The sequence below is a fragment of the Giraffa tippelskirchi genome, chromosome 4 (genome assembly GCF_054371585.1).
Source record: "Giraffa tippelskirchi isolate mGirTip1 chromosome 4, T2T-mGirTip1v1.2.pri, whole genome shotgun sequence".
NCBI lineage: Eukaryota > Metazoa > Chordata > Mammalia > Artiodactyla > Giraffidae > Giraffa > Giraffa tippelskirchi.
In genome coordinates, this window is record NC_137278.1 from 58,234,746 (window position 1) to 58,356,641 (window position 121,896).

Below are 121,896 nucleotides of genomic sequence, written 5' to 3' on the forward strand. Positions count from 1 at the left end.
TTTGGATGCTTAATTACTAATGGTGTCGTGGCTAAAATAAAACATGAAATCAGGATGAAAGCCTAGAGTGAAGTTGAGTTTACAGGAAGTATTATAAAATTAAGAGAAGAGAAATACAGCATCAATAATTCAACAACCTGGTAGATTAAATGTGCAACCCAATCAGCCAGAAAAATCATACTGGGTTTCTGGCTTTCGGGGATTTAGGCAAATGATTCTTCTTATTGGGAAGGGCAGCAAGAATATGTTCTCTTAATCTTTTTCCTTCTGCTCTGGAATTAGAGACAATGGGAAGGGAAAGCAGAGAATTTAAGAGACAGAGAGAAGGTCATTTTATGTGTCAAAAGGGCAGTAGCTTTGTTGAAAGTCAAAAGATAAAACGTGGAGAAAATTCTGACTTTCTACTCCCAAACAGAATCATCATTTTGTTAGGAATAACACAATTATTTTTGATCTCTAAAGAAGAGTGAGCTCTGAAGGGAAAATGCAAGAGGTGGTCAGCAAGGATCCCTTTAGTGTAAACACTAGATATAAATACTGAGACATTTTTAAATTCTTCCTGGACAATCAAAGCCAAGAAATCTATGTGCCCTCTGCCCACTCTGCTTAGATGGAGGGCGGGGGCCCATGCTGTGTGGCAGCAAAGCCAACAGGGCAGCTGCCTCCTTGTGGGGGTTTCCCAGGGCCCTCCCTCTCCAGGATGGTCACTTTCAGTTTCCTTCCATAGGCAGGATCTTGGGCAGCAATGGGTTACAGCCTCAGCGAAAATAGTTTTCCCCTCCTTGGTAGTGTGGGCGGACCGTGGGAATTCCTGTGCATCTATTTGGCTTGAGTTTTACAGGTTCCTGGGCACCAGGTCTGAACCCACAGGCCCAGGAAGTCCACTGCCTTCATTCTGCTCTGCATACTTAGTCGCTCAGTCAAGTCTGACTCTTTGTGACCCTTAGGACTGTAGCCCACCAGACTCCTCTGTCCATGAGAATTTTCAGGCAAGAATACTGGAGTGGGTTGGTTGCCATATTCCTCCTCCAGGGGATCTTTTTGACCCAGGGATTAAGCCCACATCTGTGTCTCCTACGTTGGCAGGCAGATTCTTTACCATTGTACCATCTGCTCATGACACAGCCAATAGCCCCCCACCCACCCCCCAGATTCAGGAACTCTCCACACTCCCCTTGCTTTGTATTTGGTCAGACATGACCTCCTCTCTGTCATAGATTAAATGACCTTAAGTGTGTGGGTTTATTTCTAGGCTCTCTATTCTGTTCCATTGTCCTCTGTGTCTATTTTTGTGCCTGTACCATGCTGTTTCATGACTGTAGCTTTGTAGTATAGCCTGAAGTCAGGGAGTACAACACCTCAGCTTTGTTCTTTTCTCTCAAGATTGCTTTAGCAATTTAGGGTCTTACATGGTTCCTTGTGAATTTTAGGATTATTTATTCTAGTTCTGTGTAAACTATCATGGGTATTTTGACAGGAATTCATTGAGTCTGTAGATTGCTTTGAGTGGTATGGACATTTCAACAATATTAATTCTTCCCTTGTGAAAGATACGGGATCTGTTTGATAACAAAACTTTGGAATTTATGACAACAAAAATTCTCTTCATTCAAAGCTTCCCTTATTCTACTTTGTCAAGGTAATTCAATGCCTATTTATTCAAAACATGGCCATCTACCTAGAGCAAACACTAATAGCTCAAAAGTAACCTCACTCTTTGGGTCCTGGTGGAATTTCTCTCCAGCTCGTGTTTCCATGTAAAACAGTAGTGAGCCTGGAGTGAGGCCACTGTAAAAACTGCCGCATGTTAACCTGTGATGCTGTGTGTGCACACCTGGCTCCGTCCCCTCTCTATGTAGACAGCGTGGACACACAGGAGTGCACTGGTCCACAGCTCGCCCATATGGGCTGGCTGAGTGCCTGACTGAGGGCAAGAGGGAGCCTGTTCCACCAGAGCATCTCCTGTAGGGAAGCACTATTTATGATGGAACATTTCTGGTCCTCACAGAGCCTCCTTTGGGGCATCACAGTACTGAGTTGCTCTTGGGCCTAGACATTTTCAGTGCATTCAAGTGATGTCAAGTGATGTTTTGGAAGGCTCTAAAACATAAAGCTGCACATATTGCACACATCTGTGTGTACATGCACAACAGCACACACACACACACACACACACACACACACACACACACTTGTTTTCCCTCCAGATGAAGCACACTTTCCATGGAATGGGATTCAAGATGACTTTGATAATTTCTCTATTTATGGTTTTACATGTTTTCCAAATTTTCTATAGGACAAGAAAAAGAAAGGAGGAAATAAAGAGGGAGGGAAGAATGAGAGAGAGAAGGAGACAAAAGGAGAAGGAAGGGGAGGGATGAGGTAACAGGGGCAGGGGGAGAGAGAGAGATGCACTGTCTTAAGGCTGCTCCTTTCAGAAAAAGAAGTCAGTTGTGATAAAAGCCCTCCTCTCAGATGCCTTGGAGGAAGCTTCTAGGAAAACTGGATAATGTACTTCTGTGGGCCAGCATCCCCTCTCTCATGCCTGTTACTAAATCAGACATTTCCCAGAAGGAATGGTAAAGGTTATATTTCCTTTTCACTCACTCAGGACAAAAGCCATTTAAGATCCTTCTAATATAGGTTAGCAAAGGTCCAGCTAGAGGCTCTTTTTTGGCACTGATTTCAATGCTGATTCTCCAGGTCAACCTTCAGATGCTCAATGGTAATCATTGTGAAAACAACAACAAAAATTAATAGCCAGCTCTGCTTCATCTCTCCCTTCCTTCAGACACACGAGGATTGTTCTACAGCCACTGAAAAATCAATGCTTTCAAGAAGAATACTGACCCACACTAGTGAGCAATGCTGTTAGCAGGACAAAGAATGCTCTGCAAATTTGGTTTACTTACATGAGGAGCTTCCTAGGTGGCGCTAGTGGTAAAGGACCTGCCTGCCAATGCAAGAGACATGAGAGATGAGGGTTTGATCCCTGGATCAGGAAGATCCCCTGGAGGAGGGCATGGCAACCCTTTCCAGTATTCTTGCCTGGGAAATTCCATGTTCAGAGGAGCCTAGCAGGCTACAGTCCACAGGGTCACAAAGAGTTGGACACGACTGAAGCGACTTAGCACGAATGCATGTATTTTGGGCTTTAAAAATGCTCTTAGTGTCAGAATCCCCATCGTGCACCACGTCCTGCTGTTTTGGCAGGACCAGCCACCTCGTAAGGAAAATGGATTCACAGTCCGCGGGTCTCACCAGTCCAGACAGGACCCAGGGACTGAGCACTGGTTTACGCCGATGGATACTCTTTGTCACCCAGCCCTACAGGCTGTGACCATATGAAACTTAACAATGGGTGAAGCCAAACATGACAGGCACTCTTGTTCAATGAAGCAGAAACAGAGCGGGAAGCTGACTGGTCTGTCAGAAAAAGAGAATGTTCTCCCCAGACTAATCCATCAGCTTTCACACCTCCTAAGGCTCACGTGCAGGCGAAACCATGGATGGCATTTCTCCTACATCAAAAACATACTGCCTTTTAAAAAGTCCATATAAAATCACTTATATTAAACACAGTTGCTTCCATATACACACACTGATACCACAGGGAGAAAGGACAGACAGCTCCTTATAACAGGATTTAAGTATCCCAGAGCCCACTGGCTTCGCCAAGAAACATAAATTTCCTGCCACTTCTACATTAGTTTTTCATGTTGTCATATTTTCAATGAAATAGTTATGCCAAACAATAATATTTCACTCTCACACACATCTTCTTCCTTCTCTAGTGTATATATTAATATGTTCACATGCTTACAAGAGCTAATAGTCCAGTACTGCATCCAACCTGGACTCAGGGCTCTACTGGGATCTGTAATAAATCACATCAAGAGAGCAGCAATCTCAATAGTGCGACCTAAATGGGCTTCCCGGGTGACACTAGTGGTAAAGTACCTGTCTGCCAATGCAGGAGACGTGAGAGACACAGGTTTGATCGCTGGGGTGGGAAGGTCCCCTGGAGGAGGGCATGGAAACCCACTCCAGTATTCTTGCCTGGAGAATCCCATGAATAGAGGAGCCTGGAGGGCTATAGTTCATGAGGTCACAAAAGAGTCGGACACGACTTAGCACACAAACATGACAATATGAATACATATATGTCTTCTGAAAAAATTACACAATAATAGAGACGATACAGAAATAATTGTGGGTAGGTATCCGTCTGACTTAGTTACTATCTAAAGATTCCTGTTTTTCTCTTCTATCTGCACGTTTTCTCATATGTATTTTTTTAATGTACCTCCCTTGCTTTGCAGAAGTATACATAATCAGGTTAGAAAAATGATAAACCAACATAATGAGTGTTCGTGCCCAGTCTTGTCTGACTCTCTGTGACCCCACGCACAGTAGTTTCTCCAGGTAAAAGAGTTAAACTAAATATGTTCTATTGTTCTGTTGTTTAGTCACTAAGTCATGTCTGACTCTTTTGCAACCCCATGGACTGTAGCCCACCAGGCTCCTCTGTCCATGGGATTCTCTAGGCAATAATACTGGTGTGGGTTGCCATTCCATCCTCCAGGGAATCTTACTGACCCAGAGATTGAACCTGTGTCTCCTGCATTGGCAGGCTGACCATCCAAGATGTTTAGGCCCAAATCCTTGACTCCTTTGTCCACTTGCCGCTGTCCATGATAACAAAAGCAGTGTTGACTTTGGAGGAAGGCACAGGTGCTCCCCCCGAGTGCAGAACAGGTGCAAAGTCATCTCTTTGTCCCAAGTCCACACTCCTGCGGAAGGACCCCAATTGGCTCAGATTTAGGAGGTTCCTCTGGCTGGAGATCAGGCTCCTGATTTGTAATCACTGTTCCTCCTTCTGGGAATAGGAGGAATAGAAGCAAAACAATTCCCAGCAAGAAGCAGGACGGGAGAGGACAGCTGGAGAACTGAATCATTTGGGTTACATGGACATTAACTTAATAGCTTCATTAACCTCAGTGACTATATTAAGAAAATCAATATGCGTGAAACACACTTTCCCAGCTATGTGGAGAAATTGGAATATTCTGTGAGAACTTCCCTGGTGGTTCAGTGGCTGAGACTCCAAGCTGCCAATGCAGGGAGCTTGGGTTTGATCCCTGGTCAGGGAACTAGGTCCCACATGCCACAGCTAAAGATCCCGCGTGCAGCAACTAAGACCCGGCGCAGCCAAATAAATATTAAGAAAGAGTATATTTTGTGTTCTAATGCCCAAACCCAAGCAACCAGTCTGATTCCAGAAAATGAAATGGATTCTTTATTTTTCTGTTTTCATTCATGACCCTCTTAGCCTGTTTTTCTCAAAAACCTGAGACTTAAGGGGATAGTTTATGAGTTACTGTTTTATTAAAAGGATAATCCTGTCAGCTGACGTGAAGGATGAGGTGACGGGGCATGGAGGGCAGCAGAGCTAACACCAGGAGCCCGCCCTGCACAGCCCACCCAGCTCTCCTCCCTGTATGTGACTGATAGCTCAATCCGGGGAGACACACTGGAAAAAGCCTCAGTTATAACATGTGGGAGGGGCCCTCCGACGGGGCAGAAGGAGGACAGTTCATCCACAGTTTTCACACTCCCTCTGGCTGGAGGTCCACCTCTTACAAAATCAACTTCCCATGCTTCTGGGCTACACACCTGGGCCGGGATGCAGAGGTGTACAGCTGGGCTGCAGCTGAGGGATGGCCAGATGGGACCAGCAGGAAGGCAGAGCTGGAACCAGAGACTGGGAGAGTCCAAGGGTATCCAGAGGAATCTGATCCAAGCCAGGTCTAGAAAAATACACATGGTTCCTGCAACTCTTGAAGGCAAAGTCAAGGACACGTTTAAATATCAGCACCATCTGCTAAGTCTTGTCCTAGAAAATGTAACATCCAGTCCATTCAGATTTATCTCAAGTATGGGTGGGTTTCATCTGAGCATTCTTTGTGTGTGAAAAAAAATCAAAAAACAGAAACAAATTTAAAGTCTCCCTCTAGTGTCCAAACTGCTATCTCATAATTCTGTTGGATATTAAGTGGAGAAGTAAAATCAGATGGCAGAGTATTGTTTAATCTTCTAGAGAAAAAATTTCAAGTTTCTGGGTTGTTTAATAATAATGAGTTGTTTAATGTAAGGCAGGGACAATGAATATTTTCTGTAAGGGCAGAGGGTGAATATTTAGGTGTTCAGATAATATGCAATCTGTTATATGTTTTCCTTTGTTTTTGTTTTGCTTTAACAACCCTTTAAAAACAAAAACTACTGTCACTTCATCGACCACACAAAAGCAGGTCACATCTAGTTTACTGCTTGCTGATCCCCAGTAGAGATGTCACCTATTATTAAAAGATAAAATTATTTCTTTTTATTTTTGTATCTGTTTATAATAAATATTATTTAGTTAATTTATTATATGTTTTATATATATGTGCTTATAACACTGATACAGTTTGTCTTTAAAGGGAAACATTTATAATGCCAAATGCTTTACAAGTATTAGTTTATAATGTTTATGCTTGGGTTAGCGTTCTGAAGAAGAATCATGATATTTTGGTAGATTTCCAAGATTTAGAAGAGCCTATGTCTCAGAGCAGAAATTCTTAGCAAAATTTCCCTAAAAAGAAGATCTTTTAGCTCTAGCCAGAATGTTTCCATTAGACTTCTTTTTAAGACTTCCTACCTTATAGCCAGATGGTGCTAATTGTTTTTGAATTACACAGTCTGTTGAAATTTATTTAAAATTTTAATCTACATGTGGCAATTCTGCTCTTTGGAGATACAAATACTTACACACAGCACTATTCACAATAGCTAAAAAGTGGAAACCACCCAAATTCACTGACAAATGGGTTAAAGTGTGTGCAGGGACTATTACTCAGCCGTGAAAAGGAGGGAAGTACAGATGAGCTTGGTCAGCATTGTGATCAGTGAGAGAACACATGCTCCCTTGTGTGCAATGTTCAAAACAAGCAAGTCCACAGAGATATTGATAGAAGGTAGGTTCATGGTTTCTGGGATGAGGGGCTGAGTATAGTGACTGCTGGTATCTACAGGGTTTCTTTCTGGGATGATGAACCATCCTGTATCAGATGGTAACAGTGGTTGTACAATTCTGTGAATGCCTTAAAAACACTGAATTGTACCTTTAAAATGGTGGATTTTATGGAACGTGAATTACAGTTGATCTTTAAACAGTGTGATGGTTGAGGGCATCAACCACCTCCTCCCCAACATCTAGTCAAAAATTGAGTATAACTTTACAGTCAGCCCTCCTTTTGCTACTGAGTCCAGGCTCATTCTGCTCAGCCCACGACAGGGCAATAAATTGAGACGAGTTGTTGGGACAAGGAATAGTGACGTTATCCAGAAGACCAGTAGGCCCAGGAGATGGTGGGCTTGTGCTTCAAAGAGCCATCATGTCTGAGTTAGGATTCAGAGCCCGTTTATACTAAAGGCGGGGGGAGGAAAGTCAGACACTTCTGGGTTCCCATCAGCCTCCAGGAGAACAGGTTAATTTCTTCTGCCTGCAGGCACTCACAGGTCGGCCTCAGGAGGATTCTTGGGACCTAAACAAAGGTGTTTTAGCTTAATGCTCAGTACCTGGGAGGCAAGGGTCCCCAAGATGGCCATTGTCTAGAATTTAGGCTGACAGGCAGTGTCCCTTTAGTGACTAATCTGTAACGGATACAAAGGTTCTTCCCTGCTCAATTCCCGCCATTGCTTCCTGACAAAGTTTCACACCTACTGGTCACGTGGTGCGGCATGAAGTTGGGTGGCATCACTGACTCAATGGACATGAGTTTGAGCAAACTCTGAGAGACAGTGAAGGACAGGGAAGCCTGGTGTGCTGCAGTCCATGGGGTCGCAAAGAGTCAGACACAACTGAGCGACTGAACAACGATTTAACAAGAAGAAAAGAAACAAAAACACACAAATCATAAGTGTAAGATAATGAATCTTAAGGGAATACATCCTTATCACCAGCACCCAGATCAAGAGATAGAATATTTCCACCACATCAGAAACAATCATCCTCTTCAATATTCCCCACTCTCCTGACACCGTGCATTAGGTTTTTTCCCCCTATTTGGCATTCAATTATTATCTTTTGTATAGAATTACAAAAGATATACCCCTTTGTATCTGGCTTCAGCATAATATCACCCAACATAACATACATGAGATTCATCCATATGGTTGCACGGCCCATTCATCCTCAGTGATGGATATTATTCCATTGGGTAAATATAGCAAACTTCACACATTCTACTGTTGATAGATATTTAGGTGGTTTCCTGCTTTTGGCTACTGCATAATTACTGCACTGCTGTGATCATTCATATAAATATATGTATACTTTTGATGAATGTGTGTGCCTTTCTGTTCGTTATATTCTTAGGAATGGAAATGCTGGAATCTGAATTATGCAAATGCTGAGATTTAGTGAACTCTGCATTTTCTGACAAGAAGTATATAAAGACTCCAGTCACTCCACATCCTTGCAAATGCTTTTACACACCCACACACACGCGCACATGCGCGTGAGCCTCTGCCAGGATTTTGATCAGGACAGCACTGAATCTATAGATAAGTTCTGAGGAATTGACATCCCAATATTTCATCTTCCAAATTATGAACATGGCGTATTTCCCCACTTGTTTAGGTCTCTTTAATTCTCTCAAAATGTCTTATAGAAATTAACATTAGTCCTGCATGTCTTTTATTAAATCGTGGGTAGGTGTTTCATGCTGAGGGTAATAACAGTCCTGTGTATTAGGCAAGACCCCCAAAAAGAATGAGAATGTGCCCTTGAATTAGGGACAAGTGGGTTGTTTTCCACATGCCTTCCCACAACAGTGGGGGTGAGTGGAGGGAACCTCAAGAGGACATTCGCAAAGAGCAGTTATGCAGCGAAAGAGTAATGAGGGGAGGAGCTCCAAGACCCTCAAACAGACTTTTCCAGGAGAAGAGCGGAGAGTATGGTCCAGTGACCCAGCGGGCGACCTCAGTCCACGGGGACCTGCTCCTACATCCCTCCTCCAGAACCTCGTCTCCATTCTCTTTGTTTTACCTGGTGGAGAGTTTTAGTTTCAAACCAATGTCTCAGTTCAGCTCAGGATTTCTTCAAAACTTGCCCTTTGAACTCCATCTTCACTGTGCACAGTCTTTGTCCTCTTCGGGTTTTAGTCTCACTGGGGACGTTTCTGCCCAGAAAGCTCATCACTGCCCTCTGCTGGCCCCCATCCCAGACTTGAACGCTGAATTTCTGAACTGTCAATCTAACTGCCTACTCAGGTCTCTGCTTCTACATCTGACAGTTGACCCCACAGGCAAAGGAGTGAAATGGGACCACTTTCTCGCACCAGACAAAAATCAACTCCAAACGGATTTTAAAGACTGGAATGGAAGACCTGGAACCATAGGACCCCTAGAAGAGAATACAGACAGTACACACTTTGATATCAGTTTCAGCAATGATTTTTTTGGATTTTACATCAAAAACAAAAATAAACAAGTGGGACTACATCAAACTAAACAGCTTCTGCACAGCAAAGCTGTGGTGCAAAAACCACCAACATAATAAAAAGGCAATCTAATGAAAGGAAATATTTGCAAATTCTTTATCTGATAAGGGGTTAGTATCCGAAGTATATAGAAAACTCATATAACTCAATAGGAAAAAAAAAGAGCAATTTGTGGCTCTGTCCATCAAAATTGTGAACATACCTTCCTGTAGCCTGCAATTTACAGGGCAGACCTGTTTACAAAATTTTCCAAAACACTTTCCCCCTAAAAATAGCCTTTATAGCAGAAGAGGCTCCTTAATTATGGCGCATCTATGCAATGAAATAAAAGAGTCATCGTCAAAAGAATGGGTGAGAAGGAATAGATTGTGGATAGATGGATGGATAGATTGTGAAGAACAGTGAGGTGAAAAACCAAAAAATAAAAAGGCAAGTTACAGAGTAGTATGTTTAGAGTGAACTCTTTGAATAAATAAAATAGTAAGAGGATAGATGATAGATAGGAGAAGGCAATGGCACCCCACTCCAGTACTCTTGCCTGGAAAATCCCATGGACGGAGGAGCCTGGTAGGCTGCAGTCTATGGGGTCGCTAAGAGTCGGACACGACTGAGCGACTTCACTTTCACTTTTCCCTTTCATGCACTGGAGAAGGAAATGGCAACCCACTCCAGTGTTCTTGCCTGGAGAATCCCAGGAACAGCAGAGCCTGGTGGGCTGCCGTCTACGGGGTCGCACAGAGTCGGACACGACTGAAGCGACTTAGCAGATGATAGATGGATGATAGGTTGATAGACAGACAGTAGACCTACACATAAACATGCATAACTTTTTAAAGGAAAGATACACTAGAAATCTAACAACGTTTTTCCCTTCAGAGAGAAGAGCTGATAGTGGGAAAGGAAGGGAGAAAGACTTTATTTTCCATCCTCTAAGCCTCTGTGCTTTTATATTTTTTCTTACTTTCAATTTTCAATTAATGCCAGCAAATTCATCAGACCATTTAACTATGTCCACTTTTTTTTCTGTGTCCTAGAAACTTTGGTAATTCTGAAAGAATCTACCAAGGAATTTGACCCTGGGGGAGTAAATTTCCGGGGTGGGGGGGCGGACTCTGTGTCTCAGAACAAGTTTATTTTTCTCCCCTGGAATGTTTTTTGTTCTGTTTTGTTTTCAGATACAGACTTACCCAAAATTATAGTCCTGGCCTTTGTGAGAGATGAATTTCACGGCAATTTTCCTCCTCACCGGGCAAGGAAGGAGGAAGCTGAGGGGTGGTCCGGACAAGTCCTCTCCCCACGGCCCACACACCTGCTCTCGGGCCCCACGTGCACTTGGCCCGCTCGGAACAGTAAACACACTCCTAATCCTTTTGTGACTGCACACGATTGAGCTTATGTCCACCAATGATGAGATCCTGTTATGTCCCCAGGGAAAATGAGCAGTGACTCAGGCCTTCCCTGAAAACATTTCTATTGTGGAGAGAAATGAATGCCCGCTGCAGGGGTCCAAACAGTAAACCAATACACCCAACAGGTGTTCGGGGGGTAGGGAGCTGGCCCTGGGACTGGTCCTTTCTCCAAGGACAACACAGGTCTGTAATAATATCAGCCAGGGCCCGCGTTCCCACAGCCATTGCCAAAACCTGCCACCCAGGACATGCGTATAAAGTACACACCTTTTTAGCACTGCTCCGAGGCTGAATAAATCCCAGTGGGCAGTGGTTTGAGTGCAGAAGAGTTTCTGAGCTGCTCCTGCTGTTGGCATCCTGCCCCCCACAAACCACCCTCCAGCACTAGCCAGTGTGCTCTCTGCCCGTGTCAATCAGAGCCTGATGTAAACAGGAGATGTAAGCCCCCCAGAGAGGCCCTCTCAAGTTAGAACAAATCCTAAACTCACTTCCAGACCCAGAGCATCTTGACCTGACCCTCGCCTACATTTCTGACCTTGCTCTTGATCATCAAGCTCAGAGGCTCAGGCTCTTATGGTTCCAGGAGCTGTTCTAGCCCTGAGTCTTAGAACCTGCAGCCCCTTCTTCCCAGAATTCCACTGCCAAGTCTCCAAGCCAACCTGGCTCCTTCAGGTCTAAACCCACTCCCTTGGAGAGCATGTTTGTGAATTGTTTCTTGGCCAGCATCCCGCTGTATCCCATCACTAACTCTTCTGGTCTTCCTCATGACAGAGCACCTTCTGTAATCTTGTTTCCTATTTTGTTATTATCTGTGTTGTCATACCAGAAAACTTCATCCTGCAGTACCAACTCTTCAGCAGAGCCTTGCACATGGGAGGTGCTCAGTGACTCTTCTTTGGACAATGGATAGATGAATGGATAGAAGGATGGAAGCATGCATGCATAGATGGATACATGCAAGGATGGATGGATGGAGGAATGAATGGATGGATGATGGATGGATAAATGGATAGAAGGATGGATGGAGGCATGGGTGGATGCACAGATGCATGGATGGGATTCACACATGAACAAATAAGTACCATCTATCTACCTAGCGCATTCAGACAGAAAGCTCCATAGTGACCTAGTCCTCAACTATCTAAGTGCTTATACCCTGTATTTCACTCCAGTGGGTCCACAAACCCATCACCATTTTCAATTATAGTCCAGACATGAACAGCAGTCCAGCCTTCTCCGGCCACTTCCTCCAGGGGAATTCACCATCCTTCCCATTGACTAGTCCAGCTAGAAATCCTAAGGCATTTGAACACTGGTAACAGAAGCAATATAACTATTTAACATTTTAGCTGTGATTAACAATTAAACACACATCACTCAGATAATCATGATTTAAGTCCTGGGTGTGCTCCTCAAGAGGTCATGAACACTAAGTGTCACTGAAAGTCCTAATCAAAATTTCAGAAATTATCATTACTTGTAAAGAGAAATATTCTGTTTCTCACATCTCACTCTTTTCCTCCAGAACAAACAGAAGCAAACAGACCTCATAAACGTTAAGTTTAATGCTACAGATAAGAGCAAGCATCTTTGGAAGACACTTGAAAGTGAAAGTGTTGATCGCTCAGTGGTGTTCAACTCTGTGTGACTCCATGGACTGTAGCCAGCAAGGCTCCTCTGTCCATGGAATTCTCCAGGCAAGAATACTGGTGTGGGTAACCGTTCCCTTCTCCAGGGGATCTTCTTGACACAGGAATTGAACCCAGATCTCTGCATTGCAGGCAGATTCTTTACCATCTGAGCCACCAGGGAAACCCAAGAAGACACTTGGTTTAACATTTTTTTTAAATGTAGTAATATACACATATGTAAGTTGGTACACTCTTTAGACAACCAGTTTAATATATAATAATGTTATAGCTTATTTGGACAGTTATAAATTTGCTAATCTACTTTCATAATCCAATTCATCAGTCACTCAGTTGTGTCCAACTCTTTGCGACCCCATGGACTGCAGCACCCCAGGCCTCCCTGTCCATCACCAACTCCCGGAGTTTACTCAAACTCATGTCCGTTGAGTCAGTGATTCCATCCAACCATCTCACTCTCTGTCGTCCCCTTCTCCTCCTGCCTTTCTCAGCATCAGGGTCTTTTCAAATGACTCAGCTCTTCGCATCAGGTGGCCAAAGTATTGGAGTTTCAGCTTCAACACCAGCCCTTCCAATGAACATTCAGGACTGATTTCCTTTAAGATGGACTGGTTGGATCTCTTTGCAGTCCAAGGGACTCTCAAGAGTCTTCTCCAACACCACAGTTCAAAAGCATCAATTCTTCAGTGCCCAGCTTTCTTTATACTCCAACTCTCACATCCATACATGACTACTGGAAAAACCATAGCCTTGACTAGACAGACCTTTGTTGGCAAAGTAATGTCTCTGCTTTTTAATATGCTGTCTAGGTTGGTCATAACTTTTCTTCCAAGGAGTAAGCGTCTTTTTATTTCATGGCTGCAATCACCATCTGCAGTGATTTTGGAGCTGAAAAAAATAAAGTCTGACACTGTTTCCACTATTTCTCCATCTATTTGCCGTGAAGTGATGAGACCAGATGTCATGATCTTTGTTTTCTGAATGTTGAGTTTCAAGCCAACTTTTTCACTCTCCTCTTTCATTTTCATCAAGAGGCTCTTTAGTTCTTCTTCACTTTCTGCCATAAGGGTGGTGTCATCTGCATATCTGAGGTTATTGATATTTCTCCCAGCAATCTTGATTCCAGCTTGTGCTTCAGCCAGCCCAGTGTTTCTCATGATGTACTCTCCATATAAGTTAAATAAGCACGGTGACAATATACAGCCTTGACATACTCCTTTTCCTATTTGGAACCAGTCTGTTGTCCCATGTCCAGTTCTAACTGTTGCTTCCTGACCTGCATACAGATTTCTCAAGAGGCAGGTCAGGTGGTCTGATATTCCCATCTCTTACAGAATTTTCCACAGTTTATTGTGATCTATACAAAGGCTTTGGCATAGTCAATAAAGCAGAAATAGATGTTATTCTGGAACTCTCTTGCTTTTTCAGTGATCCAATGGCAATTTGATCTCTGGTTTCTTCAATTCATAATCTAATCTAATTTCATAATCTAAAATCATTGCTATGAAATATGGAGGATCCAATAAATCTAACAGATCTGATTCTGTATATTCAAAGCGAGCATCTTGGGACCTACCTGCCCTCACCTCATAGTGGGAAGAACAGAGTAGTGACTATGAGGTTTTGAACCTTAACCAGCTGGATTCAAACCCCTGAGTTATTCTGGGCTCTGGTGGGTTACTCTCCAGGATTCTTCTTTCTTCCCTGTAAAACAGGTAATGATGGCAGCTATCTGGCAGGACTGAGAGGAGGATTTTTAAATCATAATGATACAAGTAAAGCACTTAAAAATAAATAAAACAAACAGATTTTAGCAAATGTGCAAGGGCACAGGCAGTCTGACAGCAAGGACATTTTTTAGATATTTATTTATTTACTTGGCTATGCCAGGTCTTAATTGTGGAATGCGGGATCTCGCCCCCTGACCAGGGATTGAACCGGGAGCCCCCAGCATTGAATGTGCAGAGTCTTAGCCACTGGACCACCGGGGAAGTTTCTGCAAGAACATTTTATACAACAGTTTTGTGTAAGCACCCAGGTAGTTCAATTAAACTAGCAAAAGGAAACAAAAAGGCTTGGTTAACAATAGTAAGTAGATGGAATCCTAAGCAAACAAAATAAATCCCATTGCTTTCTTAACCTTTTGACTTTTATCCCATCAGAATTCTATGTACACTCTAGACCAGGGATGGCCACCAGGCTCTATCTTTTAGCAAACACTTTTAGTAGGGGGTGATGCTCTGGATAAAGGTTGAAAGAATTTCCGGGACTCATCTGGGGGTGTTGGGAAGGTGTCTGGGCAGTTACTGAGGTCACTCCAGGAACAGGAGAACCCACTGCAGCTGCCACAGAGCCACTGCTCCTTGTCCTTGTAATTCCAAAATGGCTTGCCGGGACCAGGAAACAGGCAGCCATGGGCTGGAACAGTGGAACCAAGGGCCAGGGTGCCCACTGGCCACTTCCCTCGCCTCCCTCCTTCTTCCTGAACCCTGAGTGCAGTCCCATCCCCGCCCACATTAAGCAGGTCCTATTTCAAGGGAACCAAGAGGCAGGACCAGAGAGGAACTGCTCCCCAGCCTCCTCCACAGGCACAGGTCCGGGCTTCAGGACGCAGGTGGAAGAAGAGCGTGCAGGAGGGAGTCCTCGGGGCCAGTGCACAGAAGTAGAGATCAAGGTTGGTGAGCCACCTGCCTGGGGTCCTTCCCCCTCAGCCCAGCCCCCATGGAGCAGGACAGAGCAAGTGGCCAGGAGGGGGATGCGCTGGCCGCTTGCTCCTGCTCATACAGAAATAACATTTTTCTCAAAGATAGGAGGGAGAAAATTACTTTCCACCCCTCATCCCAGACTTTCCTGAAGCCTCTGTCCCTGGATCCCAGGTGGCCTTCGTTGGGGTTCACCTGGGATCCCCTGAGCAAACTCCAGGTCTATCCCTCCCTGCAGGGGGCCAGGCCGCCACCTCCACCCATTGAAGCAAGTCCTCTGGAAACACGGAGGTGTTTCCAGTGTGGGTCCAGATCCCCCAGGAAGTTGGGCCAGGCTCTTTGCCCAGGGTCTTACCCCAAACTCAGGTCCCTGCTGTTCACTGGAAGTGTTTTGAAAAGAATAGACAGACTGATGGCAGATCCAGGGCCCAGGCTGACAGTCTACAGAGCCGTGACCAGAGGCCTTCTCAGCTTTGCTTGTGGCTGCAGGAAGGGGCCCCCCACCTCAGGCCAAGAAAGGACTGGGCAGTTGCAGACACAGAAGGTCAGGAGAGCCCTTTGTGGGGGGATGGAGAGGATGGCCTGCAGGAGGGTGTCCCAGGACCCCCAAGCCTCAGCCCAAGGGGACGGGTTGACCAAGGCCCCAGGAGAGAAGGAGGCTGAGGCACTGGTTTAATAGCCGTAACCAAGTCCGACTCCCATTATGTGAGTCCTCAGACCAGCACAGGAGGTCCCAGGTGAACGGGACAGGGCTCCTGCCATAGAAGCTCAAACTAGTTCGTTTCTGGATTTCTAGATTTCCAGAGCAAGGTTTGCTCAAGTTCCACTATTTCTGTATGCCACTGAAATTGCTTTTTACTAAACTGAATATGTGTGGATCATCTTTTACTTTAAGGAAGAATGTGTTTTTTAGATTAATGTTTTTCTCTTTTGACTCAGTAGAAGAAGTTTACAAAGTTTAAAACATATCCAGGGAGGTCCTTTCTGCCAGTTTACAGGATAAAGAAGTTATACTTTAAGCCAAAAATGATAGCTTAAGGAACTTCCAGTTCTGCTGACAAAATCGGATTACTTGAAAACCCTCCCAAAAGAAACAGCAGAAAGTTCTAGATGCAGGTGACAAGCAGCCCTTTCAATGTGCAGCCACGTGTGGTGTGGGGACAGGATGACCCCCCATGTGCTCGGTGACAGCTCTTGGTCCAGGTGTCGCCCGCACGTCACTCCATCACGAAGGCACACTGTCCATCTGTAACCTCTGGGCTGAGACTCTGAGTCTGTGAATAGCTTGTTTCTGCCCCTAGTTTCGGAGAAGGCAATGGCACCCCACTCCAGTACTCTTGCCTGGAAAATCCCATGGATGGAGGAGTCTGGTAGGCTACAGTCCATGAGGTTGCTAAGAGTCGACCCGACTGAGCAACTTCACTTTCACTTTTCCCTTTCATGCACTGGAGAAGGAAATGGCAACCCACTCCAGTGTTCTTGCCTGGAGAATCCCAGGGACGGCAGAGCCTGGTGGGCTGCCGTCTATGGGGTCGCACAGAGTCGGACACGACTGAAGCGACTTAGCAGCAGCAGCAGCAGCCCCTAGTTTATCCAGTGGTGGTCAGCATCCACTGGTGGTTTTTTTTCTATCACTCCTCCCCCTTTTGTTAACAGGCATTCTTCACAGAGATCAGCTGAGACTCTTCAAAAGCGGTCACAGAGCCAGGCAGGAGCCCACTATCTGAATGAGCAAAGAGCTCCCACATGTAAAGAGCTGTCGGTCATGAGTGCAGGACGAGAAACTACAGGCACCTGGGGAAAGGGGACATGGAGCAGAGCCGGCTGAGTCTCACCTGCAAAGTTCTGAAGTCAGAAACGCCAGTAACATGTAATAGGTCCACTAAGATGTGTAAGGATAAAGTCATAACCCGTGGGAAATAAGAAACAGACGAAATGTCTATGAGTAAAAAATAATGACAATAATTGAAACTAAGAACGAGTTAAGTAACAGATTCAATACAATTCATCCAATAGAGGCAGGCTACATTGACTGTACCCAGAGACAGAGGGAGGAAAGGCTAGGAGATTTGAGGACAGAAACTGAAGGTCAGACACAGAGCTGGCTGGAGTTCCAAGGAAAGAACAGAGAGAAAAGGAGGTAGGGCTGAGAGTGTTCCAGATCTATGACACTCGTGATCCTGAGACCAAAAGTGCAAGTTCCAAGAAAGGTAAATAAAAATTTACACCAGCCTAGATATCATCCTATAAATCCATAAACAACAAAGAGAAAATACTGTTTTTAAAACTAGGGAAGAAAGACATTCTACTTAAAAAAAGAACAGAGAGCAAAATTCTCAATCACAGAAAGAGGCCAGAAAACAATGGGATAATTAGGTTGACAATAAAAGGAGAGGAAAATTTATACCTGGCAACACTATCTAAGAGCCATGTGGGTCCATCAATAAGGGAACAATATGCCCATATATACTGGCTCCCCTCGTGGCTCAGTGGTAAAGAACCTGCCTGCCACTCCAAGAGATGTGGGTTCAATCCCAGGGTCAGGAAGATCCCCTGAAGAAGGCAATGGCAACTTATTCCAGTATTCTTGCCTGGAAAATCCCACAGACAGAGAAAACTGGCAGGCTACAGACTATGGGGTCACAAAGAGTCAGACACGACTGAGTGACTAACATTTCTCAGACTGGCTTGTTTTGGTTGGCATATTCACTGAAGCTTCCTCCATGTCCTTTCATGGCTTTACAGCTCATTTCTTTTTGGTGCTAACAGTCCATTGTGTGGATGCATCACGGCTTATTTATCCATTCCCTATAAGGGCTCTTGGTGGATTACAGGTTTGAGCCCTTGTGAATAAAGTGCCATGGACGTCTGTGTGGGTTCTGTGTGGACACAAGCTTTCAACACGTGCTCATGTGTCATCTGTATCTTTGGTGGGGTGTGGTTCAGATCTTTTCCCCACTTTTTGACCATGTTGTTTGTTTTCTTTCTGTTGTGTTTTAGGAGTTCCCTGCATAGTTTGGATAGCAGAACTTTATCAGATATGCCTCCTGCAAATATTCTCCCTAAGTCTGTGTCTTGTCTTCTCATTCTCTAACAATCATTATATTTTAAGACAGAATATTCGACACTGGCTATGCCTTTAGTCCACCAAATCCAGCTGGGTGTAAATTGAAAAAAAGAGGAAGATAAAATTAAAAATATTGGCAGAAACACAAAACAACAAAATATGCTAAAGCATACTGTCATTCAAACAATAGCTTCTATTTGTAAATAGACTGAAAAAAAATTAGGGATCCATTTGATGTTATTCTTTAGCAAGTCAGATTTTTCCATGTGTAGACATCCCAAGGTCATGGGGCACAGAGTAACAGAAAGACAGCAGGTGTGGAAACAGAATCGCACAATACTGTTTGATAGTCTGTTACCTGGGAGAAGGCAATGGCACCCCACTCCAGTACTCTTGCCTGGAAAATCCCATGGATGGAGGAGCCTGGTGGGCTACAGTCCATGGGATCGCTAAGAGTCAGAAACGACTGAGTGACTTCACTTTCACTTTTCACTTTCATGCATTGGAGAAGGAAATGGCAACCCACTCCAGTATTCTTGCCTGGAGAATCCCAGGGATGGGGGAGCCTGGTGGGCTGTCGTCTATGGGGTCGCACAGAGTTGGACACAACTGAAGCGATTTAGCAGCAGCAGCGCGGCAGCAGTCTGTTATCTGCAACCATCACTGTTTCAGCTTTTGAAAATTATTTTTTAAAATTTCCTAATTTCTTCCTAATGGAGAAGATTGTTTGTTTTATATTTGGTGGAAAATGTGAAGAATCAGATTTAAATAAAACATTCTGTTCTTTCCAATTTATACATTTTAAATAATGAAGCTATTTAAAATGCTCAAGGTCCCACAGTTTTTACTTCTCTCACTTCTTAGGTTAACATTAAACATAATAATGAATTTCCAACACATCTCTTCTAAGTTTCTCAGAGAATCTTAAATTTAAAAAAGGAATGACTATTCAAAGCTTTAGAAATGACACAACCACCCCTTTCTTTTATGTACCAGTGAAATAGGCTCACCGACAAAGATGTCTTTGGAGGAGATGAAAGACCTCCACCTGGAGGAGAAATACCTGCAACCGGAAACCAAGGAAGTGAATGGAATCCTCATGACCAAGATGATAAGCGATAACTGGGACAAAATCTGGAATTTCCAAGCCAAGCCTGATGACCTTCTCATTGCAACCTATGCAAAGGCAGGTAGGTTGGAGAAAGTTGGGGTGGAGGGCTTCAGCAGAGCCGGGATATCTGGGGTTTCCTCAGATTTTAAAGTTGCAGGCTTTCACCAGGGCCAGACCCTGGCTTCCCAGGTGGCACTAGTGGTAAAGAACCCACCTGCCAATGCAGGAGACAAAGGAGATATGGGTTCAATCCTTGGGTCAAGAAGATCCACTGGAGGCGGGCAGGGCAACCCACTCCAATATTCTTGCCTGGAGAATCCCATGGACAGAAGAGCCTGGGGGGCTACAATCCAGGGGTTGCAGAGTTGGACACAACTAAAATGACTTAGCACACAGTTCCTGGAAAAATGAAAACCACTCTTATTGATGCACTCCAAACCCCCAGAGTCCACGAGCTTCCTTTTTATTTCAGTCCCTGATAGAGGAAGAGAAGGCCAGCCTTCCACAGAATCACGTGAAAGCACAGAGTCTGAGGAACAGCAGGAAACTCCTAGGGGAAGCCTTGCCAGGCTGTCCTCCTCTCCAGGCTCTCCTGCACGTGGAGATGGAGCTCGAACTGAGAGCTTTGCCCCAACGGGAAAAGTGCAAGTGGTGTTGTTCCAAACCTGCATGAGTACAGAGGGAAGGAATTGGGGGCGGGGGGGGGCGGGTGACACTTAACAAAATCCTACAAAAGGGAGAGAAGCTTGTGGGGAGAACCAGAAGGGAAGAAGCAGAGAGGCCAGGCTCTGCAGCTGGAGGAGCAGAGACCTCAGAATCTGGAGGGCTGGATGGAGGGTGAGATGGAAGCCCCTCAGTTACATATGTATTGTTCAAGCAGTAGGGCCGAGGGAGGCAGAGAACTTTTCAGCTGTAGCCAGTCTGGGAAAGTCTCTTGGTGGCCAGTGGACGCTGCAAGGAGTCCGAGACGCTCAGAACCAGGAAGATAGCAAGGGGTGCCCCTGTCCCAAGGATCCTAATGGTCCATGTCGCCATGCGTGTCTCTTCTCCATGGCTCAAGATGCCTTCCCTAGCCTCACACTGCTCCTACCACACCACACTGCCAGCCAGACCTGCTCAGAAAACTAGCTGGGGGGTTGAAGGGCTCCTTCTTTCTCCTGTTGGAAGCTCTCAGTTTCTCAAAAATCGTCTTTGTCTGGCTTGCATGTCTCTTGCTCGGATCTCTATTCAAATCGGCACTGCAGCTCAGAGCAGAAATTTCCTCTCCATTCAATTTGGAAATTACGCAGTCAACCCCCAGACTCTCCCAGAACTCTCTCTGCAGCTGTGTTCCTCCACCTCCCCCACGACCTCTCAATCCCCCCTGCTCCTAACCCCCACCCCCAACCCCCCATCCCCATGAGTCCTGCTTAGGCTTTCCAGCGTGTGAATATGCTCACCTTAACCCTGGCTCCAAGGTCCCCTCCCTCGGATGCTCTGGCTTATTAACACAGGTGGATGCTCTCATCCCCCTCTGACTGTTTCTCTCCAAAAAATCAGCTCAGCTGAGCCCACCTACTCATCCACAGTGGGCTCCCATCCTCCTCTGAACTCCTGGGGCCCTTTGTGCAGCTTTCATGGCTCTTACTGGAGACCTCTCAGTTATCTGTGTATTGTCTTACATATCAGTGAGCTTCAGGCTTAGCTGAGTCAGGGGCAATAAGTGCCTTTGGTGTGAAGAGGAAAATGGACATGTGGTGGGTAGGGAACATGGGCTAGCTCTTTGCCCACCCACACATCTGTATCAGTTAGAATTCAGTTTGGCTTTATGCATCAGGAAACTCAAAAGTAAAAGCAATCTAGAGGTTAAAAGTCCAGGGCTGAAATAGTGGCTGCACTGATCCTCAGAAACCCTGGGTCTTTGAATTTTCTGCTCCACCATCTATAGGCTTAGCTTTTCGCTTCATAGTCCAATATGACTGCTAGAGTTCCAGCCATCACATGTGTGTTCCAAACAGCAACAAGGAGGCAGGAATAGGGAAATGAGGTCATGTTCTTGCCCTTTAAAGACAGCTTTCCAAAATGTAATGGCATGGCCACCTTTAGTAGCAAGAAAGGTTGAGGAATATAATCTTTTTATATAACCTTTAGCTATGTGCTTGCATGCATGCAAAGTGGTTTCAGTCACGTCCAACTCTTTGCGACCCCATGGACTATAGCCTGCCAGCTCCTCTGTCCATGGGATTCTCCAGGCAAGAATACTGGAGTGGGATGCCATGACCTCCTCCAGGGGACCTTCCTGACCCAGGGATCGAACCCACGTCTCTGAGTCTCCTGCATTGGAAGGTGTGTTCTTTACCACTAGCACCACCTGGGCAGCCCAGCCTTTAGCTATATGCCCTGCTAAAAATTGAGGATCTATTAACTTGAGAAAGATGGGGAGAAGGAATATTAACTAGGCAAGAAGCAGTCTTCAGTGTATCGTATCTCCTCCAACAAGACTGGAAGCTTATTGGGGCATGGACAGTATCTGCCTCAACTTTATATCTCCTCACATACCTCTGAGTCAATATTCTTTCTCTCAAGCTGCAACTTATTAGGTTCAAAACCCTATGCCAGGTATGAGGTCTGAGGGACAGAGGGACAAAAGGCCAGTCCTTACTCAGTGGAGCTCTCAGTCTCATGAGAAGGCAGGTGTGGGGGAGACCTTGGCAGTGGGGACAGGGGCTCAGAACAGAGGCCCATCCACCCTGGAGGTCACGCAGGTGCTCAACGTAAGCAGAGGTAGGTTTTCCTGAATATGGGAATAATTGACGTAGAAAGGAGTTGCCCACAGAGCAGGCAGAACTGAGGTTAAGTAACCCTTCCAGGCACCACCTGGACCCAGGAGATCGTGGACATGATCCAGAATGACGGGGATCTGCAGAAGTGCCAGCGAGCCAACACCTTTGACCGGCACCCTTTCATCGAGTGGGCGCTCCCCCCGCCCCTCAGCTCAGGTATGTGCCACCGGGCCCTGTGGAGCTGTGGCCTCTGCTGGGAAGGAGTCTGAGGATGGTTCAGGTCAACATACCTCCATCAGCTGTGAGAAAAGACCCCTCAGTCCCTCTGCTGAAATATGGGACTGGCAGCTTCAGACAGCACATCTCCTATGATTTCTCGAGGATTCGAGAGCAGGCAGGAACATTGCATACAGGGAAGGCAGGGTTGAGGATGGCTGGCCTCCAGTGACCAGGGACCTCACCCTTGGGTCAGGTCTGCCCGCTCTGGGAGGACTAGCTTCTGCTGTGTTTCATCTCTGACCTGTCCGCCAGGGATCCAAGCTAAATTATACATAGTCCCTCTGTTATTAATATCAACAAATGATGCACTTCACACCAAAGGTACTAAGAAATGTAGGAGAGAGCACCCTTAAAGAGCTGGCAACTAATTACGAATGAAGGGTGTGTTTTTTCAGATTTTGTTCTATTTGGAGCATAATTGCTTTAAAATATTGTGTTGGTTTCTGCCATACATCAGCCTGAATCAGCTTTATGTATACATATGTCCCCTCCTTCTTGAACCTCCCTCCCACCCCTACATCCCATCCCTCTAGGTCATCATGGAGCCTGGAGCTGAGTTCCCTGTGCTATACAGCAGCTTCCCACTAGCTAGCTATTTCACACGTGGTCGTGTATACGTGTAAATACTACTCTCTCACTTCATCCCTCCCTCTCCTTCCCTTTCTGGGCCATAAGCCTATAAGGGAGAGTTTTTATAGAGTAAATAGCAGCAAAGAGTAGCTTTGCAGTAGGACCCAACCTGACGATGAAAAGATAGAGACTGGACTCAAAGAGTTCTGGTTTGGATTCTTATCTGGACAACCTTGAGCATGTTATTAAACCTCTCAAACTCTAATCGTCCCTCATTTCTAAAAATACTGCATGTTGAAAACTCATGATTGATTGAGCCAATTATTCCAGCACCATCAGGTAAAAAATTTAATGTTTCTCACATCGAATTGCCATGGTCCCTTCACAAAAATTGAATTTTACCTTCTACGTATGGGCTTCCCTGGTGGCTTACATGGTAAAGAACCCACCTGCAATGCAGGAGACCCTGTGTCGATCTCTGGGTTGGGAAGATCTGCTGGAGAAGGGAATGACAACCCACTCCAGTATTCTTGCCTGGAGAATTCCATGGACAACGGAGCCTGGCAGGGGTCGCAAAAGAGTGAGACAACTGAACGACTAACACACACACGTATGGGTGCATTCTGGATTTTGTGTTCTGCTCTGTTCCATTACATGTCCTTCTTTCTGCCAATACCACACTGTTTGATGACTGTAGCTTTATATGAAAACATACAACTTGGTGACACTAGGCAGGTTGCCAGCCTGGGGTGTAATTTGCAATGTGGAGTCAGGTGGGGGTGCCAAGCACGTGGTGAGTGTGACTCCAGATGCTGGCAAAACAACAGAGATGCAGATGAGAAGCGTGAGCTGAACGGTAGCCTTGTTGCAGGTCTGGATCTCGCCAACAAGATGCCTTCTCCAAGGACTCTGAAGACGCACCTGCCTGTTCAGATGCTCCCCCCTTCCTTCTGGAAAGAGAATGCAAAGGTAAGGATAGCCAGGCTTGATCCAAATACTCACAGATCATCTCCATCTAAGAGGAAACAACCATGGATCTCAAAAGATAGGTGCCCTGTGCAGGTTCCGGTTGGGGAATGAGCTGAGACCTCTCCCCGTACCCACCACTCCAGCCTGGATCCATCTTTTTCCAGAATATTCCTTCTGGGTACCAGTAGACTAGACTCCAGGGGTGGGGGGCCCAGGACCATGTGTGGTGTCTGAAAATCATCCCCGTCATGGATAAGCTCCCAGCAACAGCCATGCCTTTGTCCTCTATTTCTAAATTTTTGTTTTAGCAAATTCAGACCCTATAAAGGCAGTATACACTGAATGTACTAGTGTTTTGTTTTGTTTTTGATGTCAGCTTCATCAGTGAGTCTGGAAGTCAATGAAATACAGAATATACCCCAAATATCAGCTTAGAGATTTGTAAAGAAAAGTGCAACAAACATTTGCAGAGTCAAATGCTTGTCTCAGCGGGACTGTCCATCTCCCTGTGGGCAGGCTACTCTGAAGACTCAACCACAGACCCTTCCATGCTCTGGGCTGAGCCCTTTCCAGGGGAGCTACACATCAAGGCTGTTTAGCCAAGACACTCTCTACTTAGTGCAGAGTTCGGAGATGCAGCATGAGTGGCTGCTTTTGAGTTTCTCTGCTCTGGCTTCCGTGGCACTCCATAAACCTCAGCTCATCCATCTCCCATCAGAGGTGTCATAGCTTTCCGTATATCAAGTACCATCACCCTATTCATTGCCCTGAGATTACACCCAGGTCACCATGACTTTGAAAACATTTTGATTTATCCCCACAGACAGTTAACGTAATTTTGCTACTCTAGAACTAATACTATTTCCAAATGATGTTTTTAAACTCTAAGTCAGAAGACATGCTAACATGTGTTTTGTCATCAGATTAACGGTTTCGTTTTGAAACCAGGCCTTCTAAAATGTCAAAATCTCCATGACAGTACATTCTTTTATCTGCTGAGGGCTGTGGATTGTTTGAGCAGGAAAAGGTGTGGGCGAACTTAGTCCAAGCTTTTCCTGTTAGGATGGGGCGGTGAGCTAAATGGAGTTCCCCAAAGAAACCTGCATCCCAGCCCCTCCCAAACCCCGTAAATGCACCTCCCCTGTAGAGTGCACTTGACAGGTGTGATTAAGTCGAGCATCTTGAGACCAAAGATCATCTGGTTACCTGGACAACCCTGAACATCGTCACAAGGATCCTGATGAGAAGGAAGCGAGAAGGTGGAAGGACAACGTGAAGGATGTGACATCCGACGCAGAAGTGGGGGCGATTCCAGGGCAGAGTCCAGGCCAAGGCACACATATGGCCTCAGGTTCCAGGAACTGCAGGGAAGTTTGTCCCCTGCCCTGGAGCCAGCCCCATGGCCAGCTGGAATCCAATCCAGTGACCCTGAGCTCCAGACTGTAAGAGAGCCAACCTCTTGTTGTTTTAAGGCTCTCCACCTGTGGCAATTTGTCACAGCAGCAGCCAGAGACTCACACAGATGGGTTGCAGACTCAGAACATGTGAGGGTGTGGCCTTCGTTCCCACCTAGACATCTGACTCCAAACAGGAGGCATTTCAGCAAGTCCCCATCCAGCCTGGGCTTCCCCCATTCTAATTACTCAGCTTCAATTTGCTAAAAAAAAAAAAACAAAAAAAAACCAACGTAAGCATTGAGAAATGTGTTTACTTGGTCCTAAGACCTTGCTGCCGGACATCCCTTTGGGTTTCCTGAGAACGTTCATGAGCAACGGAGGGCTGTCCAGTGGGAGGAAAGAGGCAGAGGGCAGGGTTCCTGCAGTGCTGGGCTCACAGGAGGAGCCGTGGCCGCAGGACCTGTGCTAATTTGATCAGATGGAAACACCTCCCCCCACCCCTCCACCTGGGGGGACTGGTCTGCTGAGTACACACAACACAGGGAACACGTTTGAGAACCATCCATGGGCTCCTCCCCCAGAGCCCCTCGCCTACTTCATGTCTCTACTTCTACATCTGACAGTTGACCCCATATGCAAAGGAATGAAACAGGACCACTCTCTCACACCAGACAAAAATTAACTCAAGATGGATCAAAGATCTGAATGGAAGACCTGGAACCACAAGACCCCTAGAAGAGAGCACAGGTAGTACACTCAACAATGATTCTCTTGGATTTGACATCAAAAGCAAAAATAAACAAGTGGGACTACATCAAACTGAAAAGCTTCTGCACAGTGAAAGAAACCACCAACATAAGAAAAAGGCAACCTAATGGGAGGAAATACTTGTAAATTCTGTATCTGATAAGGGGTTAGTATCCAACGTATATGGAGAACTCACTCAACTCAGAAGGAAAAAAAAAAAAAACAAGCAACTGTGGCTCTATCCAAATTGTAAACATACCTTCCTGTGTCCTGCAATTCACAGTACAGACTTGGTCATAAACTTTTCCAAACACCTTTCCCAAAAAAAGGCCTTTACAGCACAGGGCAGCCTGGGTGGCGAGTGGGAGGAAGGGGAGTGGAACAAGCCCAGAAGCTGGATGCAGCTCTGCTCTGTCCCCAGGAGGGGACCAGGTCACCAGCAGCTCCAGCGATAGGTGTAGCACTGCACTGGGGTCCCGCGTTCTTATCAGGGATGATGGTCATTGTGAGGAGGCAATTCCTCGGGTGCTCAGAAGGCAGAGGCAGCCCCGCCCTACAACTAGGGTAGACACCCTGCTCAGTGACAGCCAATGGGACCTTCTTCTCCCCGCCTGAGTAACACCTCATGGCCTCCCCCATCCCGAAAACAGCGGAGGTAGGGTGACTGCAGCACTTGTCATGCTGAGCAGGACACCTGAGATAAAGGGCGTGTTGTCACTGACTCTGCTAAGAACACAGCTATAATCAAAACTGTGCCAGGCAAACTGGAGACAGTCACAGAAAACACAGGTCTAGTCACTCAAACAGGATGGTCTAAGACAACAGTCCCCAACCTTTCTGGAACCAGAGACCGATTTCGTGGAAGACAATTTTTCCACACACTAGGGTGGGGAGGAGGGAAGATGGTTTGGGGATGATTCAAGCACATTACATTTTTGTGCACTTTATTTCTAATCTAATGCTACTGATCTGACAGGAGGTACCAGTCTGAGGACCTGAGGTTGGGGAAAGTGAAAGTGTTAGTCGCTCAGTCGTGTCCAGCTCTTTGCAACTCTATGGACTGTAGCCCCCATGCTCCTCTGTCCATGGGGTTCTCCAGACAAGAATACTGGAGTGGATATTCATTCCCTTCTCCAGAGGATGTTTCTGACCCAAGAACTGAACCTGAGTCTCCCTCATTTCAGGCAGATTCTTTCCAATCTGAGCCACCAAGGAAGCCCCAAGAATACTGGAATGTGTAGACATTCCCTTATCCAAGGGATCTTCCCAACCCAGGGTCCTTCTAACAACAAGGGCTAAGGTCTAAGGACCTTCAAACAACACGGGCTCTTCCTGAACAGTAACCTTTCCTGTCTTGTTTTCTCTGTGTCCATCCCTTTCCTGGCTGATTTCAGATCATCTATGTGGCCAGGAATGCCAAGGACTGCCTGGTATCCTACTATCATTTCTCAAGAATGAATAAGATGGTGCCAGACCCTGGCTCCTGGGAGGAGTATGTCGAGACCTTCAAAGCTGGGAAAGGTGAGTGAAAGGAAATTGAGGTCCACGCCTCCATTTTCACTCGCCCGCAGATCAGAGAGGCAGAGCTTCTGCTGAGCAACTGGGCTGCTCGAGGTTCTGGGAGGATACAGGCATCACCCAGACAGGGTTACTGTTCAGGGGTCACTGTCCAGAGGTCACTGTCCAGAGGTCACTGCAAATGTTTAGCTAAGATGCTACTTAGAACACTGTGGGTGGAGGGTAACAAACTCACAGGTGACGGTGCAGGATCCAGGGGTGTGGCCAGGTGCTGAGGCAGTTCCTAGGGAGACAGTCAGCCACAGGGAGTTGCAGGGAAAGAATCATCCTGCACACCCCCCTGGCCTCAGGTGAGACCCAAGACAGATGATCCAGTGACACTGACCACAGGGTCAACCTCGCAGTGGGAGGAGGGTGGGAGGTGTCTTGGGGGCCAGGGGAGGACACTGTGCATCCCCTTCCCCCCATTCTCCATCACAGAGAGTAAAGTGGCCCAAACATCTGGTCACTGGGATTCTTCAGAATGGATTCACAGCTTCTCTTCACAGTCAGCCTGTGTTGCTGTTCAGTTGCTCAGTCGTGTCTGACTCATTGTGATCCCATGGACTGCAGCACACCAGACTTCCCTGTCCTTCACCATCCCACAGAGTTTGTTCAAACTCAGATCATTCAGTTGGTGATGCCATCCAACCATCTTATCCTCTGTCACCGTCTTCTCCTCCTGCCCTAAATCTATCCCAGAGTCAGGGTCTTTTCCAGTGAGTCAGCTCTTCGCATAATGTGGCCAAAGTATTGGAGCTTCAGGTTCAGCATCAGTCCTTCCGATGAATATTCCGAATTGATTCCCTTTAGAATTGACAGGTTTGATCCCTTTGCAGTCCAAAGGACTCTCAAGAGTCTTCTCCAACATGACAGTTGGAAAGCATCAATTCTTTGGCCCTCAGCCTTCTTTATGGTCCAACTCTCACATCTGTACATGACTACTGGAAAAACCATAGCTTTGATTATAAGGGCCTTTGTTCCCTTAATCAGCCTGTTGGGGAATAGTATTTATCTCAAAACGCTGGTCTGGCCCCATGTGACAAGGTAAGGGGAACACAGACCTGCCCCCTGCCCTCTGGACAGTTTCTCATAGGGGAGTAAGTTGAAGGGTGGGAACAGAAGCCATGGAATCCAGGGTACTTTTTATCAACTTCCTAAATATAAAAAAACTCCCTGTCTCTGCAAGTAAGAATTCTAGTTGTGTTTTTCAAATGTTCTCTTTTATTTGAGACGCCAGTGCTCATTTCAGAAGCTTTAGGTTAATACTGACACCCCTTCCTTTCTCCCTCCCGTCAGTGCTGTGGGGCTCCTGGTACGACCACGTGAAGGGCTGGTGGCATGCCAAGGACCAGCATCGCATCCTCTACCTCTTCTATGAGGACATGAAGGAGGTGAGGGGCACGTGACTACCACTGCTTCCTGCCGTGTCCTTGAGTGGATCGAACTATAGTCACACCTGCACTCGAACTGACCTGAGCAGGCCTCTCTCCCTGATGCCCTGTCCAACTCAGCTTTATCCTCAAATGATGCAACTACTCTAGCTTTTCTTTTTTTCTCTCTTGTTTTCTTTTCTTTCTCAAATCTTTATTTTTTCCTTAATATATTTATTTTATTGAAGTATAGTTGACTGACAATGTTTCAACTGCACAACAAGGTGATTCAGTTATACATATACACATATATTATTTTCAGATTATTTTCCATTATAGGTTATGACAAGATATTGACTATAGTTCCCTGTGCTATATAATAAAGCTTTGTTGCTCATTGCATCTCTATTTTTTAATTAGAAATCTAGCATTATATTCATACTAAGTTAAACAAGTGGAATTAAAATGTCATACATTTTTTTCTTAAAAAATCTTCCAACTTTGCTTCTGTTCACAATTTTCAGATGATCCTCCACTCAGGAAATCTCACCCACTTTTACAATCTGATTAATCCTGCCACTTAAAACCATGTTTCTTTGCCTACAAAATGCAAATCAGCTCTTTTTGTGTCTCAGGATATTCCTGGGAAGATTTAGAAAATGACTTGTAAAGCTCCTGGCATCCACACCCCAAACCCACTCCACACACTGAAGTTTAGTCCACACAGACACTGGCAGGACTGGTCTCATGTGGTACAGAGGGCTGCTCTCTGCACTCATCAAGTGTCCAGGGCATCACACGGCCACTCTCGAACCCAGGAATCAGTGCCCTAGAATTACAAAGCCACCCCTGGGCCCATGCTGAAAGGTTCTCTGGAATCTGCATGTCTGTGATCAGAAAGATCCTTCCTCTGCATGTCTGTGATCAGAAAGAACAGGCCACAACGGCTTTAGTTTCTGGATCAGTGGAAGGTGCCCTAATTCAGCTTCTGACAGACTTTATGTTTAACTCACAGGTTCTGTGCAATCTCTGGTCCTAGAGTCACTCCCCTCTTTCTGTGCCTCTGCGTCTCCTCCTCCAGGGTATACGCTCCCTTCCCTAAAGCCCATGCTCACCCTGCATGTGTGCATGCAAGCAGCACGTTTCTGGACGGGCGTCGCAGGGCTGTACTCATGTTTCTCCCCCCTCCTTCTTGGTCAGCCTCCCTGGGACTAGGAGAGCCCTCATGTCTATGTCCTTCCTCCCCAGGACTGTCCAGCGCCATCCACAGTCATTCCCCCAAGGAAGACACATTGACTGTAATTGAGCTGCTCCCTTAAGCACAAACACAGTTTGTCTAACAGAACATCACCCCCTCATGGAAAACTCCCAACTACTTGACTTTTTGTGACTGTTCCACATACAGGATCCAAAGCGGGAAATTCGGAAAATCCTGAAGTTCCTGGAGAAAGAGGTCTCAGAGGAAGTTCTGGACAAAATCATCCATCACACATCCTTTGAGGTCATGAAGGAAAACCCGATGGCCAACTACACCACGCTGCCCACCAGCATCATGGACCACTCCATCTCCCCCTTCATGAGGCGAGGTGCACAAGGGAGGGACGGAGAGAGGGAGCGAGGGTAGCCCTCGCGCTCAGAGGTTGGACAGGACTCCAGCCCCTTTCTGTTTCCCAGCCATGCTTCTGGCTCCCCCACCTGTGCTGTTGGCGATACTCCCAACAGTGTCTGAGGAGCAGACCCCATAATCCGCCCTGTGCCAGCCCCTGGGTGTATCATCACCCACTCCCCTCCCCAGACTCACTGAGGTTTCATCTCCTTGCAGGAATGCCTGGGGACTGGAAGAACTACTTCACAGTAGCTCAGAATGAGGACTTCGACAAGGACTACAAGAGTAAGATGGCTGGGAGCACCCTGACCTTCCGCACAGCCCTCTGAGTCTCAGGGCCTGGTGAGGCCTCCTCACTGATTTTAGACATGTGAGCCTCACCAACAGGATGCCAAAAACAATGACTCCCTCCCTTTCATCCTGAGCTTTGCACGCTGTCTGTAGATCCCATGTCCCAAGATACTCAATTACAGTCAAACCCTGAGTAGAAAGAAGTTTAAAGTTAAATCGCTTGGTGATTCACAGAGGCCCAGCCATGTGAGGAGCTGGAGCAAAGTAAATGCACAACTTAATCCCAACATTAGAGCACAGCACCTGTGCTGTGCCCGGGGTCAAGGCTGGAGGAAAGAGAGAAAAGGGTCAGCCCAGACCTTCAACACAAGAGAGATGCAAAGAGATGAGGAGTGGGCCCTGGAGAACACAAGAGGGAACAGGTCTTATCCCCTGAGGTCCAGAGCGAGAGACTGAGAAGCCCTCACTCACAGAGACTCCAGGCCTTGAGGCTCAGGGCCTGGAGGGGTGGGGGGAGCAGGGTCTGAGGCTCAGACTGAGACATGGATGGTCTCAAGTCCAGGGACCAAACCATAAGGATCTCGGGGCAAATATAGGCCAGAAAGCCAAGGAAGTTTTATTAATATATTCCAGGTAGACTTCTTGGAGAGAGAGGAAAGAAGCCCCAAATTAGCCCAAGAGAAATGAAATAGAAGAGAACAGCCAGCACCACGGGCACCTACCTCTAGGACAAGGTGACCGTCCTGTTTCTAGAGGAATCAGCACCGTGTTATTTTTTGTAGACAGATGCTCTTAGAATTGTCAGGACGGCTGAGTTGTTTAGTTTCACGTTTCCTGATTCTCCTTGTTAAAGCCTGCTCAAGGAAGCATCTGCCCTCATTCACACAGGTTGTACTAAGGCCAGTGCTTTGTTTTAAAAGAGAATCAGGAAATATATGACTAATGAGAACATACTCTACAGCTCAGGGAGCTCTACTCAATACTCTATAATGGCCTATATGGGAATATAATCTAAAAAGAGTGGATATATTCACTTTGCTGTGCACCTGAAACTGACGCAACATTGCAAATCAACTAGACCTCGATAAATTTTGTTTTAAAAAATAGATGTGTCTCGCATATGCTAATATACATGTTTCAATGCTATTCTCCCAGAACGTCCCACCCTCACCTTCTCCCTCAGAGTCCATAAGACTGTTCTATGCATCTGTGTCTCTTATTCTTTCTCACATATAGGGTTATCGTTACCATCTTTCAAATTCCAAATATATGCATTAGTATACTGTATTGTTTTTCTTTCTGGCTACTTCACTCTGTATAATGGGCTCCAGTTTCATCCATCTCAATAGAACTGATTCAAATGTATTTTTTTAATGGCTGAGTAATATTCCATTGTGTATATATACCACAGCTTCTTTATCCGTTCATCTGCTGATGGACATCTAGGTTGCTTCCATGTCCTGGCTATTGTAAACAGTGCTGCGATGAACATTGGGGTACACGCGTCTCTTTCAAGTCTGGTTTCCTCAATGTGTATGCCCACTGGGATGACCCAGAGGGATGGGATGGGGAGGGAGGTGGGAGGGGGGTCCAGGAAGGGGAACACAAGTAAACCCATGGCTGATTCATGTCAATGTATGGCAAAAACTACTACAATATTGTAAAGTAATTAGCCCCCAACTAAAATAAATAAATTTATTTAATAAAAAAAAAAGAAAGAAAGAAAAAAAAATAGATGTGTCAAAAAACAATTAAAAAAAATAAAGTTGGGAAATTTCCCTCTGTAGGCGTGCCACTTTCATGTCAGGTACAGAGAGCCACCTCCTCCTCCAAGGACCTGAGTCAGCCCTGTCTGCAGCCTGTGGTCTTTCACCTTCTAAGCAAGTGTGCAAATCATTAACCACAGGACAGATAATCCTGTGTGTGTGTGTGCCTGCTCCCCAACACATGGCCTCTCAGGTGGAACCACGGGGAACCCACTCCCCCTGGGGCAGAGGGAGGAGGCCCAGCCGATGGGGGTCCCAGGATAGCACGTCCCCTACTCAGGGCACAAGCCCTGCTGTGATGGGGGGAGGGGCACAGACTCAGGTTAGGTCTGAGCCAAGGGACTGAGATACAGCACCTGGAGAAGACGGAGGTGAATGTCCCCATGCCATGAGAATTCACACTGAGGTTTGAGAGCCCCTCAACCCCCAGAAGCATGTTTAGTTTTCTGAAGATGTTTCTTCATAAACAGCCTTGGGGCATTCAGGTTGGTGTGCAGTTATGTCTGTGAAAGTGTTAGTTTCTCAGTCATGTTCGACTCTTTGCAACCCCATGGACTACACCCCACCAGACTCCTCTCTCCATGGGATTCTCCAGGTAAGAATATTGGCCTGGGTTGCCATGCCCTCCTCCAGGGGATCTTCCCAACGCAGGGTTTGAACCCACATGTTCTGCATCTCCTGCATTGGAGGGCAGATTCTTTACCAATGAGCCACCTGGGAAAACAGTTTTCTCTACATGGATCTAAAATTGAAAAAACCACTTTGAAATCGTGAAGCAATCTGAACAATCTTCACACAGGAAGAGTGTCCACTTCCAGTGAGAGGCCCTGGACGTCAGCATTGTTTCTGGAAATCGTGACCAGTGTGTCAGCCATCAGCAGGGCTGGGTTCCTCCATATCTCGAGTGCTCAGGAACTGACTTTGCTTCTCCCGCAAGCTTACGAGAGCAGGTACCACCGTCAACTAGTCCCCGGGCATTTGCTTTTCTATTCTCCACAGGTGAATTCCACCAAACACTTATTTTGCTTACCTTTTTATTTTATATTGGAGTTGATTAATGGGGCTTCTCAAGTGGTGCTAGTGGTAAAGAACCCACCTGCCAATGCAGGAGACATAAGAGACACAGGTTCAATCCCTGGGTCAGGAAGATTCCCTGGAGGAGGCACAGCAACCCACTCCAGTATTCTTGCCTGGAGAATCTCCTGGGCAGAGGTGCTACAGTCCATAGGGTCGCAGAGTCAGACATGACTGAGCAAGTGACCATGCACGCACGTGTGATTAATACATTAACGTGTTGATTAATACATTTCTTTTTGAGACACTGGGCTCCTTTGTAAGGAGAAGACTAAAGACTACAGGCAGCCAACCCTTCTAAGCATCCTGCACCTGGAGCCTATAGATTTGGAATTCAAAGTGAATACACACTCCACTCACTTCCAAAACTCTAAATGCCACCTCTCTGTGGATCACTCCCATACCCCCAACCTTCTCCAGGGCTGTTGTATTTCCAGCTTCTAGGGAGACAGTCTCACTGTCCGACCTCTGGCCCCTCAGACTTGGAGATGTTTTTAGCCTAAGTCCCTCTCGCTTCATCCCCACCCCATCCTCACACACCATCTACTGCCCCTCAGGTCCACCTCTGTTCATGGAAGCATGGCTTTCCTGGGCATTTTTCTCCTTGATCTCCCATAACTTATATACTTTGATGTTCAGTTCAGTTCAGTCTCTCGGTCATGTCTGACTCTTTGTGACCCCACTGACTGCAGCACACCAGGCTTTCCTGTCCATCACCAACTCCGGAGCTTGCTCAAACTGATGTTATAATATAAAATGAATACATAAATAGTATGATGAAAAGTCAATGCATCATATGTTACATGATAAAGGACACAAGAGGGAAGGAAATAAGGATATTTGTATGTAAACACACACATAACACAATAAGGAGGAACTCATCTGCTGACCACAGCCCTTGTCTCTGTTAACTGCCCCTCCCACCACCCACTCCAGTGCCCCTTTGCCTCCAGCGAGCAGCTCACTGCCATGATTCTGACCTGGGGCCTCAGGGTTCCATGCTGAAGGGTCTGGGCCATGAGCTGTCCTCCTGGGAAGGGTTGTTGTTGTTTTCCATTGACCTTGAGCATGGGGCATAGTGACGCTGAGACACCCCACAGGGCCTCCTGGATCCAGACTCCCTCTTCCTCACCTTCCATGTAGATGGATGGAGGGATGGATGGATGGACAGATGGCTGATAGATGGGTACGTGAATGGATGGATGGATGGACAGATGGGTGGATGGTTGGATGATAGATGGGTGCAAGAATGAATGGATGGATGATGAATGGATGGATGGACAGATGATGGACAGATGGGTGGGTGGATGAATGATAGATGGATGGATGATGGATGGATGGATGGACAAATGAATGATAGGTGCATGAATGGATGGATGGGTGGGTGGATGGATGATAGATGAACAGATGATTGATGGATGGATGGAAGGAAGGATGGGAAGATGGATGATAGATGGGTGCATGAATGGCTGAAGGATGGATGGATGATGGACTGATGGTGATGGCAGCCCCTAGTCTACTACAGAATCTCAGTACCTCTTTTTGTTCTCTCTCTTTGGTTTCTGAGGGCCCCTCATCTTTGTACAGAATCTCCAGCTTCCCCTGCCACCCCATCCCCCAACACTTGGCATCTTTATAAAAGCTTATAGAAGTTCCAGGAGCAAGTATTCAAACTAACAGTCATCTCCAGTGGCCCCTTAAGTCTCACAGGAACTGGAGAGAAGGCTCGTCCTCTTGCTGTGGCCTGATGTCCACAAAACTGTGCTCTCAGTCCCATCCCCTGACACTGGAGACAAGGTGGTGGCCACTGGTCCCCAGAGGACAGAAGCCTGGCTCTGTACCAGATGTGTCAGTGCTATCAAGAGTAAATGTTGAGTCAGAGCCCTGATGGGAGGAGGCCAGTCCCTGGACAAGGAAGCTGTGTCAGGCCCAGGCAGCGGCCATGTGCCTCGAGGAGAGGTCCAAGGTGACTGGACTCCTGCTGTCCGTCCTCAGCTGAGCTCAGACGGCCGGCGGGGTGCTCAAGTCTCCCTCTGCCAAACCAGGACCCAGTCCCCAGTCTGCCTGCCTGGAGACGCCAACTGTGAGTAATAAAAACGCAAAGAGGATGGACTCTTCCTTCAGTTAGTCCTTCAGATGAAATGGATTAAAACATTGAAAACAAAATGGTATTAATTTGGAAGGGGGTGGGATTTTTAGCCCTTACAAAGCAAGAACACATTTAGATGAGCTTGACTAATGAAAGATTATTTTTTAACTTACTTTCTAAATGTGTTCATATATAATTAGTATGTTACATGGTGTAAGTTTAAGGTATAGAACGTGTCCATTTGACACAAGTACACATCACAAAATACCAGAGTGTCACATAATTACAATTACTTCTTTGCTGTGAGAACGTTTATTATATACTTTCAAGTATATGACAAGTATTGTTAACTCTAGTCACCATGCTCTGCATTAAATCCCACAATTTATGGGCTTCCCAGGTAGTACTAGTGATAAAGAACCCACCTGTCAATACAGGAGACATAAGAGATGCAGGTTCGATCCCTGGGTTGGGAAGATCCACTGGAGGAGGGCATGGCAAACCACTCCAGTATTCTTGCCTAGGAAATCCCATAGACAGGGGAGCCTGGCAGGCTACAGTCCATGGGGTTGCAAAGAGTCGAACACAAGTGCCGCAACTAGCACACACATTCCTCTTTTAACTGGGAGTTTGTATCTTTTGACCAGCATCTCCCTATTCCTCCTGGCACCACCATTTTACACTTTGACTCTGTTGTGAGTTCGACGTTTTTTAAAAATTCCACATGAAGTGATTCCATACAGCATTCGTCTTTGTGTGTCTTACCTGACTCCACACAATGCCCTCAAGGTCCACCCATGTTGTACAATGCCGTGAACATGTAGTTTATGGCATAGGATGAGGAGCCGTACATCCTGTGGAACAGTCTTGGAAAGGTCCTGCTTCCCTCCACTCCATCACGGAGCCCCTGTTATGCTAGAGCATTGAACCAAAATCAAAACACAATTACGATGAGACTAATGTAACATTGCATGTCAATTATACTTCAGTCTTAAAAGTCCAATCATGGAATTGCAGAGCTCTCAGTTAAGGTAATAAGAATCCTGTCAATTAGCTAAAAGGGAGCAGAAAAATCATGGCAACTGGCCCCCATCTCACCCAGGATTAAGGTAAAATAATCCCAACTGAAAAACAGGAGCCAGTCTCATCATTCTCTTGACATAAGACAGGTTGTGTGCTGTGAGCTTAGTCATTTAGTCATATCCAACTCTTGGTAACCCCATGGACTGTAGCCCGCAAGGCTCCTCTGCCCATGGGGATTCTCCAGGCAAGAATACTGGAGTGGGTTGCCATGCCCTCCTCCAGGGGATCTTCCCAAACCAGGGATGGAATCCAGGTCTCCCACACTGCAGGCAGATTCTTTACCATCTAAGCCACAAGGGAAGCCCATAAGACAGGTTAACAGGAGAAAAAACTAATTTAATTTTTACACACAGGAGCCCATAGAAATATGAGACCTGAAGAAGTGACAAATAGACAGCTTTTACACCTTTAGACAAAGAAACAAATTTGTGAATGACAAACAAATTTGTGAATGACAGAGAAAGAGTTTGGGGCTTGGGGTAAATTGATGATAAAGTTATCACCATCAGAAAGAAGGAAGTAGGTTTATTTACACAGCCTTCTTGGCCCTGAGTCCCAGTCTCTGGGGGTAAGGATGCTTCTTCCTCTTATACAGGAAAGTGGGGAGCCCTTCACCTGGGAGATTTATCTTTAAGGGGGACAGAGTGAGTCAGTATCTTTCTTTTATCTCCTGTTTCTTAAATAACTTTGACTAACAAATAATCAATGTGCCTTCATGGCAATTCTGGGGCAGCTGCTTGTACCCCTGACATCAAAAAGTCCCAGGTTACCACGTGCGGGATGTAAGCCCCCCACAAGGTCCCCACCTCCTGCAGGCTCTAGGACCTGACTCAGGTAATTTGAGCCTTGGCAGTTGCCATTCGGGCAGCTGGCCACATTCTTGAGAAGTGCCCTCTGAGCTCACTGACCCTTGGTCCAGCCTCTGGGCTCTGATTTTCAGCTGAGATTTGAAGGTAAGGATATGGCTCAAAAGAAATGCTTTACTTAACTCCTTGGTTTACTTTTTTAATCTTTACTGTTAGTAATGTAGGTGTGGCTATATAGACAGGACTGATTAGCTCAAGCCAGAAAGAATTCTCACGAACCTAAAAAAGTAGAGATATTGTTGGTGCTGGATTTTGAGGGTTAATCGGGTTCATGTTTGGGGCAGAACCATGTTGTAGGATCCATGTCCATCACCAAGGGGTGCAGTGTCTGCTTGTCTTTCTTTCCGGGATGTCAGAAACCACGAATGTTAAATGCCTAGCTTCTTTCACCATTTTGGGCTGCAAGGCAACATTACAATTCTATAATTTATTATTCATCTATTGGCTAGAATGATCCTATGAAGAGAAACTTCTTTTATCTGCTATTAGGTATTCAGCAGGACAGTTATATAGGAAAGTCAGGATGAACCATTTACTCTTTCCCTCCATTTATGTTTTCAAAATAAATGGTTGTTTTCAAAGCTTCAGCAAAAGCCTTTGTCATAGCCCCTTTGGGCTGTCGTAACCACACACCACAGACTAAGCAGGTTACACAACAGAAAGTTGTTTTGTCACAGCTCTGGAGGTAGAGGGCCCGGGTGTGGCCGGCCTGATCTCTCCCAAGGTCTCTCTCCTGGGTGCGCAGGCTGTTCTTCACCCAGCCATCACTCTGGGCAGCGGCAGCCCTGGCTTTAATCTCCAGCTCTAACAAGAACACACCCAGGTTGGATGAGGGCCACCCTACTGGCCTCACCTTAACTCAGTCACCTCCTTAAAGTCTTGTCTGCAAATGCAGTCACACACTGAGGCCCTGGAGGTTAGGGCTTCAGCACATGAACCTGGTAGGGACGGCATCCATCTACAATCATGACAAGTGAGTGAATGCCATTGTCACAGAGACAGAGCACCACAAACTCGGCCACTTGAGAGGACACACACACATCATCTGATGATTTTGGAAGTGAGAGCTCCAAGCAGGAGTCTCTGGGAGGAACCACAGCGCCAGCAGGACGATGACCCTTCCTGCAGGTCCTGGGAGCACTGGCTCGCTCTTGCTTTCTGTCAGCAGAATTCAGCCACTGTAACCATTGGCCAAGGTCCGCGTCCCTGCACTTTTGGCTGGGGGTCCTTCTCAGCTCCTTGGGACCGTCCTTGGGCTCCTGTCCCCTCCCACTTCAGGTCAGGGGTGGCCTGGGTGTCCTGCTAGGCTTTGAGTCTCTCTGGCCTCCTGGGCTACTGCATCCCTCAACTGGCTTTTCCATGCCTCCAGCCCTCTTCTACCCATCCTTGGGGTCACGTTAGCCCCTCTGCCCCACATAACCCAGGACGAGCCTATGGCCTTCATATCCTTAACCCTAATTCCATCTGCAAAGTCCCTTCACCAGACAGTGAAAGGATCAGGAATTAAGACTCAGACATCTGTAAGACGGTAGGCACTGAGAAAGGGCATCAGAGGGTAGACAGACTAAAATCACAATCACAGACAACTAGCCAATCTGATCACATGGACCACAGCCTTGTCTAACTCAATGAAACTAAGCCATGCTATGTGGGGCCACCCAAGATGGACGGGTCATGGTGGAGAGGTCTGACAGAATGTGGTCCAATGGAGAAAGGAATGGCAAACCACTTCAGTATTCTTGCCTTGAGAACCCCATGAACAGTATGAAAAGGCAAAAAGATAGGACACTGAAAGATGAACTCCCCAGGTCGGTAGGTGCCCAATATGCTACTGGAGATCAGTGGAGAAATAACTCCAGAAAGAATGAAGGAATGGAGTTAAAACAAAAACAACACCCAGTTGCGAAGAGCTGGCTCATTTGAAAAGACTCTGATGCTGGGAAAGATTGAGGGCAGGAGGAGAAAGGGACAACAGAGGATGAGATGGCTGGATGTCATCACCGACTCAATGGACATGGGTTTGGGTAGACTCCGGCAGTTGGTAATGGACAGGGAGGCCTGGTGTGCTGCGGTTCATGGGGTCGCAAAGAGTCAGACATGACTGAGCGACTGAAATGAACTGAACTGAACACTTTTGGGGCTATTATTCTGCCTAACACAATACATATATTTGAAAAAGAAATATATAAAAATAATAGAACTCATGCAATAGATTTTTTTTCTTGTGTATATGGGCTTATTTTAAATTTTATGTAACATATATGTTTATACTCATAATGAAAAAACAAGAGTAGTTCTTTTTTTTATTTTTGGTTGCACTTGTCTTCACTGTTGTGCACAGGCTTTCTTTAGTTGTGGTGAGCAGGGGCTACTCTTTAGCTGCTGTATGCAGGCTTATCATGGCAGTGGCTTCTTTTGTTGCGAAGCACAGGCTCTAGAGCACATGGGCTTCAGTAGCTGTAGCAAGTGGGCTTAGTTGCCTCTTAGCGTGTGGAATCTTCCTGGACCAGGGATTGAACCTATGTCCCATGCATTGGCAGGCATATTCTTAACCACTGGACCACCAAGGAAATCCTAGTAATTCTTTTTGATAACTGAATTGTAATTGGTTTACAATGTGTTAATTTCTGCTGCACAGCAAAGTGATTCTGTTAAGCATATGTATACATACTTTGTTTTTTTTAACATATAAGAGGTAATTCTTAATGAGGTAATGTGGGATTACCAGGCAGGCTTTGGCTGCATTCCTGAGCAAGTATTGTTGTTCACCAGGCTCTGAGCAGCCTCACTTGTGTGAGGTTGTTAACACTCCTTCCTAATAAATCCTTGATTCATTTATAAATTAAAAGAGAAAAGTTTGTAGAAGACCTACTGTGAAAGGCCCATTAGAAGCTTTGTTCTCGTCCCTCCTCCCTCCTGAAACCCATCATAATCTCAGGACTTTTGTCCAAACTGTACCTTCTCTGACACTTTGCAAACACAGCTGCCCCTCAGTCTCCATTCTGAAGGGCTGGACTTGCTCTGAGGTCAGGAACCCCTTAACGACAGGCCTGGATGTGGTGAGCACTAGCCTCCCACCAGCTCCCTGGAGGGGCTGCACCAGCCCCTCTCTCAATTCCCAATAACCATTTATAGGCACATCTTCAGGAAGAAGATGACAGGAAGAGAAGGCAGCTTCTCCTGCCTTTCATTTCTTTTAAACTTTTTATTTTGTACTGGGGTATAGTCGACTAAAAATGTGATAGTTTCAGGTGAATAGCAAAGGGACTCAGTCATACATATACATGTATCCATTCTCCCCAAACTCCCTTCCCATCCAGGCTGCCACATAACATTGAACAGAGTTCCATGTGCTATACAGTATGTCCTTGTTAGTCATCCATTTTAAATATGGCAGTGTGTACATTTCCATTCCAAATTCCCTAACTATCCTGGAAGGACCTTTTCATTTTATTCAAGAGTCAGAATGAGTTAACAAGTATACGGCATTCAGTCGAGCACATGTGAATCTAAGTATCCAGTGACTGTTAGATTCTATTGCCAGTGTCCCTAGTGGCAGCAGACAACACCTCTGGAATCACAGTAGCCAGCTATCCTAGGAAACAGTGGCAGCTCCTCCTGCCTTTCTCATTTCATGCATTTAAGACTCTTTCAAAGCTGGAAATAGAACTACCATATGACCCAGCAATCCCACTTCTGGGTATACACACCGAGGAAACCAGAATTGAAAGAGACACGTGTACCCCAATGTTCATCGCAGCACTGTTTACAGTAGCCAGGATGTGGAAGCAACCTAGATGTCCATCAGCAGACGAATGGATAAGAAAGCTGTTGTACATATACACAATGGAATATTACTCAGCCATTCAAAAGAATGCATTTGAGTCAGTTCTAATGAGGTGGATGAAACTGGAGCCTATTATACAGGCTAAGTAAGTCAGAAAGAAAAGCACCAATACAGTATATTAACGCATATATATGGAATTTAGAAAGATGGTAATGATGACCCTATATATGAGACAGCAAAAGAGATACAGATGTAAAGAACAGACTGTTGGACTCTGGGAGAAGGCGAGGGTGGGATGATTTGAGAGAACAGCATTGAAACATGTATATTATCATATGTGAAATAGATCGCCAGTCCAAGTTCGATGCATGAGGCAGGGTGCTCAGGGCTGGTACACTGGGATGACCCTGAGAGATGGGATAGGGAGGGAGGTGGGAGGGAGGGTCAAGATGGGGAACACATGTAAAACCCTGGCTGATTCATGTGAATATATGGCAAAACCACAACAATATTGTAAACTAATTAACCTCCAATTAAAATAAAGTTAAAATTAAAAATTAAAATAAATAAATAATTTTGTGTAAAAAAAAAAAGTTAGCATTATCATCGAGCATAGGTGTCTGTCATTACATTTTGAGATTGAAACCAGAATAAAGTCCATTATCATATAAATTGCAAAAAAAAAAAAAGACTTTCAATAGAACAACAAAAAACAAGCAACCTGATTCTAAATCGGACAAAGAAATTAAATAGACATTCTGCAGAGGAAACACACAAATGACAAATGAGCACATTTGGGGGAAATGAAACCCAAAAGCACAACGAGACGTCGCCTCACGCTCTGTAGTGGCTACTATTAAATTTAAAAAACTACAGACAAACAGAGAATAACAAGTGTTGCTGGTAAGGATGAAAAGAAATTGGAAACCTCATAGACTGCTGGTGGGGATGTGAAAGTGCAGCTGCTGTGGGCAACAGGATGGCAGGTCCTCAGAAGAGTGAACATAGACTCACAAATGGTCCAGCAATCCCACTTTGGGGTATTCACCCAAAAGGACTAAAAGCAGAGTCTTGAAGAGCTAATTGTACACCCATGTTCGTAGCAGCTTCATTCTCAACAATTAAAAGTTGGAAGGGTCCATGCATGAATGAATGAATAAAATTCGGTCCTCATCATCTTGTTTGGTTACAAACAGTTCTATTGTTATTTTTACTGGGAATGTGTTAAATCTCTGATGTTGAGATTTTCTATACAATTGTCTTTCCACTTATTTACGTATTTTCTTTTTTTTTCCTCTGCACCTCAGGGGAACGAAAAATTTCATTTATTTATATGAACAAAGATTTATAGTGACTTCCCTGATAGTCCAGTGATGAAGATTTCATCTTTGATGTGGGTTCGAGTTCAATCTCTGGTCAGAGAACTAAGATTTCACATGCCTCGAAGCCAAAAAAAAAAAAAAAAGACAAAATGTAAAACAGCAATATTGTAACAAATTCAATAGACATCTTTAAAAATGGTCCACATAAAAAAATTATATCTTATAGATACTTTGTGAAACTCAATACCTGTGTTTATATACATAATGTATTTATATGTATAAATTTATATCTGGATTTTTCTTTTCTGCTGTTGTAAACAAGATCTTTTCTACCACCGTATCTTCTAACTAGCTGTTGAGCTTGTACATGAACAATGTTCATTTTTTACATAATAAATTGGTACTCAGCCAAAAATAAACAAATAAATGAAATGCAGTGCTTTCTGAGGGTGAATTCACTCTCAGAAATGAAGGAAATTCTGACACCTGCTACAACATGGATGGATCTTGAGGACATTATGGCAGGTCCTCAGTGGACAAGCACTGTCTGATTCCCCTTGTGTGAGGTCCCTGGAGGAGTCAGGTCCACAGAGACACAGCATAGACTAGTGAGGGCTGGGGACAGGGGAGGGGATGAGGAATTAGTGTTTAATGGGTGATTTCACTTTGGGAAGATAAGACATTCTGGAGATGATGTTGGTGATGGTTGAACAACAATGAGCTTGTACTTACAAGCGGATAAAAAGGTAAATCTCATGTTAAGAGTATTGAACCACAATTTTTCAGAAACCTCCTTTATTCTCTGCCCATAGGGACTGCCGTCTCATCCCCAGACTCTATGGCCCTGACCATGGTGGGGACAGAGCCCTCACTGGGGGAGGTGGCAGGGATCCCCCTGCCGGCCGCCATCGTGGACAACTGGCACCAAATCCAGGGCTTCCAGGCCCAGCCGGACGACCTCCTCATCTGTACCTACCCTAAGTCAGGTGGCCGTGGGCCGGGTCAGCAGACTCCCTTCGGGTCAGGAGACCCTGGAGGGATGCCTGTGAGGGTCAGAGGGCCCTGCTCTCCTGCCCCAAGGACAGGCTCCTCAGGGAGCTTGAGCCCCTGGATTTATTGGCTTACAGTTTGGGGGGCCACCTGCTGGGCTGTGGGCCCTTGGGTGGGGGAGAGGTTGACCTAAACACCCATCAGTCTACCAGGGTACAGGAGACAGTTGTCTGACTGGTTTCTGCCTCTCATCCCTTCACCTGGCCGCAGGGACCACGTGGATCCAGGAAATTGTGGACTTGATTGAGCAGAGTGGGGATGTGGACAAGTGTCAGCGGGTGGACATCCAACACCGCCACCCATTCCTCGAGTGGGCCCGGCCACCCCAGCCCTCCGGTGAGTGCTCCTCCCTGATGTCCTGCCCCCGGCCAGGGCCCTGGTTAGGATTAGTGACCCTGCATTGACTGACAGGTCATCTCCCAGAGCCCAGGGTCACCTGCCAGCTCCTCCTGGGGGTTTGGACACAGGCGCCAGGACATGTGTCCTCATCACAGTATCGTCCAGTTGGTTTAAGGATGCAGAGGTATTTGCATCAGCATCTGATTCCCACACAGGAGCAGCTGCTTCTAGGGAGAAGGTCGTGCCTTCTTGATCTCAGGGACACACCCTCCCCCACCCATAAAACGATGATCACATAGAGTAGGTGCTGGGTTGGTGTCTCAAGGGAGCGGGTAGGAGTCAGAACCCGTAGGCCATCAGAGTCACGGTTCTCAGAGAGGAAGGAAACAGCCAGCACACCAGGCAGGTCAGTGGGGATGGGGGCCTGTGCTCTGGGACCCCTCTCCCCTGGAACTCAGCTCCTCATCCCCAAACTGAGCTCCTGCAGCTGCAGAGCATGTGCGCCACCTTCAGATAAAGGCCATGGTCTCACCATGAAAGCCCTCAAGAACAGAAAGGTAGGCGGGTGACCGACACTCTGGACAGAGCCCTGGACAGAGGTCCCTCTGTGATGCTTGTGGGACAAGGTCCTCCTTTCGACCTCTTTAAAGGTGTGGAGAAGGCTAGAGCAATGCCCCGGCCCCGGGTGCTGAGGACCCACCTCCCCGCCCAGCTGCTGCCCCCATCCTTCTGGGAAAGCAACTGCAAGGTACCAACATCTCAGGATGGAAGGGGCGAATGCTCCAACCCCAAACATCCTCCGTCATGTGTGCTTCTCCATCTCCTGGGCTGAGGATCCAGGGTCACGGTTGAGATGAAACCCATGGGATGCTTGGTGGAGACAGCAGAGGTCCTGAGCACAGGAACAATAGAGCCGGTGAGGCCAAGAATGTATCCACACTGTTACCATGAAGCTGACCTCCAGGGAGACCAGGATGAAAGCATTCGGGGGCCATCACGGCCACCATCACAGCTTCTGTCTGTTGGGAGGCCCTGGTTTCTGGATAAAGATTGTTCTAGGAGATCAAGGGGGCCACGAGGAATCAGTTGCCTTGTGGGGAGGAGGCAGGAAGGGAGGCAGGGACCCCGGGGAGTGTGGGCAGCACAGGTCAGGTAAGCAGCAGGCATGGGCACCCTGGGATAGCTCAGCATTGGTGACCCTGTGAAAACCACCCTCTATGCCACCTCACCCCCTCTCTATACTCTTTCCCTCAAGTTCTTGTATGTTGCTCGAAATGCCAAGGACTGCCTGGTTTCCTACTACCACTTCCAGAGGATGAACCGGATGCTTCCTGACCCAGGCACCTGGGACCAGTACTTTGAAGCCTTCATCAGTGGGAAAGGTAGGGGGCCCCCTCCCATCTCTCCACCCCCACAGCAGTGCAGCTCAGCCAGATGCCCACACACCACGTGACCCTCCAGGACACTGAGTCCTCCCATGGCCCCAGCAGACATCCCCACCAGATCCGGAAGCTTTTATTCCTGGCCACCCGACCTGCAGGGTCTCCCCTTTCCAAAAGCATCCCTATCCCATCATAAGGGCATTGTGATGACAGGTAATATATGTGAAGCCACGTTGGTAGGCAGGTTGGGATAAATTCCCCTGAGGCTGCCCCATTCCGCCTCACTCTTCACGTCAAACAGGTCACAACTCATGGATGTATCTGGCTGGTAATCTGTTTCCCTCTCTCTTCAATGCACTTGAGGTCATTCACATCCCTGAGCATTGGAAGGCTTTGCAGGGCCCCGCACGGGCTCTCTGCTGTGTTCTCTGTGTCTTACAGTCTCATGGGGGTCCTGGTTTGAGCATGTGAGAGGCTGGTGGGAGCTAAGAGACAGCGTCCGCATGCTCTTTCTCTTCTATGAGGACATCAAGAGGGTGAGTAGTGGCCATGTGGGTAGAGACCATGTCAGACCCAGCTCTGAGAGACCCTGGGCTGCTTCCAGGCTGCAGGTCTTGCAAGGGAACAAGTGTGACCTTCTGACATGATGTGTCCTTCCATTGCTGTGTTACCCTCCCCACAGGACCCAAAGCAGGAAATTCAGAAGGTGATGAAGTTCATGGGGAAGAACTTGGATGGAGCTGTGCTGGACACCATTGTCCAGGAGACGACGTTTGAGAAGATGAAGGCAAACCCCATGACCAACCGTTCCACAGCTCCCAAGACCGTCCTGGACCAGTCCATCTCCCCCTTCATGAGGAAAGGTGGGTGGGCTGCACAGGCTGCACAGAGATAGGTGTAAACCAAGTATTCTATCTGCCCGGTAGCATGGCGCCTGTCCTCCTGATAGGAGGGCGCTGGGCTTTACCAGTCCCAGGACAGTGCATCGTGCATCATGCCTGCTGCTGGAGGCCCACAGAGAGGAGAGCTCACTGGTCCTTCAGGGGCCAGTCCAGACGTCCTGAGGATGCCTGGCCTGAGGCCTGGGACTCCAGCAGTAGCAAGTTCTGGGTCTTTGCTCCAAAGTTCTACATACACAAGATGAGGGCTTTTCTCCACCAGCCAGCTTCCTGCCTCACTGCCTGTTGTTCCTTCTTCCTGCTTCGCAGTCTCTGCTCATCACCCAGTCTCATCATGGCCGAACAGCGTGACTTTCAACGGCAGCTACTGCTCAGATCTACCTCCTTCCATAATACTTCTTCATTCCGATTCCCAAGAGAGGGATCCTAATTGGCCCGGCTGATGTTTTTTATGGGGGCTTCCCAGGTGGCTCAGCAGTAAAGAACCCTCCTACCAATGCAGGAGACCTGGGTTCAATCTCTGGGTCAGGAAGATCCCCTGGAGAAGGGAATGGCAACCCACTCCAGTATTCTTGCCTGGAGAATCCCCATGGACAGAGGAGCCTGGCAGGCTACAGTCCATGGGGTCGCAAGAGTTGAGCATGACTTAGGAATTGAACAAGAACAACACCACAATCTTTTCAAAGGGAAAAAATAAAACCCTTTATCACTGTTTAATTTAAAAAGTAATATATGTGATTATAAAAACATAAATTCGCATTTTAAAAGTTCTCTTTACCAAAACCCTGCTCCCCGAAGCCCCTCTGTAGCAGTTTTATCAACACAGTCTCAGCTGTGGGGACCTTCGCTTTGCAACTTCTTTTCTTCTTCTTTCTTCACACACAACTGGATTTCTTTTGCTGCATTTTCCAGTCTACTACAGCTTCCCTGTTACTGAAACAAGCCAAGCAAATCCACTTCTCTCCCTGGGTAGTCTCGGGTAAGGATCTGGTGAGCTGCCCAGCTCTCCACAGCCCCTCCGCTCAGCTCTGCAGACATACAGGCACCATAGTGAGACCAACCCCACAAAACTCAGGCAGGTCCCACAACACACATTCCTCACTAGAGTCTCAAATGTGCCACAAGGGAAGGGCACGGTGGGGCCACAAAGCTCTCTGTTTGGGGGCTCATGTCCAGATGCATCGTAACTCATCAACTCTTCCCCAAGAGACAGACTCTCAGCTCTGGCTGTTTTCAGTCCTTGTCTTTGTGAATCACACTCCAGCAAACCACTCTGTGTCTATGTTCTCACATTCTGATACTCTTCCTTCTCTTGCATAATTTTCCAGAAGAAGCACTGGTAGGACAAAGAGTATTTCCCTCTTTTGAAGTTATTTTCATAGTTACTGTTGGGTGAAAAATATACCTCATTCATATTTTTCCCCCAAGTCTTTTTCCTTTGGGCTGGAACTTACCTCCAGTGAACTGCAGCGTACACTTAACAAGACTTGATACATGAGTGCACATATGCAACCAACACCCTAATCAAGCCTTAAACATCTTCCTCCCCACAAAGTCCCTTCTCCTGCCCCTCTCCAGGCCATCTCTGTTCCTAGAGACACTCCCTGTGCTTGTCCCTATCCCCACACCCATTGTGCCTGACCCCAGGCTCCCTTGAACAAATCAGGCAGCAGACTGTCTTGTATCTGGAGTCTTTTACTCACTAGACATTTGGAGATTCTCCCAAGTGGCTGAGTGTTAGAAGTGCACGCTTTCTCACTTCTCTGTGGTCGCCCTTCATGTGAACAGATCTCAAGTGGGGCCCAGCTGCAGCTCCTTTGGGTCGTTCGTCCTCTGATTTAGGGGCCCTGACCTCTGATCAGGTGCCCTGGGGTGCATCTCAGCCAAGAGCAGGAGGAGGGGTACCGCCAGGGATGTGGGTGAGGCAGTGTGCAGGCACACATCCCTTCTTCACTTGGGTCACCAGGACTCCCAAGCAGTGACGCTAGTCTGGGCTTTCGCCTTCCAGGAATTGTGGGGGATTGGAAAAACCACTTCACGGTGGCTCAGAATGAGAGATTTGATGAAATCTACAGGCAAAAGATGAAAGGAACCTCAATCAACTTCTGCACAGAGCTCTGAGCCAAATAGCAATAAAGAGGAAGCTACCGGGATACAACCTCATCCTTCATCCCGACCCTAGAGCCTCAGAAAGCAGGCTATCCACCAGCCCTGTGCTCATTTCAACCATTCTTTCCAAAGTAAGAAACTAGATGGCTTTATAAACTAAGTCAAATACAAGACTTGAACACTGCAAGGACTTTTAAAATTTCCATTATTCTGGAAAGTGCATCCTAGTTCTCTAGTCTGTAGCATAATTATATCTTCAGTGTCCATATGCAAATACTTGGCTACATCTCTACTGAGAGCATGAAACCTCTGACGTCAGGAACTCCAGTTGTGCTCGGTCCCAGGTCCCACCTGGTCACTGTAGGAAGGGACACGTGGAGGATGGGCAGTCCCGTGGGCAGTCCCGAGGGTTCACATTCTGACATCCTTCCCTGGGACAAAGGGGAAGGGGAAAAGGGGAGGGACCAGATACTAATGCCTGACCCAAGGAGTCCTGGTGCTGAGTTGCGTAGGAAACAGAGAGCTCAGGCAGTGAATTTTAATGCAAGAGGGACCTAGGAGACAGGGGAGTGGCATCAAGTGTCAGCCCAGACATGGTGGTCAGATTTGGAGGCACCAGAGTCTCGCTCCAAATGCCAGGCCCTCTGGGGACCCTGTAAGCAGCTGGGTCCTTCATGCTCCCACGTTAGCTCTGCTGCTCTGTCCACACTCAGCAATTCACTTGTCTGTACCCACACTAGATCATAAAGTCTTTTGTGTCTGGTCCCACATCTTAGTCAACATTCACTCCAGCACTTAAGGCAGCATCTGGCCTGGAACATGTGTGCAGAAAGTGCTTGAGCACCAGTGGATGGCATGAGGGTGAATGACCACAGGAAAGCAGGTATATGGCAGGTCACCAGTTTCCAGCTTTTAGTCCCAACTTCTGTCATCCAAAGCTGAAGGCGGTGGGGACACTGACCTGCAGACCCAACAGTGAGGATGCATTAAGGCAAATGAAATTCTAACTTTTCATTACCACCCTTCACTGGTAATTCTCAACAATGTCAGAGATAAAGTACTCTTATGGGGCTGTGGACGGGGTGGGGGGAGAGCGGGGCAGGGTCTATTGGCCGAAGTTCTAAACAATTGTTTGGTTACTACTGAGTTTTTAATTGGAAGATAGTTATGATATTGTGATGGTGTCTGCCATACATCAACATGAATCAGTCACAGGTATATGTATGTCCCCACCCTCTTGAACCTTCCTCCCACAGCCCACCTTATCCCACCCCTGTAGGTTGTCACAGAGCATCAGCTTTGGGTTACCTGTGTCATCTAGCAAATTCCCACTGGCTATCTGTTTTACATATGATACTGTATATGATTCAATGCTACTCTCTCAAATCATCCCACCCTTATCTTTTCTGACCACAACTCTATAAGACTAGGTATCAACTACAGGAAAAAAAAAAACAAAACTAAAAAGCACAAACACATGGAGGCTAAACCACACACTTCTAAACAACCAGCAAGTCACTGAAGAATCAGAAAGGAAAGTAAAAAATACCTGGAAACAGATGACAACAAAAATACAACAACCCAAAACCTATGGGATGCAGCAAAAGTAGTTCTAAGAGGGAAGTTTATAGCAATATAAGCTTACCTCAAGAAAAGAGAGAAACACAAAATAAACAATCTAAACTTACACCTAAAGCAAGTAGAAAAAAAACTACGAGAAGATAAAATGGTTAGACGGCATCACCAGTTCAATGGGCATGAGTTTGAGCAAACTCCAGGAGATAAAGAAGGACACGCGAGCCTGGTATGCTGCAGTCCATGGGGTCACAAAGTCAGACACAACCTAACAACTGACAACAGCAACTGAGTTTTAATCATGGGTACATAAGCTTCAAAATAGTGGCTTTTTATTACATTAAAAAGTTGTCTCTGTCCCCCACAGATTGAGATTTTAGATTATAAATTTTTTGCTATTTGTTTCCACATCTTACTTCCCTTTGCGGAGATTATTGATAACTAAGAGGACCCCCAGCCCCCAGCCAGATGAGTTTGTAACAGTTCAGAGCCCTTCACGCTCACTTCAGGTACAATCAGGGAACCTTCAGTACCGAAGTGTTTCTATATCTAAACAGTGGTGGATTCAGAATGAATAATGATACACAGTTGGTTTAAAGACAGAGAAGCAGAACTTATTTTTTCACCTCTGTCAATCGCATGACTCCTTGGAATTTTTGCTTGTATTCTGATTTTAAAATGGTAAAATTTAAATGGATGTGAATTGTTATGTATAAAATTTTTGTTTAGTGAGTTCAAAGTTTTGTTCACACAGAAAATAGTTTAGTGATTTTGAATAAATTTAAAATTGAAATTTACTTTTATAATAGTCATTTGTTTTAAAACTCAAGAATGAATCAAGAAAATTAAACATTACATCAGTGGTATGATTTAGTCACTGTTTGAACTGTACTTTTTCTGGACACTTTCGTTTTAGTAAAATAGACTTGTGATTTCTTTTTAACTGGAATGAGTCTATACACAAAGTGGAATAAAAGTTTCACTGACTATGTTTTCTTACTGATGTTTTATTATTTGTTTCTACACATGATTAATGGAGAAGGCAATGGCATCCCACTCCAGTACTCTTGCCTGGGAAATCCCATGGACAGAGGAACCTGGTAGGCTACAGTCCATGGGGTTGCTAAGAGTCGGACACAACTAAGCGACTGCACTTTCAGTTTTCCCTTTCATGCACTGGAGAAGGAAATGGCAACCCACTCCAGTGTTCTTGCCTGGAGAATCCCAGGGATGGTGGAGCCTGGTGGGCTGCCGTCTATGGGGTCGCACAGAGTCGGACATGACTGAAGCGACTTAGCAGCAGCACACATGATTGATACAGAAAATAATTCCTTGTATATGGGAAGTAAGTGTTTTTAAAAAAAAAATGATTTGTTCCAGAGTCAGATACAGTCCAACCCATAAACTGCACTGTGGTTTGTTTGTTAAGTTAAACTCTTTCCTATTCCTTGACAACTAGGGACCAAGCACATGGACTTAAGTGTTAGTGAACCAAAGGGTTTAAAAATCTGTTCTGGGAGATTAGATGACCTGTGTATGCATGTGTGCTGTCACTTCAGTCATGTCAGACTCTTTGTGACCCATGGACTGTAGTCCACCAAGCTCCTCTGTCCATGGGATTCTCCAGGCAAGAATACTAGAGTGGGTTGCCATGCCCTCCTCCAGGAGATCTTCCCCACCCAGGGATTGAACCCACGTCTCTTATGTCTCCTGCATTGGTAGGCAAGTTCTTTAACACTGAGCCACCTGGGAAGCACTTAGATGGGCTGCAGGTTTTTCAAACACCTGCAAATCACTTCTACATCCACCCTTCCAACAACCCCAGGGAAACCCCATGATGACTGGAGCACAGTCTAACCAAGGTCCTAACAGAATGCAGACTTGCAGGTGAAAACACAAGGTCTGTAATTGGACCAGTTCTCAACAGCTCACTAGGGAGAGCTCACAGAAGCAGAGACGTAGAAATAATGCCAGTCCCAGGGGTTGGGTATTTAAACAACAAACCAAGATGAGGAGCTGTAGCATGCCCTCTGCCTGGATGCCTGGACTTGTCAACAGCCAGAAAGGGTGATTTAAAAAGACATTCCATCTGAGAAAGAGTTCCATCCATGCTTCATTGGTTCACGACTGGACAGCAGCTTCGTGAATGCCGATGACATGGCAGTGAGGAAGACCCCTCCCAGAGGCCGCTGGGTGGGAAGTGAGACCAAGGTCAGGAGAATGAGAACCCTCACACGTGAGAGACGGGTGGCCATGGTTCTTGGAGCACAGAGCTTATCAACTGTGGTTGGGTCTGAGGGTTTAGCCTCCCCAGAAGCTGCAGCGATGGCCTTGACCAGGAGAAGAGGACAAGCCAAGGGAGGGGACATGGGGAGAGGCTCGTGGTGGAGGGGATGCCACGCCTGTTCCAGGACAGTGGGAAAAACCTGAGTTCAGGGGCCACAGAGGAGGTGAGAGGAAGATGGGTCTTGACTGCAGTGCCCAAGATGCTCTTCATAATCCAAGAGCTGTGAGAACCCCTCAAGCCTCTGAGAAAAAAGGTGACAGGTGGACTGGCATTTCAGCATGTGCTCTTTGGGTGGAGGGGTGGGAGCAGGGCAGGGCCAAGGCATTGAGGATGAGCTGCCTGTTCTCCTTGCTTGATGTTCTCCTGCAATAAACCCTGCACTTTCCTTCACCACAACCTGGTGTCAGCAGATTGGCAGGCAGATGAACAGATCCCAGTTCTGTGGGTAATATAACACTTACCTGAAAGGCATCCTGTGCTTGTCTTCAGGACCGACTTGAGGGGGGGGTGAGGGGTGGAGTGGTGACCTGATGCACTGGACCAGCCCTGGAGCCATAGCTCAGGGCTGAGCTGACCCTGCCAGTCACTTGCCTGTGCTCACTTCCTCACTCTTTGCCTCAGCTTCCTCATCTGGAAAATGGGGTCCATGATCATAGCTACTGTGATATTGTGGTTTATAATAAGAAATACACAACCACTTGTAAAAGAATGAAACTAGAACACTTTCTAACACCATACACAAAAATCAACTCAAAATGGATTAAAGATCTAAAATGTAAGACCAGAAATTATAAAACTCCTAGAGGAAAACATAGGCAAAACACTCTCCAACATAAATCACAGCAGGATCCTCCATGACCCACCTCCCAGAATATTGGAAATAAAAGCAAAAATAAACAAATGGGACCTAATTAAAATTAAAAGCTTTTGCACAACAAAGGAAACTATAAGCAAGGTGAAAAGACAGCCTTCAGAATGGGAGAAAATAATAGCAAACGAAGCAACAGACAAACAATTAATCTCAAAAATATACAAGCAACTCCTGCAGCTGAATTCCAGAAAAATAAACGACCCAATCAAAAAATGGGCCAAAGAACTAAACAGACATTTCTCCAAAGAAGACATACAGATGGCTAACAAACACATGAAAAGATGCTCAACATCACTCATTATTAGAGAAATGCAAATCAAAACCACAATGAGGTACCATTTCACGCCAGTCAGAATGGCTGCTATCCAAAAGTCTACAATAAATGCTGGAGAGGGTGTGGAGAAAAGGGAACCCTCTTACACTGTTGGTGGGAATGCAAACTAGTACAGCCACTATGGAGAACAGGGTGGAGATTCCTTAAAAAAGTGGGAATAGAACTGCCAAAAGTGGGAATAGAACCCAGCAATCCCACTGCTGGACATACACACTGAGGAAACCAGAACTGAAAGAGACACGTGTACCCCAATGTTCATCGCAGCACTGTTTATAATAGCCAGGACATGGAAACAACCTAGATGTCCATCAACAGACGAATGGATAAGGAAGCTGTGGTACATATACACAATGGAATATTACTCAGCCATTAAAAAGAATACATTTGAATCAGTTCTATTGAGATGGATGAAACTGGAGCCCATTATACAGAGTGAAGTAAGCCAGAAAGAAAAACACCAATACAGTATACTAATGCATATATATGGAATTTGAAAGATGGTAACGATAACCCTATATGCGAGACAGAATAAGAGACACAGATGCATAGAACAGTCTTATGGACTCTGAGGGAGAAGGTGAGGGTGGGACGTTCTGAGAGAATAGCATTGAAACATGTATTTGATCTTTATCTCGTTCCTAGCATAGAGCTTCTAAAACCCTGGGGGTTTCCTAGCAGCAAAGGAGCCTATAGCCCTCCAGGCTCCTCTGTCCATGGGATTTCCCAGGCAAGAATACTGGAATGGGTTACCGTTTCCTTCTCCAAAGGATCTTCCTGATCCAGGGATCAAACCTGCATCTCCTGCATTGTAGGCTCACCATGTGAGCCACCAGGGAAACCTGTGTGAGCCCAAAGGGAGGGGTTTGGAGACCTTCTGGATTGGGGAACCCAGGAGGTTGAGGAGTTAATTTGGGCAAAGTCGAGTTTAAGGAAGGAATGAAGCAGATAGAGTTCTTGGATCTAATGGCTGGGAGAAAAAGGAGGCCTGAACAAATCCCTACGGTTAGAGGACCCAGGATGTGCCTGGAGGAATCAACACTTCTATTTACCGAACAAAGAAGAAAAGTTCTGAGCTTGTGCAAACCAGGAATAGGGCTTCCTGAGCCCAGGTCTCCTCGGATCTGCCAGAGGGCGCTCCGGGGACCTGCTGTCACCTGCGGACTCTGGAGTGTACAGGAGAGTTTTCTCTCGCGCGTCCCTGGCTCACCCTCCCCTCCCATGCAGACCACTCCACAGGATGACACCGGTCCCACCGGCCCGGAACATGGAGTTGGCCCTTGGAAGCCTCTGTGAACAGGGAGGGTCCCATACTTCAACAGAGTCTCCTCTTCAGGGGAGGAAAGTCGGCCAGACACATCCAGACACAAGGCCCCAGCCCCACCCAGGGAGCCTTTGTGTACCAGCTCTTAGGCTAGTCAGTCCAGGCCCACCCATGTGTATGGGTTCCAACACAAACACATAAAAGGGTGATGAAAGAGACAGGCAAGCCCACTTGAATCCTGTCCCTCTGCTGCAAGGATGTGACCCTGCACACATGTCCACAAAACACGTTCACACGTTCTGCAGGCTGTGGGAGCTGCACTGGGGCTCCTGGACCCTTGGAATTAGACAAGCCAGCTGAACCACACTGGCCGGGGAAGTCCAAGAAAAACAGTGTTCTTCCAGTCCCAGAGGCAAGAATTATGCAACTGGCTCTACAGCCTCTTTGGGTCTCAGACATGATTTACTTCTTGCTTTTTGAGACCAATGTAATATTACTACCTCCAAGTACCCTGCTGCTGCTGCTAAGTCGCTTCAGTCGTGTCTGACTCTGTGCGACCCCATAGACGGCAGCCCACCAGGCTCCACCATCCGTGAGATTCTCCAGGCAAGAACACTGGAGTGGGTTGCTGTTTCCTTCTCCAATGCATGAAAGTGAAAACTGAAAGTGAAATCGCTCAGTGTCGTGTCCGACTCTTTGCGACCCCTTGGACTGCAGCCTACCAGGCTCCTCCGTCCATGGGATTTCCCAGGCAAGAGTACTAGGGTGGGTTGCCATTGCCTTACTTGGCTTAAAACCCCCTGGTTATTCGTTCAACACCCTACAAGGTTCTGTGTGTCTTTGGTGAAGACAAACACTGCCTAATACTTTCATTATCCTCCTTGGATTATAAAAATTCCTGCCCTGAGATGACTTCACTGCTTTGTTTCCTCCAGTTTCAAAAATTCAGAAGCAGAGGTCATCTGCCCCTGTGGTTTATACTGTTCGTAGCACTCACTCTTCTTGGAAGTTAAAATAAAGATGCAAGGACATACCCATAAGGTAGGAGAACACTCAGGTAGGGGGGGTGGATATCTTCCTGATGGAGGGGCACCCAGTGTGGAATGGAGGATGAGGAAGAGTCTGTAGGAAAGAGAAACAGGAGGCGGTGGGGAAGGTGAGCCCATGGAGCAACCAGGGACCTAGGATAATGTGTGATGCAACCAAGGGGAGGTTTCTGCGGAGAGACACTCACCCGTGGGAACAGAAGTCAGAACAGGCGGTGAGCGTTTGGACAGAAAGGAGGGCAGGTGGTGGAGATGCTCTGCATGGTGACCTGGGGGAGGTCACAGGATGTGTGCAGGAGGGAGAACCCATCAATTTGTACACTGAAGCTCTGTGCTTCTTATTGTCTCTTAATTATGCCTTGATTTTTAAAAGTCTATTTGTAAGGACACTGCAAAACTCTTAGAGGACAATATAGGCAGGACACTGCTGCTGCTGCTGCTAAGTTGCTTCAGTCGTGTCTGACTCTGTGTGACGCCATAGATGGCAGCCCACCAGGCTCCCTCGTCCCTGGGATTCTCCAGGCAAGAGCACTGGAGTGGGTTGCCAATTCCTTCTCCAATACATGAAAGTGAAAAGTGACAGTGAAGTCGCTCAGTTGTGTCCGACTCGTAGCAACCCCATAGACTGCAGCCTACCAGGCTCCTCCGTCCATGGGATTTTCCAGGCAAGAGTACTGGCGTAGGGAGGCAGGACACACTTTGATATAAATCACAAGATCTTTTTCCAACCCCCTGCCTAGAATAATGAAAATAAAAACAAAAATAAGCAAATGGGAGGGACCTGATTAAACTTAAATGCTTTTACATAGCAAAAGAAACCATAAACAAAATGAAAAGGCAGTCCTCAGAATGGGAGAAATTATTTGCAAACAAAGTAACTGACAAAATACACCAACAGCTCTTGTAGCTTAATATCAAAAAAATAACTCAAAAAATGGTCAGAAGACCCAAACAGACATTTCTACAAAGACATACAGATGGCCAAGAGGCACATGAAAAGTCGCTTAGTATCTCTAATTATTAGAGAGATGCAAATAAAAACTGCAATGAGGTATCACCTCACACCAATCAGAATGGCCATCATCAGAAAAAATTTACAAATAATAAATGTTGGAGAGGATGTGGAGAAAATGGAATTCTCCTACACTGTTGGTGGGAATGTAAGTTGATACAGCCACTATGGAGAACAGTATGGATATATCTTTAAAACACTAAAAATAGAAATGTCATATGACCCAGCAATCCCACCCCTGGGCATATACCCAGAGAAAACAGTAATTCAAAAGGATGCATGAAAACCATAACTCAAAAGCTATGTTCATTGCAGCACTATTTACAATAGCCAGTACATGGAAGCAACCTAAATGTTCATCAACAGAGGAATAGACAAAGAAGATGTGGAGAGGAATATACAGAGGAATATTACTCAGTCATAAAAAGGGATGAAATAGTGCCATTTGTAGAGATGTGATTGGACCTAGCAATTGTCATTCAGAGAAAAACAAATATCATATATTAATGAATACATGTGGAATCTAGAAAAATGGTTATAGATGAACTTACTTGCAAAATGGAAATAGAGACACAGATGGAGAGAATAAACACATGGACACCAAGGGGGAAAGGTGGGAATGGAGTGAATTGGGAGATTGGGATTGACATATATACACTATTGATACCATGTCTAAAATAGACAACTAATGAGAACCTACTATAGAGCACAAGGAATTCAATGCTCTGTGATGACCTAAATGGGAAAGAAATCCAAAAATGAGAGGATATATGTATACGTGCATAGCTGATTCACTTTGCTGTACAACAGAAACTAGCACATTTTAAAGCAACCATTCTCCGTGGACAGAGGCACCTAGTGTGTGACAGTCCATGAGGTTGCAAAGAGTCAGACACAACTGAGCACACACACATACACACATATACTACAATAAAAATTAATTTTAGAAGTCCATCTGGTGCTAGTCCTCAGATATGACAGTCTGTCATACTCACAGACAAGACCAGAGCCTCGAAAATTCATTTGGCCTCAGAAGCCAGGGCAGAATCCCCCTGTCCAGCTGGTGACCTAATGTCTGTCTCCACTCAGTCTGGGAGGGGGTTTCTCTGCATCCCCAGGACACAGGGTCATGCCTCCAGGTGCCTGGACATCTGTTCCAGACGTTCCTTCAGTGACATCATGAGACTCTCCACCTCCACGGGCATCCACAGGCCCAGGAAACAACTCGGGGGGATGGACACAGGTGGCCCCCTGACACACTGCCTCCAGGGTCCTTCCTCCCTCCTGATAGTGTCCAGGTGGGGTCCAGGGAGCCTCACTGCAAGGAAAGCCTGGTCTGGCACAGGGGTCAGGATTCTGATCCTATTTCACGGGGTGGTACTGAGCCAAGCAAATGTTCTCTCCTATTTGCCTGACACACAAGCCCTCGGGTGAGTAGGGCCTGTGCCCAGGGCACCAAGGATATAATACTCATGTGGGTGCTGCCTTCACTCACTATTCAGTCTGCTGCTGGTGTGCAAACCCCGACGGAGGGAATGGAGATGGACATAGTGGGAAAGATGGGGGACTTGGCATGGTCCCAGCTTCCCCCAGGGGAGGCTATCCAGATTGAGGGGATTATCCTACAGAAGGACACATGCAGGATCTTGGATAAAGCCTGGGCCTCCCAGCCAGGCCTGACGACCTGGTCATTGCATCCTACCCCAAAGCAGGTATGCAGTGGACAAGGGGGAGCAGGCATGGGCAGAGTGGACATGCTCTGAGTGGACAATGCAGAGGCCAGTGGCGGTGGCAGGGTTGGGGGAGGCCCTTGTCTGTAAACCAAACAGGAGGGCAGAGGATCTGACATTTGTCTATGAAATGGTAAAGATTTTTAAGAGCTAGAGCCATTGATTTATTAAAAATATATAACTAGTCAAAGATCTCTCTTGGTAAATATCACACTTCACTTGAAAATATGTGGATTAATTTCAAATATCTTTTAATATTGATCTCTAACATAATTCCACAGTAATAAGAGAACAGACTCTGTATGATTTCAATACTTTTAGACCATGAAATTTCTGCACCTGGTCTTAGGTCTCTGGATGTGTTTCAGTGTCTCCTAGTTTATAGTCTATAGGAACTTGAATTTGTATCCTACTCTTGTGTGAAAACTGTATAAATCTTAATTACGTTGAATTGGTTCATAATGCTTTTCAGGTCTATTATATTCTTCTACTTCTCTGTATATTCATTGTATTAATTTCTGAGACTCTGATATTCTCCAACTAAAAATTTATCCACTTGAATGAAAATTGCTTAGCCCTGTCCGACTCTTTGTGACCCCATGGACTACAGAGTCCATGGAATTCTCCAGGCCAGAATACTGGAGTAGGTCATCTTTCCCTTCTCCAGGGGATCTTCCCAACCCAGGGATCAAACCCAGGTCTCCTGCATTTCAGGTAGATTCTTTACCAGCTGAGCCACCAGGGAAGCCCTATCTACTTAAACAACTGTAATATATAGTGGAACTCTATGTAACTTTGTTCTGTATTTTCTAAGTCTCCTGTAAATGTGTGGTTATCATATTTCATAATTTAAAAAAAATTTTTAAGAAAAAAAAATACACAACTAGTAAAATCACAGTCTTCAGGTCAAAGCATTCATGCTAATCTTTTTTGCTTTATCAAGACTGTTCTAAACACCAGGAACAATCCCCGGGTGTGGAGACACCATGCCCTGTGATCTCTGTTCTGCTGGCACTTGGGGTCCAGTCTGGAAGCAGGATGTGGGCCCCTGGACAGACCCTCACTCAGGTCCTTGATTACAGCACATGATTAGGACCCTGGAAGAAGCTAAGGAGTTGATGGGAAGCCAGTGGTGGGGCCTAACTTAGAAGGAGGGCGATCTCCTGGAGGAGCTCGGAGCTACTGTGACTGTTTCATCTGCTTCAGCCACTGTGACCAAGACCACGACCCAAGGGACTTTGAAAAGTGTACCCCATGGTCTGAGGAGTCAAAGCTCAGAGTTCGAGGGTCACCAGAGCTGGTTCCCCCAGGGACTGTGGGAAGGCTCTGCCCAGGTCCCCTCCTCGGCTTGTGGATGGACAGCCATCTTCACGGTCACCTGTGTTGTTCTCCCTGCATGCGTGCCTGTCTCCAAATGTCCCCTTTTTATGAGGACACCAGGCACACTGGATCAGGGACCACCATAATAACCTCATTTTAAGTTCACTGCTTCTGTAAAGACCCAAACCTCAAGTAGGGCCACTCATCACCCTAAGTCCTCAGCCTCACTCCAAAACCATCTGCTTTCTGTCCACATCACAGACCTGCTCCCCCAGGAGGCAGACTCTGAGTCAGATATGAAGATATGGGATGTTTAACAGTCAGTGCTGGGAGGCAGGAAAGGAGGCAGGGCTCGAGCATCCATTCAGGCCCAGCAAATCCTCAGACAACCTCGGTTCAGATGCTCTGAATTTGGGGGGCCCCTCCGGGCTCAATTTAGTGTAGAGAGTATGGTATATGAGGTTTGTGCTCAGTCATTTCCAGTGCAGCTGCTGCCTCTGTCCTTCTGGGAGCAGAGGTGTAAGGTGAAGTCAGGGCAGAGAGCATGTGAGAACATGGGGCATACCCTACTGCATCACCCCCGTGTGGGTCTGCGGGAACACCAGAGCAGATGGGGCAGAGACCATCTTCCTCGTGTGTCACCCCTCAGAATGAAAGCGGGCTAGTGGGTACACACCCACCCCCAGTCCCTCAGAGATGCTATGGGTGGAGATGTTACATGAGCTGCCTGATGACACCCACAAGGCAGGGGACTGAGATGGGTGTGAACCCAGGTCCTCCTGACCCCACGACCCTGATGGTCCCACCACCCACGTCGCCCATCCCAAGTCTCCCACAGCCACAAAATTCTGCCTGAGTGTCTGCACAGATGGTCTGCCCATGGCCGTAGGTGGTGGGCATTGAGGCAGCAGGAGGCCGTGAGGAAGGAAGGGTAGATACCACCCTTTCACCCCATTTCTCTTGTAGCTAAACCGCCTCTTTAAAGCACCAAAGGGTGCCTGTAAGTTCTAGTCCTTCCGAGACCTGATTAAAAAGCAGGTGGTTGTGTCATAACTTTGCAAACATCAAGACTATTTTCCATGTTGAGGCCTATGGGATGCAGATGATTTTCACAAACATCCTGAGTTGGTCACAAAGGACTTGTTTCAACTCTCAGAGCCCAAGAGACCACTGATGCCCACGTGGTCTCCAGGCATGCCGGCCTGCAGGGAGAGTCCCAGATGGGCCAGCAGCACCAAGCTGAGGCACGGTCTTCCTTTTCCTGGGGGGGATGGCAGGGGGCGCTCTGGGCCCTCTGATGGTCTGGTCAGGATCCCCATCTCACATCCCCTGGCTCTCCAGGCCCTCAGTGCCTCCACCCTTCCACCCAAGACTTTCCCACAAGGATTCGGAGTCCAGGGAAAGGAAGAAAGACTGAAGACACTGTCAATACACTGTTAGTGCAGACGGAGCCAGACCTGGGCCAGGGGTGATGGTAAAAAAATAAAGAATAATTACACCACCAACCTGGAGGAAGTGGGTGAAGTGTTCCTGGAGCAAAAGGGTGGATGCTCAGAGCTCCTTGACAAGGAGGGTGACAAGGGTGACAGAGAGTCTGGTCATGGGGAACAAACAGGAATTCACTGAGTGATGGAGAGAAAGAGTGTCGTTTTCATCAGAGGAGCAGAAACCAGGACTCTGGCACTAAATTCCTGCAAGACCAGAAATGTGGCCTGAGTGGGCTCCTCAGTCCACTGAAGAATTTAAACAAACGAAATGATGCTGTTTCACTTTGGAAAGCTCTCCTGGGGTTACGGCGGGGTAGGGTGACCCAACTGGAGAAGACTGAAAGCTGGGCATCAGTGAGGAGGAGGTGATGGGACCAGTTCAGGACAGAGAGGAGATGACTTCCAGGTGGACAGAAGGGACAGAACCTTGGGAGCTGCTCAAGGCCAGCTCTGAAAGAGGTGCAGGAAGAAGCGTCCAGCACGGCTGTGGTTTTAATGGGGTTGGTGGTCGTGCAGTAAACCAGCAGTCCCCAGCCTTTTCAGCTGCTTCTGCTAAGTCGCTTCAGTCGTGTCCGACTCTGTGCGACTGCATAGACGGCAGCCCACCAGGCTCCGCCATCCCTGGGACTCTCCAGGCAAGAATACTGGAGTAGGTTGTCATTGCCCTCTCCAGTGCATGAACGGGAAAAGTGAAAGTGAAGTCGCTCAGTCGTGTCTGACTCTTAGCAACCCCATGGACTGTAGCCTACCAGGCTCCTCCGTCCATGGGATTTTCTAGGCAAGAGTACTGGAGTCAGCACCAGGGACCAATTTTGTGAAAGACAATTTTTCCATGGAAATGGTGGGGGTTGTGGTTTCAGGACGATTCAAGCACATTCCGTTTATTGTGTATTTTATTTCTATTATTTTTTAATACAAACTTTTGAATTTTTTTTTATTTATTTTTGGCTGCTTTGGGTTGTCACTGTTGTTTGCCGACTTTCTCTAATTGCGAGGAGCAGGGGCTACTCTTCATTGCAGTGTGTGGGTTTCTCGTTTCAGTGACCTCTCATTGCAGAGCATGGGCTCTAGAGAGCATGGGCTTCAGTTGTTACAGCACATGGGCTTAGATGCCCTGTGGCACGTGGGATCTTCCCAGACCAGGGATCAAACCCATGTCCCCTGCATTGGCAGGCAGATTCTTAACCATTGGACCACCAGGGAAGTCCTATTTCTATTATTTTTGTATCAGCTCCACTTCAGCTCATTAGGCATTAGATTGGAGGTTGGGGACCCCTACCATAAACAGAAAGACGGTGTGAAGGAGGAAGACTGAGTCTGGGTGAAGACATTGTATTTTGAGCCTTTAAACCTGAAATGCCTGCAGGACATTTTGGTGGAGGCATACAACTCTCTGACTCAGAAGAGGGGCCTGGATCAGGGACAACTCTGCGAGTCACAGACCAGTAAAGTTTACGGTGGTGGAGGAAGATGGGAAAAAAACAAAAACAAAAAAGTCCACAAAGCGAGAATACATATAGGCCCCAGGCAGCCTGTAAGTAAACCAACAGTTAACCAAGGGTTTTAAACATGTAGTGACTCCCAAGCCCTAGTGACAACATGAGGGAAGTTGTGTCTCTGCTCCTGACAAAAGGCACATCCATACCAAATCCTCGTACTATTTCAAGAGGCCTGTCCTCTTGAGGTTCATCAGTTAAGACCACCTCGTTCAAAGGAGGGAGGGCTGAATGGGGCATGACATGCCGACCAAGGAAGGCCAGAGGGGTGACAGGCACCTGGAAACAGGTGCTCCCACAGGAAAAGGGCAGGTGTGGCCATGGGGAAAAGGGAGGCCCACACACAGGGCCCCGCACACCTGGTGAGACAGTTTAACTTAGTCACTACAACAACACACAGAAGTGGAAACGTTTTGTACAGTCACCAATCCAATCAGATTTGCACATTTATGAGATTATACTTTGGCCAACTGATGGGAGGGCTTCCCAGGTGGCTCAGTGGGTGAAGAATCCACCTGCAATGCAGGAGATGCAGGAGGTAAGGGTTCAATCACTGGAGGAGGGCATGGCCACCCACTCCAGTATTCTTGCCTGGGAAATCCCATGGACAGAGGAGCCTGTCGGGCTACAGTCCATGGGGTCGCAGAGTCAGACATGACCAAGCAACTGACCAATAACAACAAGATTATACAGGCGGCTGGATGATGGGTGGAAGACAGCAGGTGTGTCCGTGGCCTTGAGGATCTGGTAGCTGTGAACACAGATGCACACTGAGCGCCCCCAATTCTTCTGTATTTACACTGTTTCTTCACTTCTTCCCATCACTCCAGATAATCTACGTGTCGAAGAATGCCAAGGCCACCACGGTGTCCTACTATCATTTTCAAAGGATGAACAAAATGACTCCCCAACCAGGGGACCTGGGACAAGTACTTTGAAAGCTTCCTGATTGGCAGAGGTAAGTCAGACTCCACCCGTGTCTGCAGAGAATAAGGGTCCCTGTAAAATTGTCTGTCTGTGGGAAATAAAATTCACCCACAGAAGGAGCTCTGATGGTCTGGGGGGGAGGAATACAGGTGATGCCCCTGAGATGTACAGTGTAATGCTGGCCACCGTCACCCACGGTCAGTGGCTCTGCTTCCAGAGACATCTCCACAGGATGAGGCCAACACAGCATCACAGAAGGCCAGCTCTGTTCAGAGCAGGTTCCACCTCTCGGCCTATGGGAAGTGTTCCACATGCATTAACCTGTTCAATCTTTAAAGAATACCCCGGGGGTGGGAGGGACACCGTGTTCTTAGTCACACTCCCATCAAAGAGACAGGTGCAGGCTTTCCTCCTAAAACTCAACCCCGGGAGAGGCAGATTTTGTCAGAAGGGATGAGATTATGGAAGCAAGGGGAAGATGAATGTCTGCTTTCGTTTTTGGATAAACCTATTGAGTACTTATGGTCTCACTGGTCCCTTGGCAGAACCAGAACAACTTTCAGATGACTTAGCTCATCCATTCATGCCACTGTTTCTCTTCAAAACACAGAACTAGAAAGCACCCTGTGCACCCCCCACACCATGTGCCTATCCCTTCCTTCTTTCTATTGACTGCAGACGCCTCAGCAGGCTGACCCCCGGGTGTCTCCTTACTTCCACTCCCCCCAGCACGGGGCCACATGCCCTCCATGTGTTGCCCAATCCATGGTCCCTGTTGTCCCCGCCCACAGCTACCACACTCTTCCCGGGGCACTCTCCCCACAGCCCCCAGTATATCCCACCCCCACAACTCACCCCTGTTCTGAGGCACAGATGCAGCCACTGGGCTGACATCTCAGAGTCCATGTGTCCAAACCCGAGATCCCCTCTCTCCCTCCAAACCTGCCCCCCTGCAACCTCCACATCTTGCAGCAGGCTCTGGCCTCAACTCCAGAGCCCGTCCTGAGCCTGTCCTTCCTCACACTCCTAATCAGCCAAGTCATGGACCTGCCAACCTCACCTTCAGAAGACCCCCAGAACCCTCACTTTCCCCCTCCATTCCCGCTCCTGTCACATCTTCCCTGATCAGTGAATAGCCCAGCCTTTCAATGGCTGCCCTCACCAACACAAGGTTCTTTTCAACACAGAAATGGGGGGATTCTATTAAAAGGGGAGTCAGACCACCTCACTCCTCTGCTCAAAGCCCCCAGTCCCACCCATCTCACTCAGAGTGAAAACCAGAGCCCCGCTGGAGCCTCACAGCCCAGGCTCGGGCTCCTGACCATGTTGCCTCCCTGTCCTCAGCCCCCTCGCTCTGTCCACACCCCAGCGGCCTTCTTGCTGCACCTGGACTGCCATGCTGCCTGTCCCCGCCTGCACCCTGCTGGTCCCTAAGGCCAGGAGCACTCTCCTCTTTCTTCTGGGTCTCACCCAGCATCGACCTCCTACCTCTCCTCCCTGTTTATTTTCTCATGTGAGTCACCATCTGCTGCATGTACACACCTCCCTCTCCTATGTCCACTCTGAGATGCACACCCAAAGCTGGGACCTCTGCCTGCTGTGTCCTCTGTTCTCTCCTAGTTCCTGGAACAGAGCTAAGGACGAAGCAGGCTTGAGGAATAAATTGTGTGTACCAAGTCACTTTAGTCGTGTCCAACTCTGTGTGACCCCTTGGACTGTAACCTGCCAGGCTCCTCTGTCCATGGGATTTCCCAAGCAAGAATACTGGAGTGGGTTGCCCTGCTCTCCTCCAGGAGATCTTCCCAATCCAGGGGTTGAACCCTTGTCTCCTACATCAACCTGCATTGACAGGTAGGCTCTTTACCACTAGTGCCACCTGGGAAACCCAGAATAAATTAACCTACCCCAACACTGCCTTATGAGGTAGGCACCGTCAAGAACCCTCTTTCAGGGATGAAGGTTTAAAAAAAAAAGCAAGACTCAGAGAGGTTAAGTAATTGGCCCAGGTCACACAGCTGGGTCAGAGCTGGGATCCAAACCCAGCAGGTTCCAGAGCCTGAGGGACTAATCGCACCAGCTCCTGAAAGAAAGTACTGCAGAAAACGCACATCAGAGGAGTTGTTCCGGAGCAGCGCCGTTCCGGAGCAGCGCCACTCGTGGCTCTGTCTTCTGAGGACTCAACTTGCCTTCCCCTCCCACCTTCTCACAGCCCAAACTCATGTTTTCCTTTCAGTGATCTGAGGGTCCTGGTGCGACCACGTGAAGGGCTGATGGAGGAAGAAGGATAGCCACGCCATCCTCTACCTTTACTATGAAAAAATGTTGCAAGTAAGAAATGTCCTTGCATCCTGGCTTCATGGCATTTTTCTCCGGGTTACAGACCCAGGAGAGAGATGAAGAAAAGTGAGGTATAAAGGTTTGTCCATACAAAGCATTTTGCAGGCCAGCCCCATTTCTCCACCACCTCGCCTGCGGCTGCCATATTCCCAATGTAGCCCGGGCTCCACCTTTCCTGGACCTGGTAGGAGGCTCCTGCTTCTTCCCGGGGTCAACCCACCCATGTCCCCCAGAAGCTCCCATTTCAGCCAGAAGATCCCCCTCTGTCTCTCCAGGCTCCTCCTTCCAGGATCACTACCTCCCTGTTATCTGCTCTGATTTCCTAGGGAAAGAATTAGGATCTCAATTGGAAAGAACAAGTGAGGAAGAATAGAGCTATTTTGGTTTGCTTTCTTATGATATTAAAGCCTTATCATTTTAAATACAAGTTTCCCATTAGCAGCATCTCTCACATGTGTGATCCTGGTTCAAAGCCTGCTTCGTATGTTTATAGGTAAAATAAACCTATGGTCAGTGTTGCCCTGGCTGCGGGTGGTCACACCCAGTCTCCCCTCCTCCCCCTGCTCCTTTCCATCCTCCTGCTTGGTTGGGTGTCCAACCCCTCTCTCCACCCACCCTCACTCTCAGCTTTCCCAGGTGTCAGCACAGCCTCCACCACCCCAGCCCCCCGCCCTGTGCCTAACTGAGGGCCGAAGAGACTGGCCAGCAGGGTTGGGACAGACATGTGACCCCAGTCAGGGTGGCCGGGGAGGAGGGGAGCCCTGCAGGGGCCCAGAGACCCCCTTACAGGGTGACTTCCACCCCTACCTGCCCTCTTCCCCAGAAGGTCTGGGGCTCTCACAAGGCCTTCTGCAAACAGGTGTCCTCGTTATGCCCAGAATCCGCTCATGAGGCACGTGGCTCCACACGTGCCCAGAGGAAAAGCAGTGTGTCTATTTTGAGAGACACCCCTCTCCTCCCAAAGAGCATCTTATCTGCCCCTGGGTGAGCATAGTTTTCCAGATGAGACACTTCCCAGGACCATGCCAACTTTTACTTGCAGCACATGGGATCTAGTTCCTTGACCAGGGATCGAACCCAGGCCCCCTGCATTGGGAACGTGGACTGTTAGCCACTGGACCACCAGGGAAGTCCCTATAACTGCACTTTCAATGGCCATGTTTAGTGATTTGACATGCATAAATCTCCATATATTAATAAGCATAACTTACTAGAATTACATTTAAACATAAGCGAACAGGTTTTAAAACACTGGCTTTAACTGTTTTTAAACATTTAAGGACCCGGGCTGAGTTCTCTAAGGTTTGACCGTGCTTGCATTTTTTCCTTGAATAAAACAATATATATCTACCACCTCTCTTCCACTCTCCCCCACAGGACCCAAAACGTGAAATTAGGAAAGTGATGGAATTCCTGCGGAAGAACTTGAAAGAAGAAGTTTTAGACAAAATTGTCCATAATACTTCATTTGTCATCATGAAAAATAACCCCACGACCAACTACATAAATGATGCCAAAATGAATCACCAGCTGTCTCCGTTCATGAGAAAAGGTGATGTTTACCTGCCCCATCTGCCCCCTGACAACAGACAACTTTTCTGATCCACGGTGGTTTTCTACCCTTCAGGCTCAGGAGTCACAGCAACAGTGTCTTCTGAAGTGAGTTCCTCAAAGTCTTTTTCTGAGACAGCCCATGCCTCGCCCTCAGAGAGGAGTGGGAATTCATGCATGGTGCCTACTCAGTCATATCCAACTCTTGCAGCCCCATGAACTGTAGCCTGCCAGGTTCCTCTGTCGTGGGATTCTCGCAAGAGTGCTGGAGTGGGTTGTCATTTCCTCCTCCAGGGGATCTTTCAGATCCAGCAATCAAACCTGTGTCTTCAGCATCTCCTGCATTGGCAGGTGGACTCTTTACCACTGTGCCACTTGGGAAGCCCATCACTTTGAAGCGCCTGAGTGTAAATAAGTTTCTGAGAAGGAACTTGTTTAGTTCTGTTTAACTCAGAGCTTCAAACACATATTTGACCCAAACTCTTTCTCAAGTGTAGCCTCTAATCTCCAGGGAGCTCTCACTCCTCCCAGTACATTTTGGAGGATGGTGTGAAGGTCATTGGCCTTCAGACTTAGAAGTGTGGTCTTCTAGTTAAATCACTTCCCCAGGAATGACTGTGGAGACACAGTAGGTCTCAGAGCCTGGCTGGAGCCAGGGCCTCTGGCCCCCAGCCCAGAGCCCACCCTAGGCAACCACATTGCCGCCTCCTTAACAGACTTCATGAGGTTATAATTATTTTAGGAAAATGGAAAAAAAAATTCCTAGTACTGTTGTGGCTCTTTAAATGGGCTGGAACTTGGGGGTACAGAGTCGACCGTTAAGAAAGTAAAAGAAGGAAGAAAAGAGGCTGAGCAGCCTGAAGGGGACAGAGAGAGAGGGGGCAGAGAGAGAGAGAGAGAGAGAAAGAGAGAAAGACACGGGGACCAGTGCTCTGGTGGAACAAAGGCGTTTATTTAACATATTGTGGGCATATATATACTCTCTTACAAGATAGCCCTTTTTAGCAGAGACAGGGATCAAAAATCTAACAAGTCATCCAGAAAGCCAGAGGCTAGAATTATTCTCAAGAGAAGGGGTTGTAAAAGTTACTTTACATGTCAGAAGGGAAGAGAGTTGTAAATGGCTGCTGTTTACCATATGGAATTTCCATATGAATGAGATACATGAATTTCTATTATCCCCGAAAGCTGGCTTGCCAGCTCTCTGGCACCTGTATTCAGGTGCTGTTAAGGAACATAGAATTCATGCAAGACTGAAAACAGCACACAGGAAGCCTCCTGTTAAATGTATCCTGACATAGTACATGTTGTTTAATAAAATAAGCAAAAACTTAAGGCTCAGAGGAGATATTTTCTATCTAATTTGATCATTAATGAACCTGGTTCTTTTTTCTATTGGGAAAAAGGTATTGTCTACTTGTCCAGAGACACGTGTATTTATAGGCACAGCAAGATACTATACATGTTGGAAGGTCTTTTTTTTTTAGGTGTGGAGATTTTTTCCCCAGCTTCATTTAGGGATGATTGACAAATAAAAAGTGAGTATAAGGTACACAGCATGACGTTTTGATGTGTGTGCACCCTGAGAAACAATCACCACAATCAAGCTGATAATACAACACACCCATCATGGTTACCCTATTTGGTAGGGGAGTGAAAACAACTGAGCTCCACTTTCTTAGCAAATTTCAAGTATACAATAAATTATTGATTACAATCACCATGTTGTCCAGTAAGTCTCCAGAATTTATTCATCTCATAAATGAAAGTTTGCACCTTTGATCACATCTCCCCTGTTCCCACACCCCCAATAACACCACTCTACTGTTACTATGAGTTCAATTTTCTTAGATTCCACATACAAGTGAGATTGTGCAGCATCTGTCTTTCTTTATCTGGCCTGTTTCACTGAGCATAATGTCCTCCAATGTCACTTATGTTGTCACACATGTCAGGATTTCCATCTTTGTTAAGCCTGAATAATATTCCCTTGCACAGGCACGTGATTCTCTCTGTGTGCTTATCCTCATTTGGGCTCCACTGTGCAGCTTTAGGTTCTTGATTAGACTCTGAAGCCTTCCCAGGGCTATTTTTCTTCATGGATGGCTGGTTGTTCTTTGTGCCAGACGAAGGCTTGTATCTCCTACTCCAGGCTTCCCTGTTGCTTCAGATGGTAAAGAATCCACCTGCAAAGCAGGAGAGCCAGGTCTGATCCCTGGGTTGGGAAGATCCCTGGGTTGGGAAGATCCCCTGGAGAAGGAAATGACAACCACTCCAGTATTCTTGCCTGGGAAATCCCGTAAACAGAGGAGCCTAGCAGGCTACAGTCTATGGAGTCACAAAGAGTCAGACACGACTGAGCAACTAACACACACACACATACACACACACACACACCCATCTCCTACTTCATTTTTTGCTGATGTCACTCAGTCATCTAATTTTCTTGTAAGTCAACTGATAAATTATAGAACTGTATAATTTATTACCCCTAGAAAATTAAGCAGATCTACATTTCACATGAAAATAACACTACACAGAGCTCAAAGCCTTCATGACACAAAGCAGATGACGCAAAGAAATCAGAAGAGAACAGCTCTATATGGGATCTCCAGACATTTTTCATTATTAACGCTTTAAATTTTTGAATACTCCATTGCACAAGCATGAAATAGAGCTGACCAACCCTACCATTCCTTCAGATTCTGTTGCTTTGTTTCAACTACATGGTAATACAATGACAGTTCAAGTTGGGAAGGGGAATCCTTGGTCGTATTCAACTAGGAACAGGGCCTGAATGTGGCCTCTGAGATATAGAGAACAGAAGATGCTTGAGGTTGCAGCCCTCCATCGACCTCTGAGGAGAAGATGAGAAACTGAGTGCAGTTACCTTAAGTGGAAAGTAAGATGAACTCAGGGTTAGGTGAACCAGGTGGGTCAAAGGGCTGCAGGGCATGACACGGAGCATTAGAAAACCAGGTCTGGTTTTACTCCCCGCCTGAGTGTCTCAGGACAAGGCTATTCACAGGTGCCTCACCTGTGAGGTGCAGTGGTCACACCTGTAGCCTCGAGTCTCCCTTAGCGTCAGGAGGACCACCGGCCAGTGTCTGCATAGGAAACTTAAGTACTGAGAGGAATGGGCTTACCTACACGCAAAGTGGTTCAAGTGTGTGAGAATGTCTCTGAACGTGCTATCCACCACTCTTGCCAGGAGTCATGGGAGATTGGAAAAATCAGTTCACTGATGCTCAGACCAAGAAGTTTAATGAAGACTATGAGAAACACAAGAAACTTCAAGAAAAATTAGAGATACCAAAGGAACATTTCATGCAAAGATAGGCTCGATAAAGGACAGAAATGGTATGGACCTAACAGAAGCAGAAGATATTAAGAAGAGGTGGCAAGAATACACAGAAGAACTGTACAAAAAAGATCTTCACGACCCAGATAATCACGATGGTGTGATCACTCACCTAGAGCCAGACATCCTGGAATGTGAAGTCAAGTGGGCCTTAGAAAGCATCACTACAAACAAAGCTAGTGGAGGTGATGGAATTCCAGTTGAGCTATTTCAAATCCTGAAAGACGATGCTGTAAAAGTGCTACACTTGATATGCCAGCAAATTTGGAAAACTCAGCAGTGGCCACAGGACTGGAAGAGGTCAGTTTTCGTTCCAATCCCAAAGAAAGGCAATGCCAAAGAATGCTCAAACTACCGCACAATTGCACTCATCTCACATGCTAGTAAAGTAATGCTCAAAATTCTCCAAGCCAGGCTTCAGCAATACGTGAACCGTGAACTTCCAGATGTTCAAGCTGGTTTTAGAAAAGGCAGAGGAACCAGAGATCAAATTGCCAATATCCGCTGGATCATCGAAAAAGCAAGAGAGTTCCAGAAAAACATCTATTTCTGCTTTATTGACTATGCCAAAGCCTTTGACTGTGTGGATCACAATAAACTGTGGAGAATTCTGAAAGAGATGGGAATACCAGACCATCTGACCTGTCTCTTGAGAAACCTGTATGCAGGTCAGGAAGCAACAGTTAGAACTGGACATGGAACAACAGACTGGTTCCAAATAGGAAAAGCAGTACGTCAAGGCTGTATATTGTCACTCTGCTTATTTAACTTGTATGCAGAGTACATCATGAGAAACGCTGGGCTGGAAGAAACACAAGCTGGAATCAAGATTGCCGGGAGAAATATCAATAACCTCAGATATGCGGATGACACCACCCTTATGGCAGAAAGTGAAGAACTAAAGAGTCTCTTGATGAAGGTGAAAGAGGAGAGTGAAAAAGTTGGCTTAAAGCTCAACGTTCAGAAAACTAAGATCATGGCATCTGGTCCCATCACTTCATGGGAAATAGATGGGGAAACAGTGTCAGACTTTATTTTTTTGGGCTCCAAAATCACTGCTGATGGTGATTGCAGCCATGAAATTAAAAGATGCTTACTCCTTGGAAGGAAGGTTATGGCCAACCTGGATAGCATATTTAAAAGCAGAGACATTACTTTGCCAACAAAAGTCCGTCTAGTCAAGGCTATGGTTTTTCCAGTGGTCATGTATGGATGTGACAGTTGGACGGTGAAGAAAGCTGAGTGCCGAAGAATTGATGCTTTTGAACTGTGGTGTTGGAGAAGACTCTTGAGAGTCCCTTGGACTGCAAGGAAATCCAATCAATCCATCCTAAAGGAGATCAATCCTGGGTGTTCATTGGAAGGACTGATGTTGAAGCTGAAACTCCAATACTTTGGCCACCTCATGCGAAGAGTTGACTCATTGGAAAAGACCCTAATGCTGGGTAGGATTAGGGGCAGGAGGAGAAGGGGACGACAGAGGATGAGATGGTTGGATGGCATCACCGACTCGATGGACATGGGTTTGGGTAGACTCCAGGAGTTGGTGATGGACAGAGAGGCCTGGCATGCTGCAATTCATGGGGTCGCAAAGAGTCGGACACGACTGAGCAACTGGACTGAACTGAACTGAAAGTGCTACACCTACAATTACAGTTGTGTCATACATAGACAACACAGATCGGGACAGGTGAATGTTACAGGTGCGGGGGTCAGGCTCTCGGGGGAGAGGGGACAGAGCTGCGTGCCCTGTCCCTCATCCTCGGGGAGCCTCCAGGCAGCCCCTCCCAGAAAGCATCCACATGTCCAGCAGCTGTGATCTCCCTGACAACCCAGGTGGGGTCCACAGGGACTCAACACAAACAGCCAAAGGCTCCAACTGCTCAGGAATTTCCAAGAGTTTTTGAGACACAGCATCAGGAACCAGAAACAAAGACCAGATGTACTTGATAACACCATGAGGAGAAGCAGGAGGGCTGTTTGCTTTCTTTTTCATGAGTTTTTTTTAATTAATTAATTAATTTTAATTGGAGGTTCATTTACAATATTGTGGTGGTTTTTGCCATACATTGACATGAATCAGCCACGGTGTACATGTGTCCCAACATCCCCATCCCATCCCTCTGGGTTGTCCCAGTGCACCAGCTTTGAGTGCCCTGTTTCACACATCGAACTTGGACTGGTCATCTATTTCATATATGGTAATATACATGTTTCGATGCTATTCTCTCAAATCATCCCACCCTCACCTTCTCCGACAGAGTCCAAAAGTCTGTTCTTTACATCTGTGTCTCTTTTACTGTCTTGCATATAGGGTCATCATTACCATCTGTTTAAATTCCATATATATACATTAATATACTGTACTGGTATTTTTCTTTCTGGCTTATTTCACTCTGTATAATAGGCTCCAGTTTCATTCACCTCATTAGAACTGACTCAAATGCATTCTTTTTAATAGCTGAGTAATATTCCATCGTGTGTATATGTACAACTTTCTTATCCATTCATCTGCTGATGGACATCTAGGTTGCTTCCATGTCCTAGCTATTGCAAACAGTGCTTCAACGAACATTGTGGTGCATGTATCGCTTTCAATTCTGGTTTTCTCAGTGTGTATGCCCAGCAGTGGGATTGCTGGATTGTATGGCAGTTCTATTTCCAGCTTTTTAAGGAATCTCCACACTGTTCTCCATAGTGGCTGTACTGGTTTGCATTCCCACCAACAGTGTAAGAGGGTTCCCTTTTCTCCACACCCTCTCCAGCATTTGTTGTTTGTAGACTTTTTGATGGCAGCCATTCTGACCGGCATGAGGTGGTACTTCACTGTGGTTTTGATTGCTCTTGTTTTTGAAGCAGTCAGCCAAGAAGGGTTGTGGTGGAAACAGGAGGGGGAAAAGAAAACTAAACTGTGCAGGAGCCAGGAATGATTCCAAGGAAAGGAACAAGCAGCATAAATAAACACCAGGGCTTTTAGGAAAACAAGGGGTTCGCGGTGGGGGACGAGGGAGGCATCGTTGGGGTGGGGTGGGATCCAGCATGAGCCTGGGAGGTGAACTCCAGGAAGAAGTCAGAGGATGTGCCTTCTGTAACTCTGCGGTTTTCGTATACACTTGGCTTCTAAGGGACAAACATGTTTTATTGCCTGTGAACAGACCAGGGCTGATACTGACACTAAACAGCCTACAACAGGAAGAGAATCATTCCTATTGGAGCCTCCTCTATTTCAGTCTTAAAAATAACACTGCTGATTGCCCACACCCACATCTGTGCTGGGAGGTTGGGTCTCTAAGCTCTCATTGTTGGCAGCGCAGAAACTTCCCTCCAGCCTTTCAAGGAAGTGAGTCACCGCTGCAACTTGTAAGACCAGCTGCAGATTTCCTGCAACTTTGTAATGAGCTTAAAATTCCCAGAAGAAACAATTAAAGAGATCTGTGAATTATTTTGTGAATGCAGAGGAGGACTGCAAATGAGGTGGCCTGACCATGGCTAAGGGCACAGAAGAGCGGCTGAAGGCCCAAAGGACAAGGCCAGAGGGAGGGCAGCCGAGGGCGCAGCCCAGAGCAGAGGGCTAGGCAGCTACGTCACTGCCCCTCTGGGAGGCGGCTACAGCTCGTTAGAAGTGCTGTGTGCCAAGTCCTAAGCCAGAGTTCCTGCTCCCTGGCCAGGCCAGCTGCCCCTTGACAGCCAACTCCAGGCAGGGCCTGAGGTCTCAGCCCTGCCCTGTCTATAAGCCGCCAAGCACGCAGCTCTGAGCTGTCTGAGGGCAATGCTTTCTGGACCTGAAATTTCTGATCCCTGACATTGGCCTTGAACAAGATGGAGGATTTGAAATCTGAGGGCATGAGTCGCGTGGCTGTGGACTACGTGGAAGGCATCCTGCAGCCCAAGCCCACCTGTGACACCTGGGATCAGATCCGGAGCTTCCAAGCCAGGCCCGATGACCTGCTCATTTCTACCTACCCGAAAGCAGGTAGGCAGGAGAGACAAGGGACAGGGGAAGTGGGAGGAGGGGCAGGGACAGAAGCAAGCAAGACGCAGCACTGAGAATGTTTAGAAACCCACTGGGGTTTGAGCAGAAAACCATTGAGTGGGCAGAGGGATACGGCCAACACAAATCACGGGGGCGGGGCGGGGGGAACCACACAAAAAACATTAAAATGACCTACACGTCTTAAGAATTTAATACCTCCCGTGAAGTACATGTTGTTTACTTCCCTGCAAGAGAGTAAATTAAACAGTGTGAAACAAAGGGGCCAGACTTGTTGATTTAATTGTTACCAGGGCAGACCCTTACAGCAGAGCCAGACCGGGCACCCCCAGCTGCTGGGGGGAGCGGGCGAGCGGAGAAGGGGGCTCATGTTCTGCAAGGCTGAACTCATAAGTCCCCCTGCTCAGGGTCCCAGACCTACTCTCTGCATCTCCACCCTCCCGGTGGTATGTTGTGAACCTGCTTTCTTATTTCAATAATCAGTTTAACAAAGTTGCTGTAGAAACAGGACAAACGAGCTCAGCCACTGCATCATGTAAATTTGGGGGTGAGCCGGGACAAGGAGTTCTCTGTAGCTGTTTGGGTACATCTACAGTAAGATTTAGCCAAGGCTGTGGCAAAGGTGTAACTTGTGAACTTTGGAATACCATCTGCAAATAAAATTGGCACCATGTGCCATCTGTACATATTATATGTTACATTTATTTACTTTTAATAAAATTGTAGTTCTTTTACTTATCCCTTAACTCATTTGAATGTGGCTACTTTCCACTTGAGGTTGCTGCTGCTGCTGCTGCTAAGTTGCTTCAGTCGTGTCCGACTCTGTGCGACCCCATAGACGGCAGCCCACCAGGCTCCCCCGTCCCTGGGATTCTCCAGGCAAGAACACTGGAGTGGGTTGCCATTTCCTTTTCCAATGCATGAAAGTGAGAAGTGAAAGTGAGGTCGCTCAGTCATGTCCGACCCTTAGTGACCCCATGGACTGCAGCCTACCAGGCTCCTCCGTCCATGGGAGTTTCCAGGCAAGAGTACTGGAGTGGGTTGCCATTTCCTTCTCCGCACTTGAGGATGAAAGTTGTTTTAAACGTATGGTGGGGATTGCTTAACAAAACAGTTTTCAGTTACCTAGGGACCCAACTAATACATACAATTGGTTCTTCCTGGGTTTTGTTTTATATGCCTGGCTTTACTTAAGATGATTTACTAAGCTCTTGAAGGCATTTATAATCTAGATGTACTTTATATGTCATACTATATGTAAGCCCAAGTCACCTTAAGAGATTCTGCTGCCTAGTTCTACATACGGAGAAGACAATGGCACCCACTCCAGTACTCTTGCCTGGAAAATCCCATGGACGGAGGAGCCTGGTAGGCTGCAGTCCACGGGGTCGCTAAGGGTCAGACATGACTGAGCGACTTCACTTTCACTTTTCACTTTCATGCATTGGAGAAGGAAATGGCAACCCACTCCAGTGTTCTTGCCTGGAGATTCCCAGGGACGGGGGAGCCTGGTGGGCTGCCGTCTATGGGGTCGCACAGAGTCGGACACGACTGAAGCAACTTAGCAGCAGCAGCAGCAGCAGCCTTCAGGGGAAAGAGGACAGCGTGAACACGGAGACTAAGCCCTAATCACTCGCTCATTTAGCCAACACACAACAAAGCCTCCTGGGTACCAACCTCAGGCTGTGCACTTGGGAAACAGTCTGAAGACCACACAGGGACAACCCCACATCACAGCTGGGTGAGAAAGACTTCCACTCCACCTTTCTAAGGAACAATGCCACCAACTCAGTAGCATGACAAGCCTAATGAATGGTTGTGACAGAGAAAAGAAGAACTGTCTATTTATGAATCTCATGTCCACTCCAAACTGGAGTCTTTGCCTAAAAATCTATATTATGATAACATAAGATGTAAACAAAGAAGGATGTTTTCTGAATTCCACTGTAAAGCAGGCTTCAATGTTCACACAGCTGCTCTAACGAGTATTTGCTCACATCCTAAGAAATGCGGGAGATAAAGTCTGTGCCTCCTATTCTTACCCATGGAACAAGGAACCACGTGGACTCAGGAGATTGTGGACTTGATACAAAACGGGGGTGATGTCAAGCAAAGCCAGAGGGCACCCACGCATGAGCGATTTCCCTTCATTGAGTGGATAATCCCTTCCATAGGATCTGGTGAGTACAGCATGGTTGCACCTGATCCCAGGTCTAGACGTAGCCCGGAATTTTTACTAGCCAGCAGCCCTCTCAGGTTTCCCAGGTGGTGCCATGGTAAAGAATCCGCCTGCAAATGCAGGAGACGTGGGTTCCATCCTTGGGTTGAGAAGATCCCCTAGAGAAGGAAATGGCAACCCACGGCAGTATTCTTGTCTGGAGAATTCCATAGACAGAAGAGCCTGGTGGACATGACTGAGTGACTAAGCATAGCAGCCCTTTCAGGATCCCAGGTGTTCAAACCACTATCAATGGACTTCTGGACTCTTTTTCACTGTCTGGCCATGGCTGTACTTCAGACATTTTCTAATTGAGTTTCTGTTCATACAAAAGTAAGTTAAGGGGCTTACCTGGTGGTCCAGTGGCTAAGATTCTGAGCTCTCAATGCAAGCAACCTGGGTTCAACCCCTGGTCAGGGAACTAGAATGCACATGCCACAATTAAGACCTGGTGCAGCCAAATAAATATAAATAAATATTAAAATAAAAATTAAAAAAGTTTTAAAATAAAAGTAAGTTTTGGTTCTCCAATTAGAAGTTAAATTCATTCCACAAAGATGAGCCTAGGTAAGATAATTTTATGGTGGAAGAGTTTGAATTTTTTAGGTTCTTATTTATTTGGTTTATTGTTATGGTTAAAAGCTGTTCTAGAGACTTTGCTGGTGGCCAGTGGTTAAGATGATGCTCTCACTGCAGGGAGCATGAGATCAATTCTGGCTGGGGAACTAGAATCCCACAAACTATGTGGCAAAAACAAAAACTGCTCAGCCAAAAACCCCATTCTCTCATATGAGAGCCACAGAGAGTTACAGGTGGTCTGGAGTGTTCCTAATATAGTAAAAATAGGGCAGCAAGTTTCTGAAGCAAATGGAGAAAAATAATGGAAAGTTGTTGAAAATTAATCTCACAGGCTTGGAACAAGCTAATGCAATGACCTCACCTCGGATGTTGAAGACACACCTCCCCTTCCACTTGGTGCCACCATCTCTCCTGGAGAAAAACTGTAAGGTAGGGAGCCAAAGGAATGCAGAATTGCCCCTTAGAAGGACCTCAGACTGGTCTTCAATTTCCTTTTAAAACACTTCACTTATTAAATTGAAAACAAAAACAAAAATGTCCACTAGTCACATGTCATCAATATGCAGATTGACATGAATCCTTTCCACCTCCCACAAAAGCCACATCACAGAAACACAGCATCAGAAAACTCACCTGTGTGGAATATGCCCACTGTCACATCAGTGTCTGCTGTTCTAATCCTGGTTTTGCTTCTCCTCTTCCTCTCTCCACTCCTAGATGATCTACATAGCCAGGAATCCCAAGGACAACATGGTGTCTTATTACCACTTCCACAGGATGAATAGAAACCTTCCTGCTCCAGGCACCTGGGAAGAATACTTTGAGAGTTTTCTGGCTGGGAAAGGTGAGAGCTTGGTTTCCACCCTGTCTCAAAATCTTCAAGCACTCTACAAAGAAGGTGTCAGTTCCTGAGAACAGCAGGGGCTCTGCTGGCTCTCAGTTCAGTTCAGTTGCTCAGTCGTGTCTGACTCTTTGCGACCCCGCAGACTGCAGCACGCCAGGCCTCCCTGTCCATCACCTACTCCCCGAGTTTACTCAGACTCATGCCCATTGAGTCAGTGATGCCATCCAACCATCTCATCCTCTGTCGTCCCCTTCTCCTCCTGCCTTCCATCTTTCCCAGCATCAGGGTCTTTTCAAATGAGTCAGCTCTTCACATCAGTATTGGCCAAAGTATTGGAATTTCAGCTTCAACATCAGTCCTTCCAATGAATATTCAGGACTGATTTCCCTTAGCTGGCTTTACCATGAAGGAATTGCCAGGGTGACCTCCTCCCTCCCTTCAGGATCCTCCTCCCAGGGCGGGGGTGGGGGTAAGGGGGTGTACTTGTCACTGGGTTTCTGTGACTCACTGCCCTGTTTCTGGTCCCATCCTGCAGTGTGCTGGGGCTCCTGGTATGACCACGTGAAGGGCTGGTGGCACGCCAAGGACCAGTACCGCATCCTCTACCTCTTCTATGAGGACATGAAGGAGGTGAGGACCAGGCCACCTAACAAGTCCCCATTTGACCGTAAATGCTTCAGTTGCAATGTGTGCACCCCATCAAAGACCCTCAGATTGCAGTCGGGCACAAGAGGTGCTGTGTTTCACTGGCTGCCCCATCTACCCATCACAGCGCACCTGGCACATCATGAGTTTCCATAGCACAGTCTCACCTGAGCTTCCTGGAACTCTGGGCTGTGGGACACCTTTTCCTTATAGGCAGAGGATAGCACACATGAGTGATGCCTTTTCTCCCCTCTTGCGGTGTGTATTTTAAAATTCCCTTTAGAAGGGAAACACTTTGTAGTACATTTTGGTTTTTTTCATTAGTGCTAGAAGAATGACAGAGTTTCAAGAAACAGTTTAAGAAATTTGGTGCAGTGGGAAACACTGTGGATTCCGAAGCCAAGTTCTGGCTTACTGCTTGCTGCCAATTCTTCTTTGTGAAGATGCTTGACATCTAGGAATTTGGATGTTAGAAGTCACTAGAGAGGAGATAGTAATATACACTCCAAGAGATGCTATCAGGACTGAAAGAAGTGGTGTCCTGTCAGTTGATGGTAAATGGTCATCTACCCAGCACTTTTGTGACTCCACTGGGTCTGTATAGAACGACAATCTCCGTTCTTGGATTTGTAACTGAGAGCTTGATTTTTGAAAGGTACATCACAGACAGAAGCAGGAAACAGGCCGCTGTGGCCAGGTCCCCGAAGTCACTGTGACTCCTGCTCTCAGCATCGGTTCAGTGCCTCCCCCGGGGGCACTTATCAGACAGGCTAGAGCAGGACATTTGGACCTGACCCTGGACACACTGCTCCTTGGAGCATGTTCCACGCACTCCAGGTCACTGTGTTTCGAGCATCCTACTGACACGACCCAGTTGACGTGTTAGAGCAAGAACAGTGTAAAGACTCCAGTTAATACAGAGAACAGTATGAGTCACCACATCTAAATGAGTCATTTCTGAAAAGCTGAACATTTGTGAGATATGATTTTTAAAAATTTTAACTCGTGGCATGTTACTGATTACTATTATTAATTCATTTCAATATTTTTTAAGACTATTATTCATTGATATACATTATCTTATATCAAGTCTTTTCTTTTGACCCCGCTCATAGAACCCAAAGCGTGAAACTCAGAAGCTGGCAGAATTTATTGGAAAGAGCTTAGATGATAAACTTCTGGATAAAATCGTTCACCACACTTCATTTAGCGTCATGAAGCAGAACCCGATGGCAAACTACACATCGGTTCCAGCTGAATTCATGAACCAATTGATTTCTCCATTCATGAGAAAAGGTTTTCAATGTTTCCTTTTGGCCATAATCCTAAAGCAATTGTCCAATATTTCATAGTCTCTGGGGAGTTTCCTTTCTACAGAAAAGAAAAATAAGAGTGATAATGAAGGATTCTGGGAAAAGAACAATTTAAGAAACCACAGGTGAAATTAACATTCACCCACAAGTGGAAAGTGAGATTTGGTGTCTAGGTCCAACCACTTATCCTCCTGTTCCCTCTGGAGTTCTGGCTGATAAGGTGAAAAGATACAGAATCGAGTCAGATGGAGCAAAGGATCCACTTTATAGAGAGTTCCAGGCTGTCAGAAAGGTCCATTCATTCAAAACTTCTTTCTAAGTGGCTACTGTGTGCCAGGCTCTGTTCTAGGTAATGTTCAGAGCAGTGAAAAAAACACAGGAAAGTTCTAGCCCTCATGGAAATTATATTCTAGCCATAAACAAGGAAGCAAATGAAAAAACATGCAGGATAATAGATGACAGTATGGAGAAAAATCATCCTGGGAAAGGTAACAGGGATTGCAACTGGAGAATTGGAGGGAATTTTCCTCTCTCAAAACGGCATGTGCAGTCCCTCCACTAGCAGGCCCTGCTTGTTCTGCGGGCAGCATCATGTTAGCACAGACCTTGCTTCACTGGGCAGGAAGGACACACAGGAGTGGCCCTCAGCCTTGCTGCTCACACAACCTTGCCATCTCCCGACCCACAAACCAGACAGGTGATCCTTCCTCCCTCCTGGAGGAGACCGTGCCAGGCCAGCTAGAGGAATGTCTCCGGGGCAGGGGGGAGAACTCCTCATACAAGAGCCAGAGAACAGAGAACCACCCTTCCCAGCACCCCCTCCCCTACACCCCCCTAACCCACTCCCACCACAGTACTGACTCCCCACCACGACTGTTTCAGGGGTCGTCGGGGATTGGAAGAACCACTTCACCGTGGCCCAGAGCGAGAGATTTGATGATGATTACAGGAAGAACATGGCTGACACCACTCTAACTCTCCACTTTCGATTCTCGTAAGGAAGAAAAAGCACCAGATTTAATTGGTGTAGAAGGTGATTACCCTAACCCCGGGATATTGAATTCAGCTGGCCGGACTAGTGCTTCTTGTGTCTGCTTTTGTTCACCCTAAAAAAAGATGGAGCTAACAGAGGTTGGCGCATCTCACAGGCTCCTCCCCATGCCAACTAGTTTTACTGTCATCCCACCTTCTCCAGACGTTTCCTTTCCTTTCTACCCACCAGTTTACAACATAAACAGCAAGTTCACTAACCAGCACAGGCCTCCCATCTTCCTGCCAATACTGCAACCTGAAGGACCATCTGCTCTTTGGAAGTCTTTCACACGTAACATAATTCTTATGTGATTAAGATTAAAGTGCATCATTAAATCTCTTATAGGTCTGTATTGTCTCTTTTGTGCTTATTTAAATTTTCCTTTGCTCATTTTTTCTCCAAGAGAAGGATGTTGCTAAATACTTCAATGCACACCAAACAGCAAGAACTGAGAACTAAGTAACTGAAATACTCTATCAGTCAAGGAAATCTAAAAGCCAACTTCTTATATTCCAAGTAGTCCTATACCAGTTATCTTCTAGAGCTTACTGTGTTAGCCACTAGCTGCAGGTAGTTACTTAAATTATTTAAAATTTGAAAAGACACCTGTACCCCAATGTTCATAGAAGCACCATTTACAATAGACAAGACACAGAAACCTAAATGTCCATTGACAGATGGATGGATAAATAAGATTTGGTGTGTGTGTGTGTGTGTGTGTGTGTGTGTGTGTATAATGGAATATTACTCAGGCATAAAAAATGTGATCTTGTCATTTGTGACAACATGGATGGACCTAGAAGATTTTACACTAAGTGAAATAATCAAAGACAAAACCCACATTGTTTCACTTACATGTAGAATCTAAAAAACAAAAACAGAAACAGACTCACAGGTACAGACTGTAATATACAACATAGGGAATATAGTCAATAATATTGCAATAATTTTGTAAGGTAACATATGGTTACTAGACTTATTGTGGTGATCAATCTTCAATGTATATAAATGTCAAATCACTGTGTAGAACAACTAATATTGTAGATCAACTATACTTCAATTAAAAAAATTAAAAAAAATCTGGTCATTTTCAGTTTATAAGCTTGTGTTTACATAAATAAATTGTATTGTTTTCAAAAGAATTACATTTTTAAATGCTTAGACTATTACACTGAAATATTATTTAAAGGAAAATAATAAACTGTCACACATTTTTTAAAAATTTAAAATAAATTTAAAAGTTGAATATGTAGAGGCAGAAAGCAGAACTGTGGTTACTTGGGACTGGAGGCGGGGTGGGGGGGGTATAGAAATATCGGTCAAAGGGCACAAAGCTGCAGTTATGTAGGACAAGTAATCTAGACATCTGGTGTCCAGCATGATAACTATAGTTAATAAGGCTGTACTGGGAACTCCCTGGTGGTCCAGTGGTTAGGACTCTGTGTTTTGCTGCTGTCAGGCTGGGTTCGATCCCTGGTTGGGGAGTTAACATCCAGCAACCCTCAATGCACAGCCAAAAAAAAAGTACTGGGGAACTGGAAATTGCTAAGAGAGTACATTTCAGATGCTCTCATCATACATATAAATACGTGGAGAAGATGTTAATTAGCTGCGGTAGTAATCACTCTGCTGTGTATACATATATCAAATCATCATGTACACCTTATAAGTAAAGTAAGTGAAAGTCGTTCAGTCATCTCCGACTGTTCGCAGCCCCATGGACTATAGCCCGACATGCTCCTCTGTCTATGGAATTCTCCAGGCAAGAATACTGGAGTGGGTTGCCATTTCCTACTCTAGGGGATCTTCCCAACCCAGTTGTCGAACTCAGGTGGCCTGCATTGCAGGCAGATTCTTTACCATCTGGGCCACCACGGAAGCCCTGTACACCATAAAGATACACAATTAAATATATAAAATTATTGTTAGAAAGTAAAAATTTTAAATGAAAATGAAACATCCAGTTATGTAACATTGCATTACTTTCTCCATAACTCATACCTCTGTTAAATTAACGGTTTCCATGCTTATCGTCTGTCTCTACCACTAGTCCAGCAAGAAGACCTTTTTTGTCTTAGTTACAGTTGTACTTCCCCCCATAGAGTGCTAGGTGCACAGAAGATGCTCTGTTACTGTGCGGACTGAATGAGCCAGTACACAGCATCAGCCTGCACCCCCAGCACACACACACACATGCACACACAGACACTTTCACTGTTCCTGTTCTCCTGCTGCTGCTGCTGCTGCTAAGTCGCTTCAGTCGTGTCCGACTCTGTGTGACCCCATAGACGGCAGCCCACCAGGCTCCCCCATCCCTGGGATTCTCCAGGCAAGAACATTGGAGTGGGTTGCCATTTCCTTCTCCAGTGCATGAAAGGGAAAAGTGAAAGTGAAGTCGCTCAGTTGTGTCCGACTCCTAGCGACCCCGTGGACGGCAGCCTACCAGGCTCCTCTGTCCATGGGATTTCCAAGGCAAGAGTACTGGAGTCGGGTGCCATTGCCTTCTCCGGTTCCTGTTCTAGCCCAACCCAAAGTCTGTAACAACTAACTAGGACTACAGGATGACCTCCTTGGTCTCAGAGCCAGTGGGAAACGCCATGCTGACCTCCTTGCCCCCTCTACTGGCCAGTCTAGCACATGGCTGTTTTGATCTGCTATCCTCGCCCAGAGGAACCACCCTGCCTAGAGACCATGGTGTCTGGAATCTTCCCTTGTTCTTGAATTACCTGTGCCCAGTTTCTTTGCCAGTTATCCGGAAATAGGCAGAGAGGGACCAACTGTACCTAACAGACCCTGGCCTGGATCACCTGCCTCCTCTGACTGTCCCAGGCTTCCTGTGTATGTGCTAAGTTGCTTCAGTCATGTCTGACTCCTTGCGACCCCATGGACTGCAGCCTGCCAGGCTCCTCTGTCCATGGGATTCTCTAAGCAAGAATACTGGAGTGGGTTGCCATGCCCTCCTCCAGGGAATCTTCCTGACCCAGGGATTGAACCCACATCTCCTTTGTTTCCTGCATTGGCATGCGGGTTCTTTACCACTAGTGCCACCCTGGAAGTCTCAGGCTTCAGATGATGCTTTAAAAAAAAACACAAAAAACACCATATTTTCAAGTAGCAGGAGAGGGTCCTGAGGCCACTGCTTTTCTGACACATTAGAGATGAATCCACCTAAACACCCCAGTCCCCTTATTCTGAACCCCACCCAGATTCAATCCTATAATAATAGATCATCTGAAATGAGGAGACCTAAAACTCAACCTGCAATGGGTAAAGAAATGAGACTATAGCTGTGGTTTCTTGTAAGTTCTTTCAGCTGGACAAATGTCTCCGTGTCTGGTTTATTTCATGTGAATGGAAACAAGAAGTCTTTAAGGCCTGTGAACAACACACTCTGAGATAGGTGTAGAATTCGATGGGTTAAAGATAATTATCTAAGGGATAGGCGTATACTCCTGAGATTCTAATATGATTTTTCAGTCTTCACAGAGGGCCATGAGTAAAATTCGGAAACCAAGCAAATGTTATTTGCTTCGAAAAAGTAATAGCATCTGAATCAGGGGAGAAGAGAGAAGATGGGAGAAGTGAGGGGACCAGAGAGTGGACAGGAAAGAGGACAGGAGAGGGACAGGAATAGGGACAGGTGAGGGGACAGGAGAGGAACAGCTGAGGGGACAGGAGACGGATAGGAATGGGGACAGGTGAGGGGACAGGTGAGGAGACAGAAGATGAGAGAGGAGACAGGATACGGGACAGCTGAGAGGACAGGAGATGAGAGAGAAGAGGGACAGGAATCAGAACAAAAATGGGGACAGGTGAGGGGACAGGAGATGGGATAGGTGAGGGAACAGGGCATGAAGACAGGTGATGGGACGGACGACGGACAGGAAAGTGGACAGAAGATGGGGCAGGAGAAAGGACAAGACACAGGAGAGAAGGACGGGAAAGGGAACAAGTGAAAGAAATGTGACTAGGGCGGCCGCTGGAGCCCGCCTAGCTGGGCAGGGCCTGACCCTCCCAGGAGAGCCCCACGCCCCTACATCGTCGTTGAGTACAGGGCCCCGCCCCCGGGTGCGCCCCGCCCCGCCCCCTCGAGGGCGGTCCCGGTGGGGCCGGGCCGGACGGGGCGGGGCGCGCGGGAAGCCACCTCCCGAGGCGGAAGCGGAAGCGCGAGCGCCGCGGGGCCGTGGCCTTGGAGACGTGGGGGCGGGGCCGGCGGAGAAGCGCGACCTTTAACCCGCGGCGGAGGTCCGCGGGAGGCGTGGGGTGGAAGTGTCTGCTGCGGGCGGACATGGAGGTAACGCCAGGGGTCGGAGGCCGAGGGACTACCTCCCTGCCTGCCGGGGTCTGCACTGCCGCCCCTGATCGGCCGGCTTTCGTTGTGTTTTGCAGGAGCCTGTTCACGACGGAGTGGCCTCGCCGGCCGCTCCCGGGACCGGGAAGTCCAAGGTGAAGAGACGACTGAGAGGCGGGGCTCGCCGGGAGGGGACCGCCTGGGGGACAGCTTTCCTCGGGGTCCGGGCCTGAGCGGTCCGGGGCTCCCTCTGAGTTTGGTGGGGTGAAGCCTGGCTTTCCTTGCTGCCCCGGGTCAGCGTGCCTCTGAGATTCCGCAGTTTCCAAACGTTCAACGAAACAGTCTGGTTTTTGAGGTCCGAGCGGCGACCGGACCAAGCCGGACGGGCGGGCGGGCGGGCGGCGTCGGGGGCTCGGTGCTGCCGACGCCTCCGCTGAGGTGGACACAGGTCACCCCCGTGGGATGGGCGGGGGTCGGCCCAGAGATGGGGACTTGCTACCGAGGTTTCCTGCTACGGCTGAGTTTCAGACAGTCGTCCAAACTCTGTGTTCCCGGAAGCTTCACGGTGACCCGGAGTTAAATACTTCTGTGATCCCAGCTTTACCCATTAGAAAACTGAGCCCACAGGCGCTAAGTAACTTTCCCTCATTTTTCAGTTAAATCTTAAACACGCCGTGATTCATCTTGTTGCCATAATTAGGGCTTAAGGTGTTTTCCTGTGACCAGAGGCTTCTTTCGCCTTGAATAGGGCGAAAGTTTCACACAACTAAGGAACTTTAAGTAGAGTTAGTCCCAGTTCCTTGATTTTGCAGTTAAAGAAATTAAATCAAATTAAAGACAGTGTCTTAACCTGTAACAAGAATATTCTGTAGCAAGAGGGTATGTGCGGTTTTTTTACATTTCATTGTAGTTGCTTAACTAACAATTACTGAGTTAAACTTGTATTTGCTAATCTTAAAAAACAAAGCTCCATCTAGTCAAAGCTATGGTTTTTCCAGTAGTCATGTATGGATGTGAGAATTGGACTGTAAAGAAAGCTGAGCACCGAAGAATTGATGCTTTTGAACTGTGGTTTTGGGGAAGACTCTTGAGAGTCCCCTGGACAGGAGATCCAACCAGTCCATCCTAAAGGAAATATTCATTGATAGGACTTATGCTGAAGCTGAAACTCCAATACTTTGGCCACTTGATGCGAAGGACTGACTCGGTAGAAAAGACCTTAATGCTGGGAAAGATTGAAGGCAGGAGAAGGGGACGACAGAGGATGAGATGGTTGGATGGCATCACTGACTAAATGGACATGAGTCTGAGTAAACTCTGGGAGTAGGTGATGGACAGGGAGGCCTGGCTGCTGCAGTCCATGGGGTGGCAAAGAGTCAGACATGACTGATTGACTGGACTGAACTGAACTGAATATTAAAAATGGTATTTGGTTGATATAAATATTCAGTAGGATTTTTTTTCATATTTAGGCAGAGTTTATGTTTCTTTTTTGTGGTATAGTAGAAACATGAATTATAACAAGTTGGTAATATCTCTGCATCTTCCAGCTGGAAGCCTTGCCCAAGGAAGATCTTATCAAGTTTGCCAAGAAGCAGATGATGCTAATACAGAAAACAAAATTGAGATGTACAGGTATTGGGTTGAAAATACTCATCTTGACCACAATCTTGTTTAATCATGGTTGCAAATACTAGTTTTTTAACAGTACACTGGCTTGTTTTATCAGTGAATCCAATAATATTAGAGTAGTGGAATCTTACTTAATATTCTAACCACTTGTTCTGATTTTTTTTTATTATCTCGTAAGCCTAGACTGCAGTTACCGTTGATTTAATAAAAAAGGTCAGGGAGGAGGATTTTAAGAAATAGTGTGTTAAAGTTAAGCACATTTTTTTTAACATTTTTTATTCTTCTGAGTAAGGCATTTTTTTCCAAAGTTGGCAGTTGATATGTTAGAGACACGAGGTTCTGAGCCCAAACAAGTTTAAAAAAAAAAAGCCCTAAATAAAGCAATGAAAGACTTCTTTACCTGGAATTCTGAAGCATATTTACTGAAGTTGCTTGATTCCCCATTCAGTTTCTATTTCTTTATATTCCACAAAGATTAAGTATTGGTTTCCTTGTGTAATATATGTGGGTGAGCTCTTTTCAGTGACTTAACTGCCCAGTCTGAAAGCCAACACTTATTTTCTACTAGAAAAGGTCTAGTTGTGTTTTCAAAGGTTGGATCCACTTATGATAAAGAGAGTAATTTATTTGGAAATGTGTAGGCACCAGATCTGGACATGAGTTGATGAAATGTATGAGTTGATGTATGTTTAATGTGAGATTAGTTGTTGCTCTCAGATGATACAGAAAGAAGTTATTTACAGCTGAAATAATGTCTGAGATTTGCTTTAGAAATGTCAGGATGCATAAGAGAAGAGGGAAAAGAGGAAGTGAAGACAGGTTGGGATCAAATAATATTGCTCATTTAGTCAGTATTAAACCAAGATGATGGAGCATAGAGGTTAATCATACTATTCTCTCTAGTTTAATTTGTAGTTTTCCATGATAAAAAGGGAAACGAAAGGAAATGCTGGGTGAACTTAATGCTTTCTCAAAAATAAGTGCTGTTTCTTAAAAAGTATTACAATTTATAGTGTTTTTTTTTTAAAGAATGTACTTCTCACATTAGCCAGTAATTCCTTCTTCATTTCTGAACTAGTGTCTTTTTTTTTTTTTAATGTTTTCATAATTGTTTAGAATTGGAGAAAGAAGTTGAAGAATTGAGGTCAAAGCTGGTTGCTGGAGGAGCTGACATCATTAAGGTAAGAATACAGTGTGAGCGTCGCTTTGATTTTTGTTTATTTTCTTGGATGAGATGCCCGATGGTAATTTGGATTTCCTGAGGGTTGTCAGCTGCCCCTGCCCAAGGTTACATGCTCCATCTCTCTGGTTGAGTGTGTGGAGAGAGGTGGATGAGCTCTGCTGCCCTTTCTGTCCTCTGCATCCCACTCACTCTGTCCTTAATGCTTGCTGCCTCGGTCTCAGTCCTGCTCTTCCATTGCCCATGAGGAACCCAGCCCCGAGCAGGACTTTGAGGAGTCTCTCCGTTTCCAGGGCTCTTTGTGAAGCACGCTTACCTTGATGACCCTGTAACTGGACTTGCTCTCTCTTCTTAGTTCAACATATTCTTGTCAGATCACAGAATACTGTTTTTATCTTGTTATTATCTGTTTAAAAACCTGAGTTCCTTATTCTTACTCACAGGCTCTTATTTTAAAAATAATTTTTAAAATTTATCTGTTCATTTTTAGCTGTGCAGAGTCTTTGTTGCTGCTCAGGCTTTCTCTAGTTGTGAACCGGATCTACTCTTTGTTGTGATATATGCAGTTCTCATTGCAGTGGCTTCTCTTGTTGCAGAGCATGGGTTCTGTAGTGTGTGGACTTCAGTAGTTGCGGCACATGGACTCTAGAGCACGGGATCATTGGTTGTGGCCTAGGGGCTTAGTTGCTCCAAAGCATGTGGGATCTTCTTGGATCAGGGATCAAACCCGAGCCCTCTGCATTGGCAGGAGGTTTCTTTACCGAGTCACCAGGGAAGCCCTTACGTGCCTTTAACGCTAATTAAATGCTTTTCCTTCTGCTACTTGGCCTGAGCTTCTTTAAAGTTTCTTTGCTTCTGAAAGCTCTGCAGTAATATTTTTTCTTGCTTTTCCATGTTTGTAATTTGAGTCTTGCTGTCTGTCTAGTCTTTGATTATATATTGTCTTACTCTCCCAGCTTGGGAGCAATGGACAGTCAAGGGTCTCCCAGGAAGTTATTTCAAGGAGTCTTTAAATCCCTGTGTACACCTCGTACTGCCATTTTGTTCTTTATTTAGCCAAAACAGTATAAGAATTCTGAATGGTGTGCACAAATAACATTTGGATTTGTAATGTACAGATTGGTTTAAGCATTTCTGATCATAATGATTTTATCTGATCATTACGTATTTTCCTGATTATTAATAGCCAAGGTTGGCCACAAAATTCATTCCAGTTTTTCATAACATCTTACAGAAAAGCCCAAACAAACTTTGTGGCCAACCCAGTAATTAATTAGGGCTTTCCTGGTGGCTTAGATGGTAAAGAATCTGCCTGCCAATGCAGGAGACCTGGATTTGATCCCTGGGTTGGGAAGATCCCCTGGAGGAGGGCATGGCAACCCACTCCAGTATTCTTGCCTGGAGAATCCCCATGGACAGAGGTACCTGGCGGGCTACAGTCTGTGGGGTTGCAAAGAGTCGGACAAGACTGAGTGACTAAGCACAGTAATTAATTAAAGAACCTGACTGTAGAGCCAGACTGCCTGATTGAGATCTTGAGACCCTGCTCTGCCACATGCAGGCTGTGTGACCACGGCTACGTTTCCTAACTTCTCTGTGACTCTTCCTCTGGAGACTAGAGAGAATAATGAATAACAAGACCTGCTTTCCTAGAGTCAGTACACACAGTGCTGAGAGCTGGATCTGTCACATAAGTACTCAGTGATTTTATTATTACCGTATATTATTTGTAGGGGATATTGTATGCACATGTGTATGCATATATACATACATGCTCACCCACACACTAGAAAGCAGGTTTCTGTATCTGAAAAGAACTTTGCAGATGCCATTGTGTCAGTGAACTCTTAGCCTTTAAAATAGTTTCCATACACTTACATTTCAAAATATTTAAATATTAAATATGTGTCCCTTGTTTCCTCCTTGTTCATGTATTCTGTTCTGTCAAAACTACTCTTAAAAATGAGGGTAAAAAATTTCTCTTAAGTTAGCTAAGTTTACCTTTCAGGTTATTAATTTAATACTAAAGCATGTTACCCTGACCACTCAAGTCTCAGAAAGTAAAAATTTGGTAAAATTAAATCAAGATTGCCTGGAGAAATATCAGTAACGTCAGATATGCAGATGACACCACCCTTAGGCAGAAAGTGAAGAGGAACTGAAAAGCCTCTTGATGAAAGTGAAAGAGGACAGTGAAAAAGTTGGCTTAACACTCAGCATTCAAAAAACAAAGATCATGGCATCTGGTCCCATCACTTCATGGCAAATAGATGGGGAAACAGTGATAGACTTTATTTTCTTGGGCTCCACGATCACTGCAGATGGTGATTGCAGCCATGAAATTAAAACACTTTTGCTCCTTGGAAGAAAAGCTATGACCAACCTAGACAGCATATTAAAAAGCAGAGCCATCACTTTGCTGACAAAGGTCTGTTTAGTCAAAGCTATGGTTTTTCCAGTAGTCATGTAAGGGTGTAAGAGTTGGGCCATAAAGAAAGCTGAGTGCCGAATAATTGACGCTTTTGAACTGTGGTGTTGGAGAAGACTCTTGAGAGTCCCTTGGACTGCAAGGAGATCCAACCAGTCAATGCTAAAGGAAATTAGTCCTGAATATTCACTGGAAGGACTGATGCTGAAGCTCCAGTACTTTGGCTGTCTGATTTGAAGAACTGCCTCCTTAGACCCTGATGCTGGGAAAGATTGAAGGCAGGAGGAGGAAGGGACAACAGCGGATGAGATAATTGGATGGCATCACCGACTTGATGGACATGAGTTTGAGTAAGCTCTGGGAGCTGGTGATGGACAGGGTAGCCTGGCATGCTGCAGTCCATGAGGTCACAAAGAGTCAGACACAACTGAGCAACTGAACTGAAAATTAAATGAGAATGAAATCTTTTGATTTCCAGTCCTAATGAGAAGATTACACTGCAGAGTGATTGGAGGAGCTTGAGCATCAGTTAATCAGCTGCTTTGAATTTTCTGTTTTAGAAAAATCACACATTGCAGTATAATACATCATCTACACATCTGAGAAAGGGAATAGACTTTCCTGCTATGTTTTATTCCTTCATTGGGAGAAAGTACACTGCAAAAACATGACTTTGAATGCAAAGTTTTCTGTTCTTCATAAAGATGTATGGCTTTTGGGGGGGCTTCCCAGGTGGCGCTAGTGATAAAAAACCCACCTGCCAATGCCGGAGATACAGGATACCTGGGTTCATTTCCTGGGTTGGGAAAATCCCCTGGAGAAGCAAATGGCAACTCACTCCAGTACTCTTACCTGGAGGATTCCATGGACAGAGGAGCCTGACAGGCTACAGTCCATGTGGTCACAAAGAGACACACACAACTGAATAATTAACACTTTCACTAACATTTTTACAAGTTTCAATTATTAAATTTGTGATAGTCATCTTCTAGTGCATAGAAATACACCTTAAGCTGTATTTCAAACCTGTCATATTTGACTTTTTTAAAAAAAGAATAAAAATCCTTATTTTCCATGTCAAACTTAGAGGTGTGTGGTATTACAGTGAGCTTATATGCTGCTTCCAAATGCATAAGGAAGGGAAAGATTGCAAGTTAGGATGTGAAGTTTCTTGTACATATCCCTCTTGTTTTCTAGTTGCTGGAATCAAATTTGTATTTCCTGCGAGATGACTGTCCATTTTGTGCCTCTGATCTCTAAGGATATTTATAGCTGTTTTCAGATAATGCCCTCTGTATATCTCCTAAAATTATTGTTTTCAGGCTTCCCCTGATAATTTATCAAAAAGTTTACATTGCAATACTATTAGTGTGAAAGAGACTAGTTTTAAAACTAAAGTTGTTTTGACAAAGTAATGTATGCACATGATTTAGAAATAGTGCTAACAACTAATAACTATAATACTAAATAGTTTATGGAAATTATGTTTCTAAATGATACGTTTATCCTGCTAGTCTTTGATTTATTCCATGGTGAGACATTTAGCTATTAACTTCCTGTTATAGCTGATGAAAATTTAGCTATCTTTCACAATGACACCTACTTTCCAAATGGTTAAACAGATCAAATAATCGTTTATATACTTTTTCCTGGACACCTGCCTCCTCAAGCCTTCTGTCCTGTGCCCATTTGGTCTGACTGTCTCTAGGTCTACCATGGTTTTCCTGGAGCCAGCTTCGTGCCATGACCCAGTGAATATCTATCCTGCTTTCCACTTCAGCCCCGCACCTCCACCCTACTTGCTGGGTGCAATGTCGTTTACTTTCTTGGTTAACCTTCTCGTTCTGTAGACCATGTTCTTTAAGTTCCTGAGAACAGAGGCATAGGAGGAAGATTGTTATCATCTTGTATTGAAAAGTGGCTGTATTCTACTCTCATGTTTATAAATAGTGTTTATAACTTGATATAGAACTCTTAATTTTTTCTACATCTGCTTTGTTTTTATATTTTTGTTTTTATTGTTTTACATTCAGAAGTTCAGAGGCAGTTCTAGGGTGATAGTTGATTACTGTTGTTTAGGATTTTATCTAGGTTTTAAGGTTTAGGTTTGACTAAATTCACAGTGAAATGGGTCCATGATTTTCTTGTATTGTAAAGTCCTTGGATATTGTTACCAAGTTATGCCAGTTGTGAGAATAGCTTGAGAATTCTTCTTGCTTTGTATTTTCTCTGAAGAAACTCATATGTAATTGGGATAATCTGTTGTTTGAAAACTTGATAGAACTCACCTGCGAAGCTCTCTTTTCCTCCTGTGTCTTTGGTAGACCATTTTAAACCTCTAGTTTAATTTTTAAGTAGGTACAGTATTGATATTTGTGTGTGTGAGAGTTACATTTTTCTAGGAATTTTTATCCATACCGTTTTACTTTTTGGTATCATTGGCAGGTTAATAATTGATCATAATATTCTTCTTAACTATTTAATTTGTAGTTTATATATAGATAGGTTCCCTTTCTGTTCATTATGTTTGTGACTTCCATTTTCTCTTGATCAGTCTCATAAGAGGTCTGCTTTGTTAGCTTTGTTTTCAAGAAACTGACTCTTGGCTTGTTCTGGTTTCCACTTCATTGAGTTCCTCTCCTATTTCATCTCTGCAGGGTATGAACCTTTTCTGGGGGCAGAGGGACACTGGGGGTTTGCTTGCCCATTGTTCTAAGAACTCCTGATCAAGACTGTCAGTCCCAACTAGAACCTACTTCCTGTACCTGCCTCAGCGGTATCTGGTGCCTCCATTCCTGAGCTTTTGGTTTTCTAGTGAGTGTTTGCCAGCTTCTTGTATGTTTCTCCATGTGAGCCCTTAGGTTCTAGCTTGCTGCTTCTTTCTGATACACTTAGTCCTCCATCTCCTCCACTGTCAGTTTTCCAAAGTTGTATTGAAATTTCTCATATCTGCATGTCTTTTCTCCTTTTCTCTTGGTTCTTGTGTAGAGCTTTTTAAATATTCTGCCGTGGTTTTCGTATTCTTACTTTAGCATGGTTTGGAGAGGTGAGGAGATAATTATGGGTAAAGTCAATCCACTGTTTTTAACCTCAAACAAATTGTCCTGTTCCAAAACAGGCCTTAACTGAACGTCTGGATGCTGTTCTTTTGGAAAAAGCAGAGACTGAGCAACACTGTGTTTCTCTGAAGAAGGAAAATATTAAAATGAAGCAAGAGGTTGAGGTAAGACAGGATTTTATTTTTTGATTTTTTTTTTAATTAACTTATATAGTTGTACATTTTAGAACCAAGATCTTAAAAAGCATCTCATTGGACTTCCCTGGTGGCTCAGTGGTAAAGAATCTGCCTGCCAATGCAGGAGACACAGGTTCAATCCCTGACCCAGGAAGATCCCACATGCCACAGAGCAAATAAGCCAGTGCACCACTTGTACTGAGCCCACGTGCCTTAGAGACCAAGCTGTGCAACAGGAGAAGCCACTACAACGAGCAGCCCCTGCTCACCACAATTAGAGGAAAGCCTGAGCAGCAATGAAGACCCAGCACAGCCAAAAATAAATTAATATAAATAAAACTAAAAAAATAGTAAGAAAAAAAAGCGTCTCATCTTATTTTAACTATAATATCTGCAGATAAGGAAACAGACTGATATTTTAAAAGAAGGATAACTGAAATCACTGAGCTACACAGAGAGATACAGCTAACATTTATCTGTTCATTGTTTAATCTTTTTAGCTGTAGTATTATTTTTTAATAAAATGGTAAAAATACCTATTTTATGAAATATCTGTTTTATGAGAAACTACCAATTTAAATGTTGATTGTCTGACATACTGTTGCTGGTTGAGTTCTAGGATACTTGCCTGCCACTGGGTCTGCACTACTTTTCTCCTGAAAACTTAATCACTCTATTCAGGAGATGTTCATTAAAGCCTGTAACTTAATAGAACTTATGTAATTTATTACCATTTAAAACAAAATTAAACTCAGAGATTTCCTTGCTTTGAGTAAGACATTAGTACTACTGCTGGGTATCATTATCATTCTTAAGGTGGTCAGAGCTTCTAAGCCGAATTTATGGAATCTCAGGATCATATTTATAATCTCTGTGTACATTGCTACTTGTTTCCTCTTTATGAGACTGTGTCTCATATTTTCCCTGAGGGCAGGGATTTTGTCTTAAACAATTTTTGTGTGCTTATGTTTATAGGATTCTGTAACTAAGTTGGAAGATGTGCAGAAAGAGTTGGAACAATCACAAAGAAGCTATGGGAAAGAAATAGAAAATTTGAGAAATGAATTAACAACAGTACATTGCAAATACAGTAACGATAAAGCTGATTGGCAAAAGGAAGTGGAAGAAGCAGCAAAAAAACAATTCGACCTTTTAGAACAGCTCAGATTTCAGAGTGATTCTGAAGATAATGTTAAAAAGCTGCAAGAAGAGATTCAGAAAATTAAGCCAGCCTTTGAGGATCAAATTTTATGTCTGCAAAAGCAGTTAGAAACTGCCACAAATGAAAAGGAGCAAGAAATTACTCATCTCCGAGGAGTGATTGAGGCTAATTGTCAGCAGTACCAAAAAGATATTAATAGTTTGCAAGAAGAACTTGTACAGGTGAAATCTGCACACCAAGAAGAGGTAAAAGAATTGATGTGCCAAATTGAAACATCTGCTAAAGAACACGAAGCAGAAGTAAATTATTTGATCCAGCTAAAGGATAATTTAGTCAAAAAGTGTGAGGCAGGTGAGGTGAACATTCAGGAGAAGTATAAATGTGAATTAGAAAACGAAGGGAAAGCTTCAGGTGCAAACCAAGAAAATCAGCTGTGCTCTTTGCTCTTAAAGGAAGATTCTCTTGTAGAACAAGCAGTAGATAAAAAAGTTAGACACTTAGAAAATGCCCTAAAAGAACTGGAGTCTCAACATAGCATCTTAAAAGACGAATTAACTTACATGAATAACTTAAAATTAAAACTTGAAATTGATGCTCAACATATAAAGGATGAGTTTTTTCATGAACGGGAAGATTTAGAGTTTAAAATTAATGAATTATTACTAGCTAAAGAAGAACAGGGGTATATAATCGAGAAATTAAAATCTGAGCTGGAAGATGGAAATAAACAGTTTTGCTGCACCATAGAGCAACATAACAAGGAAGTACAGAGTCTGAAGAAACAGCATCAAAAAGAAATATCAGAACTAAATGAGACATTTTTGTCAGATTCAGAAAAAGAAAAGTTAACATTAATGTTTGAAATACAGGGTCTTAAGGAACAGTGTGAAAACCTACAACAAGAAAAACAAGAAGCAATGTTAAACTACGAGGGTTTACGAGAGATTATGGAAATTTTACAGGCAGAGCTGGGGGAATCTGCTGAAAAAATAAGTCAAGAGTTTGAATCAATGAAGCAGCAACAAGCATTTAATATTAATGAACTTCAGCAGAAGCTCCAAACTTCATTTAATGAAAAAGATGCTCTTCTTGAAACTGTGAATTGTCTCCAGAGAGAAAATGATAACTTATTGTCACAGCAGGGATGTGTACCAGAACTTGAAAATACCATAAAGAACCTTCAAGAGAAGAATGAACTGTATCTAGTTAGTCTCAGTCAGAGAGATACCATGTTACAAGAATTTGAAGCAAAGATAAGTTCTCTTACTGAGGAAAAATATGATTTTATAAGTAAGATGAAAAGTTCTCATGAAGAGATGGATAATCTCCACAAAAAATTTGAAAGGGAAGAAAGGTTGACTGTAGAACTTAGGAAAAAAGTGGATCAGACTGCCCAGTACAACAGTGAACTAGAACAGAAGGTGAATGAATTAACAGCAGGACTAGAAGAAACTTTAAAAGAAAAGGATGAAAAGAACCAAAAACTGGAAAAGCTTGCGGCTCAGTTGAAAACTCTCTCTGAAGACCAGGAAGCCACGTCGTTGGAAGTGAGGTCTCTTCGTGAAGAAAATAGCAGACTGAGTTCAGAAAAGAACCTGCTGAGCAGGGATCTGGAAGCCCTCCTGTCTCAAAAAGAAGGAGATGTTACACTTCAGGAGCAGATCTCTGAATTAGAAGAGAAACTTCTGTTAGCTGTCAGAGAAAGGGATAATTTGAATAAACTGTTGGAAGACGAGCAAGTTCAGAAGTTGGTTGTCAAAGCTCAGTTGTGTGGTTTTCTCAAACAGATGGAGTCAAAGGTTTCACAAGAAAGGGAAGAACAGGATGTTGTAAACGTCCTACAAGCCATAGGTGAATCCTTAGATAAAATGAATGAAGAAAAACACAACTTGGCTTTTCAGTATGATAAAAGGGTAGTAGAGTTAGAAAAAGAGATTAAGCTCCTTCAAGAAGAGAAGATGGTTCAGTGTGAGGAACTTAGGTCTTTACTAAGAGATTACGAGCAAGAGAAGGTTGTCCTAAGGAAAGAGTTAGAAGAAGCCGTCTTGGAAAAGGAGGCCCTGCAGTCTGACCTTCTGGAGATGAAGAATGCTAGTGAACAAACAAGGTTTGAAAATCAGAGTCTCCTAATTCAGGTTGAAGAAGTATCTCAAAAATTGTGTAGAGAAAATGAAAATCATCATGAAAAAGAAAAAAATTTTATAAAAGAACTTGAAACCCTAAGGCTATTATTGGAACAGAAAGAATGTGAATTGCAAGATGTGAAAGCAGAGTTAATATCATTAAAGGTAATATTAATGTGAATTTTATTTAAGTAAATTCTTAGTTCTAGTCACAAGCTCTAGACAATATAAATATTAGTATTTTTGCACTTTGAAGTCAAAGTAAATTTTTAGCACTTAAGCTCAAATGCAAATTTTTTAAAAGTACATTAAACGTATTCACATCACACTTAATCATACTGATTACTGTTGGTTTTAGATCATTTTGGAATCTTGATTTTACATAAGATTAAGTGGCCAGGGGGTTAAATGTTGGTCAAAAGTAGTTACCAGCAAAACTACAACTAAATGTGAAAAAACTTTAATTTTATCCTTGTGTGATACACATATTACCTTAAAGCACACTATTAAGCAAAACAATAGGCTAAAGCAATATTTCATTTTAGCCAAAACTTCAGATTTTCCTCCCAAGATTGTGGCAGGATAAACTATGGTCATCATTTAATCTCTTCCTTATTACATCATGTATTTGATAGCCGTTGGGTGGGTCATCTTGGGCTTGGCTGCTATTGTTTTTAATAGTAAATGCTACGTGCATGATAAGATCAGAATTACTGGGTCTCTGAAGGGAAGAGAAAGTCTGTTCAGGTGATTGCTCTCTATGAATTCTCTTTAATAATATTTTTTTTCATGCTTAGCACAACGGCCAGTTCATCATGGGGAATGCAGTGATTGTCTTTGTTTTTCCTATAAAATCTAGGATTCCTTCAAGAAATCACCTTCTGTAGAAAGTGATCAACCTTCAGTAAAAGAGTTTGAAGAAAAAATAGGTAACTATGGTTTTGCATGTGTTGTTTCAGTTAATTGAACAGATTCTTAGAACAGAGTGGGAGGTTCTCTCGCCAGTTAATGAGGTGTTAAAAGCATAGTATCACTCTTCTTCCGATGGCCTCTGCCTTCTGCTCGCCTTCACTTGCAAAACTCTCACTTTCTGATGTTTCATCCAGAGGACTGTTGTGATTGCTTTTATAAAAAGTGCCATGATTGTTTTGGGGTTTTTCATTCATTTAGCAAACTTGGCTTGAAAGCCCAGCTTACCTGGGCAGTGGTGATAGGAAGGTGGCTAAGATGCAGTCTGTGTCTTCAAGAATGCACGGCAAGAGAGGGCTGTCCCTCCCAGAGTTTGTGGTGTGAACGAGGTCTGCTGGTGGCAGTGCAGGAAGATGTGATTAAGTGCTTGTTGAGTTGGGAGAAACATCACAGGACAGGCTGTCCTTGTCTTAAAGAGTGAGTAATGTGACCCAAGAAGGAGGATGCTGTAGCAGGAGGAGATGGCAGGTGCTGGTATGTTCACACTGCTGACATCTGGGGGCCTCCTGGGAGGTTCTAGAGTGGGAGAGGCCGCTCCCAACAGGGCTGGGGTGATGTCTGGAGAAGTCCGGCTTCATCATTCCTGCTTAGGCCTCAGAGTAACATTTCAAGATGGGGTTGTGTGAGTACCCGTAATTCCTCATTTTAATGCCCAATTGTTGCGGAAGTAGTGGGAACAATCTGGAGTGACCCACAGTCTTCTGTGATGGACAGTTGGAATGGTCGGGGTGACTGGGAGAGGGCTGACCAGGTAAGACACTGTTCTCTGCACCTTTAGCATTAGAACCCGTGAGGTGGAGATCACCAAGGAAGTGAGTGTAGAAGAAAGACGAGGGCCAGAAACAGTTCTCTGTCGAGTAAAAGTCAGAAAGATAGAAACGGCAAAAGAGTGAAAAGAAATAGCTGGAGGGTTAGAAATACCCAGAGCGTAAGATGTCTTGGAAGCTAAGACCGGTGAAGTGCATTTGGAGGAAGTGTTGAGGAAGGAAGAAAGGCCGCTTTAGTAGTCAGGCCCAGCCTGAGCTAAGCAGCATCAAGGTCATTGGTAACTTGATAACAGTTGCCATGGTATGCAAGAGCCTGACTGGAGTGGATTCAAGGGGAAAATGGGGGAGAGAAATGAGAGAACAGACATAGACCATGCTCAGAAGGAAGAAATGTGACAGAGTCCAGAGGGGTGGTGTGGGTTTGTGTATGTGTGTGTGAGAGAGAGAATGAATGAGGTCTCACCTGCCCTCTCATGACCCTCCCCTCCCCTCCTTGGCTGCTTCCACTCTTTGTTTCTGACCTTAAGCACTTGGTGGCATTTCTGTTGTTGCATGTTGTCAACTGTTGGGGTGAATCCGTTAGAGAGTGGGTTTTGCTGCACAAGAGAGGGGAGAATTGTGCAGATGGCCCGAGTAGGTGAGGGGGTGTGGGATGAGACACAGAAGTGGAAGAGTTGGCCTGTGTTACACACACAGACGGTGCCCCTGTCACAGCCGAGGAAGGCAGTGGTGAAGAAAGGTACAACTCAATGAATCAGCAAGTGCAGAAGTCCAGATCATGACTGAAGTCATCAGAGACACAAGAAGTAAGATCTGGAGAATGGAGTTTACATCGGGGAGACGGCCAGAGAGGTTAAGGGAGAGTCACACTGGACACACTGAAGTCCAGCTGGAAAAATCAGACCCACCCACCAGAGGCACCTGTGGATCATGAACGGTGAGGAGCGTCTGACATCTCTGCTTCAACCTGATTGGCCGTCACCACCAAGGAGCCCAGCATACCTGCATTTCCAGGAGGTCCTCTGCTGTTCAGGGGTCCGGATGGCCTCTCCATGTATGGACACGGAAGAGATGGGCTGTACTGGAAGACTGAAGAAAATAAGAATTCTGTTCATTGTTTGCGTTGCTTAGAAAATGCATAATTAAGCTTTTACTTAAAAATAGATACTTTGCTATTTATTTTAATTTCAAATTGCATATTTTGTGTACTAAATTTCCATTTCTAGGACTAAAATAAATAATTCTAGTATTTTTCCCTAGTTTTCATTTGAGTTTATGTATAATTCTTTCATTTTATGTTTTTAGGATACCTGGAAAAAGAAGCCAAAGAGAAAGAGGAGAAAATAAATAAGTTAAAACTAGTTGCTGTGAAAGCAAAGAAAGAGCTAGATTCTAGCAGAAAAGAAGTAAGTTGATGTAAAACTGCAAGATTTGTGAACCTTACCTTTTAGAAAATCCAGTTTTTCTGTGCATTAAAAAGCTATCATATATTTAAAATAGGCCCAGATGCTCCAGGAAGAACTTGAATCTGTTCGCTCAGAAAGGAATCAGTTGTCTGCTTCCATGGGAGATCTCATTCAAGGAGCTGAAAACTATAAGGTAAAAATAGTTATATTAATAACAAGTTATATTTGTAATTTCTAAGTTAAGAAATGTACTTGAAATATAAAACTTTCTTTAAATTAATTTATTTTAATTGGAGGCTAATTACTTTGCAATATTGTAGTGGTTTTTGCCATACATTGACATGAATCAGCCATGGGTGTACACGTGTTCCCCATCCTGAACCCCCTTCCCACACCCCCCGTCATCCCATCCCTCAGGGTCATCCCAGTGCACTAGCCCTGAGCACCCTGTCTCGTGCATCAAACCTGGAGTGGCGATCTGTTTCAAATATGATAATATACATGTTTCAATGCTATTCTCTCAAATCATCCCACCCTTGTCTTCTCCTACAGAGTCCAAAAGCCTGTTCTTTACATCTGTGTCTCTTTTGCTGTCTCGCATATAGGGTCATCGTTACCATCTTTCTAAATGCCATATATATGCGTTAGTATACTGTATTGGTGTTTTTCTTTCTGACTTAACTTCACTTTGTATAATAGGCTCCAGTTTCATCCACCTCATTAGAACTGACTTAAATGCATTCTTTTTAATGGCTGAGTAACATTCTATTGTGTATATGTACCACAGCTTTCTTATCCATTCGTCTGCCGGTGGACATCTAGGTTGCTTCCATGTCCTGGCTGTTATAAACAGTGCTGCGATGAACATTGGGGTACATGTGTCTCTTTCAATTTTGGTTTCCTCGGTGTGTATGCCCAGCAGTGGGATTCCTGGGTCGTATGGCAGTTCTATTTCCAGTTTTTTAAGGAATCTCCACCCTGTTCTCCATAGTGGCTGTACTAGTTTGCATTCCCAACAGTATAAGAGGGTTCCCTTTTCTCCACACCCTCTCCAGCATTTATTGTTTGTAGACTTTTTGATAGCAGCCATTCTGACTGATGTGAGATGGTACTTCGTTGTAGTTTTGATTTGCATTTCTCTGATAATGAAACCTCTTGTCCATAACATAGTCACCTTGTATGTTTTAGTAAAGGTTTTCGCTATTTGTGTGTGTCTGTGTATGTGTGTGTAATGTGTCATGCTAGTGTCAAGGTTTTAAGTGGCGAGGCTTTAAATATGCCTTTAAGGTATTGTCTTTTAAAACTACCATTTCTGTTTGGGATTTCCTAATAAAATCAGTAACAAACAAAGATGGCTACTGTTACAGTCCTCTGGCCAAGGGAATAAATGTGAAAGTTAGACATGTCTACCACAAAAGTGAAAACACTATTTGGAGGTATTATTGCTCATCAGCCTAAATAACATGAGACACTATTATAGGAAAATGTAAAAATAAAACATAAGAACATGCCATTTTGTTTCTTTATACATTCGAATATTTCTACAGCCAGGCTGAGCCTGAGTACTAGGGAGACGGTGGTCAACCAGGTAGGTGGAGTTTCTGCCCACCTGGCCATTAGTCTCAGTGGCAGTAAGAGCAGACAGACAAGGAAATAGTGTGTAGGAAAGTTAAGGTGGGTGGGGTGACTTCTGTGTAACGACAAGCACTGCAGGTCAGGCAGTCTTCTCAGTGCTTGACATGTCCTCTCACTCATGATGTGTGTGTGAGATAAGCATGTTATTAACGTTGCTGGTTTACCAGCGAGGAGTCAGGTCACAGAGCAAGAAGCCAGTGGAGTGGGGGTTAGGTTCAAGCATTTGGTTCCAGATGTCTTCTTCCAGCAAGTAAATAAACCGTGCTGCCCCAATGAAACCTGAAAACAGAGAAACCAGGAAAGGAGGAATCAGAAAACTGCTTCAGGAAAATCCAGTTCCACTCTCCAAAATGAATTCTGAGGTTTCGTCAAAAATGAAAGTGATTTTTTAAAATTAGAATAAAATACTTGATCGTATGATCTCTAGATGCAAAATACTTTTCTAAACTTAAGTTACAAGGGAAAAGAGACTGAACTAGATAAAACTAACAAATGAAAATATGACAAGGGATTGGTATCCTTAACATATAAAGATATCTCATTCATTTTTAAAAAATGCTTATTTGAAATTTATATATGGGGTTATCTATCTTTTATGAGTCATTAGGAGCTTGCTTCTTTACATTTTGAGAACTATATAATCTATTTTCCTGTAAAGGTAGACCAAGTATACCAATTTACTTCTTTAAATTATATATTTCAGAAGGCCAGGGGGGGAAAAATGTAGAACATCCAAGAACTGTGGGGCAACTACAAATGTATAGCATGTGTTCAATATGAATGCCATAGGAGAAGAGAGAGAAAGGAACACGGAAATACTTGGAACAGGGATGACTGATTACCCAGTTTAATGTCAGATGCCACGTTACAGATCCAGGAAGGAAGTTCAGAGAACACCACACATAGCACAACCAGAAGAGGTGCACCGTGGCATGTCATTTTCAGATTACAGAAAATCAAAGATGAAAGTCCTGAAAGAAGCCACAGGAAAAAAACACCTTATGTATAGAGGATTACAGCAAACTTACAAGGAGCCATACAGAAGAGAAGAGCGTAAAATGCATTGCTTAAGGTGTTGACAGAAAAAAACCCACCAACCTAGAATGCTTTGCATTAGAAGTGAAGGAGCAATTGAGTTTCTTAGAAATTGAGGGGGTTTGTTGCCAGTAGACGTGCCTGTCAATAAATGTTAAAAGAAGTTCTTTAGGACTTCCCTGTGGTGTGGTAGATAAGAATCTGCCTGCCAGTGGAGGGAACACGAGTTCAATCCCTGGTCCAAGAAGATTCCACTTGTTGAGAAGCAGTTGTCGTGCTCCACAACTCCCGAGTCCGTTGCCCATAGAGACCATGATTTGCAACAATAGAAGCCTGTGTACTGCAAGAAAGAGTAGCCCCCATGCCACAACTAGAGAAAAGCCCTGCAAAGCAGAGAAGACCCAGTGCAGCCAAAAAAAAAAAAAATTTAAGAGTTCTTTAGAAAGAAGAAAGATAATACAGGTCAGACCTCAAAGGGGCAACACAGTATTGGGGAAGAACAGAATGGGAGGATTAGCCCTGCCCTACTGTGAGACTTAGTGTGGAGCTGTAGCAGTCAGGATTTTCAAGTGGTGGTGGTGAAAGAATGAACAGACAGCAGTGGAGCAAAGAGCCTAGAATCAGACCACAGGTAGAGTCAGCTCTCTGTTGCCAGAAACAGTCATGTTGGACACAATTCCAAAGGCACAGTCCATGCAGGACAGCCCAGCTGTGCTTCCTTGAGGCCACTTTCAGGGACAGCCAGAGACATGTGTTAGTTATTTTGTACAGGGCTGCATTTTTGTGAAGAACAGTCAGTAGTTGACCAGGAACAAGGGGAAAACAGGATTTATCAGAAAGGGGAGAGGAAACACAGGCTACAGGGAAGAGTTGAGTCTCACTGCACATTGGAGGATGTCCTCGCTGGCTGGTGTGGATCGCAGAGGTCGGTCCTGGGGTTCTCTGCTGAGCAGGGCCGACTAAGAACATCAAAGGAAAACGTCATGCGGTTTTAGGGTCTTTGGAAAATCGTGAACGTTTTGCTGCAGAGCATGAGACGGTGTGTGGGGTCCTGTCATATTCCTTGAGCACCTCTGCTACACCTGGGCCAGGCCCGAGACTGTCCTCAGCAAGACTGTAGGTGGAGGTAACAGGTGACAAGGGTAAACTTTTTCTCCTGCCCCTTAATGTTGTTCATATTTCAGAAGTTTATTTTTGATGACTAGATAGATAACTGGAGAAGGCAATGGCACCCCACTGCAGTACTCTTGCCTGGAAAATCCCATGGATGGAGGAACCTGGTAGGCTACAGTCCATGGGGTCGCTAAGAGTTGGACACGACTGAGCGACTTCACTTTCACTTTTCCCTTTCATGCACTGGAGAAGGAAATGGCAACCCACTCCAGTATTCTTGCCTGGAGAATCCCAGGGACGGCGGAGCCTGGTGGGCTGCCGTCTGTGGGGTCGCACAGAGTCGGACACGACTGAAGCGACTTAGCAGCAGCAGATAGATAACTTTGAGACGCTGCATTGTATATGTTTTAAATCCTCTTCTCCTTAAAGAGACCACCTCATACTAAGAGTCATCCAGATTATGCTAATTTTATTGTATGATGCCATGGGGTAGTCTGTCAAATGTTGAATCTAGGTAAATATTTCAGGCTTCCAGAATGAACTCTTAAGGCTTGTGTTAAGATGGCCCAGTCACACAGTCTGAGGAGTTCAGTGTATGATAATATCCTGAAGTTAAGTCCTTTTGTCTTTTGTTGAAGAATCTTTTATCAGAATATGATAAGCAGTCAGAGCAGTTGGATGCAGAGAAAGAACGTGCCAATAACTTTGAGCATCAAGTAGAAGACCTTACAAGACAATTAAGGAATTTGACTTTTCAGGTAACTTTAATTTGAATAAATTCATGGTGACTCAGATGGTAAAGAATCTACCTGCAATGCAGGAGACCGAGGTTCAATCCCTGGGTTGGGAAGATCCCCCTAAGAAAGGAATGGCATACTCCAATATTCTTGCCTGGAGAATCCCATGGACAGAGGAGCCTGGCAGGCTACAGTCCATAGGGTCACAAAGAGTCAGACGTGACTGAGTGACTAACACTTTCACTTCCATATGTGAAAATTGTGATAAGTGTATTTCAATTCTAATATTTTTTGCACAAAAAGTTAAAATTAGTACATAGAAACTTAATTTTATTTTCTTTTTCCCAATGTTGAGAGAAGAATATGACCAAAAAACTGGCAACCATCCTGTCTTACTTACGGCTGTAATCTCAGCTCCCCTGAGGTTTTTTGTTTTTGTTTTTTTCATTTTTTGCCTTTTCCTCTGTTAGTGCTCCTAGTCTCTTGAAATGTTTTCCAGATTAACATCAACAGTGACCGTGTTTTAAACTTACTCTTGATTTTTGCATTTTCATTTCGTGGGCTCAATTCTGAAATCTTCATTTTTTTATACTGTGCCAGTATTCTCATTATGTTCCATTTTATTCTTCCTCTCCTGTGTGTATTTTCTGTGTGTTTACAGTAATGAATCGTTTGTCATTGTAGTGTGAAAAATTAACCTCAGATAACGAAGACTTCCTGGCCCGTATCGAGACACTGCAGTCTAACGCCTGCTTATTGGAAGTGCAGATTCTAGAAGTCCACAAAGCCAAGGCCATGGCAGACAAAGAGCTGGAAGCTGAAAAACTTCAAAAAGAACAGAAAATAAAGGTCAAAACAGTTCTGTGGGGTGAATTCATTTCACACAGTGGTATTTTTATTGCAGTACTTCAGTGAAGGAAAGACTTGCTAATGAGGAGCATTTGTTAAATCAGCAAAGTTTATTAATTCCTTAATGTGGAATTAAAGTTAATTAATTGAAGTTAATTAATTCCAATTGTGAAGTTGAGAATCCACAGTATGGTTTTTGGGTGTTTATTTTTTACATATGGAAAGGTTTCCAAACTCTACTTTATATGTCAGATTTATTTTATAATCCCTTATGAATGCTTTTTTTTTTAAACATTAGTTGGCTTAGGGGTCCCAGTGTTTCTATTTTTAATTTTAGGAGCATGCCAGTTCTGTAAATGAACTTGAAGAACTTCAGCTACAGCTTCAAAAGGAAAAGAAACAGCTTCAGAAAATCATGCAAGAATTAGAGCTGGTTAGAAAGGTAAAGAATCCGCTGGCCTAGAGAATTCTGTGGACTGTATAGTCCATGGGGTTGCAAGGAGTCGGACACGACTGAGTGACTTTCACTTTCAGAAAGGTAAAATGAATCACTAGACTCAGAATAGCAGTGTTCACATTCTTAAACTATCCTATAGACCCTGAAAAGTAATATTTCAAAAACAAGAGTATTTGTGATACTGAAGTAATTCTTTATAAATTATTTGCCTCAGAATATGGAAAATTTAACTTAGTTGTCCAAGTGCCCATCTCTCTGGAAGAATTTAGGCTTGGTTTGCTGTTTTATTTTTTGTACATGATTATTCTGTGATACGTGAAAATTTAGTTAATGTCAGAAGCTGAAGTTTGTATTATACTGAGAACTTTGGTGAATTTTTCTCTACTCTTCCAAAGATGGGAGCAAAAAAAAGGTACTATAAGAGCTGCTTAAAATAGAAATATTTTAGAAATAAAAGTAGACCAGTTGTAGTTAACGAAAATTATAATGGTATACAATGAAACTGAGAAAGTTAAACTATTTACGAAAGTGGTCTATTTTATGAAATTACAGTCTAGGAAGTACTCCAGCATCTTCATTAACATGTGAAGTTTCTATGCTACAGAAAAGCATCCTAGAGCAGGTGTGCTGTGATCCTTGATCCTTTCAGAAATTCCTAGACAGAGTTAGCTCATCCGCTGTCACATGGACCTCTCATTGTAACCTGTGCAGGATGCCCAGCAGACCACGCTGATGAACATGGAGATTGCTGATTACGAGCGCTTGATGAGAGAACTGAATCAGAAGTTAGCTAATAAAAACAGCAAGATAGAAGATTTGGAGCAGGAAATAAAAATCCAAAAACAGAAACAAGAGACCCTCCAAGAAGAAATGAGTGAGTAAGACAGAACCCACTGCAGCTCATGGTCACTGCCTTCAGCAGAAGTGGGGGATGAGGGGTGGCCAGGGTTGATGGTTTCCTTGACCAGCCCTTGGCAGCCCAGTCATCCTCACAATAGGGAACGTGACTGGGGACTAAAGAGGGGGTCTGTAAGACTACCCACTGTGCCCTTGTGTACATTCAGTCCTGTAAACATTTCTCAGGGGTCCTGTTGTCAGCAGAGCAGGATGGTTGTTGTGGCCGTGGAATCTTTCTGAGATGATTCTGTTCCATTTTATCTGTGAAATAATTTCCAACGTAAGCACTAGAGCTGTGAGTGTCCCTTAGGCAGTCCTTCAGCTAACAAGCAGATATATTGTGTTTTTATTTTAATTCAGCTTGAGATGTTTTTAATTTTCTTTAAATCTCTTCTTTGACCTGTGGATTTTTTTCCATTCCTAAATAATTAACAGGGTTTTCAGATACTCTCTGTGCATTGTTTCTCTGGGCCCTTCCCTGTGCACGCACCCGTCTTCCAGCTGTTTTCTTGTGCATACCTGGGTAGCAGGGCTCTAGGTCACAAACGCTTGCAGATATTTGACTTTGTGAGTTAGCCAGCTAGCTGAAAAAGAGGCTCAGGTCTCGGGAAAACTTAAAAAGAGCTGCTTATTCAAGAAGGCCAGCACAGCTCGCTGGTGAGTCAGCGCAGACCTAAGAGGTCCAGGCAGTGGGTGTCAAAGAGTGCAGAGGGAGAAGCTTCTGTGGACAAATGGTTGGGGGTTGGGGCTTGTGTTGAGTCTTAGGATTTGGAGAGAGAGTGAATTGGGACAGGGCAGTCCTTCCTGCAGCCATAGTTAGGAGCAGAAGTGGAAAGGTGTAACATAGCGTGGAAGTCTTTACAAGTTGGAGGAAAAGGCTTGACCTGTGAGGGAGAAGTCAAGTATGCTCGGAAGATCTCCTTGATCCAGTTCAGGAGGGACCTGAACACAGAGTGGACTTGGGCCTTTTTGATGATTCAGCCCATTGTGGGGTCTGGGAAATGTAGGCACCCCGGGTGGCAGGGGCCCTGAGGCCTGAGCTGGGGGCTGTGGCTGGACGGGCAGGAGAGTGGGGACGTGTTGGAAAGTATCCACGCAAAACTGTCAGCCAGCTCACTCTGCCATGTGTTGCAATCCCAGCCCTGCCTCTCTGCAGGGCCCATCTGGCTCCTCACCTCTGGGGCGCAGCGGCCCTTCCTCTTCTGAAACATGGCGCCTGCTTTTCCACAGCCTTGTCATTCATTCACTTTGCCCTCACCTTCCCACCCCGTGAGCACCTTCTGGAGTCCTTCCTAGTCTCCAGTGTCTGCTGTCCCCACAAGCCTTCCTTGTCCTGTGCAAATGTAACCTGGCTGTGACCGTTAGTCCACGTGGGTCCCCAAAGTCTTTTTATTTCTGTTGAACGTTTGTATTTTGCTTTACATCATCACATTATCCAAAGATTATCCTTAATTTCAGTCTGTGTTCTTAAAGGTCAGGAACTTACTCTGTCATGATTCCTGGAACACTTAAAGGCTTTATATGTAATATGTGCCTTGTACAGTCTTTGCAGGACTGGGTAAATAGTTTCCAGGAAGTTACTGGTGGTGACACATCATAAAGGCAAGTCAAGGTGCATTGTTAGAGAACACCTGCTCTTGTTTACTGAGTGATGTAGTCAGTGTGTGTGGATTTAGCTTCATGGCGGTAGTCGTTGCTCTTGGGGCCTTCTAGCTGCAGTCACACAGCCCCACGTGTTACTTGTTCTGTCAAGGACCAGGTTGTGGTCTCTGTCAGATGCTCTGTATTTGCTTCACGACGGCTGCAGCCGGGTTGGCCTGCTTCTGTGGTTGGTCCTGTGATCTGGAAAGTGCATCCACTTACTCCCGTTTGATACTGGCTTCCTCTTTACCTCTGTTACATAAAAGTGTTTTGTTTTGATCACATTTCAGTCTCTTCCTTTATTGAACTTTGTCCTACAAGACAATTAGTGTCACAAAATCAGACCAGGTGATTGGAAACACAGCACATCTTTTGAGGTATTTCTTATTGTAAAGTCTTTAGCTTTTAGATACGCAGTAAGTATCTGCCTTTATTTCAGAGATGCATGCTAAAATACTTACAGACAAGTGGGTTTCAGGGGTGGGGGGTACCTGTGCGGCACAGGAGTTGGATCAGCAGGTGAGTCTGGGTTGCAGTAAAGGGCAGGACGCATGTGTTCTCTGCTTCGCGGACCCTTTGGTCTCTGTCCTGTCCCTCCTGCACTAAAGCAGCTGTAAGCAGCGTGCAAGCAGCCTGTTCCCAGAAGCAGGCAGCACCCACGGTGCATGCAGGCCTGACACCTCGCTTGGTGGGATGAGATCGGCCTGTGTTGGTGGTCGTTAAAGATGGTCATGGGTACAGTGGGATTTACTATATTATTGTCACTAGTGTCATATATGTTTAAAGTAGTTTGTAATAAAAAGCTAAGACGGGTTCCTTTCAGAGATAGGCTAATACAAAGAAAAGATTCTTGTTCGGTTACTTATATCCACTCATAAAACTCTCCTGAAAACTTGTTCTCTTTCTCACTAGCTTCGCTGCAGGCTGTGGTACAGCAGTATGAGGAAAAGAATACCAAGATCAAACAGCTACTTGTGAAAACCAAGAAAGAACTGGCAGATTTGAGGCAAGCGGTATGCGCATTCCTGACTTCTATCTTTGAATACAAGTATTTATGAATAGCGTCATTATTTAATTTAACCAGGTTTCTTGTTCTGCAGGAGACTGATCACTTAATGCTTCAGGCGTCTTTAAAGGGTGAACTGGAGGCCAGCCAGCAGCAAGTAGAAGTCTATAAAGTAAGATTCTTTTTACTGTTAAAGGCTTTCAGAAATTTCCATGTAGAAGTAAGCTGCCACATGGGGGGTTTTATACACACACACACAAAATACATGTTTGTGCACACACATTTCTTCCCCTTAAATATCCTTCATCAGCCAGCATTTTGAGAAAGTAGAAGCAATAATTTATTTCTGTATCCATTATGTTTATGTATAACAGCTTGAAGTATGTAATTAAACATTGAACTGTAACGTGTTCTGAAATTTTTTATGATTAATTATTTGATTGATTTAAGGAAAACCAAATTAATTTATTGAGAAAGTATCCTACTCATGTTGGCTCCACTCTTTGAATAATCATAAGTTAAAATTCCTACTCTTATGTCTTTTACACATAGTCCCCTCTCAAATCCCAACTTGACGTTTAAAGGAAGTCTGTTTAACTAGCAATGATCTGGTTCCCTCGCTCCTTACTGAAAGCCTCTGCCCCCAGATTCAGCTGGCAGAAGTGACAGCAGAGAAGCACAAAGCCCACGAGCACCTGAAGGCATCAGCGGACCAGCACCAGCGCACACTGGGTGCCTACCAGCAGCGGGTATCAGCCCTGCAGGAGGAGTGCCGCGAGGCCAGGGTGCGTCCTCGGGTTGTAGGGTGGGGGTAGTCTCCCAGCAGTTAGACCCCTCTACCTGAACCCAGCCCAGCCAACCCAGACCCTTACTAGCACAACTTGTTTCTGTTAAAAGGAAAGACAGAGGTACACATTGTTTCCATTTTAACCTTGTTTTGCAGTTTCTGTGTGTAAGTAAATTTTTAAAAAATTTTTTCATTAGAAAGGTTAGAGTTCTCTCAAGGGCTAAATGACTATGAAGTCATATTCTGATAGAATCACCACTTTCTTCAATGTACAGAACAGACCCCTGCAGTTGACTTGTTACAGGCATGGCTCTTTCTGAGCGTCCTAGGCAGTAGGGCTGAGAGGTCACAGGGCACTTCAGGAAACCCAGGACCTAGAATTACACTTTACCCACTCTTTTCTGAAAACCAAAGTGCAAGTACCCTCACCTCTTTGAATTAATTTTTCATGTATTTATAAAAACAGGAAATATCGTAAGTGAAAATTGTTCTAAATAGTTCTGTTATAAAAATATGGGCAGTAATCTACCAGGATGAAAACAGGTAGAAATATACCTCCTTTCAGACAGATATGTCATTCAAAGACCTTAAAAAAGTGTAAGGCCAACAGAAGCACACTATTTAGGGAAAGTTCATTGAGGGACTAAGGAGTGTCAGAGGCATTACTCATCTTCAGAGAAAGGTTTTCATCTTCATTCACAATATGAGAGAAAACAGGAGGACCACATGACCTAGAAAAGGAAGTGGTCAGACTTCTCTCTCTCTGAACCATTACAGGCAGAACAAGCTGCGGTCACCTCTGAATTTGAGAGCTACAAGGTCCGAGTCCACAACGTTTTAAAACATCAGAAAAATAAGTCTGTGTCTCAGACTGAGGCTGAGGGGGCCAAACAAGAAAGGTGAGGTCTTCAGGATGGGGAGCACCCACGAGGGTGGGAACTCCTACTTCCATTGCCTTTGGACAGTGAGGTTTACATGTAACCACTAGTTACCACCATTGTTTCAATAATATGCTCTTTAATACTTCTTTAAAATTAGCATACAGATCGCTCTTGTGAATTATTCAAAAATGTACTAGGAATGAGAGCTTGCTGTGGCATTCTACAGCATCTGTACTTTGCTTTTATCTGGGAGAGGCCTGGTGTTCAGAACAGTTTTACATCTGGGTCTTAACTATTTTCAGTAGGAGTAAATATCCTGCAGAGTTTTGTGTATTTATGTATTACTTTTTTTTGAACTTTTTATTTTGTATTAGGGTATAACTGATCAACAGTGTTGTGATTAGTTTCAGCTGAACAGCAAAGGGACTCAGCCATACAGACATATATCCATTCTTCCCCAAACCCCACCTCCCATCCAGGCTGCCACATAACATTGAGCAGAGTTCCCTGTGCTGTACAGTAGGACCTTGTTGATTATCCATTTTAAATATAACAGTGTGTACATGTCCATCCCAAACTCCCTGGCAGCCATAAGTTTGTTTTCTAACTCTGTGAGTCTCTTTGTTTCATAAGTAAGTTCATTTGTATTATTTCCTTTTAGATTCCACATATAAGGGATGTCATACAATATTTCTCCCTCTTTATCTGATTTATTTCACTCAGTATGACCCTCACTGGGTCCATCCATGTTGCTGCAAATGGCATTATTTCATTCTTTTTAATGGTAGAGTGATGTTCCATTGTATATATGTACCACATCTTCTTTATCCATCCCTCTGTTGATGGACATTTAGATTGCTTCCATGTGGCTATTGTAAACAGTAGTGCAGTGAAGATTGGTGTGAGTGTATCCTGTCGAATAATGTTTTTCTCTGGATATATGTCCAGGAGTGGGATTGCAGGGTCATATGGTAGCTCTATTTTTAGCTTTTTAAGGAACCTCCATACTGTTTGATATAGCTCAGATGGTAAAGAATCTGCCTGCAATGCAGGAGACCCAGGTTCAATCCCTGGGTCAGGAAGATCTTCTGGAGAAGGTAATGATAGTCCACTCCAGTATTCTTGCCTGGAGAATCCCATGGACAAAGGAGCCTGGCGGGCCACAGTCCATGGCGTCAAAAAGAGTCGGTCGTGACTGAGCGACTAACACTACCATACTGTTCTCCATAGTGGCTGTACCAATTTGCAGTCCCACCAGTAGTCCAGGGGGGTTCCCTTCTTTCCACCCCCTCTCCAGCATTTGCTGTTTGTGGATTTTTTGATGATAGCCTTTTTGGCTGGTGTGAGGTGCTATCTCATTGTAGTTTTGATTTTGCATTTCTCTAATAATTAGAGATATTGAACATCTTTTCATGTGCCTCTTGGCCATCTGTATGTCGTCTTTGGAGAAATGTCTCTAGGTTTTCTGCCCATTTTTTGAATGGGTTGTTTGTTTTGATGCTGTTAAGCAGCATGAGCTTTTTGTAAATTTTGGAGACTAAATCCCTTATCAGTTACATCATTTGCAAATATTTTCTCCCAATCTGTGGATTGTCTTTTCATTTTGTTTATTGTTTCCTTTGCTTTGCAAAAGCTTTTGAGTAGGTCCTATTTGTTTATTTTTGTTTTTATTTCCATTATTATGGGATGTGGATTGAAAAAGATGTTGCTGTGATTTATCTCGAGTGTTTTGCCTATGTTTCCTCTAGGAGTTTTTTAGTCCAGTCTCTGTTTTAGGTATTTAATCCATTTTGAGCTTATTTTTGTGTATGAAGTTAAAGAATGATCTAATTTTATTTTTTTTACATGTGACTGTCCAGTTTTCCCAGCAACATTTGTTGAAGAGACTCTTTCCAACATTGTATAATCTTGCCTCTTTTGTCATAGATTAATTGACCATAGGTGCGTGGACTTATTTCTGGTTTTTCTGTCTGTTCCTGTTGGTCTCTATTTCTGTCTTTGTGCCAGTACCATACTGTTTTGATGACTATAGGTTTATAGTATAGGCTGAAGTCAGGGGGCCTGATTCCTCCAGTTCCATTTTTTTTTTTCTCCTCAGGGTTGCTTTGGCTATTCAGGATCATTTCTGTCGTTTGAGATTTTTTGTTCTAGTTTTGTGAAAAAAGCCATTGGTAATTTGATAGGGATTTCATTGAATCTGTAGATTGTCTTGGGCAGTATAGTCATTTTCACAATATTGAGTCTTCCAGTCCATGAACATGGTATATCTATTCATCGTTTATTTCTTCTTCGGTTTTTTTCATCAGCATCTTATAGTCACTAGAGTACAGGTTTTCTGTCTCCTGAGGTAGGTTTATTCCTAGGTATTTTATTCGTTTTGATGCAATGGTAAATGGAATTGTTGCTTGAATTTCTGTTTCTCATCTTTCATTGTTACTGTATTGAAATACAGCAGATTTCTGTGTATTAATTTTGTAATCTTATGGTTGTGTTGCTTTTTAATTATTTAGTAAATAGATACCTCTAGGCTAAAAACTGATGAGATGTTTTTTCTATGAATTGCTCGTCTTAAAAGCTGAAGTTGAATACTGACACATTTAATATAAAAATACCACATTTGCAAGAGTCAGCTTTGATTATGACAGTTATGAGTTAAAATTATTTTAATGTAAATGTTTTAAGTTTCTTCTACTTTCTTATATATTAAATACTTTTTAAAAAAAGAAATAGTGTATTACACCAATTGTGGCAGAAATAGTTTGTAACTTTTTCTCCAAAGACTTTCCTTCACTCTAAGGTGGTGTAGCAAGCTGTTCTCAGAATGGTTAGCTTAGAACTGTATGATTTCTGTTTTTTTCCCCCAACTAATGTCATAGTCCTATAACATAAAATAGACTGTTTTGACGCGCTGCATGGTCTACTCCATTTGAATGTGAAATTTGTAAATTCAGACTTTTGTAAATGTGTAGTGTCTGACATTTAAAGTCTGACTATAGTGTTTTGTTTCACACTTAACTCTGTTCTCCAAATTCCTCAGATTTTATTTTCTTTAGAATCATCCATAATAATGGCAAGAGTATGGTATTAAAAGATTAAATGATTAAAGTAAAATTTATTTGAAATCACAAAATCGGGTTTACATCTTTCAAAACCCATTTTTTAAACTATTTGTTTTTCAGAGAGCATCTAGAAATGCTGATTGACCAACTGAAGCTCAAGTTACAAGACACCCAGAACAGCTTACAGATGAGTGCCTCCGAGCTGCAGGCCCTGCAGTGTGAACACTACGCCCTTCTGGAGAGGCACAACAGGGTGCTGCAGGAGGCCGTGGGCAAGGAGGCCGAGCTCCGCGAGAAGTAAGCTGGGCACCGGCACGTGGGCAGCGAGTGCGCTTGCTGGTGCTCAGGCTGGGCACCCTTTGGGAGGGTGCGGGCTGATGTTAGGAGTAGGGTGTCCACATGTTGGTGGCTGCTTCTGCCTCAGCACCCCCTGCTGCTGTGTCTGTACTTGGCTTTACCTGCTTGCCCACCATTCTGTCCATTGTGCCCTCATGGCCTTGCATTGGAGGCCGGTGCTTCTCCTTCTCTCTAGAGGAGAACATTCTGGCAGCTGCTGACAGAGCCCTTTCTTTGGAAACAAGAATTTACAGCAAGCCCTCACTGTAGGGCAGGCCGAGTTTACTAGAAGCACAACATGTTTGGGAGCACACAGGCAGAGCTGTGCTCCCTGCCGAGGGCGTGGGCATCCTTGCCGACAGGGACGGAATTGCCCAGGGGTGGAATTGCTTATGTAGACGCCATCTTCCAGTCTTTGTCTTCCTCCGGCCGCTTGTCTTGCTTCATTTCCCATCCTCTGACCTGACCCAGGGCCCTCCCGATATGCTCACGCATCCTTTAGCTGAGGTGGAGTCCAGTGCGGGGGTCTTGAAGGTAGACAACACTTATTACAGGATTGCACCCCGCCCCGCCCCACACTTCCGAATCCCGAGAAATGTCTGCACATGTGCAGTGAAGGGATGTCTCCTCACCTGGAGAATAGCAGGCATGTCACCTTCTCCTTCACTCCAGCAGAGCTTCATTTCCCTCTGCGCTTGCCATTAACCCTTCGCTTGAAACATCAGGGCAGACAGCTTCCAGTTGGCTCATCCAGGGCCCCCTCTGCCTCCTGCCTGAGTCCCCCAGGAGCACGTCTGGTCCCCATCTTGGCCAAACCAATGTGGGGTGGACGCTTATGTGGCATGGTCTCTCCCCAGACTGTGCTCCATGCAGTCGGAGAACTCTGCCTTGAAGGCTGAGCACGTGCAGACTGTCGATCAGCTCACAGCCCAGCACGAGGCCCTATGCAGCGGCTTCCGGGAACAGGTGCGGCAGCTGCAAGAGGAGCACCGGAGGACGGTGGAGACACTGCAGCAGCAGCTGCGCCGGCTAGAGGCCCAGCTTCTGCAGCCCCACAGCGAGCCGGCCACGCGGAGTACGTATTTGCGATGGGGACACGTGCACAGAGTGCGTACATGCAGGGGGGATGTGCACGTGGAGTGTGTACGTGCAATAGGGACATATACGGAGTGCGTACATGGCGATGGGGGTGTGCTGTCTAGCCACCTCCCCCCCCCCCACACACATGGTGACAAGACTGTGGGTGTTGTGGTCAGCGACATGGCGTCTGCTCGCTGAGTGGAGACTTGAACGCTGAACCGCCTGCTGCTCTTGCAGCAGCCTCAGCCCCCCCACAGGGTACTGACTTCAGGTAGTTGGGTTTTCCTTTTTGATTCAAACACGCGGTCTCAAGTCCCCATGTACAAATACAATGTCCACTGCATCCATTTAGTGTTCTTCAGCGCTTCTTCAGAAACATTTTTTTACTCAGAAATTCTAGAGAGTGCTAAAATTGTAGGATTGTTGGGTCAAACACAGCATCTTCCCTTCCAAGTTTCTAATTAGTGGAACTTTTGTTCAGCCACACACACGAATTCATTCTGCTTCCTGGAAGTGATGAGAGCCCATCAGCCAGGACGAGGCCACATCTCAGTGCAGAGTATCAGCTTCATATTTAGTACTGATCCCTTATCAGCAGGATGTTGGCCGCGATGGGTCGCTTCTCAGGACCAAAACCAGCTTCCAGACAATGTAATGTAAACCAAGAACTATCAGAAGTGACTAACCAGGGAACACTGGAGTCAGGAGTCAGCAGTGGAACAAGCAGTGAGCAAACGGTCAGAGACCCGGGCAGGCGCTTCTGCAGAGGGAACTGAAGCGACCTAAGTGTGAGGTGAGGTTGACAGGCCTGGCCGGAACTCTGGGCCACAACAGGCTCTGACCCTTTGGACTAGGCCGTGTAATTGCTACGACCTTGAGCTTTCTTGGGATTCATAAAGGAGCTCCTTCGAAGTGTTTTATGACTCTCCTGGTTGTACACTGGGCTAGTGGCCAGCGAGCATGGAGCCCAGCCTGGGCAGTGGGATGGGTCAACCCACACTGGATTCAGGACTCTTCCTGCCTGCACGCTGACGATGGAGTGGGTGATGGCCTGAACCCTCAGGGTGTAGTGGGAGGCCAATGGTCAGCGAGCTTAGAGCTGCCCTTAGCAAGGGTGTGGTGTTCCAGGGTTTGCAATGCTGGAAACACCCATCCTCTGTGACAGGCAGTCTGGTTGGAGGGTTTCTCTAGCAGCCAGGGCTCTGCATTGTGCTGTCCAATGGTTTACCCTAACTCAAGCAGCAAGTGCTGCCTCTGGTGAGTGGACTTTATGGTTAGAGTTCAGTAACTGGCTGGTTAGGGTGGTCTTAGAAGTTTCCTCTTTCTGCATCTTTCCTTGTCTTTCAGTTATTCAGGTTCCCTGCCATGACACTGGTCATCCTGAGCCATGTTATCTTTGCTTGAGTGTCTCTGCTGGTGCTGAGTCCATGAGTCTGAGCATCTCCCACTTACTGTTTAAAAATCCTATAACAGGCCCAGCTTCTTCTCAGCAACCTTTGAGAAGCCTTCGAGAGAGGAGAAGCGCAGACCTCCCGTTCCTGGATGTGCAGGTCACAGCCCGGGAGGAGGGGGAGGGGATGGAGACCACGGACCTGGAGAGGGGCTCTCCCACCAGCACCCCCGCACGGTCCCTGGAGCAGCTGCTCAGTTCTCCCGAAGCCCGGCTCGGTGCGCACCTTTGTCTGATTCTGTCAGCCTGTCTAATGAACAGCACTCTCATTTATAAGTGCTCTCTTGAGCTGCTAAGTCGCTTCAGTCGTGTCCAACTCTGTTGCGACCCCATAGACGGCAGCCCACCAGGCTCTGCCGTCCCTGGGATTCTTCAGGCAAGAACACTGGAGTGGGTTGCCATCTCTTGAGCTACTCTCATAAAAAATGTTTTCAGTATTCTCCTGTTTTACAAATGGAAAATTTGGCCACGGTCAGATTTGGCTTTCTGTTTTTTGCTTGTTGACTTTGAGCCTGTTCCCTGGTGTATTAAATTTAAGTAATAATGCCCCCCTCACCTTCTATGAAATCCTCATGGGAGACTACTAAAATTACGGTCTCCCAGTAACTGCTGGTATTTCGTCCTCTATGAGCAAAGTGACACTAGCTCCCAAGATGTGAATAGATGAAGGAGGATGAGCTGGTACTGACCTGGTGGCCTCACAGCTTCTAGGCCAGCAGCCTGCTCCACAGCAGAGTCTGTCTTCCTGTGTCATGTGCAGCCTTGTAACTGGGGTGTTGGGGTGGATCTGCAGAGCCAAGTGGCTGTACTGGGGTATTTTCTTGCTGATCTGTTAAAATTTTCACTTGTGACCCCTCATTTTGGAAATTAACGTTGGATGATTACTTGCAGAGCCGCCTGCATGGCACAGTGAATTCACCAAAGAAGAGTTGGTTCAGAAGCTCAATTCTACCACCAAGAGTGCTGACCACTTAAATGGCCTGCTTCGGGAAACGGAAGCCACCAACGCCATCCTCATGGAGCAGATTAAGGTAGGGGGACACTGCCTCCAGGAAGCCCTCCACACTAGCTCATGCGTCCTCGCCACACCTTTGTTGTCATTTTAAGGGCATTTCGGGGGAAGACAAGGAGACATGGTGTCCATCTTTTGTGTTAACCTCTTTCCCTCCGCTTCTCTGGCACCAGCTTCTGAAGAGCGAAGTCAGGCGGCTAGAGCGGAACCAGGAGCGGGAGAAGTCGGCAGCCAACCTGGAGTACCTGAAGAACGTGCTGCTGCAGTTCATCCTACTGAAGCCGGGCAGTGAGCGGGCACGGCTGCTGCCCGTGGTGGACACCATCCTTCAGCTCAGCCCTGAGGAGAAGACCCGGCTGGCGGCCGCTGCCCAAGGTGGGCAGGGCACCAGACGGGGTTGTGCTGTGGACCAGTATGTCCTGTGCCTGGTAGGAAACGCTGGCTCTGCTTCCTGGGAACAGTACCATGTGTGCATCACTTCCACGTAGAAGGGAGCACACAGTGTCCAGTGTGATCTCCAGTTCCTTGAAACTGGGCTTCTGACCCTAGTTTGGGTTCTCCCCATGAATTTGGTTTCCTTCTGTGCCATGCTGTGTGTCATGTGTCAGACATCCTCGCTCTGACCCTCAGAGAGGAAGACAGTGGGCACTGTAGGCCTAAGGACAGGCAGGTGTGCAGCATAGAGAGTAACCTTCTGTTTCGCTCCACAGGTGAGGAGGAGAGCGGGTCCCGCTCCTCAGGCTGGGCATCCTACCTGCACAGCTGGTCTGGACTCCGGTAGACTGATGGGAGAGCGCTGTTTATGAACCAAATAGCCTTTTTGGCAAAAAAGGCTCATGTATGTCACTGTTCTCGTTTGATCCAAAACCATGTGTATGTAATTCACATCTCCGTGTGTGTATCCGTGCATGTGTCAGATGAATTGAAGAGGCGCAGCCCGTGGTGAACATCCAGCAGTTGGAGTGTGGACACACCCGTGGCCCTGAGACTCTGTGCCCTCTCTGTCACCTCCAGACCAGGAGCAATGCCCTGCCCTCCTCTGGACTTTCAGGCTGCCTGGGTCAGGGCTGTCCTGTGAATTCTGAAGTTTATCTAAATTTTGGTACCATACCAGCTAGATTTAGACTTTTAAAAGAATGTTGTAAGACCATTTATAACAAGATGAGACTGGCAGGTCGATTGTTACCATTGCCAAATTGTTACAGAAAACTTGTGAGTTAGAATGTGAAGGAAGACGCTTTCCTGGTAAAGCTGACGTGTTTATGAAGGAACGTCAAGTAAATGTGCTGCAGTCCACGCCCAAGTCTAAGTTAACATGTGACTGTTTCCTTATTTCCTTTAAAACTCCTGGGTCTGGGGGCGACAGGGCCCCAGTCCACCTGCTGGACGTTCACCACGGGCTGAGCCTCTTCAATTCATCTGACACATGCAATGTGTGGACACACACACGGTTTTGGACCAAACAATGAGCTGTTCTGTTTTCTTCAGAGTATGTTATCTCAAACTAGTTCTGTGGTCACAAGCCCTGGTTACCATGTTCCCAGGTGGAGTGTTCCTGGGGGGTCTGCCCATATTCCTGTTGTGCTTCAGCAACTTCTACACCGGAGTCTGTCTGGGGAATTTGCTCAGTCTCTCCAGACAAACTTTCCAGTACCCTGGCTGTGTCACTCGGTGTCCTGTCCAGAGGCAAGCTGGTCCCGGCACACCTGTTGCCCGTGTGCTGTGAGGGGCCCCAGGGTATAGCTCCTGGTGGTGGTGGTGATAACTTGGCTTGATGCCTCTGAATGTTCTGTGGACTGCATCAAAAACGTGTTCTTAAATCGTCAATGTGAGAACTCTATTTTTAATATTTATTTGTTAAAAGTCACCTCACAATATGCTCTGTGAAGTTCTTTCAGCTTCTAGTCCCCCCTGTGATCTTTGGTCTCGGCTGGTGAACTGACTTGGTACTGCGGTTATGGGAACATTGGTTTCCAGTTAACTTTAACTGAAATTTGCTGCTGACATGTTGAGTTTGTTCTTGAACAAATAATCTCGATATCTGACTTTCCTCTTATTTCAGAAGAACAGGCCTAACTAGTGAATGTATTAATGAAAATGCATCTATTTCAGAGCTGACTGCTAAGAATTTAGTTTTTTTACTTGATAAATGTGAATATGAGTATGCCAGAAGCATACAAGGTAACTGTTATGATATTTAAATAAATCTCACTTTCTCTCCAAGTCCAGGCTATCAACCTGTTTTGAAATACGGGCTCTACCTATGGACATCATAACAAAAATGCCTTGTATGATCAGAAATTACTACTTTGATTACAGAAGGGATCCCCCTCCCTGGTTTCCACAATGAGAGGAAGTGTAGTGATTATTTTAGTATTTCTATTAAATGTGTTGGGCTGTATGTCACATTGTTAACACCTACTCTTCTGTTATGTTAGCCTTGGCCTCCTAAGGGTCTTGAGTTGGTTTATGAAATGGATTTTGGGTTTCTTCTCTGCCGTCTTGACCAGTCAGGACCTTAGACACCCCCCCCCCCCCACCCCCGGTGCTTGGCTCAGGGGGCCTCAGGTTGCCTTCTGGGTCCTGTGCATCTGTGTGTCTGACACCCGCCTTCTGGCTGAAGCTGAAGGCCACCTGGCCCTTCCATGGGTGCTTCTCAAGTTCTGCCCTCTGTGGTGTGAGGGTTTCCCATACTATGAGCTCTGCTTAC

At 45.4% G+C, this 121,896-nt stretch overlaps 4 protein-coding genes and 1 pseudogene across 8 annotated transcripts; all 5 read left to right on the forward strand.

Annotated features, from left to right (window-relative positions):
* The first annotated feature begins 15,137 nt into the window (after positions 1 to 15,137).
* Positions 15,138 to 32,317, forward strand: SULT1C3 (sulfotransferase family 1C member 3). 2 transcript variants are annotated; one of them, XM_081587249.1, is made up of 8 exons: positions 15,138 to 15,277; positions 19,369 to 19,562; positions 22,333 to 22,461; positions 23,966 to 24,063; positions 27,602 to 27,728; positions 29,064 to 29,158; positions 30,543 to 30,723; positions 30,960 to 32,317. In XM_081587249.1, exons 2-8 carry the CDS (start codon positions 19,391 to 19,393, stop codon positions 31,070 to 31,072), a joined length of 915 nt encoding a protein of 304 aa, XP_081443375.1. In that variant the 5' UTR covers positions 15,138 to 15,277; positions 19,369 to 19,390; the 3' UTR covers positions 31,073 to 32,317. The 2 variants fall into 2 exon arrangements, with proteins under 2 accessions (XP_081443375.1, XP_081443374.1); XM_081587248.1 differs by lacking the exon at positions 15,138 to 15,277 and having other exon boundaries at positions 19,375 to 19,562; positions 22,333 to 22,465; positions 23,955 to 24,063.
* An 11,542-nt stretch (positions 32,318 to 43,859) lies between these two features.
* SULT1C2 (sulfotransferase family 1C member 2) lies at positions 43,860 to 48,812 on the forward strand. 2 transcript variants are annotated; one of them, XM_081590539.1, is made up of 7 exons: positions 43,860 to 44,007; positions 44,282 to 44,407; positions 45,010 to 45,158; positions 45,666 to 45,792; positions 46,234 to 46,328; positions 46,475 to 46,655; positions 48,700 to 48,812. In XM_081590539.1, the coding sequence occupies exons 1-7, from the start codon at positions 43,860 to 43,862 to the stop codon at positions 48,810 to 48,812; spliced, it is 939 nt and encodes a 312-aa protein (XP_081446665.1). The 2 variants fall into 2 exon arrangements, with proteins under 2 accessions (XP_081446665.1, XP_081446666.1); XM_081590540.1 differs by having other exon boundaries at positions 45,061 to 45,158.
* An 11,873-nt stretch (positions 48,813 to 60,685) lies between these two features.
* Positions 60,686 to 71,373, forward strand: LOC145545612 (sulfotransferase 1C1-like; annotated as a pseudogene).
* A 3,620-nt stretch (positions 71,374 to 74,993) lies between these two features.
* Positions 74,994 to 82,366, forward strand: SULT1C4 (sulfotransferase family 1C member 4). Its single transcript, XM_081592948.1, has 8 exons — positions 74,994 to 75,368; positions 77,441 to 77,566; positions 78,515 to 78,612; positions 78,901 to 79,027; positions 79,563 to 79,657; positions 80,788 to 80,968; positions 81,868 to 82,018; positions 82,208 to 82,366. Exons 1-7 carry the CDS (start codon positions 75,215 to 75,217, stop codon positions 81,981 to 81,983), a joined length of 897 nt encoding a protein of 298 aa, XP_081449074.1. The 5' UTR covers positions 74,994 to 75,214; the 3' UTR covers positions 81,984 to 82,018; positions 82,208 to 82,366.
* A 3,903-nt stretch (positions 82,367 to 86,269) lies between these two features.
* GCC2 (GRIP and coiled-coil domain containing 2) lies at positions 86,270 to 121,409 on the forward strand. Of its 3 annotated transcripts, none has more exons than XR_014082776.1 (24): positions 86,270 to 86,312; positions 86,408 to 86,464; positions 87,860 to 87,944; positions 89,058 to 89,122; positions 94,668 to 94,772; positions 95,760 to 98,234; positions 98,929 to 98,998; positions 101,111 to 101,211; positions 101,306 to 101,404; positions 105,633 to 105,752; positions 106,416 to 106,580; positions 106,918 to 107,022; positions 107,749 to 107,911; positions 110,488 to 110,588; positions 110,676 to 110,753; positions 111,229 to 111,366; positions 112,146 to 112,267; positions 115,429 to 115,605; positions 116,502 to 116,719; positions 118,198 to 118,392; positions 119,066 to 119,205; positions 119,360 to 119,561; positions 119,897 to 120,063; positions 120,592 to 121,409. XR_014082776.1 is itself a non-coding variant. In XM_081592949.1 (23 exons), exons 1-23 carry the CDS (start codon positions 86,307 to 86,309, stop codon positions 119,965 to 119,967), a joined length of 5,058 nt encoding a protein of 1,685 aa, XP_081449075.1. In that variant the 5' UTR covers positions 86,270 to 86,306; the 3' UTR covers positions 119,968 to 120,495. The 3 variants fall into 3 exon arrangements, 1 of the variants encoding a protein (XP_081449075.1); XR_014082777.1 differs by lacking the exon at positions 120,592 to 121,409 and adding an exon at positions 117,320 to 117,517 and having other exon boundaries at positions 119,897 to 120,071; XM_081592949.1 differs by lacking the exon at positions 120,592 to 121,409 and having other exon boundaries at positions 119,897 to 120,495.
* The last annotated feature ends 487 nt before the right edge of the window (positions 121,410 to 121,896 follow it).

Coding starts and splice junctions, on each gene's coding strand:
- SULT1C3 (XM_081587248.1), top strand. CDS start 19,391: ATGTCTTTGGAGGAGATGAAAGACCTCCACCTGGAGGAGAAATACCTG. Junction 27,729..29,063: donor GACCTTCAAAGCTGGGAAAG/GTGAGTGAAAGG, acceptor CCCTCCCGTCAG/TGCTGTGGGGCTCCTGGTAC. Junction 30,724..30,959: donor CTCCCCCTTCATGAGGCGAG/GTGCACAAGGGA, acceptor ATCTCCTTGCAG/GAATGCCTGGGGACTGGAAG.
- SULT1C2 (XM_081590539.1), top strand. CDS start 43,860: ATGGCCCTGACCATGGTGGGGACAGAGCCCTCACTGGGGGAGGTGGCA. Junction 45,159..45,665: donor TCTGGGAAAGCAACTGCAAG/GTACCAACATCT, acceptor CTTTCCCTCAAG/TTCTTGTATGTTGCTCGAAA. Junction 45,793..46,233: donor AGCCTTCATCAGTGGGAAAG/GTAGGGGGCCCC, acceptor TGTGTCTTACAG/TCTCATGGGGGTCCTGGTTT.
- SULT1C4 (XM_081592948.1), top strand. CDS start 75,215: ATGGAGGATTTGAAATCTGAGGGCATGAGTCGCGTGGCTGTGGACTAC. Junction 77,567..78,514: donor AATCCCTTCCATAGGATCTG/GTGAGTACAGCA, acceptor TTAATCTCACAG/GCTTGGAACAAGCTAATGCA. Junction 80,969..81,867: donor TTCTCCATTCATGAGAAAAG/GTTTTCAATGTT, acceptor CGACTGTTTCAG/GGGTCGTCGGGGATTGGAAG.
- GCC2 (XM_081592949.1), top strand. Junction 86,465..87,859: donor CCGGGACCGGGAAGTCCAAG/GTGAAGAGACGA, acceptor TGCATCTTCCAG/CTGGAAGCCTTGCCCAAGGA. Junction 116,720..118,197: donor CAGCGAGCCGGCCACGCGGA/GTACGTATTTGC, acceptor ATCCTATAACAG/GCCCAGCTTCTTCTCAGCAA.